This window comes from Agelaius tricolor, unplaced genomic scaffold, assembly GCF_023055355.1.
Source record: "Agelaius tricolor isolate 1412-34295 unplaced genomic scaffold, bAgeTri1.0.p SCAF_47, whole genome shotgun sequence".
In the NCBI taxonomy this organism is placed as follows: Eukaryota; Metazoa; Chordata; class Aves; order Passeriformes; family Icteridae; genus Agelaius; species Agelaius tricolor.
In genome coordinates this window covers 387,485-531,663 of record NW_027269307.1, presented here as the reverse complement: position 1 = coordinate 531,663, position 144,179 = coordinate 387,485, and the positions used below count along the sequence as shown (strand labels likewise).

The window sequence follows — 144,179 nt, the reverse complement described above, 5'->3', positions numbered from 1 at the left end:
CTCATCCTCTCCAAACCTGAATAAGGCTAAGAAATGAACACAGGAAGTGAGAATATTAGACAGCACTGAGATTGCAGATTGGTCATACTATTGCACCTGACTTAAGAAAATTGAAATGCTATTTTTTTAATAATTTTTCTAAGAAGAAAAATCCTCTATAAAACCTGAAAAAATACTGATATTGAGTTTTTGACATTGTTAAAAAGATTAATCAAAAATTTCTGTAAGCAGCACTATGTTGCTTTTAGACAGATGTAAATTTGAGTGAATCAGGCAGCTGTACAAAGAATTGGTGGTCTTCTGGTGAATGCTCTATGACAAATACTGACTAATCAGGTCAATTTTTAACAACTGCCATGATTTTATTCAAAGCAGAAATACTTAGAAATTCAAAGAAAAAGAAAAAAAAAAATCAGGTATCCAAAGTACAGTGATGCACTGTCTGTAGCAAGGTGAAGAAAAGCAGCAGATGTTCTGAGAAGCTGTGACAAACTGCCTCTGGTCCAGGCTAACTCACACAGAAATAGTTCAAGATCTACTCAAATACTTTTTTATTTTAGTCCCCTCCCCTTTATGAAGCTGAGCCACTTTCAGCAGTAAGATGAAATAGTGTGGACAGCATGAAGACACTTAGGTCTCTCATAAAAGCCTCCAAATGGAGAGAGTGAAGCTCTTTTGCTAAAAATTATTATTATTACTTTCAGAGAGAAGCTCTTATACTCTGATGTTCTTGAAATTGTGGAGGGAGAGCTGTTAAAATTACTTTGACTACAATAATGTAGAGATACCAAATAATTCCAACTTTTAAAAAAAAATAATTTCCCTTAGTATATTAGTATTGTACATGTATATCTAACCTGATTTTAATATCTTTCAATTTCAGGTAGAAAATATTGACATTTTTAGGAAATTTCATGTTCAGTTTAATATTGTATTTGGTAAGCACCTAATTTACTCATTTTTTAATATCTTTGTGAAAATAACCATCACACTTTGTCCCAAGTGTGCTTTGAACATCTGTAACTAAATAAAATGAAAGGGATAGAATAAAATTATTTAAAAGAAACAGTAAGTCTGGTGTGTAAAATTAAACTCAGACATACATGGAAAAAGTATCAATTTTTCTTTTCATCATGTAAAAAAACCATGGTTTGTATAGTAAAGTTTCTAAAGCAAGGAAGTTTAAAACTACAAACAGTTGTTTATAGATAAACAGTGGTCAAAAAAATTCCCTGATCTCTGTGATTTTAAACCAAATGTTTGGCTTGATCATGATCCAGTCATACAAGAAAGAAAGATCCTAAGACAGTTATGGAAAGGAAACTGGGAACACAACTATGAGCAGTTAACTTGGATCAATTGTAAATAGGATCAGGTAGGTAATTATAGCTATAGTGAAAATCACATGAATGATGAACATAGGGACAAGGAAAAGTAATCAGAGCTAAAAGACCCCATTAGACATGGTCCTGTACTTTTAAAATGTAGTCTACTGGGAAAAAACAGGTTATAAGCAGTTTGAAATCTCACTCTCAACATTTCATTTTTATAAAACAAAAAAGAAATAGAAATAAAATTACTAAGAACAATTGAACAGAGGCTATGGAGAATAAAAAAAGGTCCATCACTTTCTATTTACCCTGGGTGTGCTCACCATGTAATAGAGTATACTGGACACAATTCTAATATAAATTCATTTCAAGATAACCAGAGGCACTTTTTAGCTATCTTGTTTGCGACATCAGTCCGGTTACAGGAGACTCATCCATGTTTTACCTCAAATCACCTGCTAATTTGGGCCCAGAAAGAATATAAATTGTATAATTATTCCCTTTATATCTCACACAGTGACTAGAATCCACAGCCTAATGGAGAACAATGGCAATAGCTTCCATGCTTGAAATGTTGTTTTCTTTACCTGAAAATGGCAATTTAAGTGTAAGCAGTAGAAAGGTGAATAAGGTCAATGACCAGTAACAGAAATTTTGTCACAACAGATATCTTTTTATTAAGAAACTTTAAAAGTCAAACAAGGTAACTCCTAAATCTTTGGTGCTGCTGATTAATAGTGTTAATCTCATTTATTCTGTTTCAAGTGTCTGTCATGGGGACTCAGTGCAGGATGAGCACTCTTTGGTGCTCTTTTAAACATAAAGAAATGAATAAATAAATAAAACCAGCAACCCATCCTCTAGAAAAGCTCTCATTAAATTTTCATGAGTTTTCCTTTGGATGCACAAACCTGGTGCACCCTTGTATATTCCTGCCTTGATCCAAGTTGGTGTGACTAATTAAAATCCTTTACCATCCATTTTAAGGCACAAATCCCTACATAAAATGTCTTTTAAGACATTGTCATCATACAGTACTGCCTGTGATTTCAACCACTTAACACAATTCAATTAAACAGAAAGAAATAGTATTAAACCATATTCTTTATACCATTGTAGTCTGAAACTGATGCAGCATTTTCTTAGAATTTAATTTTAATGGTAAGAATTCTACCCCTGCTGCTTGGACCAGTTTTATGATGTGTCTGACTCATGACTTGGGCATAGACAACTTACAGACACTGAACAGATTTAACAATCACTAAACTCTGCCTTCCCAGTGTTAAAACACCCAAAGACATTAAATAATTCAGAAATACCTCTGTAATGAACAATAAGGTAGATTTCACATCTGTTCAGCCAAAGCCAAGGGAAACACCATCGTGATTCTGACAGTTTGGGGTTTCTATATTTGGTTGCAATTAAAAAACCTGTTAGGAACCCAAATATGCCTCACCTCAGAGACTGTTTTCTGCAAGTTTGTAGTGTGGACAAGGTAATTCCCATTACCAGATGAATCTCAAGTTTCATCAAAGGCAGTGAAGTGAAAGAGATGCTTAACTGAACTTAGGTTTTGATGAAGTAACTTACTGCTTACAGGCATTTTACCAGATCAAAGGATTTAAATTTGTCTGATGAAGATCACATTCTTCACAAAATCACACCTTTGTGTAAAGTTAACTTTCAAAATCACGCTTCTTTCTTGACACAGTTATTGCTTGGAAACAAAAAAAAATATAAATTAACTGCACACGTTCATCCTATACATTCAACTGCATCTGTATTTGGTATTTAGATTGCACACACTCATACAAATAATGTTTAACTCAGTAATGACTAGGTTAAAAATACATTCATAACAAGGCAAAAATAAACTTGAAACCACCTATTTGATAGCATAAATCATCAGAATCTTTTTGGAACTTAGGGATTTAATAGCCAAGAAACATTAAATAAGAAGAGGTCTCTTATTAACTAGATCACAATTACTTATTTTATTAGAAATTTGTATTGACAGAGTTACTATTCTGTCTCTATTATCTGAAATAATTGCACATAAATGTGATGAATCTGAGAGCTATTTGTTTTGATTACTATAATCCTGAAATTTGCTGATAAATTCCTTGCTGACAAAGAATCATGACTTTTTCCTTGTATTTTTGTTTACCTAGCAATGAACTGTAAAATTTTCTCATTTTTTCATAGAAATTGATCTTTTAAAATATGTTTTGTATTTTGTCTTCTCCTACAAGAACATTGTTAATTATTCCTATTCTTGCATCCCTCCAGTCACAATTCTGTGAAATGTTTATGGTGCAGAGGTGATACAAAAGGCATCAGAGATGTGTGGGGTAGTGGCAAATCTTCAGCCAGCAGGAAGTTTTACAGGTCTGTGAAGGCAATGTGGGACACAATGGAATAAGAGTGGTGAGTGTGTGTTCCTTTAAGGCTGTTTGAAATTCTGGGGTGGGTTTCAGAGCACCCTGGAAAATGTCAGACTTCAGACTTTGTAAACTATCATAGGTCCAGTGAAGTCCAATGGAGGTTACAGCATCATCATTTTAATCTTGGTATTTTGTAGTCTGGCATGCTGCTGTAGCCCCATACGATCTTCATATAGAATTTAACACTTTAAAGTGCCCTTTTCCCCCTGTATCCTGACTGACAAAGAACAACTTTGTTGATTTATGCTCTTTTGTGAGCTGGAATCATCCCCTTTTCTGCTGTGTAGATAAAAATATGTCAATTTTTAATGCAGCAACATTGGGCTGCTACCTCAATTTTCTTTTATGTAAAACTACTTTTTTTCTTCTTTCTGAGCAAACATGTCCACTCTCATGTCCACTCTGATTCAGTATCTTGCTTGCTAATGAACTGTGACAAGTTATAATAATTTCCTCTGAAATCAGATTCTACTCTGGACCTTAATGACAGTTCCTTATCAACAGCTCCAATTACCAGTGCATCTCTAATTATTTTTTCTATGCTTGCCCACATTAAACAACACTTAGCCAGTTGTCACAACATCCTAAGGAAAACCTTTATTGATAATTTCCTTTTCATTTACATAATCTTCTCATGTCTGTTTTCACAGCTGAGCACGATCAATGTGATCACCTACTGTCCCCCTACTACTCTGTCTGTCTGCTACTGAACCTGTTACCTTTGCAAGCTACAACAAACTGCAAACCCAAAGAAAACTTTCAGAAAATATTATACATCAGCTACAACTGAGGTTTTGCTGCTAAGGAAGTTTTCCTTTTCTTTTAGGGACTAAGGCAATCATTAGTGCAAAAAGTTTAATGGCTTTCAGATTTTTTTTTTTTGCCACTCTTTTCCTTATCATAACCCATCACTCATATCTGATGTTTAAATTGAGCCTACAAACCTACTCAATCTGTAGTTCCAAATAGATGTGATAGCCTCAGGGGCTGAGTCAATACAAAACCAGAAAAGTATTCCTTAGAGGAGATATCCATTCTGGTAACAAAGGTTTTAGATGTGAATATCTCCTTCTAGGAAAAGCTAGAGGGATAATCAATTTTTACTAAAAGAAAAAATCCTCAGAGTCCACAGTGCCAGAAAGAAATCCCATCAATTGATGCAACTGCACTGCAGATGAAAATTTTCATTAATGGCAAACCATTCTATGTCTATCAGAGCTAGGGGAGGAAAAATGCCCTTGCCACAAATGAGATCCCTCTCAGCTGAAACTCAGCAGCTTTAACAAGACACTCAGAGTGCTTTACAAGCAGGACACCACTGCAGCACAAAGGCAGCATCGTCTCCCAGTGTAAATAGTGACATTCCTTTCTTTTATCTCCTTAAACAAGTGCCCTGTGTGCTCAATCCAAGATGCATAAGCACAGCCTGGGTAGCCACCAATGCCATTTTCCCTCATCTAGAACATTTCTTCACATTTTCCGCTTTGCAGAGCTTCTACATACAATTGAAACTGCTTTTTTTTTTCCTGCATACTACCCAATACAAATAGCTATCAACCTCTCAGATGAGAGATGGTGTTCCTGACACCTCTGCTTCAGTAAGAACTAGTAAATATAAAATTTAAGTTTTGCTGCTGAGGTGTTTTTTTCTCCCTCTGGCCACACAGGTCTGTGGCCCATTAGTAGTAATAATGCTAAATAAAGCCTGTATGGCATGAATTACTCAGCCACTTCAGATAAAATCATGGACAGCATGAGAATTTGATGGTCAAAATGTGAGGACTCCAAAATTTCTTTTCCATTTTTTTCACAATGTCTAGAATACTTCACTCAAACATTATTCAGGAGAAGAATTTAGGCATTTAAGTACTGTACAGGACTTGTGGAACAGAATGTCTATTTGCTATCCAACACCATGGGTGCATTGGGTTTTCACAGTGAAATTACTGTGGTGTTGTTCAAAACACAAAGCTCTTGAGTGTCCTGAGAAATCGGCAGCATTGCATTCCATACAATCATATGAAGAGATATAAACAAGATATGTCTATTTGAAGGAATATTTCAATGCTAACTTCATCTTTATTAAGCTAAAAGATGTTTTGCATTTTTTTTCTTTCTATTTTATTTACTCATTATATTTTTATTATACAATATATTTTATATATTTTTTTTCTTTATATTTATTCATGAGATCCCCTTTTGCTTTCTCAGTTTAAGTAAAGAACTGTGATTAACTGTAAACTGATTGCTTAAAGTAATTAATCACTTTCCATTATGAAATTTCCTGGGTAAATTAAGGATCTTATAATTAAAGGGTTTTCTCTTGTGTAATGGAATACATAGAGAGCCTGGACTGAGAAATAGATGTATTGCCCAGACACATAGAAGTGTTTCTTTATTATTCTTTTACTAGAATAAATAACTGTCTGGCTGGAGTGCAAGAGAACATTGGTTTTAAAAAATATAAATATATTGATATCTTCTTAATATTACTAATTTTCTAAAAAATAAAATGTTTAGCTAATTTTTAAAAATTAATCTACTAACAACATTACTCTTGTGGTCAGAGTTTCCATTCAGCAGACATGAAGTATAAAGTGCTATTTCCTCCCAAGTATCTCAGCAAACCAAGGCCTCTATTGCAGTGTGTTGCTCAGAGTTACACCAATTTGGTCTTTTAACCAGAAGAAATCCCTTTTTTTTTCCAGGCCAAAGCCAATATACATCAAATAGCCAGGAAGGACAGTAGAAAACCCAAGACATAGAAAGAGATAGAATGTATGTGTGCACACATGTGTTTTTACCCATGCTGACAAAAATATAAATATTGAGACTGATAAAATGAATGGGAGAACAAAATTTGTCTGTTCCTTGAGGTCATGGGTAGAGAGCATTCCTTCTGAGATTCCTAATGATAAACAGGAGTGATCAACATTAGATACTGAAAAGTATGGAAATGTATAAGAAGATTTTGAAAATAATAGTAAGAAATCAGAAGAAGTTAAGTAATAATGAGAGTGGTAATAATGAATTGTTTGCACTGATGTTTGAGACTGATTCTGTCCTACCATAAGTGAAAAAAGTCTCATTCTTTTATATTTACTACTTGGAGGATGGACTGCTGCTCTGAGAATTTTCTCGGAGTGCATGCTCTGTTTAGTTTTTATTTAGAGCATCATCAGAAAATCAATACCATGATAGTAAAACATTTTGCCTACCAGTTCATCGGAAACACTTGCAATTAGCACACTATTATGATTTAGGTTTTGAAGCCAAATTCATGCCAGGCTACACTACAGATAACATAGGTGTGTTGGTTTGGCACGGCCTGGTTTTTGGTAGCAGGGGGGTCACAGAGATGGCTCCTGTGAGGAGCTGCTGGAAGTTTCCACCATGTCCAGCAGAGCCAGTCCCTGATGGCTCTGAAGATGGACATGCTGCTGGCCAAGGCTGGGCCAAGGAGAGAGGTTTGTAACACCTCTGTGATGACATGTTTAAGAAAGAAATCAAAACAAAGTCATGGGGGGTTTTGCTTCCAGCCAGAGAAGAGGAGGAGGTGAGAACACGTGAGGGAAACACCATGGAGACACCAAGGTCAGAAGGAAGGGCAGGAGGTGCTGCAGGCCCCAGAGCCGAGATTCCCCTGCAGGCCATGGTGAGCCCCTGGTGGAGCAGCTGTGGCCCTGCAGCCCCTGGGGATCCACGGGGAATGCAGAGATCCACCCGCAGCCCCTGGGGATCCACGGGGAATGCAGAGATCCACCCGCAGGGAATGGGGATCCATGGGGAATGCAGAGATCCACCTGCAGGGAATGGGGATCCACGGGGAATGCAGAGATCCACCCGCAGGGAATGGGGATCCACGGGGAATGCAGAGATCTACCCGCAGGGAATGGGGATCCATGGGGAATGCAGAGATCCACCTGCAGGGAATGGGGATCCACGGGGAATGCAGAGATCCACCCGCAGGGAATGGGGATCCATGGGGAATGCAGAGATCCACCTGCAGGGAATGGGGATCCATGGGGAATGCAGAGATCCACCCGCAGCCCCTGGGGATCCACGGGGAATGCAGAGATCCACCTGCAGCCCCTGGGGATCCACGGGGAATGCAGAGATCCACCTGCAGCCCCTGGGGATCCACGGGGAATGCAGAGATCCACCTGCAGCCCCTGGGGATCCACGGGGAATGCAGAGATCCACCTGCAGGGAATGGGGATCCATGGGGAATGCAGAGATCCACCTGCAGGGAATGGGGATCTACAGGGAATGCAGAGATCCACCTGCAGCCCCTGGGGATCCACGGGGAATGCAGAGATCCACCTGCAGGGAATGGGGATCCACGGGGAATGCAGAGATCCACCTGCAGGGAATGGGGATCCACGGGGAATGCAGAGATCCACCCGCAGCCCCTGGGGATCCACGGGGAATGCAGAGATCCACCCGCAGGGAATGGGGATCCACTGGGAATGCAGAGATCCACCTGCAGCCCCTGGGGATCCATGGGGAATGCAGAGATCCACCCGGAGCCCCTGGGGATCCATGGGGAATGCAGAGATCCACCTGCAGGGAATGGGGATCCACGGGGAATGCAGAGATCCACCCGCAGCCCCTGGGGATCCACGGGGAATGCAGAGATCCACCTGCAGGGAATGGGTATCCATGGGGAATGCAGAGATCCACCTGCAGCCCCTGGGGGAGGTGCCCTCAGCAGAGTGGGAGAGCATGGAGGAGGCTCTGCTCCAGTGGGAGGCCTGGTGGAAAGAGAGGGCCCAGCTTCCAGGCTGGAGCAGCCTGGCCTTGGAGCACTGCACCTCGTGGAAGAGTGACCCACGGCACAGCGGCTTGTGTGCCTCTGGATGGGATTCACATTTCAGCAGTTTTGGTAGGACAGCTGCTCATGAGATTGGAACCACACTGGAGAAGTTGACAAAGAACTGTCTCCCCCGGGAGGGACCCTATGGTCTCACAGGGAAATGACTCCTCTCACAGAGCAGCAGAAGAAAATCTCAGTGATGAACTGACCAAAATCCCCATTCCCTGTCTCCCTGCACTGTCAGTGGGAAGGAGGGAGGGGCTGGAGGGGAGAAGCTGTTTTAAGGGCTTATTTTACTTCTCACTGTCCTCCTCTGATTCTGGTAGTAATAAATCTCACTTTGCAAAGTTGAGCCTGTTTTGCTCTTGATATATTTCTCCTGCTCCTTATCTCATTCTTGAAGTGTTTGTTAACTTTCTTCCCTTTCCCCTTCTCTGCCCAGCTGTGGCAGGGGAGGCTGAGGGAGTGACTCTGGTGGGTGCCTGGCACTGGACCAGGTTAAAAGGACTCTAGAAATTCACAGTGAACTCTGAGATATCTCTACAAACAGGGCATTCCCAAGAAGGCACAAATATCTGCATCCTTGGTCTATCTGAATTTCTACTACTCTGACTTAAGCCTGGGTTATCCAGCATCCAAGAGGAAAAAGAAAAGACAATAATAAATTTCTGCACAGGGTACCATATTCAGGCATTAGGAATAGTGTGTGGAGAAGGATCAGGAAAGTGTTCTTCCCCTGTGTATGGCACTAGTTAGGCTGAATCTCAAGTGCTGTGCCCAGTTCTGGGCTCCCCAATTTAGGAAGGATGTTGAGATGCTGGATCATGTCCAGAGAAGGACAACAAGGCTGGGCAAGGATCTGGAACACAAGTCCTGTGAGAAGAGGTGAGGGAGCTGTGGGTGTTTAGCATGGAGAAGAGAAGGCTTTATCACACTCTACAAAACCCTGAAAGGAGGGTGTAGCCAGGCTGGGATCTGTTTCTTCTTCCAGGCTGCCAGGATGAGAGGACACAGACTTAAGCTGCACCAGGGGAGGTTTAGGCTGGACCTGAAGAAGAATTTCTTCACAGACAGAGTGATGGGGCATTGAAGTGGCTTGCCCAGGGAGGTGGTAGAGTTGCTATCACTGGAGGTGTTTAGGACTGGATGTGACACTTGTGACACTCAGTGCCATGGTTTGGTTGACAAGGTGGTGTTGGGTCATAGGTAGAACTTGATGATCCCATAAGTCTTTTCCAATCTAATTGATTCTGTGATTCTGTAATCCATTCCTTTATCTGCAAGGAATTCCTTTATTCAGACAGTTTGCATACCAACTGAATACATAATGTAGTATTTTCTGTTGGAAACATTATGACTAACAAAACAGCTTCATCAGAATTAAGGTAATTTCCAAGGCTAAGTAATAACAGAGCTGGATAAAGCAGTCAAATTAAAATAAGAACTAATTAAAACCCTTGTCATAACATCATTTGCATTTTATGAAATTATTAAACAATTTAGAAAATTAATTTTTGTTATTCACAGTCTATGGCACTTCCTTGGCCAGGGCTAAAGGCAGAAACATCAGAATACTGAGCAACTATAAAGCCCCTTTTTAATGATGCTGAATATGAGTAAGGATCAGACAGATGTTACACAGTCACACTCGAACAATTCACATCACAAGGACTTCAGCCAGGCCAGGATTTCTCTGCCAGTCCATGTATGGTCAAGATTTTTAGGCTGTGGAGCACCACACCCAGCAGACAAAATCAAGCTAGGATTAAACAAATTAACATAACTGACTGCAGCACATCACAGCAGCCTTCCTGCTAGTTCCTGTTCCTGCTCTGAGAATAGCTAATTAAGTTAGGCAAAATGTAATGTTTATGAACTTGTGCAGCTCTTTCAACTTGAGAAAGGCTGAGAAATATTTCCTGCAGTAACAAAAGTGGCAAAAATAGCAGTGAGTGCTACAGCTTGCTTCCTTCAGAGAAAGGAGAAGGCAAGTACACAAAACCACACAGCAACTCATTTGAATTTTCTGTTCTTCCTGCTAGCAGCCTTATTTCTTTAGGTGAAATATTGAAAGGTTTATTAGAGATCTAATTTCTGTTAATTGGAGTGTGGATTGCATTCCTGTGAGCCAGGTTTGGGAATATTTGCTTCAGTTCCCAAACTGTAAACAAGGTATATCTTACCTCAGTTTTAGAGGAATTTTGAATTTAAATGTTGGCAAATTTTTCAGCTGGATACACAGAAGAATATGGGTATATATAGACAGATTACTTCAAAATGCATACATGTAAAGAAGAAAAAACCAAAACTGTTACTGAAATAGTATGAAGGAAAAACATTTACTACTCTATGTTTTTCTCTTGATCATTCTTATGATGAAAGACTGAAAAATATTCACTGTTAAAGAAAAAGCCGTTGAAAATTTATACACAAGAGGAAAGCCAAGTCAAGATACTGTAATATAGGCTCAGAATTTTAACAGCCATTCTTTTGTTCTGTTTGCATAATACAGATTACCACAATTTAAATGGAGAACTAGCTGCAGGAGGTTACCCTTTGAGTTTACATTCTTTGATTCTTAGAGACTTAAGTCCTTGTTCATACTACAAGCGTCAAAACAACTTTATTAAGTGCATAGCATTATAGAAGGCTGCATGCCAAAACTTGTAAAATGTCAATGCCACGTTTTTCTTGGAATCTTATAATTAATTCATCATCAGAATAGCTTTGGGGCCTTATTCTGATCCATTTTCTAAACAGTGTTACCAGGAAATTATGTTCCGTGCTTCTGTTTACTTAAAGAATATCACTGCTGAATTTACAACAACCAAAATAGTTAAAAGAAAGCCTTTGGGGGATGTAGTAAATTAAAAATGAAAACATACTCAGAGGAATATGGAATTTACAACCAGAGAAATCTCATTTAAAAAAGTGTACATTGCTAGGTTTATATAAATCAGATAGAGATTCTGTAAATTCTTAGAGCATAATAAATTAATGATTACTGAACTCAAAGGCTGTGTCACCATATCCTGCCTGACTTCTCCATTCTGCTATAATAGAAGGCTCCTAACAGGTAAAGGAGAGGATTTTTCTTGTTACTGCCATGAAGTGATATGAAAAGTCAGAAAGAGGTTTACTTCCAGTTACTGAAAAATATAAGTTACTGACCCAAACACACTGAAAATGATTATAATCTTTCCAAATATCTCAAGGGCTTTGAATTCAGATATATTATTTTTTAGTGTAGATTTACTCATAACTTCTTGATGGCAAGTTTCAGCGGTGTTGCTTTCATTTATATTTGGGGAAGATATGGTTCCAAAGTGAACTCAGCATTAAGAGGAAAATGTACATGAATAAAAAGAACTCAGCAGGATTACAGCAAATATGAGTCCTTGTGTTTCAATAGCATTAGAAATATTATTTTAGCACTCTCTTCCTTAAATAACAAAATTATGAATTCTGGACATTATCTTTGACTTCCAGTAGTAGAATTTCTATTTGAAAAGAAACAAGATTATAAGCAAAAGAACATAAGCAACTAAGGGAGAAAATGCAGGTTTCTCTGTAATGTATTCTTGTAGAAAATCTGATTCTGCTCATGCACTTGCAAGCTGCCCTGCTCCTAGCCTTTAAATTAAGACTAGCAGCTTCCTCACACTCCCACAGCACTCTTGAAAACCTTGAGCTGCAGTTCTAGTCAGGACTTCAATGCAGACAACACAGTAGAGTGGTCAGCTGGAGGACAGTCAGTACTTCAAAGGCATGGTGGATTAAAGGAACATAAGTGCTACGAGGAGAGAGAGACAACAGAGCAGCAGTAGCTCACCAGTTACACACAATTTTAATGTTTGGATGTCTCTGTCATGCATTGTACCCATGTCTCTGAAGTGTGCTTCCTACAATTTTCCCCTCCTCTCTCCCCCATGTCTTGTGACTTCAAGTGCACAGTGTGCTTCCCATTCTCTGCTTGCTCTGCTGAACTTAAGAAGCAACAAAAGAAAACCCTGTTGAGACTAAGGCAAATTGAAAGGATGTCAGTAGTCACTTGAATCTTCTCACACTTCCTCAGCTGCAGGAAGGAAAAAAATAAAAGGGAATGATCTCTGAAGCTCATTCAGATGACAGCCAGCAAGGAGTAGACTCTAAATTTGACACCCTCTTGTATGCATTAAAACCTCTGAAGGAAAAGATTAAAGGAAGCATGGGACTGGAAGCAGGACTTTGCAAGAGCAGAAATGGGCAGTATATTGCAAGGGAGCAGTTGCAAGAGAAGGAAGGTGAATTTTCAACAGTTAACATAATGTCTCCAAACTTTTCACCCAAAATTTCCTGCTCCTATGCACCACTTTGTGATTCCCAGCTGGCCAAAAAACATCAACATGATTTTGCTAAATCACTTTCATTATATTTCAGAGCAAATGTTTTCCTTCTTCTCAATGTCATTTTTTTTCAGCTAATTCTTAGCAACAGCCAGCAGGAAAAGTGTAAATTTAAGACAGCTATTGAAATATTGACAGAGTTCTGCTGCTCCTAAATTCACAAAAAAATTCAATTCAACAGGATGATTCAGAACATTTGTAACAAATCAACATATCAAATTAGTATTTAAAAAAAGAATTTTTTTTTAATTCGGCAAATTGCAGGCAGTTCTAAGGGGAGAAGTTTAAAATAGATTTCCTTTTAAGGTTTCTTCCAATCCAAGACATTATATGAGCTTATGACAATACTATTCTTGGTAAGATCCACAGGCAAAATTGTGCCTTGTTTCTCACAGCTTCTGCTTGGAGTGTCTTGGGCTTCTGGTTCTTCCTTTCCCTGAGATGCATTTGGTCCACACATGCAGGGCACTGAAAAATGCAGAGCATTTTAGTGGTAAAGGAAAAATTTTTTGACAGTTGCTGACTTCAGGGCAATGGTGATGTCTGATTTATGACGTCTATCATCTTATTTGGACAATTCTCATTCCTGAGGGATTTTTTTTTCCCTTTTTCTTCTTCTTTTACTGTACCTCCATGTTTGACCTTACAGTCACATTGTGCAATCTTGGATGATCTTCTGGCAGGCCATCAAAATTTAGCCTTTTCTCACCAAACTGACAAAACACCCTAACAAAGGCCCAAGCAGTACCTTGTGAAAGCTTTTATTTCCAGGATACAAACGACTGGAACAGGAAATTATTTACATCAACAAATCTTTCAGGGCCAAGTCCTGCAATGTTAAGCTAGCTTGATGCTACAGAACTTGATGCTTGTGGGATGCTCCAAACTCTTTGGACATGGGACTAAGTTTTCATGGAAAAAAACAAATTTACAACTGTATATTTTGGTTTATTCAGAGGATATTAACTGTTTCTCTCTCTCTTATGCTATCCATTAAATAAATACTTGAAATAATGTCATAGCTCAGGCACCTGCTAGTGGTGAGAGGAGGAAAGAGCTGGGCTTAGCTAAGGAGCCATATTAGATTATCAGAATGGTGCTTTCATAACTGGAAATATAGAGAGTTCATTAATTTTAATTAATACTCAGTATAAAAAGTGTTATTGAAGATAATCCTCTTCCAGTTACCCTACAGTTAAGATGAAAGGTCATTGCCAGAGAATTCTACATCAACTTTTTTGAATTCCATGGCAACAGAACATAATCTATATAATAACATAATAAAAAAAATTAATGAAAACAAGTATCAGCCATAGGGAGTATTACATACCTAAGTGGAAAATGCTAGGCAGTTTTTCTCCAAGTAAATTAAGCTTTCTAAATCTGATAACAGATTTGCTACTTTATTTTGGTATTCTTTGTTATGGGGATTCTGTGACCTTGTGACTTTATTTACTAAGTGGATAAACTAGAGGACTATAGTCAGGCTGAAGAGATATGTAATTCTTTAAACAAGAAACAGTACAATCTGACCACTCTGGTGCAGTTTATGTATCTTAAAATATCTTAAAATATCTTAAAATATTTTAAAATATCTTAAAATATCTTAAAATGTATGTGGGTTTGGTTGCAGAATAACAGATTTCAAGGAAGGAACAGTACCAAGGAAAAGAAGGAAGACCATGAGCAAATTTTTGCCAGAAAAATCTCTCTATTATGTTTATGTAAGTGAAATAACAGCACAGTCAGTTACTCTGTGAACTGATCAGATTCTAAATTGGTTGGAAAATGTTTAAATTATAGGGATTGTGTAACACCCAGCTAGTCTGCCCATACTATTTAATGGCATAGGAAGCTTAGAAGATTGTGAACTGTGGTTCCAAGTACATCCTCAGAGCTGGTCATAAAATATCCTAACTTATCAACTGCATTAAAACTATTTGTGAATTGTATGTGGTTTAACCATAAAATGAGGAATTTGGGGTTTTCTGGACATGCAAGGGTCGATTTCAGCAGGGCACCTTATCAGTGGTCTTTCTAGAACACCAAAAGCCTGTGCCATCATAAACACATTTCTTTCTGTGAACATTTGTCCTTCCTGCAACAACTTCTGGTTCCACCTGATAGCTGACTGGAGAATACAGATTCTTTTCCAGCATTAAACTATGTTTGCTTTATCTACTAAAACCTTTTTAAGTCCTTCTTATAGATTTCAACATGTTCTACCATAACCTTAAGTGTAATATTCCTTCAGGCTGTTTCACTCCTGAAGCAATCAGTTGAAGCTACAAAAAAAACCAAAACTAGTTTGTGATTTAAGTGGGGAATTAATATATTTACTGTTGGATCTAAGTGAATCTAATGAAAAAAAAAAAAAAAAAGAGAAAGAAAAAGAAAAAAAACCCCAGCAATGAGATAGACGAAGAAAACAACAAGAAAAAACATCTTTGAGGTATTACTTCCCCAAACTTTTACTAGTCTGTTTCTCTCTGATAGTTCTGAAGGCACAGGTCTCTCACTCTGCATAAAACCTGCCTCAGATGCTAAGGTGGGATAACAGAGGGGCTTTTATTGTGCTGCTAAATCTATTCCATGCTGCAGGGAAATATCTGAGTGCATAGTTAATTTTAAACAAGGCAGAAAATTCATCTAAGCCTTGTCACGCTAACAGAGGGTAATTTAGGAAAGAATACCCTTGTAAAGAATTGCTATCAATTTCAATATGACCCTGTGACCCTAATATTTTCCAGATATCCAAGAAAAACACTGTTCTGTGAGGAGGCATCTCTGTGCAGCACTGATGAGAGAACTGCTCTGTGCATTTCCTCTGCCTGCACTTCAGAACAAGCAAAAGGAAACTGAAGAGCTCCCAGAGCTCTCCCTTCAACAATGAGCTGAACTCTGAAAGTTATGTTTGTCCTCAAGTTAAAAGGACTTCTCTTCTGTAAATCCCAGTTTAGGAAGATCTTTCAGTCTAGCAAAGTTGGAACATGAACCAACATGCAATCTAAAACTGGAATCAGAGTTCTAGTTTTAGACAATTCTAACTTGAATTCAATGAATTCAAAGATAAGAATTGCAAAATTCCATTGTATGGAATAATTCCTCAGAAAATGTGGAACAATTCATCAGCAAAGTGGAACACGAGTCAACAGTAATTTATGTCATCTAAGAAAATCCAATCTAAAACTGGAATCAGAGTTCTAGTTTTAGACAATTCTAACTTGAATTCAATGAATTCTAAGGTAAGAACTGCAAAATTCCATTGTATGGAATACTTGATCAGAAAATGTGGAGTTTAACAGTTGGGGCATTTCATTCAGCCTGTTTCTTGCTTTAGTTCTTGTGCTTTAAAATAAAGCTATTTTAAAGTGCACCACATAGAAAAACCATAGGCCCAAAAAAAAATTGTGGGATGTTTACACTCAATGGCAAGTTCTGATATGGAAATCAGTAACAGTATACTTGAGGAACACAAAGTTCCCCATTCAGTTAAGTACTTATTTATAAGCACAGAACTGGGATTCACAAGCTGGGAAAATGAGCCAGGAAATTCTTAAGCCTGTTTATAAAACAGGACAAAAATGGCAAGACTTGAAAACTTCTTTTGTTGTGAAATCCTCAATCCTTAATGTAAGGATTTTCTAGGAATTTTTATTTTTCAAGTTTAAAACTTTGCTTGGTATGAGAATTTATATGAACATATATGAACGATGTATTAAAAGTAGGTCCTAAATATGAGCTACTTACACTTTTGATCTCTTCCTAGCAAAAATTGAAATTTATATTATTCTCTTTAAACCTATTTCATAACTGAATTTCTTAAACAGAAAATATTTTACCAGGGTCTTTTGAGACTTGTTTGGGCTGAGTGTTCTTCTCAACTGCATTGCACATTGAGTTTGTCAGCAACAGGATGCTCTTTCAATGATAAAAAAATAATATATAAAGATTTATCTTCCTAAATTGATATGAGACAATGATAAAAAAATAATATATTAAGATTTAGCTTCCTAAATTGATCTATGACAATGATAAAAAATAATAAATTAAGATTTACCTTCCTAAATTGATTGATAAGACTTAAAAATTACTGTAATTACAGAAAAATAGCAGAGCAGAGCAAGAGAAAATAAATGGTATATTATGTATTATTAAAAACTGAAAATATAAATCTTGAAAGTTATTGTTTAAATTTAGTAGTGGCTTTCGGTGGCCAACTGTTTTAGGTAAAATCAGCTGCTAATATTTTTGAAAGACAATTTTTATTTTGAATCCACAGTAAACTATTCCTTTGATTGGATAATTATAAATTATTGTAAGGGACTTTTGGATTCTGTAAAGTAATATAGGAAACAAAAAATATCATTCATGTGAATTGTTTCATGTCCTCAAATACAGTAAAATTCTGCAAAGTAAAGTTTTCTCCACAAATAATGTAGGAGCTAAAACTAAAATGGATGTTTTCTCTTAGTAATACACAGCACTTTCAGTCAACTGCAACTAAAAACATTGAGCTTTTAAAAAATAAACAATTTATTTACTTTCTGTAAGTACATGCTTTTTCTTCCTGTGCTATATAAATCACTTTTCCCCTACATATACTGTTATTTTTCAATAAATGTTCAGTTTTCAGATTGCATACCTCATATAATGCTAACAGAACTGTACTTTTAGAAAACTTCAACACAAAATAACTTGAACTTTAGTCTGTGCATAAAATGAATTGTTTCCTGAAAACACTTTGTATTGTAGATACCTATTTTGAATGTTATCAATTTATGTGATATACATGCTGCAATGAAAAGGAAAGGCTATTTACTGTGTGTTTCTTAGGTATCACTTAAAGTTGATGCAGGCTTGTCAGAAAAGCTACAATTTCCTACCTCAAGATAATTCCACTGGATTGATAAGAAACTTTCAATGAGAAATCAGACCTATTAATTTTTAACCTCTAGCTGTAATTACCAGTATTTTGCTACTGCTGACACCGGTATGTTCTAAACCACAATTTTTCTTTGGCTCAAGTCAGAATTCCAAAAATGGCAGCAAAAAAATAAATCATTACAATTGCAAAAGCAAAGACCAGATATTATTGAAATATTCTGAAGATGCTTCTTGGCCCCAAATTTGTAAAATCTATCTTGAACTGTCAAAAAAAAAGTATTTGTTTTCACCAGAGTTCACAGTTTTGTGAATCCCAGGGATATGAACAAATTTTCTTTGCTGAGCATGCAAATTTTAGATGACTGAAGGTTACTTAACATGTTAAGTAATTTTTCACTCCAGCATACAAGTCTTTATTAACCAAAAGCCTGGGGGCTTCACACTCTCACAAGATGTGAAATACAAAACCAAACATTATCAGTTATGGGATAAGTACATGCACAATATCCAGAGGCTAATGTCAGCTTTCAAACTGAAGGAAATTTATACTGAGGATTGAACAGTAACTTGTTAATTTTGGGCTTGTTTTGTTGTTTTTTATTTTTCCTCTAACATTCAAATACACAAAGTAGTTGTCAAATACTACTTCATAAACCCAGTGGATTAAACACTTCAGGCCTGTAATCTTAATTCTCTAATTACCTGCACTGGAATTGTCAGCAGTATAAGATGTGGAGCATCCCAAACTATTCTATAGATCTTGCTCCTACTCCAAGTTGGATGGTAGCTTGTCTCCAGTCCTGGAAAAGGCTCAACAGGGATGCTGTGTTGCTGTTCTAGTGGCATTGTTGAGGCAGTGATGGGAGCCATGTGCTGATGGAAAGCAAATCTAGGGCAGAGTTCTGCTCTGGGGGAAAACTGTTCCACTCAGGAGGGCTGGATCTCTTGGGTAAGGATGGGTAAGTAAGTGGCACTCACTGAACTACACACCCAGGATCAGTATCAGGTATGCAAAGGATTCCCCACAACAGCAGATGAACAAAAAAAAAGGTATTTAAATCAATAAACTGCTGAAAATTTTTAAACCCACTTCTATAACAACACAGTATTGCACTTAGACATATTCACATAGCGATGTGGCCAAGCTTGGCTCTTGCAATCCCACTTACCAACTTTTCTGGGAGTCTCCCACCTGCACACACCTGGAGTGTGGCCACTCCAGCTCCAGGTGTATTTGTGCAGCTTCTGAAGTCTGCTGGTTGTGCCCTGCTGGGAAAAAACCCCTGGAATTCCCCCCCATGGACCTCTGCACATAGGACACAGGGTAAAACAGAAACAAGGGCTTGTGAGCTGGTGCAGGAAATCCAATTAAAGCCCAGAAGCAGCAAAATTTCTGACAGATTAAAGTATTATTTCACATATTTTGGGGAAAAAAAAAACCAAACAAAACATTTGTAGCACTCTATCAGTGCTTTGCACCTTAAGGTTTTAGTTTTTGTTGTTTCAAAATTAGCACTCTAAAGTTCAATTATCTTACAGAATCTCTCTAGCCACACTTGAAACAGCAAGGTCTGCTCTGCTGTAGCTCAATTTATTTTAACTGGAGCATCCTTTATAATTGTCTGACTGTACATCAGTTTTTCTTTATGGAAGAAACCTGATTTTACCATATCAAATGAGATGAAACTTTTTTTTTTTTTAATCTGTCCTCCAGGTATGTGGATTTAGATCATGAGATGAAGGATCAATATCTTTTGTTTTCCTGATGATTCAATTAAAACATAATGTATGAGATGTTCTATTAAGTAAGTGCCCCAAGGTCAAGCATACAGATCAGATCTTTGGAGGTTTTTATTACTGTGTTCACAATATAAACATAGTTTAATAAAGCTCATTTTAATTGATATATTTTCTCTGTAATGATTCCTTCCAGTCATAGGACAGGCAATTTACCCTCAGATAGTGTCACACACTGGTATTAAAATAAATTATTTTACCCACTACATAAATTAATTAGTAACAACAAAAGCTATAGCCTATCTAGAGTAAATGGCATTAGGTGTAATTATGAGTAAACAAAGCTTGTCCCCAAATTCTTTGAGCCTATGTACAGTTGGATTACAGCAACTCTATTGGGCAGTAACCTATTTGCCTAGTAATTGTGACTCATACAAGCACTATAACTACACTGATTAATTTTCCTTACAGACTCTGTGGTAGGTTAATTAAATGATCCATTCTAAATAATGACAGTCTTCTACAAGTAGCCCTGCAGGAACTGAGCTGTTACTTCAAAAGGCATGAGCCAAAGAGAAAATAATGAAGGCTCACCATAGGAAAATCCTCTTGAAAATATATATTAATGCAGAGAATACATAAAAACCTCAATTTTTAAAATGCCATACTATGAAGTATTTGACAGTGGTTTTAGTGATATACTGTCTCATGCAATAATTACTGAAACAGAAGGGTCAAATAAAATATTCCTGATATTCTATAGTAAAGCATCAAAACCTTGTGGCGTTGCAATATCTTGCTGCATGACTATTTTTTCCCATTGGTGAGCTCATAAATGAACTTGCTTTAAATAAGTTACCCAAACAAGATACCCAAACTCATCTCTACGTACCTCCTTTGCAAGGTGACTGCAAAATATACTGCAAACACTCCTGCCTATGAGCTGCTCCACAGCTTCTTTCTCTAACATTTGGCCCTACAGGAGTCAGAGGCTCTTGATTTGCAAATAAGATTTGACAAGTACTTTAATTCATCAAAATCATAGAGAAGTAACTCAGCTAAAAGTGAATTACAATAATATAGAAAAGATGGATCAATATTGCCAAGCATTCTGCTGCTGGAGATAAAAGATACAATGGTAGACAGTTTAGGTAATAGGAAACAGAGTAAAGAGAAAAAAATTCTGATACCTTTTTAGAGACTATCATTGTAAAAAAGTCAAGAGAAGGATGAGGTTTTAGAAAATTCTTCTTTAGTGGCAAATAAGTCTGTATTTAAAAGAGAAAGAAAAGGGGAAGCTCTTTAGACAATGGTGAGTCCAAGTAAATGAATTAGCAGTCAATAATGGAATCATGCCCTCCTCAGTACATGCATGGGAGATACCAAATGGTTTTCTCTCTGTGATTTCTATTGTCTGATGATGTTGTTAATGAGGATAACTGAAAGTACAAAAGAGCTTTTCACACTAATTAAAATACTGCAGGAGGTTGTTGGGAGTTAGGCTGTTAGTCTTACATCTCTTGGTCATTATGAAACATACTTTTCAGATGACTTGTTGAGTGTGAGAAGACAGGGCCGACCTTGCTGAGGGTTGCTGAAGCCTCCTACATTCAAGATCCTGCTTTTCACTTGGTTTTCCTGCCATGTGGAGTGACTGACATTATTATGAGCTAGACCAGATGTGGAGGCAAGGGCATGCACTTCCTGACACTCAGCTTTCACCCATCCATAGCTTTATTCTCATGATTTATGTGGGTGAAGTACATTTCACCTTTATTCAGTAAAATTTGGATTCCACCTGAATGAAACCACCTGCCCAAATTTGCACACATCTGGCTTACCATGGAAAGCATCCATCAGAGTTTGGTGCCTTCCTCTTGCAGCTGAGGAGCCCTCCTGCCCAATGAGTGATCTCTGAATACACTGAATTGTCATCTAAAAGACAGACCATTAAAAGCCATGGTTCCTTACAAAAACTCTTGTCAGTGGTTTTAGCATACTAGGAAGTTTAAAAACATCAGCTGGATCATCCTCTGAAAAATCTCAGTTATAGAAAAGTCTAATTAAGGAAGGCTAATATTATTTATGCTTTGAAAATTTTTGAACATAGGAGTTGATAATGGAGATAGCATGATGGAAAATGAAGATGAAAAGTTATTTCTCCAATAGTTGAAATATCAATGCCTCTGTGAGCACACCTAATATAATTTCACGAGAGCTAAACAGCTTTATTCAAACAAATCTTATCTAGAACTTCTGCTATTACAAGATAGTTAGTTTCAACAAAGTTAGATAATTCAGAGTGTATGAAGTAGCAGAACTTTACATACCTAACTGTGTAGGAGGAAATGGATTTGCATTTTAAGCATTCGATTATTTTGGATTGGTGGGGTTTTTCTCCATCCGGCTACAACAGCTGTGTCTATCTTAATTTTCTATCTGAAATTGCTATTTGAGCCTTTGCTGATTTCATGTTTTTCTTCTCTTTCAGTTTACTAGTTACTCAGTGAAGTATCATAAAATACTAGTTTTAACCTAGCTCTCCTCTCATTGCTTTTTCTCTCTTAATTTTATTTCTACAGAACAAATCTGGACATACAAATTTCCTACTGTTATTTGAAAGATGATATGAGAGTGATTAACTCCTACTTTAGGAGTATTAAGAACCATGATATCATCTAATTTCCACCTGAGACCAACCATCATGTCATCTCATTTCCACCTGTCACAGTCTTTTTCCTCTTTTTCAGAGAGAAAATATACAGAGAGAGAAATGAAATTATTAAAGAAATAGATAATTAAAGTGGCATTTGCTGTTATGGCAATTGGCATTTTAGGGCTTTGTAAAAAATAAATAAAAAACAGGAAACAAAGTACAGTTATTATATGAATCAAATACTTTGGGAAATACATAGATATTGAATTTTCTCTACCCAATCACATTAATATGTTAAATGAGAAAGTGTAAGAATCAAGAAAAAGGTACTAGAATGCCTACTACAACATTACTTGTGACATGGACTTCCACAAAGGTCATATTGTATCTTCTGGGAAAAAAGGGTCAATAAATATCAGAAAGAATTATTTTCTTGTTTTCCCTAGTTAAAAAGCAATACAGACCTTTAAACCTTAGTGAAAACAGTGTTTTGACTTTTAAGATGCAATTTCTTTGGTCCTATGTTAGACAAAATGTATATTATGTAGTCTCAGCCTGAATCCAGTGTTAGCTGAGTACATTATTCTGAGGGAATTTCATCTGAGACATAGGCATCTTCACACATCTAAAACTGAATTAAGTTATTCCTGTTAGTTAAAGAAAATTTCTTTTATCAAGAAAGCTTGCTGAGAGACATGTCCCTCAATATATATTAGTGTCACTCAAATACAGACACCAAAACGTCAACAGGCTTCTCACTTTCACCAGTTTTCTATCAGTTTTCTTATTTGGACTAACTGCTACTAATTCAATAAACTGGAGATAAGAACAAAAGAAAGCATAATAGGATTAAAAATTCCTAATTTGTGATTAGGGTCCAGTTTGATTCCCTGAGTGCTACATAAAACTGAGCACAAATTTGGAGAGGTGTGCTCTGTAACTAAAGGCATTTCAGTGGAATAAATCTGCTGTGAGTAAACAGGATGATGGTCTGACACTCTTTCTGCACCATTCAGCATAGCTACAGACTGGCAAAGGAACCAGAATTACAAGAACTAGAGCAAAGCCAGAAGGGAACATTTCTGACAGGTCAAAACCTAAATGTGCCATTGTAGATTTTATCTGAAAAATCATTTCATCTTTCCTTTTTCATAGGTATAGAAAATAAATCATCACACCAATTATTTCTAATTGGGGCAATGTTGGTGCATCATCATTTTCAAATAGCACTTGCCATCACAAATGGCTAAATGATGAGTGTGGGAAGACCTCATCTTTTCTAAATAGGATTGGCCAAAGTCAGAGCAGAAAAACCAGCACCACACTCATGCCAAAACTGAGAGGAACTTTAATCTTAAAAGCATCTGCATGTTTTACCACCATGGAAATCAGGCTCCTTGCTGTGCCATTCAATGATTTAGAAGTCCTTCAACCAGACAAAACCTGCCAAAAATATATGTTCATAGCTAGAAAACCCATGTCACATTTCCTGAATGCCAGGCAGAACAAGAAAACCTGTTTACCATCTTTGCTATAAGCGTAACATTTCATTTATGTCCCAAAGGTTTCTATCTCCAATGTCAGCAATAATTAGATTTTGTGTGGGAATGAAATACAGAGCCTGTGTTGCTCGAGAGATCCCAATGGTGAATTATCAGCCCTTAAAAACTCTCCCCTAGGCCCAGTCTCCCATTCTCAGGTCCATGGCTCTAATTCCCAACAGGACAGGGCTGACAGACATGGCGTCAGAGCAAGAAACAGCCTGAGTAATTTCTTACCTTGCAAGGTGGGGAGGAGACAGAAAAAGCAGCTAGAAACACAATTGCCACAGGCAGTATGGAGGCACAAGATGAAGATAGAAAAATTAAGTCTCATCTTGTTGAGACACATGAGGTGGATTGTTGAGATGAGTGTTTCTTCTCCCTCCTCACATCCTGTAAGGCTCTTCTGCTTGCACTGGGAAAAAAAAATAGCCAACACAAATCACTTTAGGTTAAAGATACAGACAAAAACCATAAATCAAAACTTTTATATGTATTTCCAGCTTTTCCCTTGACACAGTTTAAAAAACATTAGGTGGTCTTGTTTACCTATCCACAAATATAAGCATATAAAATGAATAATTACTATGAAGTCAGCAGACAGCCCTCTGAAGAGCAGAGCTTTAGCTTGAATTCTCTGTTTTAAATTTTAGTATTTTTTATCAAAACAAAACAGTCTTCATTTTCATTCCATTTGTTTCTCTGATATTGGAAAGATTTACATTTACCTTTCCCATGCTGAAGGTCACAAAATGATGGATTAAGCATTAAAATAACCGGAAAGCATAGCTGAATAACAGAAAACATATTGAAATAATGGATCTTTCTTTGTGTTGATTTTGAAGATGAACATTTTATATTCATGATGAGTATTTCTTAAAAAGTAAATTCAAAGTCACATCATTACACACAAAGGGGAACATTTAAATGAAATTTGTGGTAACTTGGCTGATGTACTAGATACTTATAATTCCAGGCAAAATCAATTCTTAAATGTAAATTTAATGTGATTACTAATCCTATTCTCATCACTGCAGTGGTTTTAATCCAGAACACACACAGACTGTGAACAAAGGGGGTAGGAGGAAATGCAGTGGATACAAGGGTATCAGCCAGAGCACAGCACCTGATTCCAGCCACACGGGGATGTCACCTGAGGCTGCGTGGCTCCAACTCCACACTCAAAGTCAAGCAGAGGAGCAGAGGTATATATTTGGCCTTACCCACCTACAGGAGAAACTACTGATCTGCCAAATTGCCCAATTCCATTTTGTAATTTCACTTTCTGTCCAGTGTTGGAACTGCTTCCAGAGGCAGAGCCCTCTGCAGGATCTTTGCTTTCTGTATGTCTCTTCAAATTTTTAGATTGCTCACTCTGAATGTAATAATAAAAAAATCTAAAAAAAGAAAAAAAAGAAATATCATCAAACATACATATTTCATGTGTATTTCCAAGTCAAGTTGTAAACAAGCCTTGTTCTCTTGGTCAAATTCAGTTTGAGCACGATCAATCAGTAAGGTAGAAGAAATGAATCATGTTTAGAGCGAAGGCAATAGGAAATTGCCCAATTTCATTTTGGGTCATTATCAAAAAGGCTCTGATTTTTTCAGAAGATTGGCAATCAGTAAACCATCAGATTTTCAGTATGTGAAGTTAGGCACATCTCTTTGTAACATGAATTTAAAGTCTTACTTGCCCTTTCCTATGCACACTGTTTTAACTGCACCTTTCCTGCTCTGCTGGGTCAAATCAACTCACCCTTGTGGCACTTGTAAGAATGAGGACACAAGTGTGATGCAAAGAGGGACTTGAGCATGACAGATACATCTGAATCTCACAAATACCTCATCCATGGCACATGCCATCATCAGACAGCAGCCCCTCAGCAAGAAATCTGTGCCCAGCAAGTCATGGTGACCACCTGCTGCTGTTGGTGCATTCACCTCAACCATCTGCCTCACCAAAACACTGTTGGACAATGGGAGACACGGGAAGGGAGCAGGAAAGGGGGACATAGTGACAACAGTTAGCAAAGCATTCTTCACTGTTCCTAAAATATCTCAGAGATGGAGGGATAGGACAGCACAGGAAGCAACCTAAGGTGGGGTTTGACCCTCAGGGGAGCCAGCAGTGCTGATGCAGCACAGCAGCTGATGCAGCTCTGTGCATACAGGGAAGCAAATAAGATTCAGTTGTGGCAGCAAAGGTGGAAGAGGAAAATTCTTGAAGCTCCACGAATAGGGGCTGAAGGCTTTGTGTTTGAGAAATATCTTATAAACAAGTTTTCTAATGCATAGAAAAACGTGATTCTGAATTCCTTTACAGGCAAAGTATGTGTGAGAAGACATTCAGGCTTGAGCAGTCCCTCCACCACAGATTTTTAATTGTGTCACTCTGGTGTCTCAGGTTACCAAAATTATACTGCGTGCCTATGCAACTCAGTATGCCTTCAGTGCTGTTTAAAAATCCCCACACATACCTATCCATGATACATCCTCCCAATAAGCAAATAACCCTTAAAAAGCACCGTGTTTTCCTGGCTTTTCCCTCTAGTGATTTTTTCCTTTCTTAGTGATAATGCCATTGCACAGCTGGAGCCCATTAAATTTAACAGCAACACAGCCACTTGCAGACACCTTAGAAGTCCTCCTGCAATAAACAAACAACAAACAAAAAAAATTTAAAAGACATAAAAGCACTTCCACATAATGAGATTATAATGGGAAAAGATGAATAAACTCACTTATTTTTGTTCTTCTGGAATTAGCCAAGCATTGTTCATTCACAAATATTTGAATGTGATGTGATCCATCCACTCCCTTGTGCAGAAAATCTGTTTAAATTCCCTCTAACATCTAATTTTTGAGAGATACAAGGCATCCTATGAGCGCTTTGTTCCAATCATTTGAATTAAAACAGTGTGGGCAACTTTTAAGCACCTAGCCATCCTAATTAAATATTGGGACTATTGGGCTATCATATGTCCAAATTCATTATTTGCTCTTTAGGACTGAATGACAAATCCCAAGAGAAGAGACCTTTTTCTTATTTAATGTTCACAAATCAATAAGTTAATTCACACAATTTTTTAAAAAAAATCTGCTAATGGTAGTATTGTAGGCAAAATATCACTTTTATAATTTCTTTTGATAAGAAAGATTTCAGTCAAGGAAAGTTTTATAAATAATTGATATTTTATAAATAATTGATCATTTTTAGCATTACTACAAATGTAGTTTGTAAATTCTTCAAAGTTTACTCCAGTGGAATCCTGATCTAGAAGAAGTTTGGAGGTAGAACATCTTTTGGAAAGAGACATGTCAAAAAGTTCCAAAATTCTATAAATTGTTGTTTTTTCAAATCACAGAAAGAAATAAGAAAATTGTTTGATGCAGGCTTTTTAAACACAGACTATTCAAAAGCAGATAGACAGGAGACAACTAAAGAAAACAAATCTCTTTCAATCATTTCTTTTAAAAGTAGGATTGTTTTCTGCTTTAGCAACTTTTCAGAGGCATGTTGAAAGACTAAATCTCTACATAACTTTCCATAAATCTCTTTGAATTTCACCCCTTCTGCCCATCTTCTGTCTGGTTTGGCTGGAGACAGCTCAATTCAACAGCATGTAATTATGATACAATTATTTGCCATTCTCCCTTCCAGTTTTTCTCGCTGTCTCCAGTGAAATCTGCAATATGTTCCTGCAAGAACACCTTCATCTGCTTTCAGGAAAGCATTGGCCTGAGACTCTTGCTGTCAGCCCTTGTATACTCCAAAATAGAAACACAAAACATCTGCAAAGTTGTGAAGGCAAATCCAACATCTCTGCTGTTCATCCCACACAGTTCCTTCTCTCTTTCACTCTCTGCTGGTCATAGGCTATCGAGAAACTGCTCAAAATTAGGGAGCTTCAAATCTGAAAATTGTTGAAAGAGTTGATCTGGCTCTATGAACACCACTTATTATGATAAATGCTTAACAGAGGATGGTCACAATTTTGAAAATGCAACTGAGTCATAATACACAATAATTCTGTAAAAACACCCTTTACATTGCAAAGATAGAGCTGATTCTGACCAGGCATACAGAGAAATAGTGGATAAACAGTTTATTTAATTTTCCACTGTTTTCTCCCTGTTGGAGTCAAGAGGTTTATAGCATTTCTGGTGTTATTTGCCAAAGACACAAAAGATCCATCAGAATGCCCTCAACACAGACTCCCCTAAACAGCCTCGATTCTCAGAGTCAGCTTAGGTCAAGAGGAGAGAAGGCCAAAGATCAGGAGACAGATAGAGCTGAATGAGGAATTCTCTTCAGTGTCACTGTGGCTGGGCTTAAATTCTTCTGCTTCTAGCATTGTTCTTCTAATAAAGACACACAATTTTCATTTACATGAACATGTTCATAATATTTAAAGTGCAGAGTACTTCTGAAAAAATGTCAGAAAGCATGAAGGCTCAATTTAATGGTCTTATGCTATTAGATACAGTAATCACTAAAGGAAAAGGGGACAGGAGATTAGAGTGTTTAGTTCATTAATCATATCAAATTTGCTTTGGTTTTTTCGCCTTTGCATTTAATATAGACACAGAATCTCGACTGATATTTTAAAACTGCTTTTACATTAAAGTGTCACTAACAACTCTGAAACAGCAGTCCTGATGCAGATAGAAGCAAAAAAAATATGTTTCAAGTGCAATTCCCAGAGGCACCACATTTTTTACAGATTGTAGCAAAATCATCTTGCAAATAATATTTTCAATTCCGTCATTTTCAATAAGCCTATGATTTTCCCATTTCTGTTATTTGGATTATTCAATCTGCCATTATTATAGTAATTTGGCCTTTGCATAAGCTTCCACGTGGCTCAAAAAATGTTTTTGCCATCTCTGTGGGGACCAGTGATTTTGATTTCATATGCTAGGTAAATCATGGGTTTTCCCAGCTGATCCTCATGAAAAAAGGAAAAACTGTAAAATTTTTATCAGTAAGATTAAAAAATAATCAATTCTCCTTTAAAAAAGAGAACATCGATAAAAGGGAAAAAGAGGTGAAATTAAAGTAACTAAATATTTTTTTCAAATTATGGGCAGCAGTAAATTGGGGAATGGAGAGAGCATTATAAAGGAGTAGGAGAAGAAATTTTTCAGAATTTAACATACAGAATTTTTCTTCATCAGTTATTTATTATATAAATACACTACTCCTGATTTCCTTTTCCAACCAAAGAGCAGTTTGTTGTCTGGAGAAACGTGTTCTTCAAGGAAAAAAATCACAAAAGCCTCCATTACTAGAAAAAAGAAAAAAAAAATTAATACTAATAATGATGTAAGTTTGTAGCAGAAACCCATAACTAGTTCTACAGCTGATTAAACAACTCATTGATTAGATGTTTCTGCTGCATGTTGCTTCATTTAAAATCCTGAAAGGTAATCCATTCTTGTGCTTCTTTCAAAGCTGAAATCATTTATCCCTCCAGACATTGCATATATTCTGCTTGGATATTTTAAAGTTCATCTGAACAGCAATTAAATTCTGAGGAATATCATATTTTATTTCAAGGTCCAAAAATCTGTAAATATTTCTAGACCTGAAAGAGAGTCTCTAAAAGAGTAAGAAACAAAATAAAATTCAGTCAGTTAAATTAAAATTCGAGCTATAAATTCAAGCATCAGTTTAGAAAACACTGTGAGGTATGGACCCAATGCCAATCCTAACCCCTAACCCCTAACCATAAGACCTAATATGCAACTGCAACCTTAACTTTTATTAGGTGCTTTTTTAGAGGAATTGTGCAATTTCTGGCATATCCTTCTTAAAAACAAGCATACTGGCTCTGATAAAGCAAGAGGAGCTTACACTCACAGAGCTCTGTTTTGGCAGTGACAGGAGATCCAACTCTTCTGTCTCTCCAGATTCTTCCCACCAACACTCACAGAGCTCTCTTCAGTTATGAAGGAACATTAGGATTTTTCTTACCTTAGCTCTGTTAAGAGTAGGAACAGCAAGACTCCAGTCTTAAAGAACTACTGTCCAATGACTTCTACTGACAAACTTAAAACCAAATTATAAAAACCCTGATAATTGATTGAATATGCTTACAACCAAATGTCGCAATGCGACACGAAATGAACGACACTGACACGCTGAGATGTCCAAGGCAAAAATGGTACATTTATTTCTGGACCTCAATATTTATAGAATTCCAAAAGTGACCATGCATTGGAGGATGAAATTGCCACCTCTCTAACCACACTGGTCAAACCAACAGTCCATCAATTCTCTCCTCCTCCAGAAAAGAATGCAAAACAATCATTATTTACATGAAAAGTGCATGAGAAACTCCATTACAAAAATGTAAACATCGGAAGTCTTAGAAGAACATTAGAAGAACAGGGAGACAACCAAAGAATTACCTAATTTCAATTTTACTGACTGCTGATCATGCTTCTCCTTACAGTGCATGATGTTATTTGATATTAATGACAAACACACTTATTAGTCCAAAACAACTTTTTGCCAAGTGCAAGATGCTAACTCAGAAAGGATTTAACAAATGCAAGAAGAGAAACCATAAATGTCACAGTAATAATAATTTTAAAAAATCATTTAAAATATGAATTAGCAATTCCATTACTGTGGAGGTTTTTTTTTTTCCTGTTGTTTAAAAGTAAAATCAAGTGGTAAACTGCAAGGGATCTGCTAAACATACACTTTACCACAAGTGTAGCTGCAGGTGATTTGGGACTGGGATTGATGCTTCTGTGTCTCACCCTCCCCTGTCACCCAGACAGTGATGAAAGACAGCAGGGCCAGGGAAGACATGGGAGCAGGGAGAAACTAAGCATGAAAAGGTGTCACACTAAATGTGACATTCAGAGAGGCCAAGTCTATACAACCTGATGGGGTGATACTTGATATCTCAGTCACCCATATTGGACACTGTGAGGAGCTGCTGCAGCCCCTCTGGAGCCCGCGTGGCCACAGCTTTCCTCTGTGTAAAAAAAAAAAAAAGGAGGTAAAAAGTGAAATTATGCTTTTCACCAGCTTTCAGCCTGATGAACCTGATGCTTGTTTTTAGCTGGGACGTGCTGGGTGCTGGGCAATGTACCACCAAAGAGCAGTGGGACTGGGATCTATCCCATATCAGCTAGAGACCACATAAGGAGTTTTCCAGTGTCACCTTGCCATCTGACAGGCTGTTTTATCCTGAGTTCTCAAGGCAGCAATAAAATTCTGCAAACGGACCCTCCTTCAATATGAGATGCACTGTGGTAAAGTTCCTGACCTATAGTCCCATAAGAAGAGAACACAACAGATAGGATGATGTGCTCTAAAACCTTTTTAGCAAAAGCATGGAAATTCAAGCATTATTTTGGCAAAGTATTCTTGCGCTTCCTAATTATGACATAATTTTTTTTTCACTTAGATCTTGCATGGGAAGCATATAAAGTTGCCATGATAGGCTACAATTTATCATGATTGTTAAAAATGAGATATTCAGATTGTGTTAGGTCATTAATCATGGTCAGTAGTACAACAAATAGATAGAGTGTAATGCATCTTGAGAATCTATGAAGAATAATTAATTTGAATTGCCAGAAAAGTCGTGCAGATGAACAATTAAATAGAAAAGCAAAACATTAACAGATAAATACCATAAACCCCATGAAATATAATTCTGAAATATTGATTGATGACAGTGTTCCCTTGACTTTGCCCAGAACATTTACAGATATATTGCTGAAAACTCTCCTAATGGAAGATGTCAGCTAGAAGTAAAGGGAAGTGAGCATCAGCCAAGTTGCAGGTATGAATAAGTGGTGCTTTGCAGCAGCAGCTATACCCCCATGAAAAAGTAGATGAAAAAATGGCCAGCATTTACAATGAGAGAGAAAAAAAAGTTATCACCCCTCCAAGAATTGGGGCCAGATGTCCAAATCTAGCACAGTGGTTTTATTTCAGAAGAGAGTGTTGTAAAAAGTGTTAATCAGGTGGTTTTATGCAGTTTAGGTTGTTCTATTGACTGTTTTATGGACTGATGTTATTAGTATGAACTCGCTACACTGTAAATAAAGACAGCCTGATAAAGATCAATACCAAAGGAATAGCTGTCAATACAGGGGTAAATTATTAAAGGAAGTAGGAGGGTAGTGTGAGTTTCATTTTCTATATAGCATGCTATAAATATTGGCTTTACAGGGAAAAAAATAGAGGCAAACATTGTATTCAGGAATCAATAGAATTCCACATATTGCCAGAACTCATCCTTCGAAAAGTGTGGAGTTCATGGAGAGAAATATCCTGAAAGAACATATAAAACATACAGGGAAAGATCACCATAAATGCACAAACAACAGGCAGAGGGAAAATATTCTAAGTCAGTTTTGTACAGCACAACTGTACAAAACTGAACTCCAACAAATATTTAAAGGAATACAAATTAAGTAGTGACTTAAACTTGAGTACCTGCAAACACAAGTTGGGGTAAGATTCAGGTACCCCAAATTCTCACTGGATATGAGAGCAAGAAAAACCACTCAGCACCCAGGCAATGCTTTTTTGCCCTCATTTCTCTTTAAAAAATGCTTTGGATTGAACTGATTAAGCTGGTTGATTGTGAGAATCTTTTGGACCAGAATAAAGTGCCACTTCATAGCCCAGACCAGAGGGAGTAAGTATACAAAATTCATGTTGAGAAAAGGTGGAGCTAGAAGGGATGTGTGCCAGGACCCAGCCCAGGCAGCCAGTCCTTCTGGGACAATGTCTTTCTAAGGTCCCAGAGGCTGGGCAGGAATCTCAAAAGGGTCCTTTCCACTAATGGATGGGTAACGAGTTTTTCAACACTTCAGTGCCATTTCAGTTCAGTTCTTTTAGTCCTCCTCTATCCTTTAACTGCACACAGAAGTGCTGATACTAAAACCCTGGAAACACACGTTTGAAATGCCAGAACCTTTGACCACAAGCAGTAAAAATAAATATGAACCAAGTCTGTTTTAAAACAAAAAGCAAAACAGTGAGCTTGACTGCACCATCCATTCAAAATATCAGAGAGGGCAAATAGTGAATGGACATGTTTTTAGATGTTCTCATTCCACAAGATCAAAGAACTTCACAAATTAAGAGGTTCAACAATATTATAGCTTTAGGATTGAAATGGGATTTTTTAGAAACAGAAGGGTCAAAAGTGACTATCTTTTACAGCAGAATAAATCCTAGCATTGCTTTGGATATGTAGAATGTTATAAAGGAAAGAGCAGCACCCTGCCCAGGTCTGAGTGGCTTACCCTAATGCAGCAAGTTGTGGCCCTACAAAGATTAAAGTCTGTGCCATGGAGCTGATAGAAGTTGATATAAGTGCTGAATGAAACAACAAATCAGCAGACTGTAAAGCATTAAAGGTATAGCAGTGTCCTTAGAGAAATCCTTTGGTGAAAGTTTAAGGAAGCATGCCCAACTCTGCTATCTTCTGCTTGGACTTCAGGAAAACAGGGGATTTTAGGACTGGTTTGTGTGATTTACATCTTCTGGTCCTGGCTTATTTTTATTTTTTTTCCTTTTAACCTTGTGCTAATACTTCCCAAAGATATTCAAAGCAGATGATTTTACAGATGCTCCTGACAGAGCACAGTCCAACAAATAATATGGTTTACTGAAGCCACAAGCAGATACAGACATCTGTCATACACAGAACACTTCCTGCAACATTTCACCAATACTAAACATGAAATATTGATTTTCAGGAATATTCACCTATTCCCCTTCATATTTTGAAAGTGTCAGGATGCTAGCAGCTGTTAGGTATTACTTTAAATATAAGCTGTGTCCTTGAACTGACAGATTCATTTGATAAGAACTCTTATTTCACTACAATATTTTTGCTGTGAGTGCTATGAGAATAAAAGGTTGGTGAATGAACAACGAAAACTTCCAGCTGAACTAAACTATTATTTATAAGACATTCTGAGATATTGATCTGTCTGCCTTATAAGTAATTAATGCAGTTTAGTGCTGAACAAAAGGTACAGTTGTAAGAAAATGTGCTGTAGGGCAAAACTTGTAGAATAATTAAAAACTTAAAATTACTTCCTTTGACTTAACACCTTCACTTTATCTTTAAAACAATTTCACATGACTCAATAGTATAAAAACAAGAGATTTATAGATAAAATAGGGAACAGTGGTTATTTTGCATTAGAATTAGAAGTGTAATAATTTCTCTTTATAACCTGATCGATACTCTGCCTCTCTCCTTTTGACTTTCATATACAGCAGATCATTTAAAATAAGTAGACATAAAAGTAATAATGCAAAGACTGGTCCATTTAAATGTTCAAACACATCTGTGCTTAGAAAATGAGGACTTGGTTTTTATTCTCATGAAATACGAGATTTTTCTATAAGTATTTCATAGTCTGTTAAATGTCTCCCTTTTTATCCTACCAGCCATTCAAATTCTTGTGATGGATTTAAATGTATTTGTAATGTCATAATTGTGGACAGGAGGGATGGAGTGGTCAAAAAGATTGATGGGAGATTACCTTAGTAGGATTTACAGATTGTTTTATTTCAGGAAAAAATAAGTTAGAAGCCAAAGATCTGATAGAAATACATCTAATTTGTGGTTCAACCCTGCACTTGACATTAACTTGGTTTTACCAATTCCTTAATCCTTCTGGTTTTCCACTAAAAATATCTTTTAATTAAAAAAACTTTAAATGTGCCCCTTTGGCCATCTCTTAAATCAGCAATCCTCTTAGACTTCCCCTTAGCAGCCTAATCCCCTTAGTTCCTTAGAGAAAAATGCTGTCTGGGAGAGCTTGTGGCACAGTGCCCAGCAGAGCCAAGCTGCCTGCACAGACTCTTTGCCAAGTGGGCAGGAGCCTTCTGATCCTCCATCACCCAGGGCCAGCTCAGGGAATCTGAAGAGGGCCCATAATTGAGGAGCAGCACAAAGGGACAGGGAGTGTCAGAGCCCAGGATATTCCTCTGGCTGCCCTGGATGGCTCAAGACCCTGGCAAGGGGCTCAGAGACCTTGGCACGGAGTCAAAGACACCTGTGCCTTCGATTTTAACCCATGGAAACAATTACCAACTTGGTGTGAGGATTTACAAGCCACAGGGGTTTGAGTAGAATGATAGTGAATTTGTCACAGGGTAAAAAAGTAGAATTTTGGGGTTTTAGAATGGGGGTTCAAGAGGCGAGATGGAGGAATCTGGGTGTTTCCCGTCTCCTCCCCCTCTTCTTCTTCTTCTCCTGCTTCTTCTTCTCCTTCTCCTTCTTCTCCTCCTCCTGCTTCTTCTTCTTCTTCTCCTGCTTCTTCTTCTTCTCCTTCTCCTTCTTCTCCTTCTCCTTCTCATCCTCCTCCTCCTCCTCCTTCTCCTTCTCCTTCTCCTTCTCCTTCTCCTTCTCCTTCTCCTTCTCCTTCTCCTTCTCCTTCTCCTTCTCCTCCTCCTCCATCATCTTCTCCTGTGATGGTGGCACTTTTGCATTGGTTTAGAGTAGATACAGACTGTCTAACATAGGTGATAGGTATTGGAAAATTATTGTAAATAAAGTACATGTAGTTCTTAGTATGAAAAGATAACACCGCCCCAAGGGCGGTCAGTGTGTCACAAACCACCCTGCCAGACAGACCTCAGCAGGCTGGAGAAAGAATGCATTAGATAAAAGAAAATAAACAACCTTGAGAACCAGAGCCAAGGAATCCCAACTTCTTCAGTTGCAGAGCTGGGAAAAAAGACTCTATTACCTTGGGAACCATTTCAGCAACACAAAACCCAAGAAGGGAGATGTCTTTCTGTGGCTGGTCTGTGTGTAATACCACTGCTCTCTGCTCAGTGAAACCAATGGGAGATCTCCTGATGTAGTGGCATCTAGATCCCACCTAAGATGCTTCCAGAAGCCTGGGAAAAGTGAGATTGTGCCAGTTTTGCACTTCTTTTCTGTCTCTGTCAAGGTCAGGATTGAAGCTCTTGAGATGGTATCTCGAGTTTCAGCTTAGATGTTTATTATTTGTTATCTATATTACAAGTCATGAGCTCTATAACATGCAACTAACAAGCTACAAAATGGCTAACTATCTTCTCTACAAGGTCTTTTAAGGCTAAACTATCCAATTAAGAAATTACCTCTAAATTATTTTCACTTTTAACCCAATAACTAATCACTCAAAGTCCTCAATGTGGACTTTTCTATCCAATTACAAAACACCACCCAAATCCATGAAGAAGAAGGTGAAGAAGATAAAGAAGAACAACCAGCCACTGCCCTAAAACCTCCATCTTGCCCCATATATATTGCTATATTCTAAAACCTTAAACTCTAAGTTTTCCACCCTGTGATATTACACACTTCTAATCAAACTACACACCCATATCCCAGTGCTATCAATAAATTTTGGAAGCCTTCTCCATGGCCTCAGGTCAAATGCAGTGTTCTCTTGTGAGTCTGTGCCTTTCAGCACAGAAAGTTTAAAATTCTCAGCATCCAGGATTCCAACAAGATTGCTCCTTCTTTGTGCAGCACAAACAGTTCCTCTCCATCACCCAGCCTGGACCCTAGTGCAACTATTAAACATAATTATGAATCTCAGGCAGGGGAGAAGGATAGGTTGATGAATTTCTGGTGTATCAAACAATGAATCTTTTCTCTCAAGCACTGCCTTTTTAGAAACAATTATACCAGCCAGATCCTTCACACAGACCAGCCTATAAATCTGCAATAACTGAGTCTTTGGATTTTGAGTTTCATCACAAACTTTTAGTATCAATAGGATATAAAAACAGCCACACTGTTGTTCAAAAGAACTGAGACAAAAATTAATATCTATCAGATATGCAAGGAAAAACTGGATTTTCCTGAAAAGATTTTTTTTTCTGTCTTTGAAGAAAACACATCGGTACTTAACAGGGAGTGGGAAAAAAAGGCTTTATACTGTGCCAAATAATTGTTCTTTTGCAAAATTAAAAATCAAGATTACCAGCCAACCATATTTCTCAAACATGACATGTTCTCTACACCATATGCTCTGAAGAGAGATTCATTTAATTGTTTGGAACAAGGCCACATAGTTGTCAAATTCCAGAACACCACCCAAAGTCATGTAATAGGTTTCTTCAAGGTGTATGGCATTGCATTATGCTGTTTTCCATAGCTGAATTACATTCCTCTTACATCTCAGGCTAGTAATTACCTAATCTCAGGAATCAATGAGAGCCAGACCGGTGCTTCAGTGCTAAAGAAAATGACAACCCAGAATAAGGTCCTTAAATCATCCACATTAAATACTGAGAAGTATTAACAGGGTTCTTCACAATAGCCAGCTTGCTTGGACACCAAAGCCAGAGTAAAGGAAATAGTCTTTCAAAATAGTAACTATATTGTGTGTTGCAGAACATAAATAATTTCCTTGAGAAGCAGCAATCCACATCAAAGCAGGGTGCCTAATACCCAAAACTGGACAACCACATATGAGCAAATCACCAGCCCAACAGAGCAAAAATGTCTTTGCACTCTCAGAAGCATTCTGACCTGACCTAGCTGCTCCCAGGTATCACATACATTTAGGACACACCAGCAGGCCTCTAAACACTGGCCAAGGATCAGCTTGAAGGAGCTTCAGCTTTTAAATATGGACAGGCCAAGCACAGTTAATGGGACAAAATACAAGATAGTGGCTGTCGCCAGCCGGGAGTCTATCCACAAATCACGAATGGGACGGGGCTGCTGTGGAACGTGCCTTGAGCTGTTTGATTTTCCAGCATCACTCTCATTACATGGTTATGACAATGGGAAGATGCCAGCAGCTCACATCCCAGGCAGCAGAACAAGAACTTAATGTTACAACTCACTTTAAAAGGTTTTTGACCAATCACACCAAGCAAAAGCACATTGACAGTAGTTCTATCCAACCACTATAAGCACAGGTACCTTTGGTTAAACAATGCTTGCTTATTTCAAATACAATACCTGCTTGTAAGCCTGAAACACAATGCACAGAGCTCCATTATTAAGCTTCAAACTTCCTAATATCTCCCTAATATCTTCCTAATATCTTCCTAATAGCTAGATAAACTTTTCTGCAGTTTAGGGAGTTACTCTAGACAAGAGTTAACACACACCATTGTTCTATTTGTCCTTGCTTTTCTACTTTTTACCTAATTTTTCTGCTGACCTATCTCATGGCTGCTGCTTAGCTCTAATCACAGTTCTGCTAATCACAGTTCGCTGAAGCCTGCCTTTTGCAGCTTTCCCAAAACCTTCTGATTTTATGGATTCCCACAAGTGGCCTCTGTGGAAATGCAGTTCACCTTTCACATGGCAATCTAGGGCTTGCCGTCAGGGTCATAGGTGCTAGGACACATTTATGAGGGGTGGAAAAGGGCCTGTGTTTACTTCACCCAGGCTGCTTGCTGAATAATGTGCAGTATCTACCTGAAACTAGAAGATTCCCAGTCTCTTTCAGGGGCTGGCTGCATTTTTTTTCTCTTTCCACAATAAAAGTGAAATAATTATAAATTATATTCAATCTTCAACAAAATGTACAATCATCCCTTTGTCTTGTTCCCTTAAATAATAACATAATTTGAATGCAAGGATACAGTTTAAAAGCCTTGTAGCAATTCCTAGCAGTTGTGCTGTCTTTATCAAGGAAAATTCTCAACTATGTTTTGTTTTGACCTAGGCTGAAGTGAGATATATTTCAGTTCTAAACTTCTCTTTATGTATTCAGGGACATTTCTGTACTTTTGAAATTTAGCAATATATGTACTAAGTTAATTTATTTTAGCTTTTATTTGCTAGCACTAGAAGCTAATGAAAAAGTTCTCAAAAGGAACCATGAGTCTTTCTAAATATGTGCTTCTGCAAATCAACACTCTGATATTTACTGATATGTTTCTGAAAGAAAAGCTCAGGATTTAACTGTGTACCTTACATAATTGCTGCATCATTCTGCTCCTTTTATCAAATCTCTATTTGTGTTGTAAAAAGTTTACACATAAACACATCAGAGGATATATTTTCTCTGCCTAAATGACCATCTGTGAATTACGGACCAGTACCATTCTTCTCTTCTCTGCTCATTGTGTGGAAGCTTTTAAAACCATTATAAATCATTAAAAGCTAATGGCTCCCATCTAGCTTTTTTACCTCCAACACAGCTCTTAAAAAAGGAAATTACATTATACTTTCTACTTATGATTGTCAGTTGAGACACATTCATCTCTCTTTGTACCTTGTATGTACTTCCAATAATTGCAATATCCACCTTTCACCACATTCAGTATTTCTAGGTTTAAGACATACATATTTGTATTTAAAAAGACATGATTTTGAATGCTCATGACATTACCAAAATTGACTTCTTCACTGTACTCATTATATCTCAAACTTGAGCATTCTCAGAAGGCAAGTTTCACTTGCAGCAACTGCAGGTCATTGTTTCACAGCTACTTAATTGGCTCTTAATAAGTGTAGAAAAAGGGAGTGGTGAGGACTAGGTTAGGGTAGAGAGACAGGTATGTACTGTAACAGAGAAACTTAGCATTAAACAGCACTGAAAAGTTAGCATTCCTTTACTATCATAGAAGACAGTCCCTCTGCTCTCGACTCCTTGCCAACACTGTACATAAAGTCAGAGATTGATGCCAGGTAAATTGCAGGTTTTCTAAGGGTCAGCATCCCATTGTACGTTTTCAGAATTTCAAAAGGCTTCCAAAGTGTAGCTTTTCCTAGAGATGTTGGTGCTCTCAAGTACACAGACATAAAAAATACTAGAGTATATGTACTTCTGTATATATACAGGAAACTTAGAAATGAAAGTGTCAATTACACTGCTCATTTGCATTTGTATTCACATTTATACATATTCAACAGCATAATCAACCCTAACACATTATTTTTCACTATATTAAGTTACTCTCTTCTGTGCTACAGCAATATAGAATTTTGTTCTCTGTCCAAAACCCCATGTTTTTTATAGGCAATTCTTTGGGAAATTCCACATCAAACATATCATTTGTGCTAATTCCTTTACAGTGACAATGTGGAGAAAGAGGAAGCTGGAAGACAGATGTGCATCTTCAGCTGCCTATCAGCACAACCATATTTCTCTTTGGCATCACTAGTACTTTGATCACATGTAGGGATTTGTTCAGGCTCAGACCTGAAGAGAGAGAAAAACATTTTTGGCAGATTTAGTGTCCCTCCTCAGTGAGTAGACAGTTATTATATATCACTGGCTGGAGGACCCATGGTAGTTATATTCTTGCTCTGGCCTAGATAAAGTTAACTGTATTTGCATCAGAATGATCTGAATGAACACTTCTGTATTATCAGAGGTTAAGAGATTTAAATTTCATGAGCTCCATAAACTGCAGAGGTTTTGGATGTTGCACAGTCAAAACTCTTTCCCTCCTCTCTCACTGTCCCAGAATTGCTTTTATTGAAACATTATTTTTAGGACAAAAAACCATTATAAATATAAACACATTTATCACATATGTCTTAAATATGTTTTCTAAAGGAACTGAAATACCATGGAGGTAATGTGTTAATGTGTAGCTCTTTCTGCAGGGGTCTCTGCTAGGGGTTTCTCACATGCAATTAAAATCTTCCACTTTAGGCTCTTTGAGCTGGAAAACACATTATCTAATGCATAAACAGTGTCTGGGACTGTGAATAGTACCAAAAACTGATAAAAATACATAGTAAATAGAAATAGGCCCACTTTGTGCAAGAAGAATTTCAATTCCTTTTGTTTAAGGCTAGACTTAACAGGTATGTTCACAGCAGCACCTTGTAGAAGACAGGAGACTCTTAATTCCTTTTCTATGTCCCAAGTCTCCAGAAAACACAAATGCTGATAATTTGGGCAACTGGAATGATTCAAGGATTAGAAGGTATTACAGAGGAAGAACAAGGAAGGGAACTTAATTTACACATCTAAGGTTAAAAAGCGATTAAGGGGATATAAAACTATATAAAATATCTTCAAGGAGCCAAGGAAATAATATCAAGGCAGGAAAAAAATGTGGAGGCTACCCAAGAAAGTTTAATAAATATACAATCCCAAAACCATCATGTTTTGGGTAGAGAGCAGACAACAATGGCTAAATAAGATAGACAAATGCAATACTCAAGTAGAGAAGACAACACAGGTGGCTGCACCAAAACCATATGAAAAGAGAACAGTGTAAAAAGATTGCTTGCAACTCCCCAATAAAAATAAAATTGATATTAATACTGAGGTTTTATTCTGTTAAGATGTATAAGATCAGGACCTTCTGGACCTAAGAATGTCTTTCTGGCTTGTTGAGGGATTGCTTTTCTTTAGGTGAGATATGCAGAAGCCAGAAGTGCCAATTGTTACTTTTAATAATATTTTTCAATATCTCAAAGTTCATGTATGTGAATACCTGGCAGACTCTTGCTGTTTCATCTTTCTGAGTACAAGGTGGGGAAAACTGTCCAAGCACTTTAGAAGGAGATAAAAACCTGAAATAAAAGAAGAAATGTGAAATCGAAATAATTTCTCATTCAATTTCTCTGATTATTGAGCACATTAGAAGAAGGTATTTTGTGGAAGATGCTCTGTAGGAATGTGGTAGGAAGCTGGCTGCAGCACAACTGAGTACAGAGACGACATGAAACATAGAAAACTTAAAAAGACAGATTTTTTTTTCATTAAAAACTGGGTCATATATGAAATCACAGTTATTCTCATTCTTTCTGTTATGTACTGAGACTCTATGTAAACTCTCTGAAGCCCATTTTCTTTAATCTGAAAACTTCTAACCCACTTAAAAAAAATTAAGGACCTGTATTATATTGATCTTTCCGTTTCGTTCCGTGTTTTTAATAATACATCACAGAAGTGGCAAGGCTTTTATGATATGTTGGTGTCATACATCATAACTAGCACCACTGCTCCAGTGATGTATTATCCACACAGTGTCAGGAACCAGAAAGATAAATGCTGGTCTGTGGATGGCAGTGCACCCCTCTTGTGAAATAGTGATAAAGACAGATTAATTTATATGCATGCTACAATCCAGAAATAAACAAAATTTCTATCTGATACAGGCTGCATGCTACTTTTGGCAGGATTTATATACATTTTTACAAAAGAAGAAGCTGGAAAGCCATATATTTGCTTTTGAGTTAAACATTCTGCAAATATACCTTGATTTTTTGATTGAAAGGAGCTCCAGCAAGAGGGTAAACACTGAGCACCCTTCCCTCATGGACAGGGGTAGCTGAAGGATGGATCATTCCACATGGTTTTCCATGTCTCAGCCTATTTTCAAGAATCAATCCCTTATGCTTACATGTTTTCAGGATCATCACATCCATGATAGCCACTGAAGTCCCTCTCTGCCAGCTTTTTTACACATTGTACTGGTGCCATAGATAATTTCTGTACAATGTGTTACACTCTTTTTCTTTGATTTTCTTTCTCTCTCAGAGGAAGAGCAGAGCTGTGTTGTTGTCTCCTTCACATCACAACAGCCAAAGGACATTATTTGCCTATACACATGTTTTGTTTCAGCTGCCTGACACTTTGCTGGGCTCCCTCAGAGTCCTGCACAGAAGGGCATTTTGCAAAAGACCTCCTCACTCAGGAATATTCACCGAGCACTCTACTTTTTGTGAGCTAATTTTTATTCCCAGCCTTGGTAACCATGAATTTGGGAGGTGCACTGTTCAGAGCAGCCATGACTCACACTGGGATAACACAAAGACCCCTAAATCCTATTTGACCACCCCACCAGTGCCTACTGTGGACCCCCCTGCACAAAACCACTCCTTGAGAGATGCTTTGAGCCACTACTGTCATTTTATCTGATCCTTCCTTGTTTTGCAAAACAAACACAGGAATTGGGAAGGGAAGGATTCATCTTTATGAAATCTGAGACTTATTTTTCAGATAAAATAACTGGAAGATGTTTCTCTCTCTACTTATGTAAATGGAGTTGAAGAATTAAGCACGTGGTGCAGTAGATAATATTTAATTAGCTCAAAAAGCACGGTGGTTATTCCAGATTCTGTGGTCTATGAGCAAATCATATTAATTTGGGCAGGATGAATCAGCTCAGAACGAATGGACTTGACAGCGTGACCATCCTCTGAGCAGAACGAAACCCAAAGCTTTTCTGAGGCTTAAAACCTTTGTTAGCTTTTATTAATTAATCAATCAGGACTGGTCATGAAAATAACTCCAGAAAGATTTTAATTTTTCCTAATTATTCAAAACTTAGTCACTCCTGTAAGTAATGGTTATAGGACAAGAACATCAGCTCCTCTGAGATTTCAAGCCTGCTTTTCTGCATTTATGCCTGAGGATAATTTTATTCTCTTGGCTTCTAGCTTGTCTCCTTACCATGAAATCACGCTTAGGAAATGCAAAAGAGAATCAGCTATGTGAGGGGAAAAAAAAAAAAAGAGAGAAATGCCTGCACACAAACATATCCCTCAGCCAAGTCCTGACTACTGGAGTATTAACCTGCTGGAGTAAAATTAGTGGTAACAATTGATTTACCAATAACAACTGCTTGCAGTATCTAGTGCTAACAAGTTGGTCTGTCAAGTCTCTTGGCAACATTAAATCAGTCAGTCAGATGATAAGAGTGATAAGATGAGCCATATGATAATGGAATTTTCCAGATTTTCTACACTCACTGGGTTTTATCTTCCTTTGTAGCACAACCCCTTCCTTCCCACATGACTAAAACAAGTCCCCTTGCTACCTCACCATCTGGAAAAGGCTAAATACCCCCTTTTTTTGCCCAGAAATTAGGAAGTGGAGATGTGGTGGAATACTGTAGATCAATTAGACAGGTAACAATGGCAGCCTTTGGTGGCTGGACATGTCTGTTGTAGATTTAATAGAGTATGGCCTGGCAAAGCTGCCAGGTGCTTTGTATGAAACAATCAGCATGCACAAGTTGTAAGTTCTCATGCTTAATTACAGCAACTGTAGCATCAGCACAGGTTAAACACAGTGGCTTTCATTTTACAGTATTAATCAGAAGAAAATAATGAAACACATTACAGCAGGCTTTCAAATCCCTGTCTTTGTATTGTGGTTTCATCATTTTCTTCTCTGAAAAGGTTTCATTCAGCCTCTGCCTTTTATATCAAGCCCTGTGAATCATCTCAAGTAAAATACAAACATGGTAATTTGTTATAAAGCTGAGACTGGATGTACATCATCAGTTCTGCTGCAAAATTATGTTGTAAAAGCAGCCTATGATGTTGGTTGTATTTGTTATTTTTTCTTTCTCTTTATGCTTTTGTATATCTGTCCCCAGAAGATCATAAAATTATTCTAATTAGGGATGTCAACTTCTGCCTGAGAAGCTGAGGGGGTAATTACATCATTTATATGCAAAATGGGTAATTTTCTCCCTGCTCTTCACCATTCCCTTCTTTCCATTTATTCCCCCATATCTCCACTCTTCAGAGCTGAGCTATTTAATTTTATTCTACTCCATCTGGAATATCTATACCACTCTTCCATACAGTGTCAGACACAAAAGCAGGAGCTACCTTTAGAGTAAATCCTCACAGCTCTTTTTCTCCAGGTACTCCTGACTCTATTCAATATTCTTAGGGAGTTTAAGGTCTACCACAGAGACACTGACTTCTGCCCTATTGTACATCAGTAACATTTCACTAAAATAGAAAACATGCAGAAATGTGAAATCAATTCATTTTTCAAGTTGATGGGAAGAGGGGGAATTAGCTCCTAGTTAGAAACCAAAGATTCTGGTATCTAGGACAAGATACCTAGACTAATAAAATATTCACTAACAGTATTTGAGTGAAAACTGACTTTACCACAGCATCACCAAATTCAAACTGACTGTTTTCATACCCATAATCTTACAGGGCATCTTTAAAAGGTACAAAGAGAGGCCTAACTCATCAGAAATGTAATACAATATGGACCAAAAGAGGGTGACCCCTTGATACAAAGAATTTTGGTTTTTTTCAAAGAAGCAAGAGATGCACCTATAGTAGAAGAAGGATTAGCCATTGGTCTGGATACTTAGCTCAGTCTTCAACTTGGTTGGACCCTGGGGCATAACCACAAGTGGTGGAAGAAAAAGTGTAAACCCCCCAACATTAGACAGTAAATGGTGACATTCAGGACTGCATATGAATGTATAATAATTAAATAAATACATTATATAAAATCTATACTATTGACTTTGGCATATGGCCTCTTTTGCACCCTAATTCAGGCAGAGGCACCCCTTTTAATCATTGGTTCCTAGCAATCATTACCTCAGTCTTTATTTTCTTGACTTTTTATTTCAGTAAACTGTGAAAATAATTCACAATAAATATCTTTCACTTTAAGCTATTTTAAACTTTACTCAATCTGTTTTAATTTCTGCCTCATTAATTTTTGGCATATGTTTTAAAATTCATTGTCAGAAAGATATTGTACCCTAGGGGGTTATTATCCATTTTTTCCTATATTTTTCTAATGGTGACAGGCACTCACAAAATTTTCAGTGTGATTTTTGAATAGCTGATCAAACAATGATATTTAGAAGCAATAGATAAACAATAGACAAATTGTTCCTTAATAGCACTCAACTGCTATATTAATTTTCTATGTTTTGTTCAAGGTTGAATGCAGAGCTCGTAATAAAAATTTAGTATTCATAATTTAGACCATTTGGGTAGCTTGCTAATTTAACAGTAATTCACTAAGTTTTTCTTTAGGGAAGACATATTTGTAAATATTAGTAACTGCTTGATGCTTTCTACTCAGGCCTCATTGGAAAGATATAGGGATTTTATTTGAATCAATGAAAAAACTGCGATGCTAAGGAGATAATTCTGACTTAAACAGTGATGACTTCTGAATGCATATGCAGATTTTTACTTTATTGGTACTCACTGCTTTTTATTTTTCCACAAATGAAAAATAAAACAATTTATTTCATCACATTGGAAAACCCTTTAGCATTGGCTAAGGTATAGTTTAAAAATATATAGAGAATAAAACTTCCTTTATTCATACACACTCTAACTTAGGTGTCTCTATTTTGCTTTTAAGATTGGAAGGAAAATCATAGGTCAAGTATCCTTGAAAACCAGAAAAAGAGAGATTGTGTTCTGATACTTAAGTATCCAGAGCTTCAGGGTAGCAATTTGGGAGGCCTGTACAACCTAGATTAGTTGCCATAAAAACGTAAAGGCCCTTACAACACTTATTCCTGTTGGGTTTTGTAAGCTTACCTTTTCTTCTTTTCCCACTGTGCCTTATTTTCTTCCTCTATATCCAGAAAATTGAAGATATTTTAGGCCAGATTGACTGCAGCTGGCTGTGGTGGGTTGCAGGAGGAACTCTAGTGGCTCACTCAAAGCAGCTTTATGTTTTTGAAATGCCAACCAGCACACACTCAGAATATAGAGAGAATCTCTACACTGTACTCTTCTGAGCTTCAGTAGCACTTATGCTTGCACTGTGCTGAATTTCTGCAGGGTCTTTCTGATCATTAAGATGTTGGCTGGCATCTTGATTTCTGCTGGTCTTTACTGGCCAGTTTTATCTTATAATTCATGTTGAACAAGTATTCATTTATCCGTATAATTGCACAGGGATTATTTTTTGCGTTTTTACTCTATAAAAACCATCCTACATTTTGTGTTTAAAACAGTTCCACAAGTCTGTTCCCAGTATTGTTTGAAAGAGATAAAGAATATAGACTGGCTGAATTTCTAAAGATTAATTTATTGAGAGACATGAGCTTTGTTCTGGCAATAGCTAGAAGGGGAACACTTACAGAAGATGCTTCTTGCTAGTAGAAGAATTTAGCATAAGAGATTTGAGATTAGAGTTTTCCTATAATCTGTTCATTGTGAGGGGAAGAAATTCTCACAGAGTGAACCATCATCCGTTTTTAGGATGTGAGGGTGTGTACACATAGTTTCTACAATGACTCATTAAAAACTAATGGTTTTAGTGCATTGCAGGTGAGTAGACTACTACTCCTCTTTCAGGTGATGAGTGTGTGCCTGGCTGTTTCAAAGCCCAGGGGGACTGCAAGGACCACCAGTGCTGGGAGGCCTCCTTCTCCTTTTCACTTGGATTGATCCCAAAAAAGCTGCAGCTTTTCAGCAAAGCTCATGTCCCTCAGAGGCAGCAGAGTTGATACAGCAGGGATTTAGTAGTATATCTAATAATATGATATCTAATCTAGTTTGTTGCAGCTGATATGTTCTATTCTTTATCCATTTTAGTTAGAAAAGCCTCTCATCAAGCTCACATTTTAGAATCTTGCAGTGTTATTTTTTGTCTATATATAGCTCAGAATACAGTGACTATGACACTTTTGGTAAGTAAGGAAGACAAGATGTTACATTCTATTTGCAGCCATTTTTTGGGTTTAGTCCTGGTTTTCTAGAGTTATAAGAACTTTTCCTAATGTGATATAAAACAAGAGCATTACATCTGGTTTTTTCAGCCTTCAAGAGTGCTCTGATCTTCTGAAAGAAATGGATCCATCTGGACCTTGTCTTGCACTTTTTGGAAGACTGCTTCTGCTATCTTTAAATGGTGTGACCCATGACCCTAGTTATAGAGTATCACTCTTTCTTTTAAGAAATAGTTTTTATCTCAGTCACTTTCAGCTCTTCATTTCTGGTTTTTTTTTTAGTGAAGGAGCACAGCTGATTGAATTGGTGCAATACATGACCTCCTGCACTTTGGGAAGTCAGTGAATTCTTCGTTGTTAAATCTTTTTTAAGAGGTATTTCCAGGGCTCATTTGAAATCTAAATTTGGTTCTGTTAGCAGTCATCTCTGTGTGACAGTTTCATTTACTTCACATGCTAATCCATCAGATAACATGGCAGATAACATTTTCTGCCCCTGAATTCACAGCATTCTTTTATTAGTTTTACATTGCAACAAATGCAAAGATAGATTCACCTTATTGCTGGACTTTGCCATTTGCATTTCAGCATCCATACAACTACCAATATTTTGGGGTGACAGAGCTGTTTTGTTTTATTTTCTTAAAGAGGTCTATAATCTCTGGAAGTAATTATCATTTAGTCATTCAGGAACAATTTGGTTAAATGTTCTTAAACATTGAAAACAGTCTTCTGTTTTTTGTGCCATGCATAATGTGACTTGCATGAAAACAACATCTGCATATTTTTCTGAGGAGTTTTTCAGAGTCTACACATCATTCTTCCTGGGCTGTGTTGAAAGCAACAGGAAGTGATGCTGTCATGAGGATAGCACATTTGGTGTCTGGTGTGCTTCAACACCTTATTAAAGCACTAATTATGATTCTCATCACTAGGTATGAAAGTATTTCATTAAGGAATCTAATACCAAAATTGATCAGACATTTCTTAGTGCTCTTTTTCCTGTTGATGGAAGGGGGTGGGGCAGATACCTGTGGGTTGTTTGGGGGGATTTGGATTCTTTGAAGGTTTTGGATTTGGGGTTTTTTTGTTTTGTTTGATGGTTTTTTGTGTGTGGGAATGAAAAATCTACTTTCTTTCAGGCTGATGTAACCCGTTTTCAGTTTTTTCCCTTTACTTTACTCTGAAGTCATACAAGTAAGTATTTTTTCTATAACACAGAATTGTCTCAAATGAACAGTGAGAATCGGTTCCCTGGTTGATGAACACCCCTGTGATGTTTGGCAAATTGAAATAGATGAAATTTGGTTGAAGATGTGCTTCATCACAAGAGATCAACCCATCTATTAGGTTAGATGAGAATGTGAGATGTTTAAACTCTGTTCAAAAGAGTAGTTCAAAGGATCATGTAAATATTTTCCTGTTTCAAAGACAGGAGAGGCAAGCTGTCTGCTGTTATGAATTAAGCCATTAACTGGCCTTGGACCAAAGTCAAACCTCTTTAATCCCAACTGAGTGTCCTACTGACTATTCCACTTTCTCATTTTGTAGCATCAGGGAGGAGTCATACTGTGGATTCCCCTTTGGAATACAAATTAGCTAAACAAGCCATCACAAATTTTAGAAAAACGTACCCTTCATTGTTCTAAGAGCTCAACTAGTGGGACATCCAAGTCAATGGAAAACAGGGACAAAGTGATTAATATTGATGACTATTTGGCTGCTGATACCTGAGACTTTCAAATGCCTCTTAGCAATGCAGAAGCTGGAAACTATTTTAAAAGCACTATTTCTATAACTAAACTACTTTAAATTTATTGCTTATTCTTTTGCCAACACAGTGCATGGTTCCAAAGGAAACAATTTAATGATATATCTGTAGAACTTTTGCTTTTTCAAAATATTAAAACAGCATGGTTGCACACAGCAATGAAAAGCAATGTTTACTGTCATTATTGTCATTCTGCCAGACCTAGTGAATATTTGGCACAGGTGATGTTTGCCTTGTAACTGTTTGTTTAGTACCAGGAAATTTTGGAATTACTCATGGCATTTGAGAGGTCAATAAAACTAATTTTCAGGGAGATGCTCACAGTTGTGTCTTTACCAGTGCCATGCCATCTTTTGTTGTCAGAGTTGTCCATATTTTAGAATTTTGCTTTATTGCGTGTATGGCATCATGCTGATAGTTGTAACAGAGGTTATTTATCTGCAAAAATACTGGATGAATGTACACACTCTGTTAGGTACACTTCATTTTTTATCACCTAAAAATTAGCACTATATGAGGGCTTAAACATCAGGTAATGCTATAGGCTGTAACACTGTGCAGAAAGAAATATGTGATGAATATCTATTTTTGCATGGATTGTACTCCCCTTGAAATACAAAAATTGTAAAGCAACCAAGGAAAGGACTAACACAGAGAGTGGGACATCAGTAATTCCCATGAGCAGAGCAGGAGCAGAGAGCAGGAGGGTTTATGAAAAACACAGTCACGCAGTAGCTTTTGAGATGTGAGGAAATACTTTGATATTGGACACATACTAGACCTGTGATACTGGACAGAAGCAACTAAATAAATAATACAGACCTACAGGGTATGTGTACTGACAACCACAAAAATTCATCTACAGAAATGAAAATTTCTTTAAATCAGATTGGTGACCTGTCAGTAGTGGGGTCCTGCAGGTCCCCATCCTAGGCCTAATGCTCTTCAACATCTCCATAAATTACTTGGTCACAAGACTGGAAGGGATACTTAAAAAAACACTTGGCAGATAATACAAAACTGGGAGGAGCCCTTTATTTTTGTGGAATCTAAAATCTAAATTCTACTCTTACTAGTGTGATTATAATGGCATTTAAGAGCTTAGAAATGTGAATATCCTCCTTGTACTTACAGCCATTATTGGAGAATGGAAGAATTAAATGCAAATATAATCTGAGCATTTTGCTCTCTTGGCAAAAAGTCTCATGGTATACCATTTTCATACTCAATGCAATGAATGTATGTTGTGGTTTAGGAATGGTATTCTTCAATTTAGTGCTCCCACTGAAACCACTCCAAGCCTTTTCCACTCAGTCACTCCCCCCCCCTCCTCCCCTCTGGCAGGGTGGAGAGAAGAACAGGAGACAAAAGGCAAAGGTCATAGATTGAGATAACAATTCACTGGGAACAGCAAAGAAATGAGAAAAAGAGCAGTAACAGTATTTATAACAAAAGCATACAAGAGAGGTGAGTGATCCACTTCCAAATGCTCTATATGCCCTATATAGCACAGGATTCCAACCATGCCCAGCCACCTCCATGCCAGCTACCCTGACCTGAAGGAACCCCTTCCCCCATTTCCCTAAAAGGACATAAGGTGGTTTAGAATAACACCTGGATCTTAGCCATGCCCCATCCTAGCTACTGCAAAAATTAACTAACTCATAGTCAGAACCAGGTCATTTTTAGGTGATAAAAACCTAATTTCATATCATAAAAATCCTGCATTTTAAAGTCATCATTCTTGTTTTGCTGTAGGCTATAGGCATGAATGGTGGTATAAGTGGAAAATGTGTGAGCTGCTGCACTCTGTAGGAGGAAGTAATTAAATTTATGGAAAGGAAAAACATAATTCTAGTTTCCCATTGGTTTTACATTTGTCTGACTGCAGCCCTTTTTTCCCCAGTTTCTATTAGGAATACATGTGAATAATTTGTGAATTAAGCCTGCTTTGTATGTACATTAGCTGAACCTGAAGCCCTTGTCCTGTTAGCCATGTTAGTTATGGCATACAGCAATTAGCTGATCCTGATAATAGGCCTGTCATTTTTTCATGATGCCTGTAAGCACACAAAAGTTTAGAAGAGTCCAAAGTTACCCAGTGCCTCAGCAGTGAAGTAGGAATACAGCTCAGCCTGCCAGCTGTCTCCTCAAGACCATGCCTCTAATATGAGTGATAGACTTGTATGCAAATATTGAGATGTAGTAGAACAGGGAAATGATTTTTAAAAATGAAGCATGGCACTGCATCTCTCTTGCAGCCTATGTTAAATATAAAATGGAAATATAAATGGAAATAAGATGGATTTTGTACATTTTACCTTCAAGAAGGCCAAGCTGGGTCTCTTGGAAACTAATTTGAATGTTAAAAGTATATATGTAAGCACTGAAGTTGCTCTCATCACCTTTTTTAAGCCCAGGTGCTTTGTCTCAGGTCTTCTAGCACTTTGGGTTGCCTGTTTATCCAGGCAGGTTTCCATGAGTGTCTTTGAAGCGTTCAGTAGCAAATTCTGTGGGGTCCTAAAACAAATTTTCAGAATATTGCTAAATATCTGTTAGCCTGAACACAATAGTCTCATTGCACAAAAAAACCCCAAAAAAAACCCCCCCAAAAAAAAAGCCAAACCAACCTTTTTTAATATCCTTCTTTTCCAGTAAATTCTAGTGCAGTTTGCTATGAAGATGATGAAATACCATTATCTTTCTGGCCCCTTTTTACTTTATAATACTACTGAGCAATGAAGGAAAGTGAAGGAAGTCCCAAGTGCTTTTCTTTTTCATTTTTAAATTTAAAAAATCCTTGTGTTCATCATTAACATGGATTTCACATTATAGTTGTAGCACTTAGCTTTGACTATTTTTATCCACTTGGGAGGATTGATGATGATAGCTAAACCTGCTTAATTTTTTTTTCTTTTTTTTTTTTTTAGCTCAAAAATCAAGTGACAGGAGGGTTGTCCTATCTGATCATAAAGATTACTGATGTGTGGAAACTCAGAACTGATTTGAATATGATATAAAAATTGGCACATGCTTATCTCTAGAAGTGAAAATGCAGCTCTAAACTTCTGATGAAGTTCTCTGCTTTTCTGAAGTTGCCAGTATTTTTGTTGTTTTGATCTTTTGGAAAAATCTTCAGTATTTCACCTGTGTGTCCAAGTCAGAGTACTTCAAAAATCCCATAAGCCCTTTTAAGATGCTTGTGGAGCCAGTTTTTGGGGGCTTACAGTCTGTCATTAGAACTAGTAAGTGCAAACTCTGAAAAAGGTCTGAGAAAGGGGGAAGATGGTGATTGCAACTCCACATGAAGTTCTGTCAGCTTGAGACAGGTTTACTCCCCTCAGAGCTCAGGAGGAGGAGCTGGGTGTGCTTTCAAACAGAATTCCTGGACCAGATGACTCTGGGTGATGACTCAGAAAAGCACACTGAATAGTCTGTGACAAAGGAGGAAGTTCCCACAAAATAAGCTACCACAGCAGACACAGATGGCAAAAAAAGGAGTGAATTTCAGGCCCACAGGAAGGTGAAGAGGTTTGGAATTAGCATACTGGACAAGGCTCCACCCTCCAGTCTGTGGGAAAAGCACAGACAGCAACACCAAGAAGATGCCAGGCCTGGTGGGACAGACCTGGGTAACCTAAACAGACAAATATCCCACCTTGGCAAAGTGTGATAAAGGAAGCAGCTGCTTAAACACATGCCATCCCAAGCTGTGGGAACAGCACATATGTCCCATGGATATCAGGGACCCCACCACCAAACAGACCAGGGTGAAAAAGTACCAGAGGGACATCACAGCACTCCACATGGTGATGTCTTTGCTTAATCCCTCTCTCACTCTCTTCACCTCTCCCCACTCCTATTTCTCATATTTACTGTTAAATAAAATCCATCACTTTGACGTTGGCATATGATTTATCTGCATCCTAATTCAGGCAGAGACATCTCTTAAAAATTAGTCTCTAACACTGAGAAACAAAATAAAAGGTGAAATGGAAGACTGCAGCTCTAGACCTCTTTAAAAAAGGAAATAGTGTTACAATATTATTTTTCTCAAAAAGTAAAATCATGCAAAGAAGAATGCAGCATCGTTGAGTACAGTAGTAGCCTGAAGTAATCTGAAATATTTTTGGGCACATATCAGAATATTTCATGCATAGAAACTCTTTCAAAAGGTGAAATACATAAGCAAATAAGAACCTAATCCAGCAAGTCAGCCCCAAAGTCTTAAAAAGGTCCTGTGCTGAGACAACCTACCAGTTAAAGGCTTTCCACTAATCATCCTTGAAATCATTGCCTGCTATTTCCAGAGGTCCTGCAGTATATTTTAATCAACTCCTCCAAAAGTGGGGTGGACATCCCAAAAGGTGTCAGCTTCCTTGCAAGTGAATAACAGGCTTCATCAGCCCCTCATCACAAAGAAAGGACCTCCTGGATGTGAACTGGCACTGTGACATGGCCTCAAACATGCAGTGAAAACCCAGACTCGGGATGCCCCACCCTGGAGCCCCAGAGCCAGTGGCTCCTCATGGCTGCTGGGGAAACCATCACGGCCACCAGTGTGGACACTGAGCAGTAACAGCCCAGCCAGTGTGGCTTCTGAACGATCACTGAACACTTCTGCTCAGCTACACTGCAGCTATCTTAAGGTTAAAAGAAGGAGATTCCTCTCTGGTTTATCTTCCAGTTATTTCTTAAGGTGATTTCTATTAATAACAATTTCATTAAACTGCGCTCTGCTGAAATTGCAGCAAGATGTTGTTAATTTTAAGGGATTTAAGTTTATTTAAACACCACACTCTTACTGTTCCAGCTGGCTCCATACAGAGCCATAACTAAGATTTGCACACTTTACAGCCTGTGGTCTGAGGGACTGGGGTGTTTTGCCTATTTGCTGCACTTTTAAACAAAACGTGGCAAATCTATTGGGAAACTTGTCCAGGATTTTCTGATACTAGACTTCCTGAGCTGATCTGAGCATGCTGGTACTGCCAGCTTCATTTCTTCATTTATCTCTAACTTGTTTCCTACTCTTCAGAATCAGAGAAAATATGTCTAATATTTCCATCACCCCTGCCCTGAGTAATAAAAGACTTTTCTACTACTCAGCCCAAATTCTAATCATCCAGTCTCCAAGGTTAATGTGGAGCTGTAGACAGAGTAATACACTGTGTTCAAGTAAAGAAAACATTTACAGAAAAATCACCATATGGAGCCTATTTAGACAGATGATCTAATTATCATAATGCCCAACTAGCTGATGCAGGAAAGGTTTTACACAGGATGCTTCTTTCTGGTGTTTGCCCTCCTGTCCATAGTAGAGGTGAAGTTGTTCTCTGAAACCCTGAGACTGATAAATTCTCACTGTACATGACAAAGTTTGTCATTTGTAAAAGAAATGCCCCTTAGTTTTAAAAGAACTTTTAAGTCCCAAAGGAAGTTTGATTAAATAACAAGAAATATAAATTTTTTTTGTAGACTGAAGATGCAATTTTGTGAAAGAAGCTGTTTTAAGAGAGAAGGAAGTGGAATGATTTTAACATTACAAGTGACAGCCAGATGTACATCAATATGCCTGAATTGTAACTAATCACTTTAAATCTGTACCTAAATTTTGTTCATACTTCTTTTCAGGCATTCTTATCCCTCTTTGTATTCTTACCAAGTTTGCTTATGACTTGGCCTTCCTACATGAACCACATAATATGCGTGACACAAAATACAGTTATATTTAGTATGAGGCTAGATTATACAGCTCTCTAGGAAATGCAAATCACAGCATTTGCTACTCACAGAATCATAGAATTTCCTGAGTTGGAACAGATCCACAAGGATCATCAAGTTCAGCTCTTAAGTGAATGGCATTTTTAGCACCATTCTTTAACCAATTCAAAAAGTTTTATTATCACAATTCACTGCATTATAAGAAACCTTGCTAGTGAAGCCAATCACTTAACATTAATGTACAGAAAATTAATGTGTAAACATCCACAGTGCCCTTAACCTTGCAATACCCAGTTCATTGAACCCCACAAAATCTGTGCACAAACAAGCACCTTAGGCATCATTAAAGTGCAGTGACTCAGTGAGCCCCAAGACACAATTTGACCAATAATAACCTCTTTTCTCCCTGTTATAAAGGAGACAGAGACCACCTACTCAACCATGTGTGCATAGAACAGAGTCTGGAGCTTTCTGGAGGGTTCTCAACTCTAATTAAGGAGGTCCTTTAGAGATCCTACCAAACTTAGTGATTGCTGGACTACCAAAGCACTTCATCTGGAATATGTCTACCATGAGTGCAATAACATGAGCTGAAGAGAATATCAGTTCCATTCCATAACTACCTTAGGTTACTTACATTTGCCAACAACCAAAGTCTAAGGTTGATTCCATTCAAGTTCTCAGCTAAGCATTTTTTTTTTCTTTTGGCTCCAAATTCTCAGCTTTTATTGTGGATCAGAGCCTTCAGCTAATTACAGTCATGCACCCAAATATGCTGCCCTGAAGAATATATCAGGCTAAAAAGTATGAAAGATTTAAAGAGCTAAAAATATAGCTTTTAATAGCAACCAACACAAATTCTGTTGATCATTATGAACTCTCATTTTTAACAGTCCATCTTATTCTAAGACATATATAAGGTTATTTATTAATTTAGCAGTCCATTTTAGTCTAAGATGTATATAAGGTTAATAATTTATTGTTAGTAATAACAAACTAAGTGAGTTTTAGTCCAAAGCAGAACATCCTTGATTTCAGGAGTACTTCTGAGTATCAGTCATATGTGGGTGAAAGATGTGTCCTCAGGAGAAGAAGCTTTCAAGTCAGATAAAGATTCTGCAGAAGTAATTAAATGAATCATCAAGAATGCTCTCACCTCTCATTTGGAATTGTCGAGATAAAAATGTAACATGAATATTCATTTTTTCTTTATTCCAATTCTTTTCAATCTTATCAGCAATCTTGGAAAGCAACCTGGGTCAACATTGGATGAAAAGTATACATAAAAAATATATATATTTTAGTAGATGTGCCCACCAAAAGTGAATGAAAGCAAGCAGGCAAGATTAATGATGGGAAGGGCACACCTGTCTGCTTTATACATAGAAAAGATTTTAAGGATATTAACACATATGGCAACACGTAGTCTACTTTCAAAAGAAAAGAGCAAAAGTAACTAGCATAATACAATAAAGTTTTAGTAATGAAAATGGGATTTTCCAGCACTGAGGAATTTTAGGCTATACAACCTTTGCCCTAAGCGGTCTTAGTCGGGTATGACAAATCAAAAAATCTGCTTTCTCTATGCTTAAGGATTCTTAAAAGCTCTTTTCCTAAAATATACAATTATGGAAGAAAATATTTTAAATATCTAAAACTTTTTAATAATACTATTTCAAATCACTGCTTTTTTTTTTCTTTTTTATGTAAATATTAATGCTTCAGTAAAAGCACCTAATATTGATAGATGAAAATATTTACAAGAAACATTCTTAAGCATGGTCAGTGTATTACATACTTTACATTCATTGCTACAGTTTTTTGTATAAAAACATTTAATTGGTTAGGCAAGTAATTTGTTTTTATGGCAACATAGAGAAAGGCTTTGAGATATTTGGATTTTATATAATAACTAAAAAGGGAATAAAACATTGGCAAGAGATGCACAAAATTGCTTTCATCTTCTATTTCCATATTTGCAGCTTGCTGTGCCCTTTGCAGAGATCACAGTACCCAAACTCCATTTCTCATGTTAGGATGATTCACAGTAGGGAAGCACTTTCCTATATTATTTTCATCAAAAGGAGCTTACATTTGAATATTACCATTAGGCTGCTAATTTACACTTTGGAGAAAGGGTCAGGAGTATTCCATTTTTTTTGATGACTTGATATTAGCTTCAAAGAGAATTTTTCATAACTCTTGTAATTTGCCACAGCAGTTTTGCCATCCAGCACCGTTGAATTATATATGTTTTATAAAACAAAACTCTGAGAGAATTAATTTTTCAAGGCATTGAGACTTCTGGATTTCAGAATAGCCTTTGTTACTGTCATCAGAATGGAAGGTCTCACATCTCATATTGCATATCAAGCACCTTGGTATACTTGGCATTTGATATTTATTTCAAATAGAAATGGAAGTAATCATACTTTCTAGATTAACATTCAAAAGCATAGAGAGTCTCCATACCATAAAGGTATCCTTCAGCCCTGTTCATCCCTCCAAAATAAATTGAAATTCTTAACAGGGTTCATACCACCAGTGGTTTTCCCAAGGAGAGTAAAATATTACTGCCAAGTACTACAAGTGACATAAGAATCATCATTCTGTTGAATTTGGGCACTCTCTCATGAAGAAACCTATTCAATCAGGGGCTTTTATAAAGCAAGGGTCAAAACCTTACACTTGATGAATTGATTGATGATGGCAGCTGGTCACCCATGGTCCAGCTCAAGCAAAGAAGAGGAGCTGAGTAAATATTTGCTGTGTGTTAAGGGAATTGTATCACATAGAAGTGCCATATGTGCTGACACTGAGGATAATGAGAATAAAGTATCATTTTATCTATCACATTGACATCAGGTCAGTTCTTCCACCCCTGTAAATTGTCCTAGCTCCACTGACCATAATGAAGGCATAGAAAATGAGACTGCTTCAGATGATGGGGCCCACAAATTCTTTAATCCTGGAGAATGTTCATAGTCCAAATAAGGATCATATCCTAACTGGGAATTGTCAGGCCTTTTGTTTATTTCACTTAGGTAATTAATTACAGAAGAGACAATAGTCTTATCACATGCCTTTTTCAATATACTTTCACAGGTAAAATTAAAAAAAAATACTTTTTAATAATTTAAATTGCTAAGTGACATGAAAGATTGCCTGTTTAGAGTTCACTAAGGTTCAGGTGGGTTCTGCCATGAGCTTTAGTTTTCCTCTTCTAAAAGCAGGATGGAAAAAAAATGAGGATGAAAAAGCAGTGATGTTTAACGAGAACCACTGGATTAATTCCGAGACAGACGTCTTACTTGTTGAGATGGAGTTATAGGAAGACAAATCCAGTCAAACAAGCAAAAAGTCTCCTGAGGTACACAAAAGGTACTCCTGTTACCAGAAACAAAGATGATCTGCTGCTAAAGTGCAGACAGCCAAAGCTTAGCACGTTTTGCAAATGATTTTGCAAAGATTGTTACAGCTCATGTCTTGCTAGCTCCCTACCCACACAGACTGTATCTGGACTGAAGAGCCATGGGCTATTTCTCTTCCAGACCAGCATGTTTTCTTATACAATATCTGGGTAATGTGAAGATGGACCCCACACAGAGAACAGAAAGGGAGAACAGAAATGCTGAAGGATTTTGTCTTTTCTTCTTGTGAAAGAAGAAATTAAAAAAAAAAAGCTGAAAACGCCTTCAGGCTAGAATCCCTAGAATTCATGGTAGTCTTAATGCTGGTTTATCTCTTTCTTTGTTGTTTTTTGGGGTTTTTTAAGTGAAAGATGTGGGGGAAAACAGCTGTGTGTGCCTATCTATGCCTGCCTAATGTAACCATCACTCTTTTATTTCTGTCTCTTGATCCTTATCTCAATCCCTGTGTGTCATTTCTAACCACCTCTGATTTCTGTCCCTTCCTTCCTTTGCCTTCAATTTCTTCATTTTTCTTTCTGTAGCCTTGACCAATTCCTTGTGCTATCCTTCTTCCCTCACAGCACCCTCATCCCAATATACAAATTCACCCTATGACCCAAATCCTAGTGTCTGGCCCATGGAAAAATTGAGGCACGTATCAACTGTTGGATATGTGTCATTTCTTTAATCTTGCCTTCAGGTCTTATTTCTTTTGTGCTGATGACTTTGTAGTCCTCTGTTAAGCCATAATATGTGATTAAAAATTATATAATGGTGTGAGGGACACTGCCTGCAGGTGCATTTTCCTTCTTTCATTACACTGAATTGCTCAGTGCTGAAGTGGGACAAATCAACTACAGAAAAGTGTTCTTGCCTGACTTACCACTGTCAATAACATTGCACCTCAAGAGGAAATGGTACTGGTGAGAATGACAGCATTCAGAAAGATAAAAATATATTTGGAAGGAGTTCTAGGTGGAGGTGGTAGCTAGATCTCATAATCTTGTATTAACTGATACACACAAGCAAATTTAATGTTATTTCTACACTTTCAAAAAAATGCACCCCTTGCTTATCATGTATCAAATCTGTCCCGCACTTCAATTCCTGAGTGGGGCATGAGATGAACAGACATAGTTCTGGGTATCAGACAGAGGATATGGGTAATGGCTTAAACATTGCTAGGATGGAGCTTTGCCCATTGTGGCTAAACTGAATAAAGAGGCTGAGACCACCCAAGCCCAGCCCTCCTTCACCTGACTGCAGCTTTGGGCTGAGACTTGAGCTGCCAAACAGAACCTGAGGTATGATAAAGGCAATGCTATTGTTCAATTACCTCTGGTCTAGGGACAAGGAAGCAAGGCTAAGGCAGGAGAATGTATCCACAAGAAAGCCAAATCCAGCAGCTGTCCTGAAAATCAGCTGGGGCCAGGCTCAGGCTGGGGGAGGCTGTAGCCCCCGGGCTCATCTGCTGAGGCCACGTTTGCACAGCCTGCCCCACAGCCAGGAAGGGAGCAGGAGAGTTCTGGGGGGGCCGTGGAACCTCTGGTCACAGGCAGTGAACACCCATCCTCCTCACACAAACTGGCTCAGCTGTGAAACCCCCACCCAGGAAGGGCCACATCCATGGACATTCCCATGAGGGGCAGCTGAGGAGGTGCCATGATCCATCCAACACCCCCAGAGCGCTGCCCAGACTCATTGCTGAGGCCTTGCACAGAGCTCTGCTCCTGATGCAAAGGGATGCAACACATCCAGAGGCTGCTGCCCGACACTCTGTGAAACTTATCCCCGCCAGGGGAGGTACCTGGGCATTCCTACCTGGCCCACATCAACCTGTTGCCGTGTTCTCTTAATGTCCTTCTGGCTACTCCCAACCAGCTCCAACATGGTGGACTCAAGGGGACACTCTCCCATGCCCTGGGGTACAGGAGGGCAGCTAGGGTGGTTAGCCCTATGGCAGAGGAGACGCTGGCAGACAATGGCAGAGGAAGAAAAAGCCAACTCTTGGCAGGGTGTTGTGGAACCTTCATGTTCTGAGGAGGCTGTGATTTGAACTTAAGATTCCTCCCATGAGACTCCTGATAAAACCCCGACCCCAAGTCTCTGTTCCCCCTCTCTCTGCTCTGCTGTGCTGGGGGAGGAGGGAAATAAAATGGACTCTCGTGCTAAACAACAAGGGGACTTGTCTCATCTGTTTCCCCTGCTGTCAGGTTGAGGCCTCCCAGGACAGGATCTCCTCACTGTAGCCACAGGCTGCTACAGGGTGTAATCCAAGGTTTATTCTGGAACTCTGAGGAGCTCCACACCACAGGGTGACCAGCTACGAAGAGCCCAGCTGAGCTTCAACAGCTACTTTTAAAATGAGGGGGAAAAACAAGGGAAGGAGCCACACAAAAACCAATGAGGGAACTTGGGGAGATAGGCATGAGGGACCACAAATTGGGAAGCACTTGGAGGGAGGGCCCTGGCCTTTGGCCAGTCACTCGACGTCCCTGATGGAAGTTTCTGGACAAAGGGGACGGGAGGCCAAGTGACTGACAGAGTCCCAGGGAGGAGACTGGGGAATGACTCAGCAAAAACTCATGGCGGTGGGTGGAGAGCAGGGTGGATCGACACGGGGGAAGAGGGAAACAACCTGGGGTAAACTATTAGGAGAGAACAAGGGTACAAAGGTGAAACCATTATAAACCAAAATAGAGGGTATAAAAACAGAATACAACATCAACGCACTGAGCTCCATGTTTGCAGGGAACCCTCAGCACCAAGAAGATCTGATGGAGAGCATCCACAGGCTGCCATTGGCATCCATGGAGTGGTGAGGTTTTCTATTAAATCTGTCTCTGTCACTCTTTCTCTCTCCTCACCTCTTTTCTATTTCTCCCTTTCTCTCTCTTGCTCTCATTTCTTGTTGAATAAAACCCATACTACAGACTTTGGCATATGGTCTTGTTTGCACCCTAATTTGGGCAGAGGCATTTCTGATAATTTTAATAAGCAGATCATAACAAGGGGCTCAAGGCCCACCAGTCCAGGGGCTGCTCCACGCCGCTTCCAGCAGGTTCAGGGGTTGGATGGGTGCCAGGTGTGGCCCTTTGTGACACAGGCACATTGTATCAGGGCCCTGGGTGATGTGGGACACGGTGGCCATTGTGACATGGCAGAGCTGCACCCCGCAGGGGCTGCACAAGGGGCTCAGGGCCCGGCACTGCCCAGTCCCAGCAGAGCCGCTGGCTCAGGAGGAAGCAGCTCCTGGGATCCCACTCTGCACTCCAGGAGCTCAGACACGGAGGAGGAGGAGGAGGAGAAGGTGAAGGCAGCTGCAGCACCCAGCCCTGCCCGGCAGGCTGGCAGGCCGGGCCCTCAGCGGGCAGGGCCGGGGCGGGCGGCGGCTCAGGCCTGCCCTGTCCGACTCTCAGGAGGAGGGAGCCTTGGCCAGCATGGAGGAAGAGAGGGAATAGGACATGGATCAAAAGCTTTCCCAGTCAGGAGAAGTTACCAGCCAAGACCTTTGCCTTTGGGAAGAGGTAACAGTCCAAGAGTTTTGCCAACAGCAAGAAGCTTTGCCATGTGCAGCTGCGAGATGCCAAGAGTGCCATCAGTGCGAGGTGAGTGTGAGAGTCCAGTGGGGAGATGGCACACGGCAAGAGCCAGAGATGTCCCACTGGGAAGAAAGTGTGACAGTCCAGGAGCTCTCCCGGTGGGACAAAGAGGATGAGACATGCCGAGAGCCATCCCAGTTGGAAGATCTGACATACCAAGAGCTGCCCCGGTGGGAAGGGAAGGGACACCAGAAACTGTATCCTTTGAAAAAAGATTTTCAAAGCCATCTGCGCATGTACCAATGGGAAAAAGAAAAGAGAGAGCCAGAGTTGTCCCAAGTGGGAAGCAACAGCAGCAAGAAGGTATGCCAAGGAAAAGACTACAGTCTCCAAAAGCTGGCCCAATGGGAAAAACACAGCAGTGTTAAAAATCCGTGCCAAAGGGAAAAACACAACAGTGTTAAAAATCCGTGCCAAAGGGAAAAACATAGCAGTGTTAAAAATCTGTGCCAAAGGGAAAAAAGTGTCAGCAGCCAGAGGCTGTGTCAATGGGGAGAAAGTGTCAGGTACAAGATCTGTGACAAACCCCTACGCCCAGAGAAGGACAAGGAGTGCCAGCCTTGTGCCCAGCAGGGGCCCAGCTCTCCCAGCAGCGTGGGCAGCCCGGTGGCAGCAGAGGCAGCCCCTGAGCTGCCCAGTGCCTCTCCTGCCCCGGGGAGTCCCACAGAGGATGACCTGGCAGCTGCTGCTGTTCCAGCTGGAGCTGCTGAGGAGGTGGAGGAGCCCCCAGAGCCTCTGGCTCCCGAGGTGGAAAAGGCACCAGGTTCTCCTGCTGGCAGTGAGGAGCTGCCATCAGCAGGGACAGAGAGCCCAGCCCCTGCCCCACACAGCTCACTGGGAGACCAAGAGCTGCAGGAGCAGCAGGAGGAGGCAGACAGGGAGTCAGTCCTGGCAGAGGAAGAGAGTAAGGAGGGGGCCTTGGCTGGGGAGCTTGAGCATTCTCAGTGGAAAGATGAGGAACACACAGAGCTGTCCCAAGGGGAAATCAACAACTATCAAGAGGGGTCCCAAGGGGAAATCTGTACTGAGCAGGAGCTTCCCCAAGCAGAACCCAGTAGCTACCAGGAAGGGTCCCAAAGGGAAGGGTCCAGTGAGCAGGAACTGCCCCAAGCAGAAGCTGATAGGCACCAGGACAAGTCCCAAAGGGACGCCAGCAATGAGCAAGAGGTGCCACAAGTAGAATCCAAGACCTGCCAGGAAGGGTTCCCAGAGGAACCCTGCACTGAGCAGGAACTTCCCCAGGCAGAAGCTGATACGTACCAGGAAGGGTCCCAAGGGGAAGGCAGCACGGAGCAGGAGATATCCCTAGAGGAATGTTGCAGGTACCAGGAAGGGTCCCAAGGGGAAACCAGCACAGAGCAGGAGCTGTCCTCGGGGGAAACCAGTTGCTGCCAGGAAGAGTCCGAAGAGGAAACCAGCATCGAGCTGGAGCTGTGCCTAGAAGAAACTAGTAGTGACCAGGAAGGGTCCGAAGGGGAAGGCAGCACTGAGCAGGAGCTGTACTTTGGAGAAACCAGTAGCTACCTGGAAGGGTCCCAATGGGAAACCAGCATTGAACTGGAGCTCTCCCTAGAAGAAGCTTGTAGCCACCACGAGCTCTCTGATTGGGATGAATGCATCAAGGAAGAGCTGTGCCATGGTCATGCTGGGAACTACCAAGAAGTGTCAGACTGGGAAGAATGCACAGAGCAATGCCTTTTCCAAGTTGGCAGCTCCCACAGTCTCTCTGACTGGGAAGAATACAGCGAGCATGAGCTGTGCCACGGAGATGTCAGCAGCTGCCAAGAAGCATCAGATTGGGAGGAGTCCCTTGGCCAGGGGCTGTCCAGAAGGAACGGTAAGAGACCCTCTGTGGAGTCCAGCTGGGCGAGTGACAGTGACCGAGACCTCATGCAGGACAGCTGGGAACAGAGCATCGGGGCCAAGCCCTTGCTGCAAGAGGACGATGAGTGGGATGAGAGAAGTGTCCTGGAGCTGCGTGAAGATAAAGACAGAGAGCAAAGAGCGGCAGGTCTGACGGGAGGCGGGTTCTTTGTGCATATCCCTCCTGGGGCTTGGGTTGAGCTCGGGGAATCTGGGCAGTGCTTTGGAGGAACTTTCTGTGCCTCACCTCGCCAAGTGGAAGCCCCGGCCCCCAAAGGACACACGGCCTCTCCTGCCTTCCAGGACCAGGTGCCACAGGCTGGGACACCACATGCTGGGACGCCACATGCTGGGACGCCACAGGCTGGGACATCACAGGTGCTGCGGGCGCTGCGCAGCCTGTTCTGCTTCCCGTGCCTCGCACCACGGCCCGAGGATTAGGGCACACTGCTGATAAAAAGAATATGAACAGGAAAAAAAAAGAAGAAAAATAAAAAAAATTGTAAGAAAAGGCACAGGAAAAGGAATAGGAATAAGAATTGAAATAAGAATGAGAAAATAAATAATAAGAATGAGAATAAAAATAGGAATGGGGATAAGGAAAGGAATAAGGAAAAGATAAAAAGAAAAAGAATAGGTGGATATAGAAGATAAAATACTAGTAGAAGTAAATAAGACGAAGAAGAAGGAAAAGAAGGAGAACAAGGAGAAGAAGAATAGAAGGAGAAGAAGAAAAAGAAAAAAAATAAGAAAAAGAATAGGACTAAGAATTAAAACAAGAAAAAAGAAACAAAAGAATGAGAATGAGAATAAAAATAGGAATAGGACAAGAAATAAGAAAAAAAAATAATAAGTTGATATAGAAGATAAAATACTGGTAGAAGTTAATAGTAAGAGGAAGATGAAAGACGAGGAGAAGAAAAATAGAAGGATAAGAAAAAGAAAAAAAGAAAAAAAGAAATAAGGAAAAGAATAGGAGTAAGAATAAAAAAACAAGAAAAAGAAAACAAAGAATAAGAATGAGAATAAGAATAGGAAGAAGAAAAGGAAGAAGAAAAAAGTAATAAGTTGATGTAGAAGATAAAATAGTAGAAGTAAATACTAAGAAGAAGATTAAGATGAAACTGTCGTACTAGCATATTACTATTATGATTATGATTATTATTATTGATGCAGTACTATCAAGGTGAAATGCGCATCCTCTGTCATGAGAGATTGGTTCTGTTTGGGCAGGATCTCAAAGATCACCTAGTTCCAATAGTTCTTCTTCATATCTTCAGAGTAAAATACAGTAAACATCTCTCTTTCTCCCTCTGTGAGATCTCTTTCCAATTTCTTTCCATCTCTCTTTTTCCCATTTCTTGTTAATAAAGTCTGGATGTTGTCATCATATGGTCTCATTTGCGCCTCAATTTGGGCACAGTCATCCTAAACCGACTGGAACCCATTCTCTGCCAGCCTGCCTTCAAAGCACAGGTGCTCCAGCCCTCTGAGCATCTCCATCTCTCTCCTCTGAACTCATTTTAGCAGGTCCATGTCCTTCTTATGCAGACACAGATGTAGTGCTCCAGGTGGGGTCCCACAGAAATGGACTACAGGGTCACAATCACATCCCTGAACCTGTTTCTCTTCACTCCTTTCTTTATGTCTGAAAATTCTGTTCAATCAAGCACTGTGTAAAAAACATCATCTCAAATTGTTGAAAGTATCCAAAATAAATATACCTAAAGAAGAGTTAATATTAAACTGCATCTTACTTAATATATAACAAAGCTTATTTTAATATTAATCGTGTTTGACACTTTACAACTTTTTTTGACTCCTAACTCCTCAACCTTTCAAATTCCACTTTGTTCAAAAGGCAAAATTGCTGCAATAAAAATCTGCTCCACAACTGTAGTGGTCACATTCTTTTCCTTTATTGAATATTTTGCCTGTTTCTTTACAGGATGAATTTGGCAAGGGATAATCTTGTTATCCAGTAGACAATCATGTTTCCTGAACATGCTGTCTTCAGTACAATATTACCTATAACCCTTTTAAGGAAAACCTCACATTCACCTTTAGCCATTTTTGTTAAATTAATTATATAAAGGCTACAACTCCCCTCCGGAGAGTAATAATGGCTTTACCAGTCAGCAGTTGAAATATTTCATTAAACTACTCTTAAACCTTTGAAGCTCATCTTAAAATAGGCCATTGTTATAAATACTAATTAAGTAATATATTTTGAGGGAAGGAGTTGGAAATGAGTACACAATTACCACAAAAGCAAAAGATAAATGGTCAATTTACATTCAGCAGGAGGTGATGCTTGATGTTCCATTAAGAGACATTAAACTTCTTGGCTAATTGTGAGAATCAAGTGAAGGAAGAAATTTTTAACTGAGCTCAATGGGACATTGATTAAGCCAAAATACTAAGATCTCTATCCCCAGTGCGAGTGAAGTACTTAATTTCAAGAAAAAGAGTGATTCTAGTTTTATTCAGCTGGACTCCAATAGATTTAGCTGGATTTCAATAGATTATAGCGGTAATATTCATTCTGCTAAAACTTCCAAGTTGAAATATATTTTCTTTTGTCCTTCTATATCTCTTTAATAAATAGGAATAAAAATATACCTGCAATCAAAAGCACTTTTCTATTAAAAATTATGACATCAAACTCTTCTGCACAGGAAAGGCATCATGTTGTTCTGTTTAATCTAAAATCCTCTCTGGTTTTGGTTGTTTGTAATTCTATATAAAACTCTTTACTGTATTTTACTCTGAAGATATTAAGAAGCAAGAAATATAATTTCTCTTTGCATTTGGCCACTGCACAAACACTTCAAATTATATCTAGAAGATAACACTATAAGGGCTCCAGAAATTCCAGTTTTCTAATGTTTTCTTTTGATTAGGATATATGAAATCAAGTTTTACAATCCTCAAAAAGTGAATAATGAAGAGCAGGCATTATATCTTGAAATAGAAAAGAATATTTACATATTTACTGTGTCTTTAATTACATCCATCATTATGTTCAAACTTCAGGGAAACATTTTGTCTTCAAAATTTTAAGACTCTTTTCAGTTATAAGTCCTTAAACTGTTGTTTGTGGATCCTACAAGAAGCAAACAAAGAAAGTTTCATCTTCTTTGGAGTGACTTTTCACACTTTAAATAGCAGAGAAAAAAAAAAAAAACACTACAGAAAAGTACCTTGCTATTAGTATGAGCAGAAAGCTTTTACAGCTGGAAACAAAATGAGTACAAGTTTGGTTTTTTAGATGACCTCAGAGAGGTCAAACTTATTTTGTAGGAGCATGAGTGGATTAATGGAAAAGGAGTTCTTTCTTTTAACAGGTTTTCACCAAATGGTTTCCCAAATGCTACATTAGCATCACAAAAATGCATGACACCAGCAGTAGTGGTGACCATTTTAGGATAAGATGTACCTTAATTTTTTTTTCCCTACACTTCTTTTTAACTACAAGTGTGATAACTCAAATATTTTAGCATGAAAAGGTACACAGGCATCACCTTCCCCTCTTAAAAACATAGGGACAAAGACCTACAAAATTTATATTGTGAGTAAAATAGAATGAGAAATCTGAAACTCTAGTCTTATTAGTACAATGTGAATTTTAGCTACTTAAAATAATCAAAGCATTTATTTCCCATATTAGCCAAAATAGGCTTCAGGAAAAAGGCTTCAGCTTTAAATTACAATGCCAGCAATTCAAAACTAAAAGGACAGGAGAGACCTGCCTTGCCTACATCTTTATTTTGACTTCCAATATCTGTAAAGATTGAAATTAGATGACGTCTTTCAAATTAAAAAAACCTCTTCTCTTTGGGAATATTTTGCTCATTAAATTTTTCTCATAAGATACCATTTTTGAATTTCTTTATTTAGCAAATATTGGTTGTTGGCTGCCGTAAATGTTGCAAGAAATTCTTTTCATGTGAGGTTTTATTTTCATCTTGAATATATTTGGATAATCCTTCTAGGAATCCCACAAAGACCTCAAATGGACATATCAAAGACTTAAGTCTTCCTTTTGTCTGAGTGAATATGCTGATCACAAACAAATCATATTCTGTCAATCTGTTAACTTGACAGAAAGAATAATATTTTTTGAGAAATACTTCCAAAACCAGAATGACTTTTAAGATATTGTCTCTGACCTCATTACATGAAAACAGGATGTATTTATCTGAGAGATGTGTATGGATTTCATCTTTCTCCCCTAGTAATCATTCAGAATTACAATTTGCACTACCCACAGAAATGTAAACAGTGGAAAGCTTTGCTGCTCACAAAAGCAAGAATGTAAAGTTTGACATTTTATCCCTTCTTAACTCAAAAAACTCCTGGACTGTGACTTAGCAAGACTTGCTTTTAAATGCTCAATATCTGAGATTTCCTACAGTAGAAAATGTAGAGCAGAGTCAGCTGTTAACAGATTTATAGAATAAAACAAGCGGTATGACTTGGAGAAACAAGAAAGATGGATGAGTAATGACTTATTTTGGATGTCAAACTGGTAGAGAAAAGCAGAAGTAAGACTGGAAGATTCTGGTGCTAGTGGTGATGGTGAAAGCAACAATGGGTATCAGCTGAGAGATGTAAATGAAAGTTGCCATAAAGAAATGCTCTGGATTTGAATACTGTACTCATGTTACTTTATTAAATTGACTCAAATGTTGAGATTTTTGCCTTTTGAAGAAAACCATAATAATAACAATTTTCCTTCAAGGAGAGGAAAGCACTGCCATCAAAATAAATGCTCTTGTTACAGAAATTATTGATTATAATAGCTTTGTCTAAAATGCCTTCTTACTCAGGACTGACTGATCAATAAAAGTACCCAAACCATGCTAGTTCCCTTCTTTTGCTGCTAAATTATTCATTTCAGACATCGTGTTCATTACAGAAGTTCTAATTTTTATAAAAGCCTTCCCTAGGAGATTATCTGCATTGCAGTAAACTCCTCTGGTAGCCATGTGGTTTAGTTATTTTTATATTCTACATAGTCTAAGTATTTTCTCACACAAACATTGCAATTACTTTATTTATTTTCTGTTTATTTGTTTGGCTTTTTTCAGTTTCCACACATTTAGATAATGCTTCAAGAATATGAATTAATTACCCTTTCAGATCTCATTAAAATCCTCGTTGTGCCCAGTTTATATGCCAATAGTGGTTCTGTGGATCATATTTGTAATGATTTACTAAGCATCCAAATACTTATGTCAGATCTGCTGCTGTTAATCTATTTCTTTTTCATGTACTGCTGTTTTAATCAATGGATTAAAGACAGATTTTAAAACATGTCAACTTGGACACAAAGCACGTTTATATTTATATCTAGGGTTTCAAGAACTCACCACAAAACTAGAAAAGGAGGCTGGTATTCAAGGGGAACCATCATGGTACGTGGGTACTGTGGTTGATGATGGGAAATAGGTGCTAAACTGAGTCATAGTCCTGACTCTGGTCATAAACAGATTTTGCTAGAAACAAAAATATTCCAAGAATAAAACACAGCTATAACAGGGACACTTCATGCCACGATACTTTTCCAGAGGCCTTCTGGCTGAGGAAGGGAGTTAAGACTTTACAGCAACTGAGACTGCAGAAGCTCTGATGGTTAATCATAGAATCAGAATATCATGAGTTGGAAGGGATCCACAAGGATCATCAATGTCTAATTCCTGGCCCTGCACAGGAGAGCCCCAAGAATCACACCAAGTACCTGAGAGCATTGTCCAAATGCTTCTGGAACGCTGTCAGACTTGATGCCTTGACCACTTCCCTGAGGAGCCCAAGTTCCAGTGCTCAAGCAGGAGATATATATATATATACATATATATATATGTAATAGATTAAATTATATTTATATAAAAATAATAATTTAAAAAAAAAACAGTTTTAAGTGCTTGAATACCTGTCTGGTCAACCTCTGACCCCAAAAAAGAGAGATACCCTTACCTCTGAGCATGCCTTGATGAACCATGGAATGTCAGTCCGCTGTGGATGCCAAAAAAGTTATGAGATTAATCAGTAAAAAAGAAAAGATCATGATTTTAATGCTGTCTTTTTCTCCAGTTCAGATGTCAAGCACGCTGAATTTTTTGGTTGGTTTTTCTGCTTTTCAAACAATTTATCAAGGCACAAAATTATCACTGAAGAAATGTCAATTTCATTAATAGAAGAAAAAATAATATTAATGTTACAGATGTGTTAAAGTTACATAACACATTTTAAATTAATTGCATATAAGATGTGAAACAATAGAATTTTTAATTTTTGCCTTAAAAAAAACCCGTTTATTTGCATGAAAATTCAACATAGCAGCTTCTTTCTGAATAGAGAAGAGTAGCATTACAGCTTTTTTAAAAAAACTTTGAGACTGAGAATCAGTAAGCTATCGTTACACAAGCAATTCAATTAAAGTAATCTTTTGAGATTTAATAACTATCTTCTGCAATGATCATAACTTTGAGAGAGGAAGACACAAATTGTTTAATTTTATTGCAGTATTTACACTCTGTTTCACTCTGCTGGCCCATTAATTTATAACCTATATGTTCAAGACAGAAAAAATGGAAGCAAACTCAATTATAAACTATGCAGCACAAGGCATATTTTGGTTTTTATTTATTCTGGTCTAATTCCAAATATAGGAAATATGTTTTATCTTCTTAAATATATCACACTAACCATTTAGGGCCAGAAAAATCTGTTTTGTGCAAAGACAGGAACTAGACTTAGTTCTGTATTTCAACTACAGTTCTTTGTGGAAACTGTTTCAAGATCAGCAACCCAAGAAATCAGCTTGAAGAGAATCCATGTGTGAAAAGTACTCTCTGCAAGTCTTTAATACACAGGAAGAGAGTCTTTATTTCAGACAAAGGTGGATTTTGCAGTAGCTCTGGCTCATTCTGCAGCAGGAAAGATGAAAAAAATCATCTTATCTGGAACCACCTAGAGTTAGTGATCGGTTCATACATCAACTAGATTAGAGTCTAGAATCTTCTACATGTCTGGGATGTATTTTTTGTCAGAACTATACATGTAGAATGACTTCAATTAGTAAAGAAAAGTTATGCTGCAGTCTCAGTACTGTTCACAGCTTCCTATGACGCACTGTTACCTGAATTTGCCTTTCCATGTCTCCTGCCGTTCCTTCTGTCCTTCACCTCTTGCTTTACTTGTGTCTCCTCAACCACAGTACTCCTCTACTCTTCCACTCTTCAGCCTTCACTTTCCCAGGGCACTCTGTCCAGAGGTCAAATGGTGCTGATTTCTGATGAACCACTTGTGCCAAAAGGTTATTCCAACCAGACAAATCCCCTTATCCATCCTCACTGAGTGCCACTAGGCACTCCTGCAAGCAAATGCAGCAGAATCATAGGACAAAAGCATCCCACAGAATGTCAGTCACCTTTGAAGTAGCCTTTTGACAAACCTTACTCTTGACAAATATCACAATTTCAACAAGAGCCTCTGTGCTGCACAGAGGCTTCTGGAACAGTATCTCTCATCCCCAGAATGGTTTCAGGGAAGATGAGGAAGAGGGCTGACAAGAAGAACTGATAATTCATTCAGACAGGGCAAAGGCTCAAAAGGTTTGAATTCAGTAAAATATTTGAAAAACAGTCCCTACACACTGCTCTGTGCAGCTGTGAGCTGGAACAGAGGGTCCAAAGTGTGATGTACTCATCAACTCCTTTCTGAGAGCAGCAATGTCAGGCAGTTCTGTGAGAGATCATCAATAAAACCCTTTGATGTGATGTCTACTGCCAGCAGCCCACTTAAGTGACTCACTCTCATTCCAAATATCCAATAAGGGTTAGATTAGAATTAGATGTAGATACAAGAAATTACAGCAATGATTTTTTGAGTGCCTGCCAAAAAAGAAATAACTGTAACTCAGAGAGGAGACAACAAAAAGAAATATGAAGTAAGTCTTGCTCTCTATATTTTGTAGTAGAAAAAAATGGGAGGCGTGAAAAAACATGGGGCAGGTTCAAAATAAAAAGAAAAAATGAGCTGTTTCATGAAGCAGTATGTATTGCACTGTGAAGCTCAGTTGAGTTTTAGAAGCTGGAAGAGATTCAAAGAGCAAATAGACAAATCAACAGAATGTTTATCTGGGAAAGGGTGTTTAGGACAAGGGCATCCCCTCCAGCTCCAGATGCCCTGAAGACAAGAGGCTATTCTATGAGCATCATTGCATGTTTTGCTTGACTTTACAGCCTTCCCTAAACTTCCTGAACAGTTTGTTGCTATAGGAAACAGAATAGCCCAGAAGAAAGTAATTGATCCCATGTGCTGCTCTCATGCTTTGAAATTCAATGAAATGAACTCACTATGTTTTGCAGTAACAACCTTCTCATGCAGCAAACAAGTGCCCTAAGTAGTTTGTAGCTCCTTGTTTATATCTCATTTGCTCAATGGACATTTTGGAGCACAGTGAGAAAATCACCCAGTCTGGTTATCTGAGTTTATATAAGTTATGTAAAATCAGAGTTGATTTGGCTTTTTCATGAGACTGATGATTTACTTTTCACTTCAGAGCTATGCTGGTACACAGTTGACAAGGAAGGAAAATTCAAGATATTTTGTGCCTAATGCCAACTGAAGAATGATCTGAAAATATGCAAAAATTATAATCCTACAATCAAAAGGAAGGCAAAGGTATCAAAGAAGATCACAGGAGGATATAATCTTTATCACTAGATATATAATCTCCTATCATAGCAAATAAAAGTCTGATACAATCCATAGGATTTCACTATCATTACCACTACAAAAACAAAACCAAAGAGTAGCAAGGAAATCTGAGGTTTGCCAATTTTGTCAAAGTTGTCTTTTCCCCTAGAAAATTCTTCAAACCTGTTGGCAAACAGCCCTTCCAAAGGACTTCAAATGCTTCACACAGGAGGGACTGGCAATCCCCCAAAAGCAGGTTTACTTCCATTGTACTGGCTTTCTTCACTTCTAAGAGCAAAAAATCCAGCCTACAGATTTTGTAGAAGTCAAAGGGGCACTGAATACCAGGGGGGAGCAACCCCAGCTAAATGGAAAACAAAAGACACTGCATTTTGCCTCCTCAGCTAAGGGCAGAGAAATCTTGCTTTTCTCATTTAGTGTTGACTTCTTTTAGAAGCTTCCTGAGTCTTCTCAGCTGGTTTTGTGAGCGGACACTCCTTACAGACTCATGTGCCACGTCATGAAAGCAGATAAGAGAACCAAAAGACAGAAAAGTGAGGCAAATCTTCAGCACTAAATCTCGAGCATGTTATTTTACTTTATCAAGTTTGCCAAATCTTGGTGCTCCTGCATAAATACAGAATAAAACAGTGCTCCTTGCAATGGCAATGGAAGTAAAGGTGATCTGGTGTGAAGCTTTGGGTTCCCTCAAAAGTTGCTTAGACTATCCATTCCTCTAAAGAATCAATTATCAATCTTCTTAGTGTTCTTTAATGATTCATCTAAATAACATATTCTGCCATTTAATATTTAATTTAATTTTGTGATCAAATTACATAATGCATACATCAAATCACACTGTCAGCTGGTTCTTCATTGATTTATGTACATATTTTTCAGTCTAAATTCTTATCCATATTATAGCTTGAATAGTATATTTCAACTTAAGGATGTATAGAATTTTGTTTTGCAAATTTTAGTCATGAAGATATGTGTTTTGTGGATCCATTTTATTTTTAAGGGTTTCAACAGACTACACCTTAAAGGGTGTGTTACACATTACCTGTTGACATTTTACAAACCTTTATTTAGCAGAATGTATATTTCAGGATCTGATGTCTCATGTTCTTGCTGAGCTGCATATCTCATCAGCTGAACTTACTTCAGCAGTGGAAACTTCCAGCACAAAGTTTCCTGTACTTTACCATGTAATGCATGCTCCAGATTAAATTATGTGTAGTTTAGGTGAAGACAGACTTTGTAAAGCAAGACTGAGCTGAAAATTTAAATGCTATTTCAGAAATTCCTAAGTCCCAAAATGGTTCTCATTAGAGCAGTTTAATTTTGCTCATTAGAAATGGATTTCACCATCCATAAACCCATACAACCAACAGAGATTTTACTTTTAGGTGTCTTTTTTTCTTCTTTAATTTGTGGATGAGAATTTGTCTGTTGTTGAAGATACTTTTTGCTCAGGGAACACATGATGCAGACCAACATGGTAAGAAGAGCTACCAATACTTCATTTCCATGTGGCACACAACTGGAAATCTGCTCTTCCTCACCGATACTTTTGCTCATACATAACTAACTAAAGCCTTTTCTCCAAACATGGAAAACAAAAAAATCTAAAGTTGTAATGTCTTAACACTCCATACTAATCAAAAAGGACATTATCTCTGATTCTGACCCAGCCTCTTCCCTGGACAAACTTATGTCTTGCAGTTTATAAGTAAATTATGAAGAATCACTAAAAGAGAAAACAATGATTTCAAATGATGGTATCAGTAGGTTGCAGGCACAGCAGTGGGACTTCCAAATTTCTATAGTTTATTCATTTAGCTAAAATCTTGATTCATAGCATTTAAGGGATACTTTCTACACTGTTTTATATACCTGGTGAAAAAATGAATTTCTTGGAGCAAAGAGAAATGGCCTAATAGAAACAAGAACAAGCAAGCACCAAGGGAAAAGATATACTAAGAGGAAAATCTTCACTGTGACATAAGTCTCCTTGGTGTACCTGATCTAATAAACAATTTTTAGAGTAAGGAACAGCTTCCACCTTCGAAGGAAGTCTGCAAAGCCTCAATTGGTGCTTCTTGAGATCAGAGAAAAGGCTCTTACTGACTTCTATAAGACATTTTGGAGTGCCTGTGATTTTCTTTTCATGTTCTAAAGGAAGAGCCAGGAAATCTCTCTGCTTTTACCTTAACACTGGGACCAGACATCATCTAATGAGGACAGCACTTCTTTTCTTTTTGTGCTAGTACTATGCCATGTACAATAGTGTAATTTAGAAAGAGAGCAAATTGAAGAATAACACCTTGCTTAGTCTTCCAGCATGCTCCAAAAAATCCTTGCTCAAGCCCAAATCTTCCTTTCCTCAGAAGCCCTGCAAGTGACTGCAGCTGGTTTGGGCATTTGGCAGACGACACAGTTGCACAGATCTATGCAAAACCCTTCAGTGGAACTGAACTTGGCTATGACACTCACAGGGGCTCATTCATATTTTGTAATTGTTCATATGATTTAAACCGGGCCTTGGTAAATTTGTCAAGACAAAATCCTTAAAAAAAAAAAAAAAAAGCTCATTTATATAAATCATGCAGATATCTGCATATATCTTCACAACACAGTTCTATTTTCTAATTCTACCAAATTCATCCTATTAATCTTTAGATAAAATTGACTACTGTGTTTTACTTTTGTGCAATAACCTTTCTGAGCATTTTCAAAAACTGCTGAATTTTTACCAAGTTCCACTCCACCCCCAAATCCTCAATTTTAGAACATAAGAGAATAATTTAGGAGGAAAATCAAAATGAAAGATTAACCAAACAAAGCTCTTGTCTATTGATTTCTTTTTTTTAAACTAAAGGTGCATTGAAATGCATTATAGAAATCTGAAAAGAAAAAATTAAAACACAAGTATTTTTAAACACTGACAATTTTTTTATGGTTATACCTTCAAAGTATATCCAGTCTTTAAAGTGTCAGATTTCCCTCCATCTCCCAGCCCCCTATTTGTTTTATACTTTAAAGATAAGCTTCAAGAATGGATGATAACTTCTTGTGCCAGTGTAAAAATCACACAGACAAAGAGCAGGCAGATGACATCACAACTTCTATCTTTTTTTGGTGTTATTCTTAATTAGGTGATGCTCAGATGATGAAGTAGCACCATTTTATTAATTAGGCTTATATATCTTTCTCTAAATTATTTGTCTGAACATTGAGAGGGCTATTAAGTCTCCTCAAGAGCCCACCCCATCATTATATGTTGAGGGGGGAAAGAGAGAAAGCCTTCCCGAAAGCAGAGGTTGGATGACAATGTATTCAATGTCAATGGAATTCCATTTTTAGCACGTAGCCAGTGATGTATGAGCTCAGAACCCGACTCACACTGCATGAGAAATAGGACTGGCTGGAAAGCAGTGCACTACACCAAATGGAAAATCTCAGAAGATAGCGCCACTATTGCTCAGCTCAGCTGATTTACATCAGGAAGAAACCGTCTCTTCCTTCAGCAACTTGCATCTATTTTGCTCAGCCTAACAGTATGTATTCAATATTTTGACCTTGGTGCCAAAATCACTTGAAATAGAAAACGTATATGATAAAACAACAAAAGGAAATGGAAAAACTAAGGTCAGAGTAGGAGCCTATCTCATTTAAATAAATCAAACCACCATCTGAAAATAAAAGGATGCTTACTGGCTAAATGTGTATTTAGGTATCTCATATAGCATAGGCTCAATTTTTCAAGAACTGTAAGGATAACCTATCTCGGTTGGAAAATTATAACCTAGATTTTGACCTTCAATTACTCAGCCTGAAAAAGTCATGTGTCCGTATTTAGTGTAATTTTTGTTCTAAGTGGGCTAGAATTAGTCCATAACCATTTTTCTCTCAATGAATAAAGATTATTTTAAAACTTTAATCAAAAGAATACTCATATTTCTTTATAAAAACACTCAGTACTAAGACTTCCTTATTTCCATTTCTCATTTTACTCAATGAAATCTAATGATAATACCAAGTTTTTTTCTTTAAAGGTTACAAAATACTATGTGTCTAATTAATCCTCTTGGCTGTTTTATATTTGACTATACCTACATTTATCCCCTGTGCTATACAAAGCTTGAAGGTCCAAACAGGAACTTCTCTTGAATTAATTTTAAACTGAATTGCTGTCTTGGGTTTTCAATGCAAAACTGACAGCTTCACTCATCTTCAGAAGCCCAAGTTGAGAATTTATTTTATCTTCTCTAGAAAAATTCTTCATTTCAATGACATTTATTTTTCTGGTTGCAGTCAGAGCTCCAAAATGAGATTCACTATTCCAGGCAATGGAAACTTTGCTGAACACTAACCTGTACTAGAGTGGCTGCAAAACACATTTTCTATTTGAAGGAGCAGAATTTAAAATATGTGTACATTTAATCATATAAATCACATGACTCAATACCTCCCCAAGATTCTACTAGAACCTAATCTCTAAATGAAGTTTATGACCTTTCTATTTCTCTGTCATAAGTCATAAAGTCTTATTTTTATAACTATAATTTTGAATTATATCATGACCTTTAATAGAGGACATTGAGAAGTCACATGGCCCTTGAATAGGTGTGAGTTATGAGTTTATTTTAGCTCCTGGGGAATGCAGAATGTATCAAAATACTGAGGTGATGTAGGATATATATCCCTGTGCACTTTTCCAACAGGCAGATCATCACTTCCTTGCAGTAATCACTGACTTGCAGCATCAGTGATTGCTTAGTATGCAGAAGACCTAATATAAGAGGAGCTAAAAGACAACAAGGGCAGGTAATCTGAACATGAAAATGCAAGTGAGATTTTTTTTTAATATTTTCTAGGTTTTTACAAGGGCTAGTTGTCATCTGTCATGATTTCCAAATTAAGTGATCCGTTTCTCTGTTGAAAATACTTCAGCGGAAGCAGGCAATACTTTAGAATTATCTTTTAAAGGAGCAAAAATAAGGTATACGCATTTCAAAATTCTCAAAATGAAAACAACTGAGGAAGCAGAGCCCTAGTTACACTGAGTGTACTTACATCACTTTATACCATTATTTTGTAGCAGTGTGTTTCCATTTTACTACCTTTATATGTTAGGACGCTGTGCAAACAAAAGCTTTATTGGAGGGCATCTATTCTAACATTTTTAAAGAGCTCTGATACCTTTTTACTCCATCATGTTTGCTATCTGCAGAGACTGAGGGCCTGATTTTCATTCATACATGGTGCTTTTAGTGTCATAAAAATGACTCATGCCAAGTCATCAGAAGTAGAAATGTTGTACAGCAAAAAAGGGAATACTAGAAAGAATGTTTATTTCTGGATTCTTACAATGCTTAACAAATAAAAATTAACCTCATGTAAGAAAGAAAATAATTCAGTTTTTACAAAATCTTAAGCTGCTTAGGATAAATTTTTAGATGGAGAGTAGTAGAAACTAAATTTGATGAAACTTTTTAAACTCTATGAAATATTGAGAACGGAATAGACTATAATGGTTGTATTCTGTTGCATACAGGATCATTTAGGATTTAATGTTCAGCTCTGCAAATAATTTACTCATTGACGAGTAAATTTACTATAAAATAATTTACTATTTGACGAGCAACTTAAATCACAGATTGGGTCATTCCAACAAATCCTGCACAGGTAAATAAAAATTAAGTATTAGATGCAAGTACTTTGAAACCAAGTATAATCAATCCTAAACTTAGTGAACAGCAGAGATGGAGTCCAATCAAGAAAAATCTGAAATAGCTAAAGTTCTGGTTTATTTAGAAATTTTACTTCTATTATCCTGAATCAAATCTTTAATCTGTAAATTATAACTTTAAAATAATCACAGCTTAGACAGAACACGCTATTATCAGGAAATTATGCATATTCAAAATTTTTACTCTATTTGTAGTTGTCACATACTTCATTTCACAAATTTAATAGCTGTATTTTCTCAGTTTTTGTTTTTCTCTCCCTCTGTATAATTTTGCATTTTTTCCTCAGTTCAGTTGTCTGATCTGTGGCCCATCCCTGCTTTCCTCTCTTCAATAATTAAATTCCCAGCTTCATGACTGAGGCATGACTGTGCTTTTCATTAGTGCAAGACTTTTCTTTTTAACTTTGCTTTTGTTGCAGATTCATGAAATGCCTTTTGAAACTTTTCAAGATGACACACACTTGAAGAACAGATTAAAAGCAGAGGAAAATGAACAGTAATGAGCTCATTTCCAGAGAAAAGCTATCATTAGCATGAGCTCTTTTTGATTTCTCAAGAAAACCCGGACTTGTCTTGGGTGCAGTTCCACCCCTTGCATTCAGGAAATGTCCTGTGGCTGGGATGGGGGATGGGGAAGAAGAATCTAGGAAGGATCTTTTTATTAGAATATCACTTCATCACTGAAGACCCAATTTAGAGGTGAATTAGGGGAAACAGTGCTTCCAGTTTGCTTTTTTCCTTCCTGTTTCTAGAATTTGTTTGAAAGAATGGTGCAGCAGAGGGTTTCATCAACACCCACAGCAGGACAAGGAAGAGCTAAATTTCTATTTTGCTCCTGGAAAAGCCATGACCTCTCAAAAATATCATTGGTGTCTTACTTCAGATCTGTCAAGGGTCTAGTGGCTTTCTTCCTTAATTTGGATGCAAGTGGAGTGCTTGACTGATATAGGTGGATTTTGGGTGGCTCCTTCTTTTCATTTAGGTGAGAAATTATATCTTGGATTAAAAAAGCTTTCCAGTGAAAGCTATTTCAAGACATTCATTTTTATTATTTGAAAATAAAGAAGTAAGATAAAGCAAGGAATATGATGAAATATTTTTCAGCCACAGTTCCCTTGTGGTGAAAGGGTCCAACCAGCTTGCCTGGACTATTCATTTGTCTTTCAATATATATCTGAAGACATGTATAATCTACAGTCATAACATTTTTATAACAAAGTGTTGAATCTTATCTCCCACTCTTTTACATTGATTAAATCCAGGCATTAGCCCAGTTTGGAGGAAAAATGTGACTGAAATATCTCCAATTTAATTTCAATTTTTCATAAAATAATCATGTATCTTACAAACAATAGCAATGTGTTTTTTTTTCCCTACAAGTAAATGAAAAATAATGTTATTCTAGAAACTGAATATAAACCAAATAATTTCAATTGGATGTAAAGTTCACTGACTCCATTGAATCTTAAATCAAGTTCTTATAAAGGATTATGATTCCTGAACAAATATGGATCATAGTACAAACTCATAAAATGTCAAGATGGTTAGTCTCAAGCATATGAAAAAAAAACATCATATATTCCTCTCAGCTTGCCTGCATGATCACTGTTAAATCTCTCATCTTATTGCAAAATTAACGCATGACTCCTAAAACAGTCACCTAAAACTACTGAAAAATAGATCAAATCATATGAAAAATAATGTTGACAAATGCACCTTTTCATCTCACCAACCTAGTAACATATCCAAAACATGCACTAATTTGAACTTTTGTGGTCTATTCTCTGAAATAAATATTGAAACTACCCTAACATTTTTCTTGTGTTATACAAACTCAGTGTCCTAAGAGGCAGAGTACAAGTTGATTACCTCACTCTTATTCTTGTTTATTATCATATAATTTACTGGTTTTTTATTATTATAGGCTTTTTATAAATATCATTGGATGTACAGTATATGACAAATAAAGCTATGCTAGTTTTGTTTTTGAGAATGGAGGTAGCAGACATCTGCAGAACTGGCTTTATTAGTCACCAAAAAGTCCTATTTTACAAAACCCAATCATTTTTTATTAGCTTTGCTCTCAGTATTTAACCATGCAACTAAATTATGAAAATTAATAGAATAGAAAATGGATGGAAAGGTCAGTAAGCTATCAGAAGAAAAATTGACCTTTGATGCTGGAAATCTTTGGAGATTTCTCCAGCTCTGCAGTGGTTTACTCCAGATATCATAATTCTAAGTGTGTGGGGGGTTTGAAAAAAAAAAAAAGGCACATATGAATGTACATATCCATGTAAATCTTTTATACATTGTTGTAAAACTACTGAAGTGAAACACACTGATAACAAGACTAAACTGTATTTTCCAACAGAAGAATTAATTACAAAAATTAAGTTTAGTGTTTTATGAAATATATTGAATATTGTCCTATCATTTTATCAGTCTCCAGGAGAGAGCTTACTTGAGAAAAGAAAATCTATGGACTTTTGCTGCAACCACAATATCTTCAAGAACCAAATGAAGAATAGGATTTTATGATATATCACATGAAATAGACACTTTGTTCACTTGGTAATTACTTCCTTTTATCTTCTTTCCCACTCAAAGTAAAATGAAACATTTTTTGCAAAACAAAAAATTGCAGTAACTTTTGTCACTTGAGGTCAGTGTTATTTTCCACACCAGTTTATTTCAGTAGCTGTCAACTGCTTAGTCAAGAAGCAGAGGTAGAATAGATCCTTTTGTTTCTCCACTCCCCTGATTTTGGAGGACAAGGTGACTAGGAAAACCTCCAACATTATCTCTAGGGATATCTACATAGTTGTGTATTGTCTAAAAACACAATTTTGTAGGAATGCTTTGTGTTTGTATGCAATTTTTTTGGCAACGGGTATTTTTACATTCTTATAATGGCACATGTATTTAAACAGCTTTCAGAATAAGTTTCCAATTTCAACATATCATATAAATATGGATTGCAGATTAATAACTGACAGTGACAACACAGCAATCAAATTGTGTTTTATGAAATGTTAGGATAAAAAGAGCATTGTTACAGTTTCCTTAAAAACATAGATGAGTCTGTCAAACATCCTACCTCACTCATTCCAAGCCATAGAAAGCAGAGTTCAATGCTTCTGATTTAGTCAACCCTTTTTTTGGCTTTCAAGAGGTACCTGGAGTTTAGAAAACAAAGCAGGTGTGAATGGAAACTTAGGACAATAAAATACTCTTAGGAAGAAAGAATAGTTAAAAAGATTTGTTCACTTAGAAATGTTCAGGTGACTTATTTGTGGAAAATATAGTAAATTATAGAATTAACTTGCTCTATCATTGTAACAACTAGCACTTCACTTGTTTTTTACTTATGATTTTTAAAGTGAGTATGATCCTGTTGAAGGACAACATGAAGACTCACTAATGAAGTGGCTGGAATAAAAGTAATGATAGTTTATCCTACAGTAAGCAGGAGTCCTGACCTAATCTTTAATTTTTTACACAAAACAAACCTGATCTTCAGTTGCCTTCTGTGACAAATTCACACATTCTGCAGTTCTTTCTATGGAAGGAAAGGTGTTTCTCTGAAATTACTCTAACATGTAAAAATTAGTGAATTCAGTTACACAGTAACCAAGCTCTTTCAAAACTCTGCTCTAAACTTCTCTTAAGCAGCACACTTGGTCAGTCTGCCCATGCCAGAACAAGGTCAACAAAGTCAGTAACTTGTGACTGCTATTTCCTCACTGATGTTTCAGGTTAAAAATAAAACCTGTTTCACCAATGTTCTGACACGAGGAGTAGTCAGACTCAGGCCATGGAAACTGTTAGTTTGCTGACCACTTTCACCACACATTTTTAGTTTACCATATCCCTGAGTCTTTGGTACTGAACATACTTTAAGGTTCATTTGTTATACTCTGAGTGCTCTTTTCCTATCTTTTCTCAAATCTCTTCTGTTTTTCCTGGTTCAATCAAATTTCCTGTGCCTGCATATAGCCTGTTACATTGACATGGCTTATGCTAAGCTGGTTAAACTGTTTTTTCCTCTAAAACTCATACACAAGAAAACTGTTGAAGCTTTGGCTTGGCTGCAACTTCAGTGGGTTTGTTACCAAAGATCCTAAAGATAAATAATTACCTAGTAAAATTGGTTTTGTTTTTTTAAAGGTACAATCTCTTTAGTTGCTGGCTACCTTTCTCCTAAGTTTTGCTGTTGTTTGTTCCAACTGAAGAAAGCTGTAGAAGACTCTGTTCAAACTCCCATAAGCATGGTAATTAATTTCACTCAAAATGAATGGATCATATTTACTTCTAGAGATACTTTGAGAAGCTGGCTCTCAGCATTACAATGCACAGTGGCCCCATTCACTACCCAGACTAATTTTATTATGCTGCCTGTGTACTTTCTTTGAAGCCAGTGAATTGAGGAACAGAAAAAAGACAGTAGGTAGGCAATTATGGCATCAAAAAACTGATTATTTTGCCTTCCTCTGAGTCTGGGTGCTTTCTAGGAATGTAAAAAAGATTAATGGTGGAAAGATGAAGGAAGTGCCATTGGTAAAGAGTGTTCCTCTCAGATTCAGTTATGTCCTTCCACATAATTTTCTTTGGCCTTGGATCCCCCATCAGTTGATGTGTGAGCCTTGAGAGGCATCAAACCAAAGTGGTGGCAGCAGAATTTAGGCACCTAGTTATAGAATCAGAGAATGGTTTGGGTTGGAAGGGACCCTAAAGATCATCCAGTTCCCACCCCACTGCCATGGACAGGAATATCTTCCACTGGACAAAGTTACCCAGAACTCCCTCCAACCTGGCCTTGAACACTTCCATGGATGGGGCATCCACCACTTCTCTGGGCAATCTGGTCCAGAGCTTCACCACCCTCACAGTAAACAGAGTTTCTTTCTAGTGTCTAACCTAACCTATTTTTTTTTTTTTTCAATTTGAAACCTTGTCCTGGCAATATCTACTCTTGTTTCTCCCCACCTCTGTTGTAGACTCCCGTCGGGTACATGTATCTAAATATGAGTACCTAAATATGGTACTAAATAATAGTACCTAAATATGAGTAGAGGAATTTTGAAGATTTTACCATGTACATATCAGCTAAGAATTTAATTCCTGCCTCATTTTAAGATATTAACACATATAAACAAGATTCACTGTCACAAGATTGTCTTCAGTAGCACAAAGCATGCATTGAAGTTTTAATCAGAAAAAATATTTGAGTGAAACCCCAGACAACAGTGAGAAAACTCCCAACTTAATTCAATGGGGGGAAAGCTTGTGTATTTTAGATTGTGTATTTTTTTTTTGTACCTCAATGTGCATATTCTTTTGAAATGAAAAATTAAAACAACCAGGAAAAAAAACTATAGCATCAGACCCCAGCAGACCTTTTACTCCTAATTCCACACAACAGTTCCCTTATCAGCCTATGTAGCTGTGGGTGGTTTCTTTTTACTCTAAGGAAGGGAACATCCTATTTGCAGGGAAAAATAAATCCCAAAAACCACATTTTGATGCCAAACCCAGAAACATTCTGCTGAATTCTTCTACCAGATCTTATGCCAGATGGATATTTTTTTCTTCAGGTCTTAAACATCAGACTGCAATCTTTTCTATTACCAGCAGAGAGCAATGCAATTAAGCTGTTTTATAAAAGGCTTTACAAGGGAATTGTGCAAGCTCCTCCAGAATGTCCCAGGTTTTGTTTTTGCTTTGGCCTTGGCTCCCCATGCTGAATGTTTTAATTCTAAAACTTCTATTGATCTTGTAAAGGTTCATGCTGCTTCTTTCTTTTTTACTGCCCAAACTGCATAGGTACACTCTTAATGTCTGAAAATCTCTCTCTGGAAAATCAAGACAAAAAGCCTCTTTGCTACCATACTTTTCTTGGTCTCAGTCCCCCATAAATGTGGTTATGGTATGCCTCACACCCATAAAAAATATTCACATTAATAAACAGTTTTAAAAAGAGGGTCAGAGGCACCTCTTGAAATGATTTAATGGCCAAAATTTAAGGAAGTCAACTGAAAGTATGTGATAAATGTAATTTAGTTCTTTCTATGGCTTTGCTATTCCCTCACATTCATCTGTGCAGGCAGACAATTGCATAGACATGAAATGAAACCTCACTTTCCAAGTGTAACTGCAGGGAAACCTGCACTGAGAACACACAATAAAGGTTATTTTACAGCACACAGGTTTTATGGGTCACGAGAGCCCAGAAAAAGTTTGCAAAGATTATCCCAACGACAAGGCTCTGTGGCTTTATTTGCTGAAGTCTAGATATATTCAGACACCTAGGAGCTTTTCAGGAAGATAACCAAGGCTCAGAAGAACAGAACAGCCATCTGTCAGATTTCATAAAATCTCACAACTGTACTACTAACTGTACTAGGGTTTAATAATTCATGAAGGAGTAATATCCCCTACTGAGATTATAAACAGTCAAGGCAACACCAAAAACAACTGGTAAATCTGTCAGTGGGAGTTCCCTCTCCTTTACTGTAAGGAGAAAAAAGTATGCAACAGCTGGAAAATAAATTCAAAGTATGATCAGCACAGAATAAAAGACTCCATAAGCTGATTGGAAATCAGTAGCTTTATCTATTTCTCATCTAATTTGCAACAAGATTTGCATGTGAATGGAAACAGTAAACACAAAGTGATAATTCATTTCTCTGTAACAATACATAGATTCTGCAAAGGCAAAAAGAGTAGTCTAATGCCAAAAGTACTTCCTTGAAGTGCTAAAAAAAAATGTTTGAGTCTTTTTATCATTGTTTTTATGGCAAATATGGCAAAGCATTTGGTGTCTTCAGTTATCTGTGTAAGAAGCAGTATTTCCTGTACACCTGTATATTTGTGGATGGTTTGGGCAGGAAGATGAGATTGCAAGTTCTGCCATGAGTCAAAAGCTCACAATGAAAGGCACCCCTTGCCTCCTTATCCTGCAGGGAAACAAGTACCTTGTGCTTTATTAATATCTCCATAGGTATTTACACACAAATATACTGCAACAAACACCATTCAAAGCTCAGCTGAGAGTTTTCAGTGGTGTTGTAATGTAACCAATAAACAGTAAAATGCATCAGGAAACCAATATTGTTAGAAAACAGAAAAAGCTTTTGCATAAAATGCGCATTATCTAGGAGACTACAAGAATCTGAGGGTGAGCGTTCCCACTGGTACATCACAGGGTACATGAAACCACACAGGAAACAACATTCTCTGTCTCTGCATTTCCCATTCATTTCCTCCTAAGACTCAGGAGAAAGGCTAATAAACAGAAGACTGCCATCATCTGCTTCTATGTCACTCCTTTGCAGCTCACAGAATCCAGCTTCAACATGCAACTAGAAAATAGATCCTTTTTTTCAACGGAGGTAGTTATTATAGAGGCAACATTTCTCCCATACCCCTTTTATCTGTCATGTACTGCTGGCTTTTGTTCTCAAGAAGTCAGAAAGGATCAGATGACTTGGTGCATTAGAAGTTCATAGTGGGGAAAAAAAATATTTAATCTTCTTTGACTGGAGAGTGACTTACAAGAAGAAAAATTACCAAAATGCTTATCAGAGTACCTCTATAACAAATGGGAGTAATGGTGCCTGAGAGTTAAAAAGCTTTTGTCATTTGAGAAACAGTGAAGCACAGGAGAGAATGGTGAAGCTTTTATCCTTGCAGACTATTTAAAGGTGTAAAAGGTTAAACAAATAATTGGGTGAAAAAAAAACAACATTGATTTAAATAATCCTTTTTGTGGGTAAGAAGATGACTTGTTCTATAAAGGTCCACTTACATATCTCAAATTCCCACAGATCTGTGTCATCCAGCTGTATTCTTCTTTGATAAGATGCTAATTGAATGAAAAGTTTTTGGTTTACTGCTGTTGCTGGGACACTCACAGTTTCATTCTTTCACACAGAAAGATATACTAGTGAGTGTGGGACCTGTGAAAACAGCTTAGCCCAAGTCAGGGCTGTTAATAAACCTTTTGAAAACACAGTAATAGTTCAGACTTTAGATACAACTGTGTGCAGTTAATAGAGCCTCACATTTTAAAGTGTCATTCCTTTAGGAAATAACACCAATTATTTTTCAGACAAAATCCTTTAGATTTCAGTTGAGTTGACCCTTTTGTTTGTAATATTTACTCTGTGATATCAGATGCAGTAAAAACTAGTGCTAGATTTGGTTGTGTATACACAGGTTTCACATGGAGATGATTAATGACTTCTGTTTATGTGGCATTGCCAAAATTCCACTTTCCTGTGCAGTGCAGCAGCAAAAAAATGATATATTGCAAGAAGTTCAGAGTTCAGAGAATGCCATCTAAATTAATTACCACTTTAGAGGGTCTGATTCATCAAAAAAACCTGAAATAATTAAATGTGTACAGCTTTGCCTCAACAAGAGCTACTAGAAGAGAATAAATGAACAATCAAACACATAAACATTTTAACATCTATAAAGTGAACCCAATTAAAAAGCCAATGTTTGCCTATCTTGACCACATCATGGCCTCACAGGTTGTGACATTTGATTATAGGGGGATCTAACTGCAGCCTAAAGGGTAGAACTATGCAGGAATGGCCTGAGGAAACATCATCTTAGCATTAAAGGTATGATAGAATAGTTCTGACTGGTAGCAGCTTGGAGCTGTTCAGCATGAACAGTCACACAGCACCTGCCCATGCTTGCAAAAAGCAGTGGCTCCAGCTGAATTCCAGAGCCATTAAGAACAAAACTCTCCCCAGAAAGCAGCAGGGTGTATGATTTAAAAAGCCATCCCATTTTCAACATTTTAAAAAACACTTTGTATAACAAGGTAGAAAATTCACCAGCAATTCAACGTGGACAAGGGCAAAAGCAAAAATATCTCTCAAGCTGGATGCCAAAAAGGTACCCAAATTCCCAAACCTGAAAGAGCTAGTTACAGGTTGAAAAACTTTATTCAGCTATGAAACACTGCTTAGAACTCAGAAATATGAAAGAAAATTAAAACATCGTTGCTACTATAGTAAGTGGTTTACTTTTTTACTAAAACAAATTTTCATGTATTTGTGCTACAATTTACTTTAATTAGTCTTAAAATGCACCTTTTTTTACACTGAACCAATATGATACCTTACACCTGATAAAATTATCAACAACAATGGTAAGAGCTAAACACACACCCAAACACATCCTTTTGGTACCATGGGAAATCATCCATCAACATTCAAGACAATTACGTGTTTATCTGATTTGCTGCTTCATTGCATATTTTTTTCCCCTGGTTCAGACACAAAATGTTTTTTACCCATGTTCATTTAAACAATCCAGAAAATATCATTCTGCTTTCTGCTCCCAAAATGGCCTAGGCAACTAGTGATTTTGTTTCAGCAAACCATTTAATTTAGAGCAGTAGATTTTGTGTAGTTTCTGGTTTGTATAGTTTCTGGTTAAACCCATCATTGCATTCGATGTCCACATATTTTCATTTTGAAGGAGAACAAATTGATCATTTTTGCATGTTTTAACTAATTAATGTAACTTGCTGAAATTTTATGGTTTGAAGCTTTTTTGCATAAAAAAAGTTTGTGTCTTTTGTAGAAAGGTCTACTGTCAATATAATAAAGACACATAGAAACAGAAATACTACTATAGATTCAGAAAGAAACTTGGATAGTAGTTTGAATATTAGAGTTGCAAGATTTGGCTGCCTAGTTACAGAGGTACATGGTAGCATTAAAATACTTATTTGGGAAAGTTATATGAACTTATTTTAAAGCATAAATTATGTAACCCCAGTTGCCTAAAGCAGTATCAAGACATTCAGATTTCCCACTAGAGAGATCTTTGCTCCAATTACATTACATTGCTCATAATTGTTAAAGCATTACCTAGACAGACAATAACCTCTGTGTTCCATATATGCACACATGCATATATTGGATATCACCTGCTGACAGCAAGAGTTTGAACTTAACAATCATAAACATCAGGGCTTTTTACTGCTTTTTTACTCATTTGCCCAAGTGTTCTCTAAAATGGCTGATAAGAGACACCTTCTAAACAGCATTCAACGCCTCTCCCCTAAAATAATTAAGCTTTGTTTCCCTCTCAAATGATTTTGATGTTTACAGAAAGCAGTCTATGCTACGAATTTCCCTCCTGCATCAATTATCCACTGGAATGAAACAATGTACAGGAGGGAAAGAAAAGAACACACTTCAGAGTATTCCTCCACCATCTGGTCTTTCACAGAGATGCTGTCAAATCACCTTCACTGAAGTACTGAGATGTATAGCAAAAGTGTCAGCTTTTTTTAAATCTTTGCCTGAGATTACCATGAGGAAATCACAGAGGGTTCATCAATAGATAACTCATCTCACAAGACTCCTCTGAGTGCATGGGTTTTTCTCCTTTCCCACTGCTGAAGAATGGCATATTTGTTGAGATCATTGTCCTTGTGACAATTACATGACTAAAACTTGTAATAACATTTAAATAATAACTGTAGTGCTCTGGCTGTGATTTTTCTTAAGCACCTAGAATATGGAGAACTGGGCCAGGGCAGGCAAAGCAAAAATTGCTTTTAGTGATTACGATTAAAGAATGTTACTCTTTTAATGTGTTTCAAAATGGACAGTTAATAAAATGTCTCATAAAGGCCAGAAAAAGATTGGGAAAACAGGAAATCTGAGGAAGAACAACTGCTGTCAGTATAAAATCATTCAGAATGCTTAAGACAAGGCAACATTATACTAAATGCTCTGAGACGATGTTATGTTGTAAACTGAAAGAATCAAATAAAATGGAGAGCAAACAAGTACAAGGCAAGGGACACCTACAGAACTATTTCAACTGTTTCAACACATTAAATTAGATGAAACAATTGCCTTTAGCACATAGAACAAAGTGATACTTAGCATTCCATGAGTGTTATCTACCAAGTAACAACAGGATTCCATTACACAGTCAAATTCATATCTCAGTTATAATTCTGAAAATCTGGGGTGAACATCATAAACCAAATAACCCCAATTATTGTGATTACATTTAATTGAGTCTTAACTGGCCATAAGTATTCAATCAGCAATGATAGCTACTTGAAGATATCTGCCAACATACAGCAAGAGTTACAACATATAATAAAGTGATTGAAATGTTACTGAGATTAGGGAAGGACACGAATGTACCATGGGTCAAATCCCTTAGTTATTATAACTGAAAAGACAATTGTACAGGACATTAGCTTATTTTGGGGTTTAACTGTTGTTTTTGGAGCTGCAGTAACATGGTGATTGCTTAACATTCTTTAGGAGGCTTGTTGGCAAATGCATCAGCTTTGACAATAAATCGACAAGGGACAGGCAGAAGAGGAGTTCAAGGAAATTTTCCCACCCCAAAAATTATTTTCTTACCTTCCCACTCACTTCCAATAGTCAAATGCATCATTCTGCCTTATTCAGTGTTTCTCTTTTGATTGCCAGTTGTCTTTTTTCTTCTAGGTAGAAAAACCCATAAGTGGATTCCAGACCATCACGTTCCAGTAACTCACTCATCATTTCACAGCCTGCATTGGCATTACAGTTCCATTCTTATTTCTGTGACAGGAACTGTAACAAGAATAGGATTGGTAAACCAGGAAACTGTTAAGATGGTGATTGTAATGAGGAATAAAAAAAAAAAAGGGCAATTTTCCCCTATTCTTATACTCTAAAAATTACACTTGTGCTTCAGCGATGAAATCAGTGATGTTGGTAAGAAGCAGAAATGTCTCAGAATAATAATTTAGGAAAATATCAGACCACTCTTAAACATAGACACATATGCAACCAAACTGATTTTTAATTAACATTTTATATCAGGACTCATCAGTACAGTCAAAGCGTTAGTAATGTTAAACTTTCTCCAACAAAAATTCAAAGCACAGCATCATCTGTGAAACTGTTGCAATGGAGCAGAAACAGGTTGAGTATTTTTTCCCCAGTGCAATTTTCTGCCTTAGTGAGGAAGCACACATTAAAAGCTGGTTCCAATATCCTTTGTAATATTGTAAGTCATTTTAAAGCTGGTGTGATGCTTCTTATATCTTTTTTCCAATGTTAACAGAAATTATTTTCAGCCTAAAAAGTAATTGGATGTTATCTCTATCCTGTGGCTTTTCACTTGAACTAGTGGACTAGGACAACATACTAACGAAAATCAGCTTGTAAGAGGATCAAAGGAGGATGTGTGATAAACAACTTTGTTACAAGTTGGACCATCTCATGTGGCAGAGAGTTTTCCCTCTGTTAATGAGAAACAAACCGTTTTCACTGGCAAAACAAACCTTCTCACTTGTTCACTGTGAATAAAGTGCACTGCTGCTGCATGAACTCAGTGTGTCCTGTCACTGCTCTGTCCCCAAAACTGTGACATTCACACACTGCCACCCCTGCCCTGAAACACAGCAGTGAATCAAGTCAAGCATGGCTGGATAAGCCTTTTCTAAATTTAAGAAACAGATCATGCACATTTGAATTACCAGCAAAGCAGTTTCATTCTCTTATTGTCAAAAGTTAGAAACATCCCTTCTCAGTCGGGTAATTAACAATATAAGTGTCAGAGGGCTGTCTCTGTGAGTCTCATGAAATGTGAGATGTACATAAAAACAAAATATCAGATTCAATCACCACCTTTTAATTATTAACCACAGACAGGATTTTTAGACTTATCAGGATGTATTCCCAAAGAAAGGACTCAAACCAGCAGGATTCATCAGAAAATCCAGCTAGGAAACATGGAGAAGATCATGCTGCATCATTCATGTTCTGAAACTCTGTGCTCTGAAGTAAGATGCCTCCAGCATTGATTTTGTGCATGTAACCCTAAGTTATGCCTGAATTTTGCTGGGTTTCCTGAATTAAAAGCTGTTCTCCCTAGGAGCTAGATCAAATACAAACTTTTGTAACCCACCTCTATGACTATATCATCTAAAAAGGGGTTTGAGATACTCTCTCCCCACCTATATAGTTTTGCTGATGTCTTCTCAGATGATAGATATAATTATAGCCTGAAGTCTAGATATATCAGACCTCACATCTACACTTCTGCAGGAAGCATTTTATTTCCTACCAAAGATATAAGGCAGAGATTCTGTAAGTAGAGCCTATACAGAATTACTAAAATAAGTGGAAATCTGGGAATAAATATATGGAGAGTTTTCATGTGCTGCCATAGGATTAATTACCAACACCATTGAAAAACTACCTAATAAAATCAATATATAGTTGATATTTAGTTGATTATGTAGTTTTTATAGTTGATATCAATACATAAAATCAATAAAAAATATATCTGGGTTTTACAAATATACTATATTACCAAATTAAATATTTGACTCTTCAGTATCACAAGTTTAAAGAAGGTTATTTTTCTGTTAATATTGAAATCATCCATCTGATATCTCTTAAAGCTTGGAAAACTGCTATACTAACTACTTGCACATTTGATTTTTTTTCAATTTCAATGCATAATACTTCTTGCCAAAACAGAAGGGAAAAAAATACAGTGGCTTTCAAAACATTAACTCTGAAAAATACTTAAATGTTTTTGTATTCTGTCACCTCCCCACATTGCCCTGAGCAATTTATTTGGAAAATGGCATCTGTTAGAAGTGTGAGGGAAAAAAACCCCAACAATGGATTTAACTGGCCTTATTTTGGAAATTACAACAATTCAGCAGCAGGGAAACTTGGAAAAAATTATATTTAAGATGGATGATGACATTTTTACCCCCTTGTCTCTTTATTTTCCCTTCTTCAGGTATATTCACCAGAGCTTTTTTGAAAGTCTGGAAAGAGAGTATGTAATATTTCATTCCAGTATCTATCATAAAAGTGAACATTCTTTATTTTATCATAGATTATGATCTGTTGTGTGTACACAAAAGTCTTTTAGAATAGATTTTACCTCTCCTAAAGTTACATGTTACCTCTCTTAACCTTAGAAAAGCTATATGCTATGTATCTCAGAACAAATAAGAATATATGACTTTGGAAGCACTGTAATTAGAAAATTAGTGGTTTTTAACCCAGAGGCACTATAAATAATTACTGTTCTCTACATGTTTGAAAGTTTTATTAATTTTTTGGTTTAAAGTGAATAAATGCATGGGGTTTACCATTTCAAAGCTATATGAAAGTATCTTAATTTTTGAATAATTAGTCTCCTTACCCAGACACGATTTCTCAAAGAAAACTTTCTGGAGTAAACATGTTTAGTGCAGATGTATGATAAAAGCAATTTTAATTTAAGGTGTACCTTAAATATTTCAGTAAACATGGAAACTGAGGGAAAGCTATTTGAAAGCTTCCATGAGGTAAACTTCACATGGAAGCCATTAATAAATCACTAATATTCTGCAGTTCTTGCTTACACAGAAATAATGTTTCCATTATATAATGCTAGTGAAGTTAGTAAGTGGCTTATTACATCTGGATTTTATTTTTTATTTTGCTATGTTTTTCATTAGACTGTGACTTTCACATGTTTATAGAAAAACATGGGCCTTGCAGATGCTATCCTGAAACACAGACTGTATTACAAATAGAGACAAGAAGGAAACAAAATGTATGCCAGAAAGTAGATTTCCCACTCTTCTGTATATGGGGCTATTTGATTTTAATGACTTTCATTAAAAAGACAAAATTTCATTGAATGGAACAAGGAACAAACTGACAAAGATATATTACCAGAAAACTTCTGTATCTTCACAAATGCTATTTCACACTAGTCTGCCAATTTTGTGTTCTGCAATTATTTAAATTAAAAAAAAAGGTGATAAAAACTGTTTTGGTGAATGAGCTTAAGCACTAGGGAGCAGGACATTTACCTCCAGAAGGTTTTATATATTCCTTTTAGATGTGTGAAGAACTGTGGTATCTTGCCACACCTAAAGACAGGCTAAACAAAGAGGACAAAATAAGGTAATTAATTTATAATCATTAGAGCTTCTTTCCAAGACAGGATTCACTAAGCTAAAGTGTATTATTTATGCCATTTCTGTAGCATATGGGTCAGCACTTTCTGATTATATTGCCTGCTGTTTGGAGAGATACATGATACACCATGAAAAAAAATGAAACTGTCAGAACCTGTTGCTTTTAAGGACTTTTGACCAATATCAGCTATAAAGATTGCAAATACTGCTCCTCTAATGGATTTTTTTTCAGTACCCTACACAATCAAACACAGGCTTTGTTTCTTCTTCTCTCAAGAGAGTAAGAAGATTGAGACATCAGAAATTTAAATCAGATGTCTTTAAGGTTTACTCTTGCATTTTAATATTCACCTCAGTGCATGCTAATGTCAACACAAGGGGGAATTTCTTACTTAGCACACCACCTACACCATTTTAATGTAGGTCTCCCTTTTCCCATGCTTTATGCACTCCAGCCTTTTAAATTCACTTCAAGGGTGACTCAACAGATTATCCAGTGTACTGCTCCACTCAGCAAGATCACTAGGAGTTGTTCTCCTCATTTGTCCTCACTTTACCTGAACTAGAATAATGAACAAGAGCTGTTTTTCTCATAGAAGTTGCAAGTTCCTCCAGACACATTTCATAGAGTTTTACACGTCAACAAGATTTTTAAAATGACTGTTGTGATACAGAGATAAAACAATCCTAGAGAAAAAAAAACAGAACTTGACAGACTGTTGGTTAAAGATACTTTTCTACAAATACAGCCCAAATGTAAGAAACACCTTGCATAAAAATTATCTGTGTATTGCTGAAAAAATGTTTTATTCAAAAAAATATAAAATATTCATAAAATCTTTTCTCATGTTGAGACACTCAGATCTCACCTAGTGTCCTTTCACCTGTGTGAAGAACAGTTCAGGGAAAATTAGTGGGTGGTGGAATAAAAGTTTGTTAATTAATGAGCCTAACTTCCAAAACTGAGTATCATGTCCTCTTTGAAAATAATTGAGAGCATGATTTCAGAATTTTTTCAAGGCAAGGCATGAAAGAGAACAATTGCATAAAGTTATTCAAATTACATTTAATTTTATGTTCATTTGGGAGCACAAATAGAGGAAGTTCTGTCATAAATGGCTGTAGGGCAAATCAGTGAGGTTTTTAGAAAATCATGTAGAGGAAGAAGATTTTATATGTTGCTCTTTTAACTTCTGAGTAACAATAACACTGCAACATTTATTTTGTAAAACAGCTGAATCAGGATGGTCATTAGATTAGTCTTTTGACACTCAATCTTACTAAGAAAGAAAAATCCAGATATTTTTCATTTATTATGAGCATTATTTCAATTGTTTTTTCTACATGCTTCTTTTGGTTAGAGAGAGAAATATCTTGTGAGTTTATAGGCATTAGAAAGAGCCAGATAATATAATAAACCTCAGGTGGTTCTAAAGAATACATACCAGCTCAGTCAACAGTATTTTTCTCCTAGCATGCTAAATAAATATAAAAATTTATCCAAATAGACAGAGAGATACAAGTTTACTTTTGAGAATGAAGGTTTTACTTGACAAGGGAAAAAAGAAACTTTTCAAGTAGTTACTAATTTGACTTTTCTCTGAAGCCCATTGGTTTACCAGAAATTTTACCCAGAAGGTATTTTTGATGAAGATTTTTGTGCAAGAGGGGTTTAAAACGAAGGTAATTTGTCTTAGTAATTCACATCTGTTTTCTATACAGTAAGACTGAATTCACTTAAATATTTATGTGTCTTTCATATTCCCTTTTGGCTAGAAATAAAGTGGGCTAAACTTACCTAAAATGAAAATTTACTCGAAATCTGGGTTTCAACTGTGTATAAGTCTCTTGTTCTGTTTGGAAATGGTTCCCCAACTTCAGAGTTAAACACTGCGAGAGAGCACATAAAAGATAAATTAAAAAAAAATTAGTAGTGGAATCAAGACAAGCAGACAAACTGCAATAGAAAACTCAACCCAAAAGAGACATTTCTGGCCCCCAGGACACTGTTGAGCTGATTCTCAAAGAAAACACATTTTTAATATTAATGTAGGTGCAGAAAGGGGGACATCTAGAATAAAAGCAGAGGTAAAGAGTGTGATCTGTATTTTTTCTCTGTAGAGGTTGCTAGAGAGAAAGTAAAAACATATATATTGACTGACACAGAAATTTTCTATTTTGCCCTGTTCTTTATCCAACAAACTTGAGACAGGAAAGCCACACTAAGACAATTCAAAATCTTGCTATGGTTCTGGTAGCCTGAGTCTGATGAAGACCAATTGGCTATAACACCACAGAGTCTTTCAGAAAACCATAAAAAACAACTGAATTTCCTTCTGTTTTAAGTGAATGATTCACAGGAGTCTGACCAATAATAATAGAAAAATTTTGCCTAAATATTATTAGAAAGGAGCCTCCTTCAGTGGAGGTAGGGCTCTTCTGCACATGCAACTGAGAAAAGAAAGCCATGAAGCCCAAAGCATTAGAAGAATATTTTGGAAGCATCATGTATCAAATGGTAAAATGCATATTAAGCAAATTTACCAAGCTGGAAAAATTAAGGAAAAGCTGTAAAAATTAAGGAAAAAAAACCCAAATCATTCTGATTCATTAAGCTTTGCGGACATGCATGACAATTTAATTATGAGAGACTGAAGGAAGTAGTAATACTAAAACAAAACAAGCCATACAGATAAATTGCTATCAAAATTAACATGTTTAGCATTTATGGAATGGGCCCATTCAGTTTCAAGTTTACCCAAGGGAAATTCTTGAAATTCTGAAGCCTGAAGAGAAGATAAGAATTTTCAATGCATACACACTGTGAAATTTTCAAAGATAAGGTGTTAGTTTTGCTTCAAGTGTTACTTTGTGTTTTGGAATTTAAAAGACAAAAAGTAATTTGTCTTTACAATTCAGTAATCCATAAACATGAATGGCCTAATGTTTGCCACATTGAGAAGAAAAAGCCTGCAGTTCAGTTTTTGACAAAACTTGCAGTAATAGTGAAGCAGCAGGATTAGTTTTGCATGAAAGATTATTAGAGGAAGCTAATAAAATTCAGTTAAAATTCTTAAACTCTTGTAGATAAAGCTGGTAATATTTCTGAGATCAAGATCATTTAATCAAGATCATTTAATTAGGAGCCAAGAATAAGTGTATTTTTTCTGGATTTTTTAACAAAGTACACATTAAATAATAATTTAACCTTTTGCAGTTTTTCAAATTTAGAACATTTGGATATCATAAAAAGGAGAAATAAAATTAAACTTTACATGTTGTATTTTTATAGCAAACAGAAATAGTCAGAAAGAGGACATCTAATCCTATATTTTGGATCTCATTGAGTCCTCTGAGCATTATTCATTTGAGCAGCATGAATCTGAAAATATTACTAAAATTCTACATGTTACCACATTAACGTATTTTCTTTATAAACCATGAGTAGTACCACAATACCTGAAACTTTTTTAAATGGCAAAAGTTATTACAATTATATGCAAGTAGATCATGTATTCTAGAAAAAAAGCATAATGGGCAGTATGAGGACATCATCTGAAGTAAAGAGAGGACTAGAAGTATTTGCAATCAAATATCCATAGATGTGGTAGAAATTACTAATTTGTCAAAAAATTTATTGTCAAGAATGAAATAAAATTAACCTAGTGCTAATCAATTAAATACTCCAATTATGTGATAAAAAATACCCCAGAAAAGCAGACCCATAAATTAAAGTCTTTTGCAGTGCTAGAAAATTACAGCCTGTGCGAGAAAGCATATTAGATCCTTTGTTTGATTCAGGTAAAGAATGTCAAAGAATCAAAGATTCTGAAAGGTTTTAATGGAATTGTAAAAGATCTGTCAAATGCCACAGGAAAAAAACAATTTCTAGCTGTACTTTAGCAACACCTGATTTTTAAGGTGGTGGCAGACATGTAGAGACTCCACCTGTGACCCTACACTTTAATATCAGTATCCAAATATCCTAGACCAAACTGTCATTTGATATTTATACCATCAACCCAATCTTATAAAAATAATACATATGCATAATCCAAATAGATTCATGTAAATACAAGTAATAAATAACTTACAATGAAGAAAATAATAAATTAAATTAAATTCCTATGGATTAGCAATAAAGACATCATTTTCATCTCTGGATAGGTGTTAAGATATTTATGCCATTTAGACTGCAACTGACTGTGCACTCAAGTACCTCAAACCAACCTGATCAAGCTGCTCTATTGATTTTTTTTTCTCATCTTCAGATAAGGTTTGCTTCATTGGCTTTGACCCATATAATTAAAAATTACTGGGTGATACTATGGTTTTTTTCACCATAATGGTCATCAGCCAGCAGTTCCACGTACCTGGGATCGATCAATAGCCCAGTTTCTATTAAATCCTGAAGTACATTAGTCTTGCCTACTAGAACTAGATGCTAGGCTTTATTATTTACCCTCACATACCTTCCCAATACACATCCAAGGATAAAAGTGTTACTCAGAGCTTCATCCTTGAGATGCTCATCGATGCTGATGAAGCCAAGAACAGATGATATTTCTTAATTCAAATCAGAGAGCCAACAGAGGCCTTTGCTTCTCCTGACCAGCTTAGTAAAATGCACCAAATAATTCTTTTACTGGCTTCATCTGTATGATTTGAGACATCAGCAACTGTCTCCTCACTACCTTGCAGTGCCCATATCATTTTCTTGCCTAGTCCTTTTCTGACCCTTTCAATTTTTGATAAAGAAGCACTGTCTTAATTTCCCTGTTTTTTCCCAATGAGGCAGCACCTGCTTTGCTTCTTTTCCTACCTCCTGTGAGGTTTTGACTAAAGTTAACATACCTCTCTCACCAGCTCTAGGACATGACCATTTTATCACCCTTGGAGTTCTCTGAACCCAACACATTCACAAAGAGAAATAACACCCCCAAAATTGGCTCCAACCTCTAATGCAGACAAGGCTACAGGTGTCTCACAAGAGCTCTTCTGCTGTGAATCCAAAGCATTCTTCTACCCCTCCTTTAACTCAGTCTCTTAACTGGAATTATCTGCTAGGCTGTATTTCTCTCAGGAATTGTGTATCAACAGACAAAGAAGCCCTTTACATTGTGTTTAACTCTTGTGTTTCTTTTAAGGTCTAGTGTTTTTGTCTAGTAGAAAAAATCTAGTAGAATTTGATGAGTAGAATACAGTTCATGTAACTGTTCACCCAGCATTCCTTCTAATTTAGTGTGTCATTTTCTCAAAGTTTGTGCAATTAAGTGCAACCGGTCTGCTCCAAACATTCTGACACAAATGTTGAATAATAAGTCTTGCATAACTACAAGATTAGGTTTCTACATTTATTAGTACTGGGTTTTAACCCAAATTATTCTCTATTTTTCATTTAAAAGAAATGCTTATGCTGATTTCTAAAAACTGAACAGGTATGGAAGCCCATTTCATGTTCACTGAATAGCTATACTATTTCTCTCTTGAAGGAACACAAAGAAAACTACAACCTTTACCCTTTGCTTGTTCTTCATGGATTCTAGCATGCTGTGAATTCAGCTGTACATTTATTGTGAAATACAAAAGTCTTCTACAACACTGCTTCCAGGCATCTTTTAATAGCTGGAGTGTTTGTCTGGAGAGGCACTATGCCACAAAGAGTCCTTTCTCTTCACCTCATAACTTAAAATACACTTTTCAACCTTAACCTAGACTACTCATGAAGTTTGGTTTAATTGTAAAGCTGCACGTGAGATCTAAGGAAATAATTGTCTTAAGAGAAGTGAGATTTCATTTTAGGAGTTACTGTCTAAATGAGTTTCATAAACAAAATCAAACTCTTACTACTTTACTCTTACTTACATAGACCTCTCATTATCTTGCAAGTATTATCAAGGGCTCCATCAAATTTACTTTATACCAACCAATTAGACAAAATTAAAAAATTAATTACTATTTCTTTATTTTATAAAAGTACTGTGAAGTTTCACTGATTGATACTTACAAAGCAATTATTTCTACTAACAGTTTCCTAGTATTTTAACTTCTAGAACTTTATTCATCATTTATGTTCATTACTATTCTTCCAATAACAATTTTAGTGACATTTATTGGTATGTTTTTATTTTAAATCCTATCAAAAATATAACAGTACAGAAATATTTTTTCAGGAGTAAAGATGTTTGTAAGGCTATTTCATAGTTTGTATTTTTCTTAACATTTGTAGTGCAGTAATTAGAGTTCTTCAATCTCTAATTATATCTACAGCCATGCTGGGTAGTTGGAATTAATTTTCGTGACATTTAAGAGACAATGTACAAATGCTGAACCTCTTAAACCACTACGAAAAATAACCTTCCATATTTTGTATCCATAATAATGGATACAAATATAATGTATCCATATGATCCACCCTATAATCTAAGGGGGTTTTTTTTGGACCTGGATGGGGTGAGTGTCTAACTTTTCCCATCATTTTTTCCTTTGAGATGTTCCCTTTAACTGGTTTCTATTTTACAGTAGATACTCTGATTGATGTCCTTTGTAAGCTCTACTGCCTAACTAGAAGTTCACCCTCTAGAAACAAAACTAATGCAGTGAAACACCCCTTCATCTCTCTTGTGTTAAGATACTGATGCTTAAGGTCCGTTGGGTTGGTTCAAAGTTTTGGTTTTGAAGCTGGATGTTCAAAAAGCCCCACATCCCAATGGCAATATTTTTAAGGAGTACCAGCAATGACTGCATGGACACTTAATAAAAACCATACAATGACTCTTCTAGTCAAGATGTTTTACCATGTTGATGTAACAAGAATCTTAACTGTGTCTTTATCCATCCCATTCCTAAGTAGGTTGTATGACATTTATGGGATGACCAAGATGGAGACAAACATTTGGCTATATGGATGTATGTTTCTAATAACTGCATTTTTTTCTTTATTTTCTGTAACACCAAGAAATGAAAGATTTAATATTACTAGAAAATGTATTTAGGAGTATGTGTCTTAAAATAACAAAATTTCTGAAGAAATACTTTCAGACAACCGGATGAGAAAAAGGTACCAAGAAATCACATAGAGTTCATTAGGGAGAAAAATATGATGCAGTTTTCAATTTGCTACAAATATCTGACTAGATCTATGATGCACTAAGCTATAAATTTAAAACCAGCCTAGACCTTCAGCTGCAGATATCACTTTGCTGCAGGCTTCAAAACAAGGAAAATAACTGTTAAAAAGAGCTGAAAGGAAGATTTTTTTTTTTTTTGTAGACAGACTGTTCTTTTGACTTTGTGTCCTGCTAATAGCATCTTCATGTAGTGCACTATGACTTTGTTTATTTGTAGCAGATGTCTATCTAGTGTCACATTTGACCTCAAATTTATTGCAAATTGTACCTACTAGCTTTCATCCTTTGCAATGAAAGCCTACAAAAGGCTCATTTTCTAAATCTGGATTTGTACATCAGAAGTTACTGAAACTATTGGTGAGGAAAAAAGGAAAAGTTCTTGTCAACATAGCCTTCCTCTGTCATCATAAACCCAAGGAAGGTGTTTAGATTAATCACAGCAAAACAGAACTTTTAGAATATATATTTAATTCTTTCTCTTTAAGGCTCCCATAAATCATAATCATTATGCGCCATGCCTATGTGCCCTTGATTCTGACAGCCATAATCTAATCTTATAACTCAGGCTCCCCAGAAAATAATATTTTTCTTATGTTTTTTCTTCTTACATAGGCATTTTCCTGCCACTTTCCAGGATTACAGCTGATTTGAGTTAGGGTGATAGGGTCATTTCAAGGTCACCCAAATAGATTAATAAATAGCAGGATTTGTGTAACTCTAGGGTGTCTATATGTGTATTCAGAGGGCTTTTTTAAAAAGATGGTTAGAAATAGTTTTTAAAAATAGTTTTTCTTTTTTTTATTAATATATTTATGTCATTGCACCTTTTAGAGCAAACAAACAAATTAATAATTAACCAATTAACAATCTGCATCTCAGACTGATGTAAATTACTGCTTATAGTCTGAACTTACTTATGTTTCAGCTACAGAACTCCATGAGAATTTGAGAGATTTCTTCTTTTTTTGTTATAATATATTCCATTGGTTTGATATTGATGGCAATTGTGAACTGTGTTTTGGGTGTGTTTTGGCAATATCATGACCTTCCTCATATTCCTTGCATAAAGAAAAAATCAAACCAGCAGTACTCTATTGAGAAAATTAGACCCTCAGTAAAGTCTATTTACTAAGTTAAATAAACTAAAGTTAATTTATCTAAGTCTGCTAGACTATTTATCAGCCTTACTGTAGAGAAAGTTTTTATATGGTATATTTAGAAACAGAAAAAAATGAGAAAAGCAGGACATGCTTAACCAAAACCATACCAAGATTGTAACTTCTTGAATATATATTTTCCCATCACCTAGCTCACTTTCCCGAAGAAATAATTGATTTTAAACCTTTTTTCTTTCATGTATGTGCTCAACTTCTTCCCAAAACCTTGCAATCACTGGTATACCCTTCTTCTTCATCAGCCACGAGCCCCAGAACCTGCATTTGGAGTAACAGGAGTTCCAGTTTGCTCTCTGGGTACTCTGGACAAACAGCTTTGCCCCTGGGCTCTGGACCTTGGCTTATTCACCAACATCCCTTGGAGTGCTTGAGGAACCTGCCAAACCTCATTGCTGCAACTCAACCTGCTGCTCATTGCTGCAACTCATCTAGATTGAATTTTATCAACAGCTCGACACATTTCTTCTCAGCAACTCTGAATTCTTTAGTGGAAATATCATGACATTGTTCAGAAGCACTCACTAGCTGAGCTGAATGAAGTAGACAGAAACCAAAGACAGCAACCCCACAGGAATTTGAACAGAGCAAAGGCCTCTAATTTATGCAGAGATTAAAGTATGACTTGCTAGGAAGTCTAATTCACCAAAACAATTAGGATTTGATTTTATTCTAGTTTGCAGCAGTGCCATTACCTTTCCATCAGGCTACAGAGACGTTCAGCAGAGAATTGCTTTTTATTTTCCCTCAGAATAACAATTGTTGCATTATGAGTTGCTTAAATATTCATTCAGGTTCAAGAGGTAGGAAAAGTTCCCAGACTTAAAATAAAATCTGATGAGGCTCCTTTCATTTTTGTGGCAGGGTAATCAAAGATGCAGGGGAAAAAAAAAATCAACTACCTGACTGCTAAAGAAGGGCAGAGCCAACAGTGTGAGCCAGCACAGATCCACAGGCTGAAAACAATGGAAATAGAAACATAAAGGAAAATAATCATCCCTGACTTGTTCATGTTGTTGATTCATTTTCTAAAAATGCAGCAGAAATTAGGTGCCTATGATTTTCTTGCTAATTCTAGAATATTAAACCTTTATAAAATAAAATGGTGTCTTTTCTCTTGTCCTAGGTTTCAAACTTTACTGTTGAGACATAGCTTTTCTTGAAGACTAAAGAGGCACATTTCATTTAGTATTTCAGGCTTGATTCTCCCATTGCCTTATAGCTTATACTTCAGCTGAGCCTAATATTATTCAGATTCACTAACATTTTCAGCCTGCTCTCCACTGATAAAAAAAAACCTTCACTCAAGAGCCTGCACAAGATTTACCGAAAAGAGGATGAGAATGCTCAAGAACAAAAAAATTATTGTGCTGGTAATAAAAAATCCAGGTCACACATTTAGAAATATTTCATTCTTGGTGTTCACAAGCAATCCCCAACACTGGTCTGGTTTAAGAATGAAACCAGTTTCTGTGCACACTGAGCTCTGTCTGGCAATTTTTTTCCAGTGATATACTCCAACTTGTACATAATATATTTGTTCATCTAAGGAACATGATGAGTTTCAGAGAGAATTCAAACCAGCCATGTGTGTCACACCCTTTCTCAGTTTTATCTCATCACAGCTACTGACAAGATAAAAAGTGCAATTCCAGAACAACGCTAAGCACACTAGAACACCTGAAAGGAGAAGCAATCTCACAGTCAGGGAGATGATGAGGAAAATTCACTCTTGCTTTTCCATCTATTCTTTTTTTTCCCTTCTTTTTTCTTCCCCTGCCTCTGAAGGGCAAAGGGGAAGGGGAAGAGCAAGAAGTAAAACAGACTGCTAAGAAGAGCAGCATGTAAGCAGGATTAGTCTCAAAGTTGAAAGGAATGGAAAATTTTCTCTTTCTTCCACTCACAGTCTCTTCTTTTTCTTCTTCCCTGGGTTTCCCTTGTTCCTCTTTTCTCTCAGCACAATCCACCTTCAGTATACATCACTAACACTGCCAGCTCCCATTACCTCCCTTTTTGCCTCAGTAACAATTCCTCCATCAACTGTGGCCATGATGGCTCCTCCACACTCACTTTTCATTTATATCATTTTTATTTTATTTCATTTATATTCATTTATATTTTTCCTGGGAACAGATAAAAAGAACAGGGTGCAGTTAGGGGAAAGTCTCACCTCAGTGAGGAGGTATGTATTTAAACCAGGCTCCTTAAAAACCAAAACAAAACTGGCAAAAAAATCCATCTTCACATTATATTTAGTCATCTATATTCTCAGAGCCATTTGAAACAGGGCTGGGGTTTAGTACCTCATGCCATCTATGAAAGACAACAGATTAAATCACTGCTTTGCTTTAAATAATTTGGGGTTTGATTGGTCCCATTATACTTAGCAATTAGGAGAGTTATAAATTAAAGAAATATAAAATGGATAGATCAATCACAATTCAGTGTGTAAACAAAGTGGGAGTACTTATGATATAATTTACAGAGTATTCAAGACATTATAATGCTGACAATTCATTCAAATGGCAAGGAATGTAACAAAATGTGAAAATAGCAAAACATCAATCAAGTCTCTTGAAAAGACTGCAGCTGAATAAAGGGAAACCCATTAATTTAATCTCATTTGGCCATTTTTCTCCTCTCTGAAAGAAAACCACAGATCTACTCAATGACTTCACAGGGCACAGCAGTTGAAAAAAGAAAGAGGGAATTAACCAAAATAAGCCTCCCAGGGAATCTTTGAAATATATGATTCTATTTGATTCCTTAATTTCTTAAAATTAACCATGTCACACCTCAGTATCTGGAGATACTTTTAAAAACCTACAACATTCAGAAAGGAAGATCACATAGCAGTATTCCTTTTTTAGACCAAAAATCAAAGACAGCCTTATTGATCCAGGCAAGTGTTTACACAGATATCATGTCAAGGCTGGAAACAGAGCCCACATTTTTTTTTATTTTTTCACAATATGAGCTAAAATAGATGCATTGGTAACTGTTTTTGGTTTTTTTTCATCTAAAATCTTAACCATAAAGAACTGTGTCAAATAGACTTCTCAAAAATTATCTTTGTTAAGTTGGGAAATCAAAGATTGATAATCCAGGAAACAGGAGAACTGATGTTGTCAGTTGATGTTTTCAGCTATATTTTATCATTTTAAATGAACAAGTTGTACCATTTTTGCTCCTCAGTCATGACTGTACATGAGAAGAAGAACTTAACCAGTACCTACTGACAAGCTGGAGCAGGTGTCCTTTTTCAAAGAGGTCGCAATAAAATGAAAGAAAAAAAAATATAAAATACATTTAAAATGATCGCTGGAAGTCACTTGAAAGCCTACATCACCACCCTCTGATACAGAGAAGAATGTAGACTTCTGGAAATCACTGCTAGCAGGATTGTCGGAGAGAATCTGAAAGTCTCAGACTTTAAACAGTCTCTGCACACAGTTTAAATTGTTAAAATTCAGGTTTCACTGAAATCATGTCATTTCCTAACTTTGGAGAACCTGAGTTCCTAGTTTCATTTTTTTGAACATTGTGCCCACTGACATAATTTTTAAAAGTTATAAAAGGTATTTAGACCCCATGCCATATTTGATAAACTACCAAAGCCTGTTCAATGTTGAATGAGCTGGAGGTATGAGTTTTTTCAGTGTCCCACCATAAATTAGCAAAATTCACACCAGGGCTTTCAAATCTGTGTGGAATTTGACCCAAGAAAGAGTACCCAAGAGATGGCCTCTTACAGAAGGTCAGTTACCTTTCCCCACTGTCTCTGGATGATGCAGAACAGATCTTTTGCACACAGCTGTACCCCTGCTACCCTGGTGTTTGCAGCTCTAGGCAAATCTGGGACCTCTGGGCATCCTCTCCCACCTTCCAGCTGTGTGGAAGGTGTGATGGAAGATACAGCCACACAGTTTTATAATGTACTACTTTAGTCTCATTCGTATAGGCCAGCCCCAAACTTTCCTCAGTTAATATAACATTATTTGATATCAATTAACCCTACCTGAATGAAGATTTTCTGGGAAACCACTGAAAACCTTTGGCTTTGGAGTCACTCCTACGACATCATTAAAGAGGAGGCTATAAGCTTAGAAATAATTTTTGTCAACCAGGATAAATTTACTTTCTTAATTTTCAATTTCACTTTGCTATTTTAGCATCAGAATACTCTATGGTCTTTCACATGATCTTATTAATATTTGAGCATGTATTTATACACGTGGAGCATCCCAAACACAAGTGTGTAACTCAATCAGCCTAAAAAGAGCTCAATTAATCTGAACTGAGATTTCTAAATTCACAAACATTTTATCCAGCAAACCCTCTCTTCACCTCCACTTTTTAGCCATGCAGTTGGAGCTACAAAGATGGCAAATTACAGCTCTGCTAAGAGCTTTGACTTGGGAGCCCTTGCTATATTTTGGCATAATTTCTCGTGTTTTACAGGTGGCTATAAGATATTTTTAAGGCATAAAGAATCTCTAAAATTTGTGTATCAGAAGAAACTGCTGCCAAATGAGGAATTTTTACAGATTTTCAAATATGGTTGCTAACAGAAGAAATAGGAGTGCTACCATTGCTATTCCTGAAGGAAAAGAAAAAAGACAAAGGTTAGGCAAAACTAAATGAGCTTCTCATGTGAAATTTTATTCTTCCCTGACTCTGGACCTTTTTATCAGATAAAACAAATTGCTGACCATGTGTACCAGGGCAGAAAGAGGCCTTCAGAGGAGAAACTGATTGGAGTGGGCAAAAAAAACATCATCAGCCATGAAACTACTTCACACTAATTCAGCAGAAAGCCAGAAATCATCCCTTCCTTTTTGCAATATTAAAAGAGATTATTTATTGTGACCACTTAACAACTAAGTGCCATTATGTTCACTTGTTTGAGAGATTTCCTGATTGTTTTCCATAATAATAATAATAATAATGAATAATATTAAATACTACTACAAATAATAATAATAGTACCACTTATGCTTGGGTTTTTTACCTGGCATTTTTTTCTTATGGGTTCACATAAAAACTGAGAGTTTAGAAGTATGAAAGTTTGGAAAAATTTTTTTGGCAGAGGAGAAAATGACAGCGCTATGGGTATCAGATGCACAGCAAGATACTCACAGTGGAGTCTGTATAAGAGACATTTCACTATTTTCTTGGAGCTACAGGATTTCATATAACAAAACACTGACTTACTGTGCATTTCACCATTTTGTTCACATTGAACTTCTTAAAAATTTGCAAGAATTTAAAATACTGGAGGAGACAGAGCTGATTTGAATACAAAGGACACTGCCATTTCATTTCCTAGCTCTGAAAACCAACATTGGGTCCTGCAGCATTTTTATCATTTTTCTGTTGACTGACACTTGGAAACACCCACTTCATTCCTAGCAGCTTCACTCACTGAATCACTTCCAATTGAGTTGAAGAAAAGTGCACTGAAAGTCCATAGATGAAAAATCTTATCTGACTACTGTGTGACTCCTTTTTCTTTTTTTTTCTGTTCTTTTTTCACCCTTTTTTAAAAAATCCATTCCCTGCACTTCTGTCAGATTCCAAATGTTTTTTTCTTAGGAGAATGTGCAATCTCTTTCTAGTAATAATTGTGAAATGTGTAAGGAAATTTCAATATTGTTTGATTTCTCTACTCATAACAACTTTTAGTGTGCCAATCTACATGCAAAAATGTTCATACAGCTTTCATTGTCTAAAGTCATACTTAACATTAAACTGTAAGTGTAGTGGTTGTCGACAACAGATTTTTTTTTTTAATAGCAAATGCAACATATGCCAAAGCCTCAACAAACACAATTACCCAAAGTTGTTAAGTTCAGTGTTAATTTTCCATACTCACAGTGCCAGAAATATGTTTTGAGTTTTCTTGCCACACTTGTGTATTTATACAGCATGGGAAAAATAAATGCATTCTCTTTTCAGAAGTAGAAGCAAATAGGATTCCTCAACAATTAAGAAACTGGAATCACTTGTAAAATCTGTAAATTTTGTACATCTATACAAGCATGTGGTGGGTTGAGAGCTGGCCAAATGCCAATGCACCCGCTAAATTCATTTATTCATTTTCTGCTGTGAGATAAGGATTAGGAGAAGGGCAAAAGTAGGTTCTAAACTTTAAAGGGTATAAATAAAGTTTCATTAAAAGAACTAAAAGAAGAATAATAAGAATCAGAATAAACCTTTAGAAAACTTCTCCTCCCCCATCTCCTCTCTGGTATTATCAGTCAGCTTACCACTTCTAAAATAATATTTCTTCAGTCCATCTAGGGAGAGGAGTCTCTCCTGCCATGCCAGGGAGATTTTTCCACAAGAAACTGTTCTCTCATGGTTTTAATTTTCATGAATGGCAGCTGCCTGGAAATCTGCAATCATTAAATCCCTCCCACAGTTTGGTAGTCTTCCCACAACTACCAAACATGGGTCATCTCAACTCATCCTTTAAATTGCTTGATTTTAATTGCTTGATGAAGCAATTTTAAGGATGAGCTGTTCTAGCATAGAAACAAAAGTTCTCTTTATTTATCTCTGGGAACAGAGGTTTTCTTCTTCTATTCCCGGGGCAAAACTTTTCATCTCTCTCGTCTTTCTCATTCTATTCAAGCTTTTCACTGAATCACAGCTACTTCAATGTCTGCTTGTTTCAACACAGGTGTTTACTCTGTTCATGGCTGTGATTAGAACACTGCATCCCCCCAGTGCATTCCATGAGTTACAGGAGAAAAAAAAGAGTCTGATGTCTCAATCATCTCTTCACCATAGCCTTACCACAGAATTTCAGGGCAGGGTTAAAGATCTCCTTCCATCTCAGATTTGACTCCTTCTTCACTGACCTCAGTGTCTCCATGTTATTCTCTTCACGTGCCTTCATTTTTCCTTTTCTCTGATTCGGGAGAAGGGTAGGGGGGAAGCTCCTCTCCTCTGAAGAAAGCAGGAAGCAAGAGAGGTTTTAGCAGTTCTTTCTTCTCTTAAATATCGTGATTTGTAGAGTTTTTCTAATTGGTTACTTGCCATATCAATTTTTTTATAGCCAGCCAGTAATTGGCTCTGCCAAGCACACAGGAAGCTGTAATGTTCTCCAAGAAAGAATTACTTATACATCTGATGTTCTTTCTTTACCTCAAGTAAAAACCAAATTATTTCAAATCAAATTATTTACAAAGTAGTAAAACTATAATCTTGACATTCTCTTTGTACATATAGGTGACATATATATACACAAAAACATTGCCAATGACACTTAAAACCGAAAAAAGAGAAAAAGGTGATGGTCCTGCTCTACTAGCGCAGCCTCACCTTGATTACTGTGTGCAGTTTTGGAATTATTAAAAGGATATTAAATTGATAGAGAATATTCAGAGGAAGAAAAATTACTATGGTGAAGGATCTGGAGGGAAAACCTCAGGAGGAGAGGCTGAGATTTGTGTTCAGCCTGGAGAAGAGGAGACAGAGGGGAGACTTTGTTGCAGTTACAGCATCCTCTTGAGGAAAGGTGGAGGGGCAGGCACTGATCTCTTCACTCTCATGACCAGGGACAGGATTTGAAGGAAAGCCATGAAGCTGAGTCAGGGGATGCTTAGCCTGGATATCAGGAAAAGGTTTTTCATCCAGAGGGTGCATGGGCACTGGAACAGCTTCCCAGGGCAGTGGTCACAGCACAAAGCCCAACAGAGCTCAAGAAGCATTTGGACAATACTCTAGGCATTGTCCATATGGCGTCTTGGGGCATCCTGTACAGAGCCAGGAGTTAGACTCAGTGATCCTTGCAACTCAGCATTTTCAGTGCTTCTATATAAGCTATTTTTTAAAGATGCTTTTAGAAACATGAATTCACAGATTTTAATGAATATAGTCTTTAATAACCATTTTCTGTATTCCATACCAACTCCAGAAGACACATCACTACTGGTGTGACATAGTATTGATTTTAATTTGAGTTTACTTCAGACTTTATAATGTAGTTTCAGAAATCATTATAAATAATGATTAGTTTGAGTGTGCATTATTTGTGCTTTATGGTCATTAGAGTTAATGGGACTTGGAATTATTTAATTCCTGCTATCTTGCTTATCTTAGATGTTTCTGTCCTCAGGCAATCTAGACAAAGAGGTATTTGGTCCTCAGAGGGCACTGTTCCCATAAAAAGGAAGCTGTCAATGGTGATACTGCAAATGTGCACAAAGCACTGATCTCCATGTCTGTGCCTATTTTTCAAAACATAAAATTAAACACAAAAAGCATGTTTTCAGATCTGAAGACTGACTTACATATTTCCTCCTTCATTTTGTCATTACGCTTGGATAATTCTCATCAGGATTCTTCATGAGTGAAAACAGAGACATGCTTGTTGAGCCTTCCCAGTGGGGATTTCCCAATAAATGGTGTGGGACATCTTGTATTCTGAGTGCTGAACAACAGGAAAAAAAAAAAAAAAAAGATGAAAAAGATGCCTGCCATTTTCTTCTCAGGGAATTCAGAAGACCAGTAACTGTGTAACACAAAGTTTCAGATTAATCTACATGTTTAAGCCACAGAGACACTGCTTTATAGATTGCTTCTGCCAGAGGAAAACCATCAGCAGCTGTGGAACAAGTCCACGTTTCAGAACTGCAACATTTTCGACTAGGTGACAGTAAAAGAGATGAAATAAAACTGTTTTGGTAATAACTGATGTCCTCAACTTTCTCCACCATAGTGACAAGTTTCTTGTGTGCTATAAAAACTTTGCCAGACATTTGAAATATTTCTCTTTGTAAATAAACACATGCTCTTGTTCATCACAGGTTAATTTAAAATGAGGAAAACACCATGAATAACAAATACATGAAAGTCACTTGGGTATGGCTTAATCCTAGCAATCAATTATATCTCAATAACTCTTAAAATAATAGAATTAAGGAAAAAAAGGGAAAACATGTTTGGACAAGCTGGAAAAGAACTGAAGCCTTTACACACAAATAGGCAAAATTGTCCATTATTAACCAGTAATCTATGCATCCATGCACCTCAGCAAAATACATCCCATGTGAACTGAACAAGATCAAGCAAAATATTACTTAAAAGAACACAAACCTGGTAGTGATGGCGCTCTATACTTTTCCCTCTGAGAGCTACAAGAGAAACTTTCATTTATTGGGTTTCAGTCTTGTCACTCCAGTACTGACCCTCTTCCCATACACTGTGTCTTCCCTCTTAACTGAAGCCATTTCTGATATCCCAACCTCTCTGAGGTACCTGGAAGACATTGCCATACATTACAACAAAACACTCTTAAATGATTTTTAAGTCTTTCTTTTCCAAGTTAAAAAAGTTGCATTGTATGGATACACCCTTCACCAAGGGAGCATTTTCTGCACTTTATTTTGTTACCAGAGGGGCAGAAACTGAAGAATGTGAGCTGGGAGTGTTCACTAAATGTAACAGTTATCATCCTTTGAGTTTTTAAGTCTCCCAGTCATCTCTATTTTTAAAAAGCTTAATTTCTTTTTTTTCATCTGATCATGTTGTGCAGCATAAAGATACTATGAAGAGTTCTATGAAAACTCTGCTTGTGAGCAAACACTGGTCTCAACAACGTGGCCATAGATGCTCCTATGAAGTTTCCACACAAAAATCCAATTGCATGGCATTCTTCTGATTACAGACATTGCCATAGCCAGCACTATGGACAGAGCTCATGTGCTACAATACTGGATCTGCCCTTCTAAGCCCTTTCCAAACTAATAACTTCTTTTTTTGTTTTAGTACTAACAGCAGCATCTGATCAGAGAATACTCTGTCAGTTTACATGTAAATCCCAGGAAACTGAGGGGAATTTACCCCTATTACATTTCTCACAAACATTTTATCTGCCTTTCCAATTAGTGTGTTGTTTTCATCACACTGGCACTAGGGTTTCTTCTATCTAGTATAAATATCCCACAAGAGGGAGCAGATATTAATGGTATCAAAACCAATGAAAGTGACACAATTTGCCATGTTTTAGAGTAGCATTAGAATGTATAATAGACTTTTTAATAACACAAAGTGAGACTGATTTAGAAATCTCTAGAATGACATCTGAAAAGGACCTAGCGAAGCTGGTAAAAACAAATGACAACTAATGTATCTTTCACATTGGCTGTGGCAGTGATTTAGTACCTTGTCTGTGATGCTAAATATACATCATAAATCCCTCCAGCAGAAGCGTTATTATATTCATCCATCTCTACCCCATCAGCCAATAATTTCTCCTTTCATAAGGTTTATTGTATAAAAAGGAGCTCATTATATAAAATGTAGGCTACAGCCAGTGATCTTACATTAACCTAATGAGGATTTTTATCTCAAGAAAGCATCTTGGACAGACCCTGTGGTCATGTTTTATAGTTAAATCCTATTTATTGAGTGACAGTGGGACTTCTGTGGAAGACAAAATGATACAGTGGTCTTTATAAGCCTACATCAAGTGATCAGTTTTCTCCTTCAGTATAAGCTATTGCATACAGTTTATTAGCAATATGAATTGGAAAGAAAGCTCTTGACAGCTTGTAAAGGAACAGGACAAAAGGAGGCATCACTTTACTGACTGAGACTGTATGACATAATTGAAAGATAAAAGCAAATAGAAAAGGAAAATTAATATCATTGTGAAGAGGGTCTCCATTTTAGTCAACTGGCAATAAAAATTCAGACAACTCAAACAATTTGGTGGTTTTGAAGCACCTAGTCCACTGTTCAGCTCACTGGTAATGATAATAAAGCACTGTGATGGGGACATGCTCAGTGCCTGTATCTTCACATGACTTCAGGATTCAGCCTGAGAATAATTCAAATGGTGAAGCACTGCACTGAGGATTAGTATAAAGAGCACTACACATCTGAAAAATGCAACTGTCCACCACAAGAGTAAAAGTCAGTGGGCAAGATTCAAAGAGACCATGGGGCTACAGTTTCAGATGTGGTGGGTTTTTTTGTTGTTTTTTTTATAGCTATGGTATTTGAATTAAGTTATTCAATCATTAACAGTCACTGAAAGTTCCCACCATTTACAGAGATGTTTATGAAACTGTTATGATAAACAGTATGACTAAAAGAGGCAAAATTCCAGGTCTTGAGGGATTTGCAAGGCCAGTTTTAGCAAAAAACAGGGCCTTCCCTGTGAAAAGCTTCACAGTGGAGATAAACCAATATTTTCTAATGAGAAATTTGAAGGTTTGAAAAAAAAAATTAGTGGTAGAAAAAAAAATTAGAATAGTTTTTAAAATATCCTTGTTGCAAGTACAGGGGTTAGGAATGAAGAAATAAAAAAGGCTGTTCAACAATTGGAGGGAATGAAAGTTTGGCAATTCTGTGTTTCACTTATTCAACTAATAGTGTATTGTGATTTATCTTTTATAGCAGATATACAGCCACCCATTTAATCTAACACAGGCTTTGAATGCACTTTATAATTGTATAATTTATCAACACTTAGCAATTTGAATAATAAAGCCAGCTGATTGGTTTTAGCAGAACTTCGATTATGTGTCACTGCCAACATCTCAGTTTTGAGAAATGTTGTCTTCTGCTGCAAAGCAATAGCATGTCTTTGATTTTATGATCATTTCTTTGGCAAGATCAATGAACCTGGGAAAGCCTTCAAAATATCAGTACTTAAGGAAAGTCCACTTTGCATCATTTTGCAAGACTTGATCATCAGTGCAAAAGAAGCTGCTTTCTGTGCCAGAGCAACACATTTCCTATGTGGTTGTGCATGGGCAGCCATCTTCACAAGGGTTTTCAGAATGATTTACTATTTACCAACTAAATAGTACTATTACTACTATTACTTGAAGAGTAACTATTACTATTTACTATTTCAGCTGATGCTAAGTATCTCTGTTTACTGTTGTCACAAAATTCTGTGGAATATCATGCAACACACCTCAAAAATAAGGACAAGAAGTGCAGTTTATGTGATTCCCATTGAGAACTAGGGGTGGAGATGTCAGACTTTACATGATCCTTTACAGCACAGAGGTCAGCTAAAACCAGTGAGGTAATTCACATTTTGTGCATTATGTTTACTGAAGGACTTTTTTATTTTATCATTCAGTCCTATGACCTGAGTGTCAGGGACCCCCAAACCTGCATGATTTTAATTTTCAGAGTAGCAGCTTGCATTAGCAGGACTTAGGGGAAATTCTCTAGGATTTATACCAGAGTACCAGAGACTTCTCTTGCTGTTACCCACCACTGTTTTGGGACTGTAGCAGTGAAATTATGCAGTGAACAGGAAGGAATTTGCCAGCCAAACTGAATTCAAAACTAATTACAACCACCTGCTACATGGGAACTTTGCTCATGTTCTAAGAGAGGTGAAAAAATGTGCTGTCTTTTTGAATGCAATCAGCAATAATGGGATTGTACTTGCTGCTGGCTTAGACTAATAAATTGACAAAAACAAGTTTTTGGGGATTTTTTTTTAAGAGAGAAAAGGAAAACTAACGCTGCTCACATAAGAGAGAAAAATCCTTAAAAAATCAATGCAATAAATTAAATTAATGCCAATGAAGCAAAGATTTTTTGCACCAGAAAAGGTAAAAGAAATAAAAGGAAAAAAGGATAAAAGTGCAAACTAGCAGCACAAAAAATAAAAAAAAAAAAAAAAAATCACACAACAGGGCTCAAAAGATTCTTGAAATTATTTTGCAAGCCTTTCATTTATGTATTAAATTCTGAGGGCCAAGGTTTTTAACTCATGCACTGGATGTCCATTCCAGTCTTTAGCTGCTACATTACTTCAAAGCTGTTCAAAGCATGTAGATATCTGTGTTGTCCTGCAGACAGGGGAATTTTGGCAGATTCCCAGAATAATTAGCAACAAAAAGTTCGGAGTAAGAAAAGTGAGCATTGCAGCTATTCCTTTTTGGTCCTGCCTCTTTGCTGCACCTTGGGCTGCACAACAAACCAGGTAATTACTACCTGAAACCAGAAAGTGGAAGGATGTTAAACAAAGCATGCCTGATCTGGGTTCAGTGAGCAGGCTGCAGAGTTTGTCAGCTGCTGGTCAGGCAGCCAAGCTGCACCAAACAAATCCATCCTGGTTTGGATGCTTTTGTTAATGCTCCTGCCAGTGGGAGCCCTCTCTGCATCACTGAAGCTGTCTCCTGAGCCCACAGTGATAAGTGACCCTGAAAAAAGCCCTACGAAAAGATGATCCAAATATCAGCTGAAGCTAAGGCATTTCAAAAAACCCCCCGGGGCGCCAAATTAAGCAACATATTGGGAATTTCAAGTCTTGTTTTTGCTGTGATGCCCTGTAGAAGAGTAGAGATTTCACAACAAAACCAGGAAAGTGCTGATATATCTGAAAGGTGTGCATGCAGACATTTTGCCCTTGTGCATCTATTTTTTCCTCTCCTTTCCCACTGTGACGTGTGAACTCAAAACAAACCATCACACTAACCAAAGAACAGGTGCATAAAGCAAATACACATTAAAATCTTCACATTTTATAATATTTGTAGAGTAAAGAACATGAGAAATATCCCATTAAGAACGCTGGTTTATCAAGATCTTTCTTGATCTTTCTTTTTTAACAGAGAACACAAGAAAAATCCCATTATAACACTGGTTTACCAAGATCACAGTTCTGACATAAGCCATAGAAGATTCCATTTAGGAATAGCACACATTCTCAGCCACTTTCTGTGGTACATTTCCCTTTGGATTTTCCCATTTGTTGGATTCACAGCTGTTGGATTTGGGATATTATGGGGTTTGTATACACATACTGACCTTAGTATCTGCTGTCCATGCATTTGCAAAATCCCCTTTTGAACATCCTCATTCATCTGCTTTAAAGCTTACTGACTATAAATTTGTGTATCTCAGAATAATCTGATACATAGTGCTTTGAAAATAGCATTTCATTCTGTAATTGAAGATCAGGGTGTGTTTTAATGAACTCCTTTATGGCTAGTGAGAAATTAAGTATTGCTCCACCCATGTATTAAGAAATTCAAACTTAAAAATGAAGGTTGAGATCTTTCATAAGCATTCATCATCTTTGGGATAAAAATATTAAAATGTAAATGGCCATTCCATTCTAGGTTTTTCTGGTTTTTAATTTAGGATTTTTTCTGGGGTTTAATTTAGGAATTTTTCTGGGTTTTAATTTAGGGATTTTTTTTTCAGACTAGTTTTAATACACTCATTCAAACAAATCTTATTCCAGTCACTTTGTACCAAAAATGGGTAAGTCTGTGTTTGATTTTTTTATGAGAAGAAAGTTGTTAGCTATTTTTCATAGAGGGCTGTGACTAATTTTATATTATAACCTTGGCTAATAGATAATTAAGTGTTTCACTCAAATTAGCTATCACACAGCTAGAGGCAAAGTGGGAGGAAGCAAAAAAACTTGGATTTTGCTATAAATTTTGTACTACCAGCTTCTGAACACCTCTGTGAAGCAGTTGATAGGAAATGCTTTACTGGATAAGCATAACTTATGTTTGCATTTTGTTAATGGCAGTCTCAGAAGCTTAATTAAAAAAAATAAGAGAAGCTTAGTAAAAAAATGACAGGCAGAGGGGGAGGATCTTCCACAGACATAATTGAAGCTGTACAGATTTCAAAACAAATTTCCTGGGTTTTTCTTTTCACTCTCATCCATTATTCTTATAACTTCAATGTAATCCCTGTGTTTTTGCTTTGCTCCATCTTCCTCCAGAGCAGCAGGATTATTGACACCTGCCTGCTCACATTCTGCTGCAGGAACTCTTCCCTTTGGCCAAGCACCCACCTTTGCAAGATTTTGTTGGGTGCCCCCGGGTGAACTAACACCACAAGAGGTTAGCAATCTGTTAGAGCAATTCTGAAGCCACATAAACCAAGAGATGGGCTCCAGTGTAATGTGCTTAACACCGTGCCCTGGGTAAAAAGAAGAATGGGAAGACAACACAGCAGCAAAATCCCTTTTGCAACACAGCACTCAATGGAATCAACTCTTGTAATACACCATTTGCATAACGTTATTATTATTTGAAATATTTTTCTTCAGCCAGCACTTTAAAAAGAGAATTCTTATATCATCACAATTGCTTTACAGTAGCACTCTCAAAACTTGACAATGATACATTAGAGCAGACAGCCAAGAAAGAACCATCTACCTTTTCCTTCTGTTTATCTGATAAATAGATGCTTCTTATCAGAGCTGAAGGACATACTGTCTTTTTTGTCTCACATCTACTATTTGGATCAAGGATACTGCGAGTTTGTTTTTATATAATATTGACATAAGCATGAGGAGTTCAGCTGAATTTAGAAAGTTACTCTGATGGCAATATACAACTTCCTATTTATTCAGCAGATTACATATTGTGCTTATTTATCATGTATTTTCTGTCACAGCCTGGTAGCTTCTTCACTAATTCTTTACTGGTCTTCTGCAATTCATACTTCTTTTCTTATAATGTCTAAAGACAAAATTTGATTAGTTTCCTAGCAGATACTATAGATATTTAAAAATTAAATGGGGAAACAATACATCAAAAAAAGACACTGAAGCAACACAAAGAAAAATGGAGGCCAATCATCATCAAGTGTACACTTCTATCAAATTGGGCGAGATACACATAAAGAATATGGTAATTTCTGCCTGCTCAAGAAGGCAGCAATAATGCAGATAGGTGAAGTCCTCTCTTCCAGAATAAGTGTTGCTCCAGGTACAGAATTTGCAAAACCTCAGGGTTTTAAGGTCAGTATATTATGGAAAGTGTAAAGTTTTTCTGTGGTCAAGGTCAGAGTCATGTCTATATTTAACCAGAAAAATATTCTCTGAATCCCCATTTGCTTTCTGTACCTTCATTTGCAGTCAACAGCCCAGTAAAGAGGAATCCAATGTGCAAATGCCTCTCTGTCAACTCTGCTCTTATGTATCTCTGTTCTACCTTTATCCTACTCTGGATATTTACAGAGCCAGAAATTTTCTATCAGAATTATCTCAAAACTTACAGCAATGCAATTATTCACTGGATGCAACATTAATGCTACAGGGAATCAAGTGTTTATCTTTGGACTGCACAGTATAAAAGAGAGAATGAGAAATCTCAGCCATCTGTGTGTCCAGCTTTGGTATTGTGACCACTTATTCCCATTGATCCCAGCGGGTGTAGCCTGAAGGGTCTTTAACCAGGAAACACAGTTTGCTGTCAGGCCCACTGAAGTCACCAGAGGGTGAGCTCTGACCATGGTCATACTTTCCACATGGATCTCATTATAACACAAAATGAAGCTTACAAGATTCTGTTAATGAGTCTATAGTTCTGTAATGTGGGAGCAACACCAAAGAATGAATTTCCATTGTTCATGTAGTGATAAGCCAACAAAAGATCTGGTTGTTCCTGATGGACAAAATAAGATAATATTCCCATCAGTATTTATTTAAAAGTTTATCCAACTTATTGCTGAGATTTGATGAGCTTAATATAACAACATTTCATGTTTTAAGTTTTTCAAGTTAAAACAATCTTAAGTGTATTTCTAAAAATTTCAGTAGCTGTTGTCAAGTCACTACAGGGTTTTGGAGATAACATAGACACACAAATATTCCTGTTTGAATTTAACTCACTTTGTGCTACTCACAAAAAGGAACTGAGCTGCTAAAACACCCCTTGTAATAAAAAATCCTTGCAGGGAGAAGAGGTGAGCACCTCTCCACATCCCCTCTCCAGGAAGCTGCAAAGAGCAATGAGGCTGTTTTCAATGAGGACAAACACAGTATCCTAAATCACTCCTCAGAGGACATTCTTTCCTGCCCTTTCACCAGCTTTGTTGCACCCTTCAAGGTACATTCAAGCACCTCAATACACTCATATGTTACTTTAAAGTATATTTTCTTCATAATACTCTTCATTCTCCCCATTTTGCTTGATTGTACTCCAAAACCCACAGATTTAGTGAGAAGAGGAAAAAGAAAATCAACTGCTCAAGTATAAAATAGAAAAAATATCAGATTACTCTTCCCTTTGAAGTTGGAAAATAAGTGGATTATGAGTGAACAATAAACTGCTCCTGCAGGAAATTAGGAGTCAGTAGGAATACAACAGGGAATATATTTCTGCAACTCAGGACTTTTAATCCTATTTAGATGACCATGCTTCAGCTGGGTAGGACATTTCAGGAAAAAAAAATAAGGAACAAACCACAAACAAGCATCTTCAGAAATACAATAAAACATATAAAAGCTGTTTGGCTTTTACTCACATATGAATAAACACGGAAGGATTTGGTCTAGAGAAACACACCTACAAAGGAACATCCTCAATAATTTTCCTCCATTGACAGCCTATTATAAAATCTGCAATTTAAGTCCTCTCCATGGCCCCTGGAGAAAAAGAAAAAAGCATTAGATGTACAATTAAAAGAACTCATTGTGGAATACACTCAGACTGTTACAGAGTTAGGCAGTACAGCAAGCCATCCTTAACTGAAAGTGCGCAGGACAGAGTGGACACATAAGTGGTAGGGACAGGGTTACATGTAAAAAACAGATTGTGTTTAATACTTTTGCAGAGTGAGATGCAAAGCCCTTACTGCTGTAATTCAGTGATTTGCTGCAACAGAAGTAAAAAAATATTGTGCAGAAAATGACCACAATTCTGGCTTTGTTTTCAATTTTTGAAGTAGTACGCTGCACTTAAAGTGTGTACTTCATTTTCCAGCTGTCAGAGAAGGAAAGATGATAATATTTAATTTCTCTGAAGTCTGCACAAATTGACTAAATTCTTTTGAAATAATCCTCTGTTTTTCCATGTCATCAAATCACATGTTGTTATAGCATAGAGAGACTGCCCCTTTATAGCACAGAGTGTCTTGGGGACAGAGTACAATTTGCTATAGTAACCATTATTCACACTGTTTAAAAATTTACTTTTTAAAAAATGTCTCTGAAATGTGACCAGTGTATTATCTAAATTTATTTTAATATCCCTCTTAATAATTCCAGTAATAAGTACTTTTGTAACAAATCTGCACACATTGACAAAAGAGCTTTCTTTTCCTTGATCAAAGTATTAAGCTCCCATTAATACTAACAACAACTTTTTAAAACCTTTTTGTTATGTTTTACAAGAACTCTGGGTGCTATACTAAAAATGTTCAGTTCAAGATTAATTCAGATTCTGAACATTCAGATACAATAAACAGAGAAAGGATCACAAGTATTTTAAGGGGAATCATCTGAAATCAGATGTTGGCTTTATTAAAAATTACTGGCACAACAATCTAAATACACAATGCCATTGACTTACATACTCAGCTGGGCATGAAGAAACACACCTCATTGAAAAAAAAAAAACCAGAAAACAAAACCTGCTTTCTCTATTGTTTTAATTGCAGCTGGTTCATTGAAACCAGCTGCAATTAAAGGCAACAGTTCCAAGGAAGGATTTCACAGAACCTCAGAGGGGCTTAGGCTGGTAAGGACATTGTCCACTCCCCACTGCTCAAATCAGGGCCAACTCAAGCAGGCCTGCTCAGGATCATGTCCAGGGAAGTTCTGAATCTTCAGGGAAGGAAACTCCACAACCAGCCTGGGAATGTTACTTCAGTGTTTGACTGTGCTCAATTGGGAAATTTGGGAAATTTATTTTTCTTATATTTCATTTTATGGACTTTACCCCCTTTTGTCCCTTCACTGGATACCACTCCTCTAACTCCATCCTTTCGGCACTTGTTAGGAGAATTAAGGAGATTTGATATCACATGCACAATCATTTATTTTCAGCATGAGAAAGAGTTGAGGATATTAACCTAGGAAATTATCATATTTATATGTCTGAGTTTAAAATCTCCCATGATATACATAGAGAGCACTACAGAAGCAAACAGAACCATTGTTCCCATTAACAATGAATACATAATTGAAAAATTAATGGTATGAGTTTCAACCATAAGCAAACAGAGATTTTGATTTGACTCCTCATATGTATTGCTTCCTAGTTAATGTTACCATGATTAAGCTTAAAGAAGTTGCCTCTACTGGGCTTTAATATTTTTATGAGATATATAAACATGGGCAAAATACACCACAGTTAGAATTTTTAATTCCATACACAGCTGAAGCAAATTCATATCATAATGCCAGCATTTATATTATTTCACAGACATCTCGGAACTATCCATTTGCCTTGATGAAAGAACTTGAAGACCTGTATTTGGCTAATGCATGAAAATCCCATTTGTATTCTAAACATGGACTTTGACCAGAAACACAAAAAGAGCTGTCTCCAGATGCCAGCTGGGACAATCAAGAACCACTTAGCAACCTGTGGAGGTTTCAATCACTGAAGCAATTGACAGGTTAGTTGGATCCTAATTATTCCTGAAATGAGAATAAATTTCTGCAGCTTGAAATGAAAGAGCTAGTATTTTAAAAAAGAAAAAATAATCTAGACAGAATTAGGAAATTGTGCACTTTTATCCAGAAATCATTCATAATGAATAGGATAACATCAGACCGGTGACCTGTGATTATATGGGTTCCACAGAACTTCATTTTAAGTCCCTTTGCTCTTCAACATCTGCATAAATGACTTGGACTGAGAGGTACTGAGCAAGGTCAGAGATGACACAAAATTGGGAGGAGCAGAATCCCTCAAAGGCAGAGAGACCTCAACAAATCAGACAACTGGACAATCACCAACCAAAGTTGAACAAGGAAAAGTGCCAGATCCTACAGATAGATTGGGCAACCCTGGGTATGTGTAGACTGGAGAATGAGATACTGGAAAGCAGGGCCACAGAAAAAGGGATCCTGGTCAAGGAAAGTGCAATGTGAGTCAGTGCCCTGGAGCCAGCAGGGCCAACCCTGTCCTGGGGGGCATGAGGCACAGCATTGCCAGCTGGGCAAGGGAGGGGATTGTCCTGCTCTGCTCTGCACTGGGGCAGCCTCACCTCCAGTGCTGGGGGCAGTTCTGGCTGCCACAATTTAAAAAAGGCATTAAGTGTCCAAAGGAGGACAAGAAAGATTGTGAAGGGCCTAGAAGGAAAGCAGTCTGAGAAGTAACTGATGTCATTTTGTTTGTTCAGAAGAGGAGACTGAAGGCAGAACCTCATCACAGTCACCAATTTCCTTGTGATGGGCAAACAGTGATCTCTCCCATGGCAACCAGTTACAGGACCCCAGGGCATGGCCTGAAATTATGTCAGGGGAGGTTTTATTTAGATATTAAAATAATCTTCTTCACCCAGAGTGTGGTTGGGTACTGGAACAGGCTCCCCAGGTTCATGGCACCAAGCCTGACAGAGCTCAAGAAGCTTTTGGACGATGCTCCTGTGCACATGATGTGTGCCATTCTTGAGGATGCTCCTGTGCTCTGGCTGCTTCCCTAGGGAGCCTATTCCTGAGCGCATCCACCCTCTGGATGGAAAACCTTTTCCTGACATCCAACCTAAACATCCCCTGACTCAGTTTCATGCCATTCCTTCAAATCCTGTCCCTGGTCATGAGAGTGAAGAGATCAGTGCCTGCCTCTCCTCTTCTCCTTGTGAGGATGCTGAAGTACACAATGAGGTCTCCCTCAGTCTCCTCCAGGATGAACACAAATCTCAGCCACTCCTCATATGGCTTTCCCTCCAGACTCTTCACCACCCTCCTGTTCCTCCTTTGGATGCTCCTTAACACCTTATTATCTTTGTAATATTGTGTTGCCCAAAACTGGATGTACTCAACGTGAGGTTGCACCAGAGCAGAACAGAGTGGGGCAATCAGAGGTGAATAAAACATGTTTGAGCCATATATGCAAAGGAATATATGAAATGTGAGACCTTGGAAAGAAAAACTAGAAGTCTGACCATGAGAAAAGGCACAGAACTTTTTCTTATTTCTTAAGAATAATACACTTGTGTAGCTATCACAAACAGCATAATTGAGGTACTAATTTCTCCAACCAATGCTTTTGGTCCTCCCTGAGCTTTGTGTTTTTTCAGATTCAGGCTCAAAGTTTTCTGCTCTCATCAAGCTAAAATAAAGAGAATTGAGCTCAAACAAATCCAAGAATTGCTCCCAGACAAAAGCTACTAGGAAAAGAAATCTGCCTGGCCTTTACTTCCCTAGACAGGAAAATAAATGGCACAAGGAGTCTTTTCCACACCTAACAGCAGTTGCTCTGATGAAAGAAAAACAGTAGTGTGAAGTAGACTAAAGTAAATGACTTTTCCTTCTCTTTTGGATAAACCCAGTCAATAAAAGAAGAGATAAGTTCTTAAGGTACTTCAGGTTCTAGTTTATACAGCTGGGTTTTGAGTTTGTGAGTGATGCAGGTCAATGGCTTGATGCTGTACTTGACAAATAGAAGTTCAATCTCAGCGAATCCACAAGAACATAATTATAGATGTGCCATGAGGAGAAATAGCAAAAATATGAATCAAATTTAAACCAAGCATTCATCTTGTTTGCAATTCTCTTTTCAATTTTACAAATCACCAGATTAAAGTACCAAAAAGAGAAATTTGTGATGAGAAAAAGCTTATTAGATCATATTGTATTTGTCCTTGGCAATATAAAATTGCTCTTTACAGCAGGTATCTCAGTGCTCAGTTCTGAATGAGCAAAGACACAGATGTTGCTGATATACTGTGAAAGAAAAACACTTTTATTGAAATTAAAGAAAGAGTTCTGACTTTATATTTCATCTAAAGTTTCCTTTCCTCAGCTTAATCTTATCTTTCACATCTCCTCTAACCTTCCAAAATATTTGTCTTACTTTTTACTGGCATTTATCTGAAGTAAATAGTTTTCATCTTACCTTCTTACCAGATGAAAGAATTCAAAAATTAAGCAGGAAAATTTTTTTGGGGTGCCTTTTATTTTTTAGGGACAGATGGATCTGTAATAAGTATAATGGCAAATGCATCTTTTTCTATTACCTTGACATTTTAACAGGGGACAAATTATTAATTTGGAATTAATACCCACCAATACCTGTGCAAATTAAATTTTCCCAAATATACACTTGAATTTTTTGTGATCGCATCACAGTGGCAATTCACAGTCATCTTCACCCAACCATTTATTTCTCTAAGGTACTGATTGCATTCAGTCAAGCCCACAGAATGTTATCTGATCATCCTTCAAGTTATTATTTTTTCCATTAAAATTCACTTCTTAGGCTTGCACAATACTAAGATCAGACCACCAAGCGTGCAGTTACTGAAACCTCATTGACTCTTTCATAGAGTTAAAAAGGTTAGTAATGTGAGCTGCATTTTTGCAGCTTGAAGTTGTTAGATTTTTTAAAGGAGCTTTTAATTCTACAATTAAAATATAGAACATGTTACAAACACACAAAGTAAGGCTGGCAAATTTTTATAATGACCACATAAATCATATGGATAATCACATTATATCTTTATAACTAGCATATATTACTTTTCAACATAAATTTCCCCTGCTTGCAAACCATTTACTGAAGTAGTACTTGAATTTTAACAATCCAATAAAACACACAGATTTTATTGCTCATCCCACTTTTACCCTATGGAAGCTTGGCTCAAGGAAAAGGTGTTGTTTCCTCAAAGCAAAAGCATTTTCCTCACGAGCACTTTTTAAGATGGGGAGACTGAGAGGAGCTTTTGGCAATGCTCACATTACTGAGTCTCCCTCAGATGCTGGAAACTTATTTTTTTTCAGGTTTTTTGTTTGTTTGGTTTTTTTTTTCATTTTAACCCCAGTCCTCCAGAAGGGTATGTCTAAATCCCTTGCAAAGATTTTTTCTCCCAACTGCATGTCCAAATCACAGAGAGTAACAGAATTTTATACTGTGTCTTTCATCTGCCCTTCTTTACAGAGCTTTGTCTTGCTCTTAGATTTAACCACCAATTAAGAGGGTTTTTTTCCCGTAATATTTTTGAGCATAAGTGGAATGAGAGATTTGTAATGGCATGCTGTTAAAACTAAGAAAACACAGTACTTTGAACACGATATTTAAAAAAACCATTCCAACTACAGAAATATCAGTAATACTGATGAATGGCTCAAAATTTATGGCCAAATAAACAAACCATAGAAGTTGAATAGTAGTTAAGCATCAGTGCAATCAACAATACCTGTAGTTATTTTTCTCACTGAGATTGCTTCTGTATCCCACTTTCACATGCAGTTAGGCTGAGAGGAACATTTGGGAATTGAGAGAGTTCCAAGAGCTCAGGAGAATGAAGGTTGTACCTTATGGGCTCAGATTCTTTGAACAGCTGAATTCTGCTGGAAATAATTGTGCCAGCACATACACAGGTGTATCCTCAGTCTGGCCCACTTCTCCCATGTCCATGCAATATAAAGTACTTTCTGTTGTACCCCACAACATGTTCTGTCATTGTATCTCTATATAACTTGGCATACACATCCTGAGCCCTGCTTCGTGTCTCCTGCCTATAAACAAGCTTCTTGTGACAAATCTGACCCCTGGGCAGTTTTAAGCATCGTCCAAATAATAGAGAAAGATAAGGAAAAGAGTCTATTAGAAAAACAAGGAATGGTTTTTATACCCTCTTCAAATATGGAAGCACCATTCTATACAACCATGATGAGAATAAACATCCCTTTGCCAGCACTCTCCCATTACCTGGGAAAAGACAAAAAAAAAAAAAAAATCACATCATGGAATAAGGGAGGCCTTTTATCCTGAGGAAGAGTAGTGCAATTCCACTGGGACTAGCTGCACAGCTCCTCTCTTAGTGAAAATCTCACATCGGAGCACCCAGCTGGAGAACCCTTGAAAACAGACACAACTCTCATCAGCAATCTGCCAATAATATGATCACTCTGACAATTTTTACAACAGTGCTCTTATATCTGGAGGTTTTACTAAAGCATCAGCTCTAGGAGTTAGATGTTTTGTGAGGCTCTCAGCTTTTATTTTTAGGCTAAGTTTTCAGGTCTCACAACTCATGCACCAAAAACCAGAAGGGACTGATGTGATCATTTGTACCCCTTGAACATCATTGTAGGATTTCCCTAACTTCTCTTGAATCAGAGAATTAGTTTTGAATTGAAAGTTTCTGTGCTAGAAATTCCAACACTGCATAATTTCAGACATAGACTTGAGAAGATTGAATTCTTCTGCCCAATTAAGAAATAAGAAAAATAAATATGAACATGTAATTTTGAAAAACTGAATGCTTTTTAATCTTACATATATAGTTTTATTTTTGGAGGTGGATAAAGTTAAGGAGATTTTATTCATAATTTGTTAGTGTAGCTAATATTTTGGGTAAGAACAATATGCTTGATGCTTTTAAGAAACATATTCAAAACTTGGCTTTGTGCATTAGTTCCTCTCACTAAAATATAGGTAAGAGGCATAGAAAAGGCAGAGACTTTTTTGAAGCCACAAGCTTTTGTCACCTTTCTGCCTTTATAGATTATCATATTGGCTGCTCTGGTGTTAACAAAATAGTATTTTATTACTAGTGAAATCATTTTTAGACAATTGACAGAAAGTGGAAGAAATTTCAGACTGACTAGTTATATTTTCCTCATTCAAATCTAACAGGTTATGATAATGAAGAAATACTTTCTATACAGATATATGGTGAAAGATTAAAAGTATTTGGCACATAGTCACTGAGTGAAAATTTTGCAAATAATTTCTGCAGCTTACATTGCAGGTTAAAGGAACAGATGTTAAAAGATTTCAAAACTTGCAAGTAATTAAATTCCTGATTTGAGCTTATGTAAAGTCAGGAAAACATGATTAAAGCATTTGTTTTTTTCTCTATATTTGGTCAATATCAGAACTCTGCCAGAGCCCTACTTAACAATTCACAAACTGATCCAAGGATTGGAATACTGAACACTTCCTTGATAATTTTTGATATTTTCCTATATATGTTTCAATCTCTTTGGTCTGGACTACTTTATATCAGTCTAGAAGAGTTCTTAGTCTTGCAACTCATGGAGCTCCCTGCACAGTTGCCTGTGATGGCAGCAGATTAGAGTCTATAATGGTTTTTTATTCTCCACCAGTCCAATCTTATTAATGCAGACAGGAGCATTGGGATAATGAAGGTCCTATTATTTTTAATGGTTAGTAAAGAAGAAGCTTTTTCTCCACTTTCAATTAACTGTGAACATATTTTGGTGTGAATATGGTTTTTTTTCCTCCATAATCTGTCACACAATTGTAGCAGGTTTTCCTTACACAGCAATTTTCATCACAGACTCTGAGAATCCTTTAAAGTACAAATAAAATCTTAGCACACTGAAGATCCTTCTGATATTTTACCCAACACAAAGTTCAGTCTGTGTTCCGAGTGTCCTTCTCAATAGACTATCTCGTAATCCAAATTAATGCTATATGGGCACACGAAACTGCTGCTCAAACAGAAGGCAACACTTGTTTTGCTAGATTACATCAAAGGTAAGATTTCAGCTTTTATTTTCAGCATGGCAAAAAAGTAACTCACTGATTTCTGATACAGTTAACCTCTCACATTTAGAGCTAAATTAAGAAGAAACCATGAGAGGAATGCATAGAGTATCTCTGTTGATTTTCTAACTACTCAAACATGAAAAATTGCTTTTCATAATGCTAGACTATACTATATCAGCTCCTTCAACTTTATGCTCATTAAAAATATATAATTCAATATTTCACAGCATGCTACTCTCCTTTCTTAGACATATAACCTTTTGTAAAAACAGGAGGACAAAAATTTGAAGTGATGAATCAGGTGTTTCTCTTTTGGAGAGAACAGGATGCAATTCTTCTCATCTATTGGACACTTCTAATACCTAAAAGCTTCAGAAATGGGTGTTACAGATTAGAAAACATGACTAATTTAAGCAAGTAATAATGCATTTCAATTAAAGAGGATTTTAAGTAATATTTAATAAAGTCCACACACTTGATGGCTTAACTAGATCTTATGCATCTTTTTTGTAACAATTAGTTTGCCATGGCAGTGATTAGAGTACCAGCAGCTCGGGCATTCTAGTTATGTTATTGTAAGGCACTTGTGAAAGTCATGCTCTTCAAATGTACAATATAAGGGCACATAATTAAATTAAAAGTCAAATTTAGGATGAGGGAACAACTTAACACGCTAGCCAAGCAAACTGTGCAATAACTGCAAATGTCATGTAAATATTAAGAATTATTGATCTTGGCTTTCCTTGCTAACTATTTTTTTATGTATAATGTTTCATTAAAAGGTATTAAAAGAATTACACTTTCCTAAAAGCACTTATAACTGCTGACTTTGTTTTCATGTTGTCACTCCACTTTTCCTATAGTGAAAAATAGTAGTCTTCAGATCAAGATGAGTACTGACTGGAAAAGGCTTTATGCTACATGGATCACTGGAACTATGTCTAGTTTGTTAAAAAGCAGTTTCTGTAACTTGCTCTGTAGAATTCTGTTATAAACACACACATAATATACTGTCCCAAGTTTCTTGCTTTTTTCTTTTCCTCCACTCCTGGCATTTGATCAAAATTTATATAAAACAAGTCCTCTTTATCCATATGAGTGTGGGGTACACGCAGGAATACCTGAAGTATTTAATGTGATACTGCTGCTAACTTTGTTTTCATGTTGTCACTCCACTTTTCCTACGATGAAAAATAGTAGTCTTCAGATCAAGATGAGTACTGACTAGAAAGAACTTTCTGCTAGTTCATATAGTTTTGGGTCACTGGAAATATGTCTAGCTTGTTAAAAAGTGCAATTTGGTCAGTAGAATTCTGTTATATATACACACATAATATACTGTCCCAAGTTTCTTGCTTTTTTCTTTTCCTCCACTCCTGGCATTTGATCAAAATCTATATAAAACAAGCTCTCTGTATCCATATGAGTGTGAGGTACATGCAGGATACCTGAAGTTTTTCATATGATATTGCTTTCTTTGTTCCATAAAACCACAGAGCTCCATCATTGGTCAACAGTCTCCAATAAAACAGCTACTTCCTTTTACTTGGAAAAGAATGCTTGAAGTAAAAAAAAAAAAGGGTCTGAAGCAAACACCTTTCATCTTGAACCATGGGCTGCCAGGAAAAAGAAACCTGCAACAGTTTCCTTGAGTCCCTCAGCGCTGATTCACTTAAGGAAAAGTGAATCCTCCTGAAATGCCTTTCAGCATTATGAGCTTTAATGATGCCTAGCACAGCAGTGTAATTAACAGTATCATTGATATATCTCAATTCTCTGCTTTCCAGTGGCACAAACAGGCTAATGCCAGATTGCTTATTAAAGGTACACCCGGGCTGCAAAAGTGTACCAGATGAAACAATCCCCCAGTAGCCATGTAATGAGGTGCAGACATCTGTAAGATGATTTCAGAACTCTGAATGGGAAGATTAAAATCTGGTGGTGCTGCAGATGTTTTTATCATCTTCCCCTCAGCTGTTGTCACTGAAAATAGATCAGCCCTCCAATGAAGCTGGAATGCCAATGGCTCAAACCTTGTTTTTCCTTAAATGCTTTAGTGCATTGCTATCCCTAAAGTACTCAGAGATGTTCAGACTAAAATAGCAGAAAAAAAAAATGGTGAAACCTTTCAGAAATATTTTTAGACGTAAATATTTCTAAATACTTTTAGAAAAATCTCCTACAAGTGAGCATTTTTTGGCTGCTCTTCTTTCTGGCAGTACCAAACCTTAATGCATTGGCAAAGGAAGAGAAGGATCTATTCCTCACCTGAAAAATAATCACACATTGCATCAGATGTGGTAGGGTAACTTCTGCCCTCTTTCAGATCACCTCATATTGGCACTATGATAGTCTCAAAGCAAGCATAGGGCAGGGAGGTAAAAGTGCTGCCCAAGCAGGTAGGAAACTTTTACAGGACTAGAGAAAACCAAATATTATGTGACAACAAACAAAATGCCAGAATTCCCAAAGTTCTTGATTCCGCCCTCTCTCTCTCTTCTCACACAGGTGAGGCAATTTCCAACTAAATGAACTGTTGACACTTTTTAATACTGTAATGAAACATAAGCAACAAGAGCTTTCTAAAAGAAACCACTAGACTCTTTCCTGCTTTTTCTCCTGTAAAAAGACAAAAATTGTACCTTTTTTTTTCAGCCCAGCCCCTTCACATTATTTTCTCCTGATTGCACCGGCCCACACGCATCAGCTGAAAGTAATGAAACAGCTTCATTTAGCTAAAAGCAAGAAAATGCTCATGATTGCCTTAAGCTACTCTTTTGTTGAGGCGTGGGCAAAGAGACCCCTTCAATTGCCAGTGCCAGGAGCAATCTGGACAATCACATCATAAATTGATGGACTTTCACTTTGTAACCCATTGTGCGGCCCAGCCCAAGCACTACTTGGACTGATTCAGGATGTTATTCCTGAGACAGTTAAAATGCAGAAGTCCATTTTACGTTAACAAAAATATTTGGCAATTATTTATAAAAGACAATCTTTTCATGACAGTATCTACAAAAAGACTCAGAAATATTGCAAGATTTATCCTCTCAAACATCTAAATTTAGAAGGACCAACTCTAACAAAGCCCCAGCCTAGTTTAAATAATTAAGAAAGGAAAATAAAAGTATCTGGTTTTCTTTTGTTTTTTTTTAAGGGGAAAGGGAAGAGAACAGCAATTTGTTGCCTTCTATAAAATACTAAAATTGTTACCTCTGATATCCCTTCAAATTTTTTTACATTACACCCACCGCCCATAATATCCACTCATCTGTATTCATAATTTTTGATTCTTTTGAGAGAATTTTCTCCTGCAATGCAAATTTCAGCTTGCAGAAGAAAAATATAAAAAATCTTCAAAGCTGCATTGTATCAATGCTTCTATATTTTCAAAGGAGTTTTTCTTCATTAAAAGAAAATTAAATGTCCATATATTTCAAGTTTTGCACGGAACATTATAGAGTAAAATAAAAGCCACAAAAACATAAAATCAAGAAAAGCTTGCTGTTGTTCACCTCCACCCTGGATGTTACTTTCAATTTTTTAATGTTCTGAGACATGAACAAATCTCAGCAATTTTTATAGCTGGGTAATTCATATGGCTTGGAAATTTCCTTATTTCTCAACAGAAGAGCAATAATGCAAATAAAGCTCAAAATAAAATCCTCTGACTTTATCTAAGAAAATTAACTTTCTTTAAATAAAACATTCTAAAAGTTCAATATTGATTTTCTGAGACAGACATTTTCTCATAGTAAACATGCTTAATTATTTTTTTTGTCTAAATCTACAGTTTATTTTATCTTTCGCAGAAGTTTCCATCTCAAGAGTTAAAAATAGGCAGTAAAACCCAAAAACAAGTTGGCAAAGGAGTAGAATCATACATGGCTCCAGGCTGCAGCATTCATCAGGGAGTTGGAGTTATATTTTGGTGTCAGAGGAACAGAAAATGATCAGGTAATTTACCCCAAATTTCAGTGCTGCGATATTCTCGCTTCTGTAACAACCACAATGGAATTCATTTCTTATATCTGGGACTAGATCAGGTCTACCTACACCACTATGACACATTTACTTACACCTCACAGCCTGCACATCATTCTTGGTTTATTCAGATCTATTTTCCATAGCAAATCAAGCCAACAAAAAACCCCAAAAATACCAAACAAAAAAAACCCACAAAAACCAAAAAACAAAGCAAAATGCAAAACAAAACAACAGCAAAAAAAAAAACCTAACAAAACCTCCAGAGAAAGGAAGTTACTTAAGATTTATAAACCTGGTCCTTCCACTGTGTTCAAACTCAGCTGCACTGAGAGCAAACTTTGGTTTCAGGTATTTTTATTCAAAGCAATTAAAGCTCTACTGCACTTCTGAGAACAAACACATACATATCAAAATACTTAAAACTGAAATGAAAACTTTCCTCTTCACAGTAGCAAGCACTTTCAAATTGCTTTGCAATTTAATGCTGCCTCAGTTGCACACCAAAATTAAGAAACTTACTTTGAGACATCCTTGTTATTCTTCATAACAATCCCAAAGATGTCTCAGTGAAAGCAGACTTAAAGCATGCTTAGTGCCTTACAGGAAATCTGTTCCCAAACACACAGTCCAATTAAGTGCCAAATGATGCCTTCAGTTCTTACCCATGTAATCCATACAAGGCCATGGAGATTCTAGCAGCTGAAATTTAATGCCAAAAAAGAACATTCATTATTTGGCAAATCACAAATATACTTTTTTCCCCCGGCCTAATTGAGTTCTTCTCATTTTGAAATTTATCCCTATGCAACTAGTTGAATTACCAATGGAAAAATAAATTAAAAATCTCTGTAAGCCAGGAACTGGTGAGGGGCATGAAGGATGAACATATTTTTTTTGTTATGGGACTAAACAGACAGAAAAATTTAAAGTCATTCCAAAACAAGCTGTGGTCTAGATTCAGAATGCCTTTCCTGAGACTTCAGTTTGTGTCTCCACCAGCCACTGTTTTGATAAATTTCCTCAACAGAGATAGATTTACATACAAACACAGTAAGAGTACTATTTTGCCTCCAGTTTTTAACTCACCAGGGAGTCTTAAATATTTGCTGCCCACAGAACCAGAATTGAATTAGAGAACGCAAAAGAATTTCTGCTTAACTGTTGACTGATCATCAAACAAATATTATGCACAATAAAAGTCAATTTCTAAAATGCTAAAACCCCACAAGCTATAAATTCCTAGTCATCCCCTCTGTGGCATTTGTAGTCTAGACACCTTTTCAAATTGCTTCTTAAACATGTCCTTTTGAAATTAGGAATTGCTGAGCTGTTGAGTCTTCCATGGGGTATCAGCTGGATCACAGCTCTGACCATTCCTGTTGCCTTTGCTTTTTAAAAGCCATTCTTCCAAATGCTGTGGAAGCAAGCTACTCACAACCTGGGAGTGCTAAAACCCTAAAAAACTGAACCTTTTTCCAAAATCTACTCTCTTTGATTAGTATCTGATCTCTCAAGCAGTATCCCTCTTGGGCCTGGGTAGTATGGAAGGGTTTCAGTGATACTTTAAATCTTTCAGTTTAGGATTTCCAACATTTCACTTGGAGCTTGTCCTGAGCTCCATTACATAAAGATTAAACACAACTTGAAAAACCATGAGTTTAAAAGGCCAGATTTATTTAAAGGTCTGCAAGAAAGCAAAGAAAACTGCTTTGTATTTCACCATGTTGCCATGAAGGAAACCCATGAAAGCACTGTTTAAAGGTACCAGAAGAGTGTTCACAATGAAATCTGCCCCTTAGAAAAATTCCAGCTTGCTTTCCAGACCACAGAAGTGTGAGTAGTAATTTTAATTTAATAATGATACCCCTCAAGGCACCATCTTTAAGTAGGTGCTACTGAAAGGGAGGCTCACTGCAATTTCCAGCAATTTCCAAGTATTAAACATATTTACTTTTACGGGCAAAGGCATATTTAGATCTCAAAAGCACATTTTAGAATTCAAATGTTGATCTCCTGGAGATTCTCTGTCCTGTTTTTTTATTGTTTTGTTGGTTTGGGTTTGGCTTGTTGTAAAGACGTTACATTTCAAAATAAGGGAAAATATCACAGAAAAATACTTATTTAAGGTAGTGCTACAAAGCCCATGATGAGTACTGTAGAATAGATCTTACCTTTCAGCAAGAAGGTGCAGATTTTCATACCCTTATTCAACTTCAGCTGCATTCCCTGTGTGAGTAAAAGGAAACTAGAGTGGGCCCTTTAGATTAATTAAAAATTTTTTTTTTTTCTCAAACACATCCTTAATAATCCAGAGTAATGGTAAAACCAATGGGATTCAGAAGCCAGCAGTAAGTTTTGATACAATGACACCTTGGATTTTTGCAGCCTTTTTTAACTGTCCTATTTTTTTTTTTTTTTTTTTTTAATTCACATTGCCACCTGGAATGAACAATCCATGTTAACAGTACTTTTATAGACAGAAGTTTACCACTGAGTCAACTAAAATATAGAACTTGCACCAAAAAAGCAGGAATGACAGTTAGTGTACATTCATTTGCCCAGAGTAAAAAGAGATTAAAATCTTAGTACGAAGGCTAGACATACTGGAATTAAACTGCAGGATTAATCTTCAAAAAAAAATTGATAAAATTTTGGTCCCTGCTTCTGAAATTGCATAAGAAATCTGAAATCTATTTATGTTAAAACAACAAAATGCAGAGTCTATTTAGTTATCTCAGTTCAGAGAATAAAAAATAAATAAACTACCTTTCCCATACAGATATTATTATTTAGTTTTTATTTCCCTGTTTTCTTTTCCCTTTTTTATCCTATCTTTTTTTAACTGATGAAAGATGAATCATGTCAGGCATTTTGCAGTTCTGTCTAAAAACAACGGTAGCTATCCCCATTCTCCTCTCCTTAGCACTAAAACCCATGCCTGGTTGCAGGAAAAATTACTCTGCACAGTTTTCTCTTTGAGGTTAATAGCTCTAATTCCTAGAGAACACAATACCTTGATGAATTCAAAGTCATTAAAAGGGACCAGAGTTATTTTAGGTCACATCCATAGAGGGCTAAAGAATTTCAACATCCATAATATCAAAGCACAAATTCATTAGCATAATCAAATAGGCTAGTTCAAGTAATTACTGTTCAAAAAGCAGAATAACAATTCTTTAGCTAAACTTCAATGCCTCCATATCCCATACAGATACAGCCATGCCTTTCTTTCCTACTGTGGCTGGACCATAAAAGTTTTTTTTTGCTGTATAAAAACATAAAATTATAAGCTGGGCCTACAAAATAAAGTTCTTTAAACAGTAAGAGGTCTACAATGCTTTCATAAACTGAAGCCATGATTTCCAGCTCACAGTCAGTGTGCACACATAATAATCATGGTGGCTTGGTTGAGGCAGTGGAAATTAGTTGCAGATCTCTTCATCACTGTCAGCCAATGCCACTTCAAATTGCAATGCAATATTTGAGTTAAAAAAATCACCTCAATGTTGTACATAAATCTTCTCCATGCTCCAAATTTTAGGGACACATATAAGCTATACCTCATGCAATGGATACTCTAATGGATACTGTTAAAAGTCCAGTATTATTCTTAGATTTGAAGGAGGCACTGGAAGAATATCACATGCTCAACAGAAGACAATAAATGCACATTTGCATGATGGATTATTTTACCAACTCCCAGGTTATATTTGCTTGGATTTTCTAATTCTCAGTTCATTGAAACAAAAGTATACATCCATAGAACAAAAGTAAAACCTTTTCTCACACAATATTAATAAAAAATTAATAGAAAAAAAAATTAATGATACATAAAATTATTTGTATAATATAATCCTATTAATATTTGGTCTCCCAAAAAGTTCCTCTCAATGAACACAGAAACAAGTCACAAATATTTATAACTGATAATACAATCAATTAAGGGGGAAGTTAAAAGTTCCCTCTGTTTCTGTTAGTGGGTTCCTATGAAATAATAGGGAAAATTCAGAGTGCTGATTTTGTTCTTTCTTATAACACAAAAGTAACCACAAGCTTAAAACTGCTTAAGGGAAAAATGATTATCTGATCTTTCTGGCTGTTTTCTATGAGTTTTTCCTTGTAAATCTGTCGGTGGCTTCCCCACTTGGAATTCATTCCTTTGATCTTCAGTGATAGGGGTGCTGGCATTCCTGGAAAAAGCCAACACCACCAGCTTCCCTGACAGACTATGCTTTAGTGATTCAAATTGTTTAACAGCTTGGGCTTGGTGTTTCTCAGGTGGTGTCTGAACTTTTTTCACGTTACTAAATGCATTCCCAACTGCTGTTACTTCCTCTAATTTTTTCCAGGGGGCTTTCCTCTGGTTTGAGGCAAGCACAACACCTAACTCCTGCAGTAGTTAATTAGAAGTGTATTGCCCTTTCCCCACCATGCAGGTAAGGACTAATTCAGCCTTGTCAGGTTTCTGGCATGGAATCATAAAAGACATTTTTTTTTTACAACTAGGGTAGCCATCCATGAGCAGAAAGCTCTCTAAATTTTGGTTACCAGTTCCACAAAACTTAGCTCATCAGCATTTAAGAGAAAAGTATTGCTATTTAATTTCTTGTAATAAGCAGGCCAGATAAGAGAATTAGAAGGGAAGTTTAAGACCATTCCTCTACTGTTGAAGCAATGTGTGCTGGTATCAGGAACTCTAATGTTAGGTTTGCAATACTTAATTCTGCTGCTATTAGTAGGTCCAAATTCAGAAATTCTATTCTATAACTCATCACAACTCCATAACTTCAGAATTTTTGTTTTGCAGCAAATATCCAGCACTGTGATAGCAGAGACTCTGGGTTTCCTTTAGGGTTAAGATTAGCAGATTTCTATTTCTCACTTGTGAGCCAAAAATATTGCCATGAGCCATAAATATTTTGCCAAATAACCCATGTTTGCCAAATAACCCATGCTCTGGTGATTTTAACTCTTTGCTTCCTGGGAAGCACACACTGCCTTTCAACATTCCACCACAAAATCAATTCAGACTGGGTTTTACTATCACCCAATTCATGTCCAGACTTTGACATTTTGGTAGCAGCACACAGCACTGTTGCAGTAGCAGTTTGCTGACTCTGACAATCATTTGAGCTTTCAGTTTTAACTGAGGGTTGTAATGATGCTTCTTCATCATCAGATGCAAATCTAAATGCCATATCTCACTCTTTATCAGAACAACAGATTGGCTCACTGTCTCCCAACTCCTCCACAAAAAGGTCTGAGTCAAAAGAACTTATTCCTGAGAATGTTATTAGCTCTACATCCCCCAGTTTCTGCTGTACAATTCTCTTTCATGCACAGTCAAAAACTCTGTTTGAAGCTCCCTAAAACGCTGGCACTCAGCAGCAAGCAGCTTCTCAACCTGCAGCCCTTTTTTGTTTTCCTCATTTTGCTGACACTACAATTCTTTCACCAAATCTTGTAAAGACAGTAATATTTCATTTTCAGATTTCTGAGTAACCAATGTGTCATTATTCCCATTTTCTTATGCCAACTCCACCCTAGGGGGAGAGGGATGACTTACAAAATTTTCAAGAAAGGAAAACAAATTATTTTCTTTACGCTGGCCACCCAGGGTAGCAATTTTCAAAAAAAAAAAACTTACACAGCTGCTCTCACAAATTGTCTCAGAGGGGAGGCTGTGGCAAAGTTTCCGAAAGTTTCTACAGAAGGAATATTCAAGGTTTTCCTCAGAGGGAAATGTAGTGTCCAAAGGCACTTCAGGTCAGAGGACAGAATGCACTTCTGACAGAAGTGAGGCCATGTAACCATTCAAAACACTACATACATTACTATAACACTACAAAAGCTTTAGAGAACAGTAAATGTTGAGCAGAAATATGGGGAAAAAATGTCCAGTGACCTCAGGTAGATGACTTAGGTAATGACTTAGGCAGCTTCTTTGGAACATAAAAATTGAGGAAAATATTAAGGCCAAGTATTTTCAGATATGTGAAGTTATAAAAGTTTGAACTCTTCAGGATTCTTATTCCCTATTCCTGATTAAATACTCATTACAAGGTTACACTCACCCTGCATCTCAAGAAAAACACTAAAGGAGTCATGCTGCTGACATCTGCTTGGATCTCACTTGGTGGAGAGTTGAGCCTCCCCAGGGAAGCCACAGCCACAGTGTGAGAACCGCTGTGTGCTAAAACTACTGAGTACAACAGCTCCTTAGGACAAACAAACACATTTTGCTCTGATGATGCATTCAGTACCAGAGAATTACATTTTTACAGATCAAAAATCTGATCTTCACCCTTAAATTAAAAGATGAACAAAGCACTATTACATGAGTGTAGGTTTCTTTCTAAACAGCAGGACTCAAACCATGTCCTAGGCTTCATTTCATCTTTCCCCACAGCCATGTCATTCTTCTCCTTTTTATGTGATGACTTACATAACCCTTGCAGAAAAACCTGTCCCTCTAATGCTTTCAAACACAACTTTACCTTACAAATCTCTCTGCAATATACACCGTGCTGATAAATGCACATTACAGGATCTGCCTACTATGTCAATTTACAGAGGATACAAACCCTGACAGCTCCTGGCTACAAGGTGTTGTTGCTCAAAACACATCTCTTTATGCTCTTTCCTCCAGAGTCATCTTGTTTAAACTTCAGAATTTCATTCCACAACAAGGCTGATGCATGCACTGAGGAGTGCATAAATGTCTTTTGTTTGCATTCTCTTTTCCCTAGGGCAGTAGCTCAGTTACAAACCAATTCTTCCCACCTGTCAAATAGAAATCCTTTACCAAATACAACAGTCATTTTCTGTAAATAGCTCCCCCCAGTCTTTATATACAACAGAAACATTTCCTTTATCTGCAACTGCATAATATTTGAAGTCTGTGAAGCTAATAAAAAAAAATAGTAATTTACTTAGGAAGGTGGTTACAAATAAAATAAAATCTCAATGGATTTTTTTTGAATGTACATTTCTCCAAAGTCCCTTCCCTGAAAAGTTTTGGTGCTTACTGCTGACAAAAAAATCTTGCGAGAGAAAAAATATTCTAGATTATTTTTGTCTTCTTAAACAAATGTGGGCAAATATAACATTCCAAACAAATATGAGATTCAAAGCAGAATAGTATTAGGGATAATTACCACCAAACTTGTTCCATTTCCAAATCAAAACCCAGCAGTACAAAAATCTCAGGAAACTTCTAACATTTCAGAATAAACATTTCTCAGAAATTCCTGAGCAACAAGTCAATAGCCCAGCTTTATATTTCCTACCCATCCTCAAGTACAGAGAAATCCAGGTAAGAGAAAGGCATTCTATCCCTCTTCCATATAAAATGAGCCAAACTGACAATCCGTTGGCCCATTTTTTACTTTTGACAGAAAACTTTCATGCTAATTGATTTAAATGACATTAAGTATGATCTTAATAAGATGAATCTTCTGTACTAAAGCCGGGTCAGAATATGACAAGAACTGTATTATCCTCCTTTGAACCAAATAAATTTATTTATTGGGTTTTTTTTTTTTTAAGTGTAGAACACTGGGTTTGTTAGAGTGCCTAAGCATTCCCGTGCATGTTTGAATAATTACAGGCACAAAGAAGGCAGCAAGTGAGATGCACTATTGCTATTAAGGTTCACTCTGATCTCCTGACTGAGCCTGGAAGGCAGAAGCTGCTGCATTTTCATAATATCAGCACCACTTGTGCCTACAGAGACAGTCTTTCCAAGTGTCATGCAATTACACAGAGAAATGTTTACAGCTTCCTTTGTGCTCACTCACAGGTCTCCTGGTGCCTGCAGTCACTTTTAATCAGACTAAGAATTCCTCTGGTGGATAATGTAGGCCTGCACTGTTGTGGTGTTGTGAGAGCCCCCAGGATGAGGTGAGAGATGAGAATTTGACTCCAAGATCTCAGAAGGCTTTTATTATATTATATTGTGATATACTAAAACTATGCTAAAGAAAGACAAAGGAGACATCAGAAGGCTTAACAAGAATGGATAACAAAAGCCCATGACAGACCCAGAGAGCCCGACACAGCTGGACTGGGATTGGTCATTAAGTAAAACCAATTCACATAGAACCAATCAAAGATGCACCTGTTGGTGAGCAACCTCCAAACCACATTCCAAGCAATCAGATAATTCTTGCTTACATTTCTTTTCTGAGGCCTCTCAGCTTCTCAGAAGAAAAATCCTGGAGAAGGGATTTTTCATAAAATATCACGGTGACACCTGCACCTCTCAGCCAAGCACAGGAAATAAACAACAGCTCATCCAGGATGAATGATGAAGCATGGAGCACATAAGACTAAGACAGGAAAATGATTGTTTGAATACAATGGAAACTGTGATGTGAGCCAGCCTAAAGATGGTGCCAGAACATGTGGAGATGTGTCCTGTGGATGTGCATCCAGGGAAGGAATGCCTTGAGTCCCTTAAGTGCTCCCATTCCCAGGTTCTGGTGGAACAGGAGTAATGGGTCTGTGGTTTCATCCTGCTAAAATATCAAAGATGAAACAAGCAAGGATCCAAAGTTCCAAATACCTCACTTTTGACAATGAAGGGACATGCAAACTAATGCATAGATTTCTGTTATTCTGGGTTTTTTTAAGTTTTTTGATGTTTACATTCTTGTAACGAATTTTCTCATGTACTTTATGTAAATAATTTATTGGTTTGCATTATTTAATGGAAGAAGAGAAATTTGATAGACTGTTGGTTTGTCCAGTGTCATTGGAGAGGTGGCACTGTCATCCTCCAATCCACCGTCGCTTTTGGAAATCTATAAATGTTAGAGTCAGAAATTAAATGCCCTCTTTTTTACTTGGAAAGTCCCATGTCCACATCATTTTATTTCATGTCCTATAGCAACAGATTTCCCTTGTCAACAGAACACACACACTGGCCTCACCAGAGAACAGCTGTGCCGCAACTGCTATTGCTTTAAAAATAAGAGAACCAGGAACATAAATATTTTGTTTAGTGAGTAAATATTGGAATAATAGAGATTGGGAAAATATAACTTGTTTATCAATATCAGCAGAAAGCTAGGCTGTAGTTTTATTATCTTAATCTGCCCCAGTAGGAATATTTGCCTGTCCATTTAAACACTATACATGTTTTCTTTATGATAGCAATCTGAAGAAATTGGATCATAGCTTGCAATGATTCATGATGACATTTAGTATTCAGATTGCATTCAGCTAAAAATTATGGTTTCCATAATAAAGAAACAGAATGTTTAAATTTTAGTCTTGTGAATTATGATTCTGCTGCTGAAGCCAAATAAAAACCAAGAATGGTGTCCATAAAGTCTGTTACAGAACCAGAAATAGCACATAACTATCCAACAAGGAACCACCTCCAACATAATGTATGGAGCCTGAGCCACCAAACCAGAACTCCATGACCACTTTAAAGAGGTTTTAAACTAAATCTCACCTATTTTTTAAAAACTTTATCTTAGAATGATGGTTGAAATAAATGCTCATATACAGAAAGATAAAATGTTTAAAATATGATATGATAACATTTTATACAAGGCCATAATCTTCTCAGCTTTATTTCAAGAAAAATATTCTAATGCCACAATAGTTTTATATTCAAGGTAAGAATTGTTTGAGCATCACCAGCATATAAAATGGACTTCAAAGAAAAATGAGAAACAAAATGCCATGAGGAACAAGTTTTCTTTATGCGCATATGAACTGAGCTAGATGATCCACTCCTTGTAAAGATCTAGTTTGCCATCACTTCTGAGTGGCAGAACTTAGTGTTCAGATGAGGTATTGCTGTTTGCTAAGAAAGACTTTTCAGAAAAGTCATCAGGATACAAAAAAAATAAAAAAAAAATAATCCTGACAAGTAGAACTTGTCCCATAAATCCTACAGTGTTCTGTATTTATCGAAAGCTTACACAACCTGAAAGAAATGCTAGCAGAGCACAACAGAATTTGGAGAGTACTACACAATATAATTTGGAGAGTATAATTTTGATAGAGTAGCATGCTTTCTTTGTTCATGCAGTGCTAACAGACAGAAGGCAGATTATTCCTTATGAATATTTTGCAGAGCGATTTCCATGACTAAAGGCTGCTTTTATTTCTATCCTATACATCATATATATTTTCAGTATAAACCCAATTCCATCACTGATCTGCCAAGTATTTTTATCTCTGCCCTTGGCCTTTTTTTTTTTTTGGCACAGAAATACCTTTGGACACCTCTAGTCATCTGCTTTCTTTTATTTGATGAGGATGATGTGAACTGAGACTCTGGATCTGAGTGCTACTGTCCCTTATCTAGCTAGCAATCAAGTATTTATACTGGAAGATATATCTTTGATACTAAAGATATACCTGTGAGGCTAAAAAGTTACAATATTTCTCTGAGTTTTCTTCATCTTCAGCTTATTCTCTTTAGAGAGGGAGAAGGAATTGAGCCAAACAAGTTTAGTCACATTGCTTCAGATATAGGAAAAATCTCATGGAAGGTTAAAGACTTTTTAGGGACTCTTTAGGGACTGTAAATTTTTCAGCAAGCAGTTACTACTTCATTCTTCTTTTTAAAAATATGGCATAGGATCTATCTAATCCTTGAGTTCTGTTTGAAAAGTGTAAATTGCACTCAGCATGCTTACTAACCCTTCTTAAACCATTCATCTTTAACTCCTTAATCCACAGGATTGTAAATAAGAAATTAACTCTTTAATCTAGAAGAGTAAAAACAAGAAATGAGAAGCAAAGGAAAGCAAGGATTTTAACAGCCTAAAAATAGACCAGAATCTATTTTCTTTTGTTTTTTTTTAATCTAACAACCCAATAGATTTATATAATAATTTTATTATATTATACTCACAATATATGGGGTTTGCAGTCATCAATTCCTCAGCTTTGACTTTGTGTTTAGTCAATCTCAAATGCTGTTTAACCACTTCTTATCCTCCTTTTGCCATGAGCATTACAGAAGTCATAGAACACAAATGAGTGTTCAGCTTTTTGCACTCTACGTCCTAGTCAGCTGAAAGAAGCCTGAGTTAAAATGCAAAGAAAAATGTTACTAGCTCTTGAAATAATTTTAACTTTCTTAATCTGTTGTTTTCTTTACATTTGTGTCTAAATTTCCTGTACTACTACCACCTAACTATAGCAACACATTTGAAAGCTGTGCTTTGTTTTTGGGTTGGTTTTCAGCTGTCATGAAGGTTTCTTTTCCCCCATGTCACCCACAGTCTACAGGGACACCTCCACATGCTATGTAAAATTCACTACCAGATTTGCTCCCTATATACTCAAGGTTTTGGTGACCATATGTGTGCCAACCAAATTTTATTGGATAAGTTTGGTGGGGCTGATGATGTAATATGAACTAATGCCTTCACCACAGCTCTCATTTCAATTAAATTTTATTTCATGTAAAAAATACACAGAGTTAATGTAATATTTTGAAACCAGCATGAAAATTATTTCAGGATGAGAAAGACATCTGTGATTGGATGCACAATCTAGCAATTTAAAGACTCTGAGTTTCTCTAAGAGTCTGACAACATCTTCTCAAAACAAGAGTTGCTAAAATTCCAATGGCTTTGTCTTACTATGACAATATATCATAGTAAAAAAAAATTGCAAAAATTCCAGTGGGTTCATCTTACTATGACAATATGTGAGAGGTGAAGCAAAAATGACTCAATAATTTTCAAACTTTCGTGTACACGAGAGTCTTTTCACTAAGAGAGTACTCTAAATTTTTTATTCCTGAAAGCAGAGAAAAGGCACAGAACAAGGAAGTTGAGTTGAAAAGCTAGTGGAGTTCCATTTTCTGAGCAGAAATTAAGAATTGCTCAGCAAATCCAGAATGCCTGTTGAAGAGGCAGCTATGTGACATCAGACCATCCCTAGCTTAGGGATGCTAAGGGCTATGTGACTTTGCATCACAACATTACAGAACTGCCTGCTTCATCTCTGTGCTGCCCAGTTTATCTTTTGAGCCTGTCCCAGACAATGCAGGGTCTTGAAAGCTCTGCTGATAAAGACTTCTTTTTATCATAACACTTGCCCTAGACTGGGCACTGCTGGTGCATACTTTGTTTGCCTGCTGCTTACCAATATTTTGCTTTGTTAATCTTGAGACATTTCCTTATTGTCCCTGACCATTACTTTTCATAGTTTCTTCCACTACAACATTATCACAGATGATTCTTTCTAAAGCATTTAATTCACCCCTTTCCTGCAAAGCTGGACTCAGTGAGCTAAAAGAGTTGAGTTCAGTCTTTCATTCTCATTTTTAAACCAAGAGTATGCAATGTGTTGAGTCCCACTGCATAGCAAGCATCCTACAATGGCTCTACAACTTACATAAAGCTATATATAAAGTTGAGTCATATGTGTAGAACAACTCAAAGAAAGTTTTTGAATTGGAATAAAAACATAATAAATTCAGCTTTCTGCTCAACAAAGGCAAATATTTAGTGAGGCCTTCCTGCTGTGTGTTTCCATAGCTCCTGCTATGGAGCAGGCCCCTTCAGCTATGATGAAAATCAAGCCCAAAACAAGTCTTTGATAATGCCATCCCTCTCACAGAAGAACTGGTTGATGTCTTAAGGAATTTTGAGACTTCTTTCTTCACCACTAGAACTTTTATTTTTGTTTGCTTATAATTTGCTATCCAGCTATTGTATTCCTTCAAAACAAAGCACTTATGCTGTTTTATCTCAGCAATACCACAGAGGTTTTTAGCAAGTAGAATGGAAAACAAGTCAGATGAATTCATTCCAAGTGTGCTTATTCACAACAAATAAGGCTTTCTACAAGGTTTTTGTTACACTTTTAGAAATAGGCTTATACCACCAATTTCCCTTATATAATGTACAATAAAACACTTTGCAAATAAAGCTACAACAGCACATAGAAGGAAAGACTGATAAAAGACAAATAGCTCATGATGGTGAGAAAACTGAGCATACTGTCTAATGGAGTTCAAAATAATATAAAGAATTTTTATTTTAATATGCAAATTTCCTACCACCTACACATCTTTAATTGAAATTGCACTCCAGCTTTTATAAGTCATTATCATGTCATATCTGAAAAATGCTGAAATTAAATCAATCATAAAATTTACATTTCCTTACTTGAAAAATGTAGTGATTGTGGTCATAACCTAATCACCACCAAGTACCAACTGCCCTTAAACACATCGCATTAATAATTCCAAAAGGCCATTTACCTTTCCTTTTTACCCAACAATTCAATGTGTTCAACTCAACATACAGCTGTCAAACCTGCAGAGCACAGCTCCACCAGCCATTCTGCACTCTCTGACCACTATCTGAAAGGTTTCCACCCATTTAAGTACTCTTTTACTGTCTTCAATTGTTTCTTCCTCCCAACAATATTCTCCTTCTTTCAAAGACAGACTGAACATTCAG

The 144,179-nt window shown here is 37.0% G+C and overlaps 1 long non-coding RNA gene across 1 annotated transcript; it reads right to left on the bottom strand.

The window, feature by feature from the left end:
* Positions 1–24,898: 24,898 nt before the first annotated feature.
* LOC139604220 (uncharacterized) lies at positions 24,899–118,706 on the bottom strand. The gene is made up of 11 exons (XR_011683916.1): positions 118,577–118,706; positions 110,420–110,581; positions 109,615–109,754; positions 108,116–108,268; positions 94,811–94,902; positions 93,405–93,574; positions 89,450–89,644; positions 81,130–81,208; positions 41,220–41,298; positions 25,643–26,447; positions 24,899–25,172 (listed from the first exon to the last, which is right to left on the bottom strand). It is a non-coding gene; the product is annotated as an uncharacterized lncRNA (long non-coding RNA).
* Between the last annotated feature and the right edge of the window lie 25,473 nt (positions 118,707–144,179).